This window comes from Zingiber officinale, chromosome 2A, assembly GCF_018446385.1.
Source record: "Zingiber officinale cultivar Zhangliang chromosome 2A, Zo_v1.1, whole genome shotgun sequence".
In the NCBI taxonomy this organism is placed as follows: Eukaryota; Viridiplantae; Streptophyta; class Magnoliopsida; order Zingiberales; family Zingiberaceae; genus Zingiber; species Zingiber officinale.
In genome coordinates, this window is record NC_055988.1 from 9,746,362 (window position 1) to 9,890,540 (window position 144,179).

The window sequence follows — 144,179 nt, forward strand, 5'->3', positions numbered from 1 at the left end:
TCTGGCCCGGAATTGATCTGGAGATCCGACCAGGACTCGATCTGGAGACCTGATCGGGAAACAATCTTAAGGCCTGACAAAAAAGCAATCTGAAGGTATGACCCGGAATTGATCTGGAGATCTGATCAGGACTCGATCTAGAGACTTGATCGGGAAACAATCTTAAGGCCTGACAAAAAAGCAATTTGAAGACCTGACCCGGAATTGATCTGGAGATCTGATCAGGACTCGATCTGGATACTTGATCGGGAAACAATCTTAAGGCCTAACAAAAAGCAATCTGAAGGTCGGACCCGGAATTGATCTGGAGATCTAATCAGGACTCGATATGGAGACTTGATCGGGAAACAATCTTAAGGCCTGACAAAAAAGCAATCTGAAGGCTTGACCTGGAATTGACCTGGAGGTCCGACCGGGAATTAGTCTGGAAGCCCGATCGGGAATTGGTCTGAAAGCCCGACCGAGAATTGGTCTGGAAGACCGACCGGGAATTGGTCTGAAAGACTGACCGGGAATTGGTCTGAAATACCGACCGAGAATTGGTCTGAAAGACCGCCCGGGAATTGGTCTGAAAGACCGCCCGGGAATTGGTCTGAAAGACCGCCCGGGAATTGGTCTGAAAGACCGCCCGGGAATTGGTCTGAATGACCGACCGGGAATTGGTTTGGAAGACCGACCAGGAATTGGTCTGACCGCCCGACCGAGAATTGGTCTAGAGGCCCGACCGAGAGCTCGTTAGCGATACTCCGATTCGAGACTGGTGGTGATATTCTGGTCTGAGACCAGTGGTGATATCTCGACCCCGAACGGGGGAGGATAAGCCTTGAAGCCCCTAGAAGCGAAGCCTATAGCAACATGAGGGAATAATGCCTTTGTCATACCTGATCGCGTATCATACCTGATCGCGGAGTAGTGTCAGCCAACTGAGGATCTATCTCGGTCCCTCAACTCCCGAATACCCGTGGAGCGAGGGGGGAGGATAAAAGGCGTGAAGCCGATATAAGGGAACAGAGTCCATAACCATAGAAGGAAGCATAGCACTGTGGATGTAGGTAGCAGCACCTGTAGATGTAAGAGACTGCAAAACAGGTGAAGGATGCAGAGCATATAATAATAATAGAGTGAAACACCTATAGTAGTAAGAGGATGCAGAGCCTCCTAGCGAAGGATGCAGAGCCTGTAGCAATAAGAGGATGCAGAGCCTCATGGTAAAGGGTGCAGAGCCTGTAGCAATAAGAGGATGCAGAGACTCATGGTAAAGGGTGCAGAGCCTGTAGCAATAAGAGAATGTAGAACCTCATGGTAAAGGGTGCAGAGCCTGTAGCACACCTGATCGGGGAGCTGGACCCCTGGCCCCTGATCTGAGAGTAAGGCCCCTAGCCTGTAATCAAAGAGCGAGAACCCTAGATCCTGATCGGGAAGTGATACTGCAAGTCAATGATCGGGGAGCTGTGTCCCTAGTGTATGAGCGGGGAGTTGGGCCCCTAGTGCCCGATAAAAAATTGAAGGCCCTAGTCTTTGATCAAGGAACTAGGATCTTACTCTCTTATCAGGGAGTTATAACAGCTCCTCTAACCGTAAAAAGAGAGCAGAGCTAGTAATCGTACCTGATCGGCTAGTCGTGCCAACCGGCTAAGGGTTTGTCTCAGTCCCCTAACTCCCGAATACCCGTGGAGTCAGGGAAAAAACATAACAGAAAAACTAACCTGTCAGCCAGCTGAAGCTCCTCTCGATCCCTCGACTCCCGAATACCGGTGGAGTGAGGATAGAAGATAATATGTTCGTCAAGATCCTCCGGGATTGTGACAATGACAGAGAACCTCCCGACGTCGTCCATCTTCACATTCCAGAATAGGTGGAGAAGATTCCCACAGACGGCGCCAAATTTGATCTCGTCCGGAAGCTGAGTCAGACGAACCGCCGAGTGAGGTGGATGAGATGTTGATCGAGTCGTGACTTCCAAGAGCGGGGTGTGCTGAGATGGCTTCCGTGTTGACCAAGTTTTCAGAAGTCCCTTGGTCAATGCTACCTGCAACCAGCGACCAAGTCCCCCCGGTCCCTGGTACCTCGAGGATCGAGGCGGATCCAACGAATATATAAGTAACCGACTAATAATAAAATAATGAAATGAATATGGGATAATGAATACGGGCACGTACCCTGGCCCAGGGGAGCGCCCTCGGATGGGACGCGGCGCGAGTTGTCGGGACCCGGAAGAGTAGACAACGCCCGATCAGGATGGAGAGCTGGATCTGACGACGAGAAACTGAACGAGGTACGGACTCGGAGGATGAGCTGCAGGTCGGAATATAATACCGGCACGCAGACCAGGATAAGGCACCGACACGTAAACCGAGATACGACATCGGCATGCAGGTCGGGATAAGACTTCGGCATGCAGGCCGGGATATGACTTCGTTGTTGGGACCGAAATATAGCTAGAGGGGGGGGTGAATAGCTCGTCGCGTGCTCGTGTGCTTGGCGTTGTTTGTTTCTTCAAAGATGCAGCGGAAATATACAAGAAAACAACACTCAACGCTAACACTAAGGATTTACTTGAATCCACCTCACAAGAGGTGACTAATCCAAGAATCCACACACTCACGCACCCTCCACTATAAAACACACTCCTCTACGGTAACTACCGAAGGCGGAGAAGCCTTTACAAACTCTCAATACAAGAAGAAAGGAAAGGATATGAAATACAAGCACAAGCTTACAATAAACCGTAACCCTAACTTCTCTTCTTGCTTTTGATCCGCCTCTTGACTTGGAAAAACCTCCAAGAATCTTCAAGAACTGGCGATCTGAACTTGAGAGAGAGCTATGGAGTCGCTGGTGAAGATCGGAGATGAATCGTAGAAGCGATGCCAAAGGAAATGAACGCATGCGGCTTAAATCGACGCTAACGGTCGAATCCCGATCGATTGGAATACTCCCAATCGATCGGGGAGGCTTTAGATCGATCGGTGGATCGATCCAGAGCGCCTCTGTGCTCTAGAAATTCGCCTGGATCGATCAACTGATCAATCCAGGGCTTATCGCGACAAAACACGCCACCCCGATCGATCCACTGATCGATCGGGGTTTCTGGATCGATCACCTGATCGATCTAGAGGCATTCTGTGCTCGCGACATTTCTTCCCAATCGATCAGCTGATCGATTAGGAGGAGCTCTGTCGCAGGGACTCACCCGATCGATCGGCTGATCGATTGGGAAGCATCCAATCGATCAGCTGATCGATCCAGATGCTGATTTTTTCCCAAAACCAAGTCCCAAAGCCCCCAAACCAACATCCGATCAATTCTTGACCTGTTGGAACATCATGCCTAGCATCCGGTCACCCTTGACCTGCTAGGACTCCCTTACCAAGTGTCCGGTCAATCCCTTTGACCCACTTGGACTTTTCTTCATCTTGCCAAGTATCCGGTCACTCCCTTGACCTACTTGGACTTTTCTTCATCTTGCCAAGTATCCGGTCACTCCCTTGACCTACTTGGACTTTCACCAGATGTCTGATCAACCTTGACCCATCTGGATTTCCCCCCTGCCTGGCTTCACTCACCAGGACTTCCATTCTGCCTAGCTTCACTCACTAGGACTTCTCTTCTGCCTAGCTTCACTCACTAGGACTTTCACCTGGCTTCACTCACTAGAATTTTCTCCTGCCTAGCTTCACTCACTAGGTCTTTCACCTGACTTCACTCACCAGGATTTCCCTTCTGCCTAACATCCTAGTTAGGACTTCCCAATCAAGTATCCGGTCAACCTTGACCTACTTGACTCTTCTTCAACCGACCTGATCAAACACTGATCAGAGGGGAATTGCACCAGACAATCTCCCCAAATGCACAACTGCATTATCAAACATCGAAACTCAAACCAAGACTCAAGCTTGGTCAACTAGGTCAACCTTGACCTGAGGGATATTGTACCAACATTCGACACGCAGGCTGGGACATAAAAAAATAGCATACAGGTCATGGCAGAATATAGTGACAACACGGGCTCGAAGGCCCGATCTACATCGGAATCATACGATAATAGCAGATCAGACATCAGACTGGGAATGAACGTGTACGATGGTGCATATCAAATGTTGGATCGACCTCGGATGCGCACCACAAGGTGGATTGGAAACCGACCGACACGATGAGGATCGACCCCAAGCGATAGTAAGCACAGGATGTCGGAGATAGCGCTAAATGGAGGAGACGCAATCTGCCCCAGCTGGAGAGAGTGCCCTGCATTGTAAGCGTTGTGAAGAGCTATAGGCAACATTGGATCTGGAGAGAGGTCGCTCTGGTATAGCTCCGGTGAGAGGAAAGGAAAAGGAGCGGCGGCGAGTCGGTTTGTCAATGGCATCGCAAGGAAAAGGAGGGCGGTAGTTGTCGGCGGCGGCCTAGCTCGAGGGGGGCGGCAGGAGCGGAGAAGAAGCTCTCCCTGTTCCGGCTGTCGGTTGCGGCGAGAAGAGGAGGAGGAGCCGGTGACGACGCAACGAGGAGGAGGAGAGGGAGCTGCAGCACGCTGGAGAAAATGACGGCAACCTTCGAGACGAGGGTCACGTGGGTGAGGAGAACAGATGATCGGAGGGAGAAGAAGAGGAGAGTAGCCGACGACCGGCGTCGTCATCGGCGCTGAGCATTAGAGGAAGGAAGAAAGCTCCTGTTGGCGACCGCGAGAAAATGCACGAACCTAGCCCCCCCTCACTACATGCTACAGTGCTCCTTTTTCTCCTCAATGCCCTAAACAGTCATTTGACCAAATTGCCCTCTCCTTTTCTCCTAATTCCTCCTATGCCCTCAATGTATATTCACATAAGTGAACAAAAGAATTCAAAAATTACTTCAAAATATCATAGGACGATCCAAAAGAGAAGAATCAAGTAATAGAGGATTAAATGGTGACAATGAACCACAAGATGTAACACTACCACACTCTCCATCGGAAACACAAAATGCTAAATTAGACTTGCAACACAATGTTTAGCATAATGAGGAAGGTTAGAATTTATGTTATTTTATTTTATTTTTTATTAGAATTAAGTTGTCATAGTAAAAAGAAAGGAAGAGCTCCTATTGATGATGAAGCTATACGACATGAGGTAATTTTTTAAAATGACTTCTCAATATTTTGTAATGTTATTGCCAATTTTTGTGTAAGCTTTGTTGAATGAGGTTGTGATGTAACGACCACACCTCCCTACTACTACTCTCTAGAGGTGGACGCTACTTAACTACTAACTCTACTTAACCGGTATGATCGAAACCACGAGGAGTCTCTACCGAAAAATTTCGACAACATCTCCCCTGTACCGGTGACCATAAACTGAGATACATATATAGTATACATCAGCCATAGGTGGCTGGAACATATATCAAACACCCATGCAATTAAATAAGTGTCAAACACCAAAATATACCTACTTACTAAACAAAACTCATCTTAACATGCAATCTAAAACAAGAATAAACTCGAATGACATGGAGTATAAAATACAATCTCAAATGTTTACAATCTCAATAAATCTTATCCACTAAAACATGAAAACTCAATAACATCCCAAGTCTCTCCTATAGTCCAGGAATCACACACCATCTGCACCTCCTTGTCGCCTTCCTTTATCTGCAGTAAGAGGAAATGAAAACTATAAGCAAAATTGCTTAGTAAGCGCTATCTAACTCACAAAACTCGAATATGCATGTGAATATACTAAAATCTAAAAATTGAATGCTCAAAAGGAAAACTACTCATGCTCATCTACTAGTAAAAGAAACATACTGAAATACTAAACATGTAAAGCAAATCTATACAATCATGCTAGCATAAAGAACTAAACTTGCTGACTTTAAAGCAAAGTGAAACTTGTTTCATTTGTTCTAAACTTATTCTTTTATTTCACTTGTTTACAACTTATTCTTTTATTTCACTTGTTTAAAACTTATTCTTTTATACTTTTATACTTATGTGAAACTTATTTTACTTGTTCAAAAGCTTATATTTTTAATACTTCAAAATAATAATCAACTTCTCTTGGGCCCAGGCGTAGTACCATCTTATGCGTGTTCCCTAATAGGTTGGGGTAGCGAGCCACCAATCCTAAAAGAGCAGACCTTGGTCTACCAGGGCCAAGACCTCGGAATTGGACACCTGGATTTGTTTAACGACAACCTCGAAAGTCGGGTACTAGCCTCTTCAAAGTAAAATATCTTATTATCTTAATTATTTCTTCTTTAAATGCCTTGGCATTTTAACAAGCATCTTGTGTGTCAAAATCCCTAAAGTCTTGACTTTAGGATCTACTTAAGGCCTTGACCTTTTTCTTTCTTTTCTTTATCTTTCTTATTCTTGTTAATACCTCTAATAAAAGGATGTCTCATACAAACTGAACTCGAATGCTTTAACAAACTAAAATTGAATACTTAAACAAACTAAAATTGAATGCTTTAACAACTGAAACTGCTGTGCTTGAGAAGTTCTAAAACTGCAGTCTAAACATAAATAAATCTGCATACTATCTTAAAAAAAACCTGCATGCTAGGCTAGTCAAAATTCTACATACTATGCTATAAAATTCTGCATACCATAAGCTTTAACAAAATCTGCCTTCAAGCTTAAATAGAAATCTGCATATATAACTAACAACAATATGCACTACATCATGTTAATCAAGATTCTGCAAGTATAATAAAATTTACTACACAAACTGAACTGCTAAACCACAGGCCAATCTAAAATTGCTTATATAAAAACTGATAATGAAAGATCTAATAACACAAGGGGTCTAACAGCATGTTGATCAACTGATATCCGAAGGATCTATCAAAGCCATTAAAATCCAACAGAACTCCCAATTAAAGGTTATTCACACCCAATGCATGGCACAAACCCAAATCCATACAGCAAGCTTTAAGGACTTGTTCACGCCCCTTTTTCCTAACACCAATCCGTATGTTATAGAATTGACAAAGAAGGGTCTAGCATAGCTACTAAAATCCAATTGAATGTTTCCATAATTAAAGCTGTTTCATTTGCCCTAAGCTATTACTTTTATAGAGTGACATAAATCTTTAAGCATGTTTTAGTCGAAATTGCAAAGGAGAAGGAAATCTTGAAACTATTCTTAAGCCTAATCAATTGGTATAACAGCAGTAACCCACGGAAATAGCATACATGCTCAAAATCCACTCTCCTCATGCTCATTGTTAGCAACAACCCAAAACCGAAACCTCAACATTATCCCCTATTCAGTGCCACGGCAGAAACCAAAGGAAGCAAAATACTCTACACACTTATCCTTTTCATGTACTTCCTTTGAAACTCACGGCAGCAAGCCCTAAACCATAACTTTCACAGCATAATTCGAGAACCAGAAGAAACTAGATCCCTAGCACATCCAAAATTCTTCACGGCGAAATCCGAAAACCAAAAGAAACTCTAATTCGAATTCGAAACTACCCTTACCGCAAGTGAGCAGCGCTTACCGGGATGTTCTTGGACTTACAACCGAAGGGGAAAGCTCCTAGGGCTTCGGAGAACTCGAGCTCTCGGTCTTTTCTTGTGCTCACGACTCCTCCTCGACGAGAGGATCATAATGGTGTGAAGACCTTATGGAGAAGCGTGCTCGCCGGCCGCCGGAAACGTCCTAGCTGCTTGCTGCGTTTTCGCCCGAGAGGAGCCGGCGCCGTCGCGAGAGAGGAGAGGAAAAGATTTGGGTTACGGTAAATACCTATGTTCTTTTCTTATAACTAGGGTTTTTATTAAATGCTATACCTTAAATATTTGTCGCTGCCTATCTGATCAGCATCGACCGCTTGCACACTTGGTCAGTCAGATCTGCTTAAGAGTTGGCTCGGCCGGAGGTCACGGGTTCGAATTTCGACTTGGACATTTTTTTGTCGAAACTTCTTTCGTTTAGTAAAAATACTAAACGACCTCCAAAAATTACATAAAAATACTCTAAAAATTTCTAAAAATCTCTAGAATATTTCTATAGAATTTTCAAATATTTTTAACCACTATTAGAACTCATAATGAAGAATTTTGGGTCGTTACATGTGAAATGTCATCTCCAGACATGTCGGAGAGAACAGATCCAAGACAAGTGCATGAGCAAGTATTTTGGTAATGAGCACGTTTAATTTTTGCTAAAGTTATGATACTAATTATTTTTTATGCAGCGCGGTGTTGGGGCCTAAGCATTCTGGGCGAGTTCGATGTTTAGGAGCTGGTGCACTGTCTAGCCAAGTTTTCCCTGACCAATATAAGCATAATCATTCCCCAGGATATGACACCATTTCGAATGCCACAAAAAAGTTCAAGGAAATGGAAGAAAAAATAAAGAAAATGGAAGTCAGGGAGGCAAAGCAAAAAGCATGATTCCAGGTAGAAATGGAAGCACGTAAAGCACAAAGGCAAATCGAGATGGAGCAATTAATGAGGCGGATGTAGGAACAACAATTCCAAAATTTTATCTGTATTATGCAAAATATGATGGTTAGAACTGCTAGGGGATATCAAAGGCCCGAAATGTTACCGGGACAAGTATTAACATATTTGATATTAACAAAAGAGTGATTAAAAATTATTTGTATAATGCATGATGTAAAATCTGTTTTCTTTTGTAGATGACAGATGTGATGGTAGAAATCATGTGAGTATTACATCAAATGCTCAAGAAAATATCAGAAAAATCAAATAGTAAAGGTTATATACTAATTTTTTTAACGATGGAATGCCATTATTTTTTCCATTTATTTATGTGTTGAGTTATGGAATGATTTCTTTTAGAAGGAAACACAAATGATTTTTTAAAAAAAAAATAAAAAACTATTTGAGATGTTGACTGGATTGGATGAAAAAATAAAAAGTATTAATTATAAAAATTTTGGAATAAAAAATAATCAACGTGTTGAATTGAAAGCTAATGTAGTGATCGGTTTGTTTGGACTCATGATTTGTAGGAATGGATGTTAAACCATTCCAAAATTAAAAAAAAAACTGCTTCAGAACATGACTTTCAAGAGGAATTATGAAATCGCCACATGAACACATATAGAAGCGGTGAAGAGAAGAGCTCTTGCAGCCCACATTTAGGTGGTTATTATGAGTGTAGGATCGAAAAGAATTTAGATATCTTCATAATAATATGATATTGTCCACTTTGGGACTAGACCCTCATGGCTTTGCTCTTGGGCTCTCCCCAAAAGGCCTCATCCCAATGGAGATATCTTTTTTCTTATAAACCCATGATCTTTCCCATGTGTTTCCAATATGGGACTATGTTTGCAACCTTGCAACCCCAACAATCCCCCCCTCAAACAAAGGACCATAGGTTTCCCACGTCTGATCCTCGACCCACCAGGTCTTCCTGCCCCTCGGTCCACCCGACCTACTAGGACTTCCTTGCCTAGCCGCAACTAGGACTTCCTGCCTGGTGTCTGGTCCTCTTAATCCGAACATAGGAGCCCCCACTTTCTTTGTTTGAGGTCAATATTGTACCCACATGGCTCAATCAGACCATAGCTCTTGTGCATAGTCGGCGGTTAAACCTTCTGGCAGTCCGGGCTCTGATACCAATTGTAGGATCGAAAAGAATTTAGATATCTCCACAATAGCATGATATTGTCTACTTTAGGCCTAGACTCTCATGGCTTTGCTCTTGGGCTCTCCCCAAAAGGCTTCATCCCAATGGAGATATCTTTTTTCTTATAAACCCATGATCTTTCCCATGTGTTTCCAATATGGGACTATGTTTACAACCTTGCAACCCCAACAATGAGCTCATGATATGTGCAAACAAAAGTGATTTCATAAATTGCTCCTAGGTTTCACCTTATGTAGTGGCTAAAAAATCATGGTAATATCCATGTTTCACAATCGGTTGGTCAACCGATTCAACATCCTCACTTGCAAAATCAATTAACAACCGTACCTAATATACATAATTCAAATCAGTTTCAGAAACCGCTCCAAGTGAGCATATGTTAGAGCGGTTTCTAATCGGTGCAAAAACCAGCATTTTAGAGCAATTAGGACAACATTTACCACCGCTTTTATCTTCCGCTCTAACTGGGCCTAGCACCGATGGCAACAAGTGTGCTTGCCAAACTGTTGCAATATTTGTAGGAGCGGTGGAAAACCGCTCCTACAGGTCAAATAAATCGCTCTTATAGCTTCTTTTTTTTATAGTGTGTATCCATAATTTGGATTGCATCAATGTCATTTTCTATATTTTTTTTTGTGTTTTATCTTACTCATCGTGTACGCTCACCGTATCATCATAGAAATAACAAACATGTTAAAAATATCATAAAAAATAATTATGCACAATCAAGAACAAATTTACTAAATCAGGTCATAGCATACGTATGCAGCTTCGGCCCTATCCCGAATCCACCCTTTTGATAACCTATAATGAGTTTTGTTAAAGACAGTAATCCAATCTTCTATCTATGGCTGGTCAGTCTAGAAAAAAAATAATGTGTGAATATTTTAAGCAACAAACAATATATGATAACTATAAAATTAGTACTTATACCATTATAACTATATTGAATGTATGATTTAGAACCTCCGCTCCGCAATGGTTATATGGGAGTTTTGCTCAATTTTCAGCATTTGTTGATGGTTTCTACAACATAAAATTTTGTATAAATAAAATATTAGTTATAGAATAAATAATTAAATTTTTATATAAAAAAATATTTGTTATAGAATGAGTTATATGAAATGTCTCTCATTCAAATAGAGCATGCATGTAGTCTTAGTCATCTTGCATCTCACAAAATTCGATCTGCATCTATTGTCGGCGCTCAATAGTAGGAAGGTGCAATAACTATGCATTTTATTTCCATTGTCTCTATATCTTGCACTCATTAACCGATCGGTCTCCTTTTTGACTGACGATGAACCCTCTTGAAAATTGATATCAAAAGTAACTTGAAAAAAATAAATTTATTTTATATGTGGTTCGTAATAAAGGAGTGATTATAAATATGTTGAATTACTTATACTTACTGATAATTGATTGTATATCAATCCTTTTATTATCCGTGGGGACATGCGTCCAACTTTTAGCTTGTAAGGGAGCAAACTTATTTATTGAGAGACCAAACTCAGTCATAAATGAAGTTGCGTTTGGGCCAATTAGATGCTCATCGCTTTGACAAAAAGTAATGGATAATTTACCTCATTCATCGATCTGACATCGTAGCCGATCGAAATATGTGTCACGTGTCTCCCTATATAGCAGTTGGCCTGTAAATGCAAAAGTATTAATAACTTACAAATAAAATACTTAAATAAATAGCAAACTAAATAAAACTTTTATAATTTAAATATTAAACAACTTAGGAGAACTATTATCATCATGTGTCCGCAGAACTGGTAGATGCTCAATTCTCTTGGGCAGCATGACTGTCATATATTCCTAAAATTATCATATAAGCATCAAAATATCTCTAAAATTATCATCTCAGGATCAAAATAATCCAAAAATTATCATTTAAGCATTAAAATAACCCTAAAATTATTATCTAAGTATCAAAATATCCCTAAACTTATCATCTAAATATCAAAATATCTCTAAAATTATGATTAAAAATATTAAAAATACAAGATGAAGAGCTTTTACCATAGTCGAGGAGAAAAAATTCGAAAGAACAGTCAGAATAGGAAGAAGAGATAACGTTAAAGTAAGAGAAGAAGAATCTCTTGAGAAAGAGCAATCACCAGAGCAGCAGAAGGAATCGTCAAAGGAGAGGAAGAATCGTCGGAGGAGAAGAAGAATCGCCGAAGACAAAAAAAAAAAAAAACAATTTACCTCACGGGGGATTAGGACTTTTTACATATTTTAACAATGAATTTAATTTCGTCCCTAACATACATAAATATTAGTGACGATTTACCCATATTCGTCACTAATATTTTTTAATTACTGAAACGCACCAAGTGTATTTACAGTGTGGATGGCCTAATAAATTATTAGAGACTATAACGTTCATCACTAATAATTTAATAACTATGTTTATTAAAAATAGTTAGCGACTTATTCTATTCGAAAGCTAAGAAAATAGCTAGCTAGGTGTTGAGATATGCTCGATGCGGTGTGTGCTAAAAACTGTTGGATCGAAAGCGCTAGAGGGGGGGGTGAATAGCGCTCGTGGCTTATTCGTTTCGGATTCGTAAAACTCGACGAGTAAAGCAGCGGAATTAAAAACAACACACGCGAACACAAGTGATTTACTTGGTTCGGAGCCTTGAGCGACTCCTACTCCAAGGCCCACGCTCGTTGAGCGTTTATGTTGGGCAACAACTATATTCACGATAAGTATTACAAATTAAGTACAATTATAAACTGAATTAAACTTTATACCGACAACAATAAAGTCGAAACTGAAGCTCCGGATCATCGGGATGTCGTTGCAGCACTTCGGGATCGTTTCGTTGGCAACACGTTAAAGAAGAGAAGCTTGGAATTCGTTTGATCAAAGGTGTTGCTCGAAACCCCCTTTTAAACAGTGCTCAAGGCGCCTTAAAGCCCATCCAAGGCGCCTTAAACTAGTCGAGTCAGCCGCGTGGATCACATCGAGCCAGGTCACACCTTATCTGCTTCAAGGCGCCTTCAGCCACCAGTCCAAGGGAGCTTCCTCCAAGGCGCCTCCAAGCTTGCTTCGCAGCCAGCTCCAGCTTTGCACCCGAGGCGCCTCCAAGCTTCATGGAGGCGCCTCGAACACTGTTCATCCGAGGCTAAGTTATGCTCCTTTGGTCCTGCAAAAAGTGTTAGTCCCAAACACATACCCTGTAAAACAAAGTTAGAACAAAACAACAATATAGATATGATAATAGAATATGATGACTGTCTCCGGACTGTCCGGGTCTGACTTCGGATTTCCAACCGAAAACCCTAGGTCGACCCGACGCCTACTGTTCCCTCTACGGGGAACGCGTCCTCACCTACTCCACTCAAGAGATTTACCTGTTGCCAGTGCGATCCTCCAGATCGACTGGACTTTTGCTCAGCGTTCGTAGCTTCCGGACTTTCTGCTGGACTTCCGCTTCCCAGTTGGTCCAGTCTTTCACCTGGTTCGCGACACCAGGACTTTCCACCTAGGGTTCCCCCACTCCCCCCCAAGGACTTTTGCCTGAAGCTCTCGACCCGCCAAGACTTTCCGCATAGGGTTACCACCCCCTATGACCTAGGGTTACCACCCCCTAGGGTTTTCCACCTGCCTAACCGCAGCTAGGACTTTTGCCTAAGAAACCTTAGGACTTTCCTGCAAACTTGTTCAACATATTAGAAAACAAAACACCTTAACTTTGAACCCTTTGACATAATCAAAACATAGGTTCGATCGTCGGATACTTCCCGCACCAACAAAAACATGTTTCATAAACATGCACAGCGGAAGACTTAATAATAAATAAACTAATTTATTACATCACATACACATCACACGCATGCAAGATACAATCGAGCAGACAAGATCATAAAATAAAATAAAATCGAATAATAATTATTTTAGGTATATCTTACGGATGACTTGTAACGAGAAGGGGGTCAACCTTTTGCGACATTGTCAAACCTCACTTCTATTTGTATCCATGCCAAACTCTTCAAGACAACTCCAAGAGAACAAACTTCACTTTCAAAAGGTACTAGCCACAAGCGAATGAGAAGGATCAAGAAGAGGAAGAAGAAGCAAAATGATGATCTTCTTCCTTTGGGTGGCTCACGGCAACAAGATGAGAACCTCTTGTTGTGGTCAGCTGCAAGAGAGAGGGAGAGGGAGAGGGAGAGAGAGGTATTGGGTTTAAATTTTCAAAACCTAATTAAGCTAATAATGAATTGTATATTAATTCTCTCTTAACCATATCAATATATAGTCCTCTTTAATGCGTTGAATTAAAATGTCCAAATCTAGCCCATTATACTTTAACTAAAAATTAGCCCATTACCCCTTGGTTTGGTTCACAACTAAATTAAGTTGGTTCATGGCTAAACCAAATTGGTTCATGACTAAATCAAATAGGATCCAACTCTTTCATAAGAGATGTGGTACATCTATGCTTCTGTTCCAATAAATATTTTCATATTTGTCTTATGTATGGTTTAACCAAACATTTATCTCTTGATATGAGAATTTTATTCTCTAACTTATTTTATGTCTTTTAAAGACTCGTAGTGCATATGATCCAATAGGTTCCCTATTTATCTTGACCATTCAAAATTACTCCTTACTTATAGAACGATCATAAGTGACACATAGTAGTAGTACATCATAATCCCCAATTAATCGAAAAATTACGGTTGATCTCAAAACTAATTTTGAACCCTTCAGTAGCTACAGTGAGTTGTGTTGGACCCCGTGGTTATTTTGATGTGATCAACCAAGTTAGGTTAGGTCTTGTTTGTTATTTAATCCCTGTGTCTAAGTGTGCAGGAGCTTAGGAGCGCAAAAGTTGAACGGAAGACGCAACTAGCGAGAAGGACGGCATGGGAAGGGAGTCGACGAGCTCGGTGCGTACGAAGGACGAAAGAGCTGCGGAAGAGTACACTGGTGGACGAGAGGAATGTGCGCTACGTTCGAGGGATGAGAAGCCGGGTCGCAAGCCTGCTCGAGTAGAATGCCGAAAATTAGGTACGGGTGAGCCCTATTTCGGTTAGCCGCAATCACCCAAGCAATCGGAGTCTCGGAAGAAGAAAAGGAGTCAAAAGGAGCTGGAAAAGCTAGCTGGAAGCGCCTTCAATGAAGTGCTAAAGGCGCTTGCGCTGCCTGCAGTCTTGAAGGCACCCTCATTTCCTTGAGGGTGCCCTCAACCTTGTCCAGGGCGCCCTCAAGACCATTGAAGGCGCCCTCGACCCAGTCTTGATGACTGTTGTGAGTTCAGATAAAGTTTTATCCGAAGCATTTGCTGGAGGCACCCTCAACACTCGAGATAGGATTTCCATGAGCTATATGAAGGCCCCTGGAGCTAGGAAATCATGAATCAACTCAGTATTCAACTCTGTATCAACTTCCTAGCAACTGTTTGAGCTTCTAGTGTGTAAAAGACTTCTCCGCCTTCAGAGAAGAAGACTTTCTTAGTGCGCTTTCCAACTGTCTTGGATTAACAACCACCTAGGTTGTAACCAAATAAAAAATCAGAGTCTTTTCTCTTACTGTTTATTTCTGTTATTTCTTTTATTATTGTTGCTATTCTTGAGTTGAAAGAATGAGGAGAGTTTTAATTTGTTGTATTTGCAAGCAATTCACCCCTCCCCTCTTGCCAGATTCGCTGCACCAACAAGTGGTATCAGAGTCAGACCACCTCAAAATGACTGACCGCCGACTGAAGCACAAAGATCAAAACGATGACCGGTGCAAATATTCATCCCCCGAAATTCGACGGAGACTTCGCTACATGGAAGCTAAAAATGGAGGTATTTTTTAAAATGGATTTCGATATTCTTATAACTATGACATATAGTTTTACAGCTCCAAAAGACAAAGAAGAGTATCAATGGACGAAAAAGGAGCAAGCCGATTTTGTGGCCAACGGAAAGGCGAAATTTCACCTGCTCAGCGTTTTGCCGCCCCAAGAGGTAAGTCGGATCGAAAGCTATGACTCCGCCAAAGACCCTTGGGAAAAATTCCTGGAGCTCTACAAAGGCACTTCAGAAGTGAAGTTAGCAAGGCGAGGCATCCTCCGGACTCAGCTGACAAATCTCCGGATGAGCAACTGCTAAAAGGTAGCGCAACTTCAAGTAAGAATTAAGGAGTTGATAACGCAACTGTCCAATCTCGGAAAATCGGTAACAAACCAAGACTCGATCTGGTATGCTCTCAACGCCTTCCCAAGAACTCCAGAATGGGCGTCCTTAGTAGATGCATACTACATCTCTAAGGACTTTGAGGTAAGTACTTTAGGAATTTATTTTCTACATTTGAACTTCACGAATCTCGAATTACAAAATCTAAATAAATAGAGAAGACAAACCTTAACGTTGCCCTACAAACCGAGATGGGCGATCCCGACTTCGAAGCATCGATCGATGAAACTGAAGTAGCGCGATTGGTAAAGAAGTTAAATAAATTTATTAAGACTAATAAATTTATATCGCAATCAAGGAAGCATCAACGTAACAAAAGGACAGTCCGATGCTACAACTGCAATGAGGAAGGGCTCATCAATGATGACTACCCGAAGATGAAGAAAAAGAACAACGAAAAGGAAAAGTACAAAAGACCGACATCCTCTAAACGCAAGAGTCTGAAGGCTACATGTGATGAATCATCATCCTCGAATCGGAAGTCGAAGCCTTCTCGGGATTAACACTGATGGCCAACCATCAAATTTTTGAAAAAACCAGCTCGGAGATGAGCATACATGAAGGGGGAGGATCAACAGAAGAAGAAAGCTGCGATAAAGGGGGAGCATCAGAAATAGAGGTAAGGTACGTAATCTAACTCCCAAGCAGTCTTTTCAATTCATTAAAGTACTCACTAAAGATTTAATTAAATTAGAAAAGAAAAATAATGAGTTAAAATTAAACTTAGCAAAGGCATGTCCTCTTGAGATGTACGATAATCTAAAATCAGAAAATGAAAATTTGAAAAATTAAAAAATAATAATGCATGCTTAAATAAATTTCTAAAATCAAAACTTAGAATTTATGGAAAGTTGAATTGTTATATTAAAAAACATCAAGGACAACTTAGAAAAGTTCCCAAAAGTTATGTACCCCCTAAGTTGAATTTTTAAATCTGGATTCATCCCAGATTTAAAAAAAAAAGAAAAATTAATCGGAGGCATAAATATGGACCTAGAGATGTCGGAATTTCATGAAACAAGTTTTTATGGGTTCATAATTTTCTCATGATCTTAAAAATATCTTCATCCATAATTTTAACATATTATATTGAGTGTGATGATTTTTTTTATCACGAATTAGGTCATATTCATGTTTAAAAAATCACCACACTCAATATATTAGGTTAAAATTCAAGATTAGGATAGTTTTATGATCAAGAGAAAATTAGGAACTCATAGAAACTTGTTTCATAAAATTCCGACATCTCTAGGTCCATATTTAGTACCTCCGATTAATTTTTCTTTTATTTATTCCTTTTTAAAAAAAAATCTGGGACGAATCCTGGATTCGTCCCAGAATTAAAAAAAATAAAAATAAAAATAAAAATAATTCGGAATGCCTAAATATGGACCTAGAGATGTTAGAATTTCATGAAACAAGTTTCTATGAGTTCCTAATTTTGTACCGATCATAAATATGTTCTCATTCATAATTTTAACCTAATATATTTAGTGTGGTGATTTTTTAACCCGAATTTCATTAAATTCAAGTTAAAAAATCATGACACTCAAAATATTAGGGTAAAATTATAGATGAGGACATTTTTACGATCAAGAGTAAATTAAAAACTCATAGACTTTTGTTTCATGAAATTCTGACATCTGTAGATCTATATTTTAAGTTTTAGACACATTCATACATGCGTTAAATGCTAACATACTTAATTAATACTAATCTATTTATGTTTCACTAAATATGAACCTAAAGATGTTGGAATTTCATGAAACAAGTTTCTATGGATTCGTAATTTTCTCATGATCTTAAAAATATCATTATCCATAATTTTAACATATTATATTGAGTGTGATGATTTTTTTATCACGAATTAGGTCATATTCATGTTAAAAAAAATCACCACACTCAATATATTAGGTTAAAATTCAGGATTAAGATACTTTTATGATCAGGAGAAAATTATGAACTCATAGAAACTTGTTTCATGAAATTCCGACATCTCAGATCCATATTTAGGTCTTCCGAATTATTTTTCTTTTAATTTTTTATTTTTTTTAAATCTGGGACGAATCCTGGATTCGTCCCATATTTAAAAAATAAAAATTTAAAAGAATAATTAATCGGAGGTACTAAATATGGACCTAGAGATGTCAGAATTTCATGAAACAAGTTTCTATGGGTTCATAATTTTCTCATGATCTTAAAATTATCTTCATCCATAATTTTAACATATTATATTGAGTGTGATGATTTTTTTTATCATGAATTAGGTCATATTCATGTTTAAAAAATCACCACACTCAATATATTAGGTTAAAATTCAGGATTAGAATATTTTTATGATTAAGAGAAAATTAGGAACTCATAAGAACTTATTTCATAAAATTCTGACATCTTTAGGTCCATATTTAGACCTTCTAAATTATTTTCCTTTTAATTTTGTAATTTTTAATTTTTTTTAACGCTAACATACTTAATTAATACTAATCTATTTATGTTTCACTAAATATGAACCTAAAGATGTTGAAATTTCATGAAAGAAAATTTCTATGGATTCCTAATTTTCTCATGATCTTAAAAATATTTTCATCCATAATTTTAACATGTTATATTGAGTGTGATGATTTTTTTTATCACGAATTATGTCATATTCATGTTAAAAAAATCACTACACTCAATATATTAGATTAAAATTCAGGATTAAGATATTTTATGATCAACAGAAAATATGAACGCATAAAAACTTGTTTCATTAAATTCCGACATCTCTAGGTCCATATTTAGGCCTTTCGAATTCTTTTTCTTTTATTTTTTATTTTTTTTAAATCCGCGACGAATCATGGATTCGTCCCAAAGTTTGGGACGAATCCAGAATTCGTCCCAGAATCTGGGACAAATTTTGCGATGAAAATTTTGTTCGTTGGGAATTTGCGACGAATATATTTGTTGCAGATTTCGTTTCTAATTTGGGTCAAATTTTGTATTTGTCGCCAAAATTGTTGGTATGTTGGGACGAAAAAATTTCGTTCCAAACTTTTATCCCTAAATTATTGTTTTTTTGTAGTGACACCTCACCATTCAAACATTTCTGCAATTAAGACATCATGGAAAACTAAACTCATCCGCAAGGTTCCGGTGCCATCAATCTCTTCAAAGGAATCAAATAAAGAGTAGGGAGTTTGACAAAGAAATGGTATGATTATGCTTTTCCGGGATGTTTTTATTGTCCTCACGTTATATGAAGTTATACGAAGGAAGAGTAGTTTTTTCTTTGAGAATGTGTCTGTCAAAAATTGATTCTTTATCCTATTATAATTAAATTATCATCCTCTAATCAACTGAGTATCTTATAACAACAAAAGAGTTAGACAAACAAAGCACTGATCAGAAGATGCGTCTCTCAGCCGATGATGTTCAAAATTTTGTCCCCTAATAAAGAGCAAGCTAAGTGCAACTTAACGTTCAATATTCATCAGCATTAGAGATGTATACAGCATAATAACATTTGTTGAGCCAACCAAAGAATTGAAGGGAAAAGTTAAACATGTTACAAGTTTTCTAGCATTTTTACAGAAATTCTTAATATATGCCGTCGGAATCGCGACTGAGGAAGCGAAGGTTGGATTTTAGCGCTCGTGCGGTTTTCTCGAGAGTGGAAAGCGTGCAGCATATTAGGGATGTTAATTTAGATGGATCGGATCAAATTCAGATTGAATTGGAATTTTTTTAGTAAGTGTCAATATGAATCTAACCCGAATCTAAATTTGAATTCAATTCAAAATCCTTAAATCCAAACCTGATCAACTTGATTAATCCGACCTGAATAATCCGGAAATCTAATTTAAAACGACTCATTTTTAACTATTTTCTCTATAATTTTTCACTTTTATCTTACTGTTTTATCATTATCATCCTAATATTGATATTACTATATATAAAATTATCTTAATTTTTAAAATATAATTTAATTTAATAAAAAAAAACACCCACTAAGTGACTAAACCTTAAATTTAGATTAAATCAGGTCAACCCGAATCCGACCCGACCAGAGCCAAAATTTTTTAACCCAAAATCCCTCCAATCTGAACCCGACCCGAACCTAAAAATTTCCAACATGAACCTTATTTTTTGGGATCGACCCGGGTGGGGTTCATTTTTGACACCCCTACAGTAGATCATGCCATCTTCACAACCGAAGTGTAGGCGTCTCATCTCAATGCAATGAATCTGGATGTGATATGGCCGTTGGTGATCAAGTTGACAAAAGACGACTGCGCTCGTCTCCAGCGCCACCGTTAAAAAAAGCACCCACTAAGTGACTAAACCTTAAATTTGGATTAAATCGGGTCAACCTGAATCCGACCTGACCAGAGTCAAAAATTTTTAACCCAAAATCTCTCCAATCTGAACCCGACTCGAACTTGAAAATTTCCAACATGAACCTTATTTTTTGGAATCGACTCAGGTGAGGTTCATTTTTGACACTCCTATAGTAAGTCACAACCAAAGGGTAGGCGTCTCATCTCAATGAATGAATCTGGATGTGATATGGCCGCTGGCCATCAAGTTGACAAAATACGACTGCGCTTGTCCCCAGCGCCACCGCCACCGTCAATCTATACTATATCAGTACGAAGAAAGTAAATCACATGTGACTACTAATGCTTGAAATAATAACTAACGTATGAAAAAAATATTTATCTTAATTATACCAAGATTCAAATTTTAAATTTTAAATATCTCATCTATTAATTACTAGACCGTCCTGAGAGAAGACGAGTACACGTGCTGGTGATGAGGAAGATGTGACCCATGGCTGCAATGTATCAAGTTTCTTACTCCATTAATGATTTCTATCATATCTAAATTTTAGTTTGCTATATTTTTTTTAATAATCGAGGTATTCAGATTAATCCCGTCCCCACCTTACCATCAGAATAAATTTAAAAATAAAAATGACAATCTAAGCGATTCAAATGCCGAAGGCGAATTCTATTCCACTCCTCGATTGCTTGCTCTTCGAATTAGAAGTCAAAATAAAGAGAGAGATCCATCCAGCTATACTTTCATTTGGCATGATGAAAGCTCTTTGGTGAGCCAAAAGCCTGGAGTTTTAGAGTTTTAGAGTTTTAATTATTACATCATCAAGTATCTTGTCGGTGGCAGTTCCACTAAGGCCAACATAATAAGCACAAAATTAGTAACAGAGGATTAATCAGTTAGAAACATACTTGTTTATAGAGAGATTATAGGCACAAAATTGAATAGCAAACTATTCATCCACTTTCTCCCTCCCAAAAACTTCTACAAAAAGCTTCTTGAGATTCCAGTCATTTGACTCACGAAGGGTGTATCGTCAACAGCAAACCATAGTGATCACTAGGTAGCACAAAGTACCAGTTGCCTGAGCTCTTTTTTCACTTTCTTCTCCTTGCGATAGAAAAGCCCTGGAATAGCCTCCATCCCGACGTTTCGATGCCATTCATCTTGAAGTCCGGCAGGTAGCATATGAATCTATCCAGTCTCTTTTGTAAAGTTCGGTTGGCAGACAACATCTGGTTGGCCTTGGTATCGTAAGTCCAACCATTTTCTCCAGGTTTTAGCTCCAACCAAGCATCAATCCAGCCATCAGGCAGGGGAAAAGCACCATCCAGCTTGCCGTCCCAATTCATGTCACCAGCAAATATTACATTTGGTGAATCTGAACCTACCAGAATGTCAATTGCCAACTTGGCTTGGGCTACGCGTTCTTTACTGTACATTTGGTCCCAGCTTGGAGGTGCAGGACAGGGACTCTCAAGGTGGCTAGTCGCAATGATCAAACTTTGTTTCTCTCCGACTTCAACCTCAGCTAAGCATAGCTCTCTTTCCATCACTGAATTGGTAAATGGTACACGGCTAAATTCCTTCACAGGCAATTTGCTCATCTGTAAAAATGAAGAAATAAAGGAGATTTAAGTAAAAAACTGAACATAAAATACAGCACCAAATTAAATTAGCAAATGAAAACTGAACACTCAGAATTTTAAAAAGTTGTGAAGATACAACATTGCATGCAGATGTATGTCGGATGGTGGAAATTAATTAAACACATGAACTATTGAACCTAGATAGCTGTCAATATTTATTTATTGCAGAAAATGAAAGAAATTAATTTTATGGCAGATGTTTCCTTTCATAAATGGGCACTTTTACTCTTCAATCCATAGAATAAAGTTTGAATTCAAGATTGTGTTATAAGTCTTCCAAACAGGTAATAGTTGAGATAATAAATGAATGCGTGAAAACAAGGTAGAGATGCTACCTAGAATGGGATAGAGGTACATAGGTTCGGATTTTAGGATTGAAATGTTTTAAATTTAATAGGAATATTGCAAAACTATCTAATTTTCACAGATTGAAATGTTAATTATTAAAATGTATCAATGAATTAAAAACATATTGTTGGGGCCAAGATATTATTTTAGGAACAATAGATCAGCTTCATGTTAATTATTTAGGTCAATTTGGATCATAAGGTCGCAAGACATTAAGATCATATTGCAATTATGACTATCAGGCATGAAACTATTCGTAGAACATAATTAGAATGCATGTGTTGTAAGCTGACACTCAATGTTCGAACATAGCAGCAAGCTTTGGCAATGCTACCTACTGAAAAGATCTAGTCATATAGGAAAACTTTATCGTTTGAAAGCTTAGTGCACATGAAGGGAGCCATCATAGTTAAATTTTTGCATCAAATTTATAATCTAGAGAGAGCTGAAAGTCATGCCATATGAAGAAACTGCACAGCTAGCATTCAGAAATGAGCATAAAGTGACATCTTTCCACAAATTCCTACCAATAGCACTAATATGAAAAAAAAAATTGAACATAATATTAGACTATGGCAATCTCACTGCAAATAAGTGGCTGAGTCGAATCATACACCATAGATCCTATGCAACATTCAAAGAATGGTATAAGAAGGTTGGCAGTGCGGTCCTAGAGTTCTCATATTTTCCCTTCTCTCCTCTACTTAAGCTTCTGTTTCGGGATGACTATATGGTAGTGCAGGGCATAAAATGTTTATCCCATATCCTGCCTGCTCCAGATATGCAAACCATCCTTGCCCCATTTACATTATGGGGCGAGACAACCTTAATTAGTTCCAGTCATTCGACATCAATTCCTAGCTTGTTTTTCTTTAGCACACTATAATCTTTCATTGCTCTCCCCAATCTCAAATGCCTACCTAATACCTAACGTTGATTCCTTATTGCCTTACCTTTCAAACATCAGCTTTCAACTGAATTTCTAAGCAAGCATAAACCAATTTAGATAGATGCACTTACCTAACATCATAACCACATTTCTCAGAGAATGTTAGGCAAACAAAGTCTACTGATTTTTTTTTTAATTATTATCATCAACAATCCGACTCCACATAGTGGGATAAGGCTTGGTTGTTGTTTTTGTTGTTGTTATCATCAACAATAATGTATAAATTGTGAAAGCCAATGGCTCAAACCTGCATGCAGAAATATCGCCTCTGAGCAGCCATTTGTTGTGGGAGTGAACAGTTGTAATGCTTCCACCAGTTTGATTTTCGGAAAATTGCAGAAATATTTGGTGTGACCTCCTATAATATTGATATTCAGAATCCAAATTTTCCCACAAAATCATGAACTGTTAAGGATAGAGGAGATGCTCAGACCTGGAAACATATGAAATCAGGTGCATATTGTTCGATGAGATTTCCAAGAGCGATTTCCAAGAGCTTCCATTCGCCCATGGAGCTCCAAATCCTCACGGAACCAGACATTGTAGCTTAAAATTTTAAACATGCTCCTATTTAGGTTCATACTAATATCTCCTGTAGCAGAAGCATTAAAAGTATCAGGCACAAATAATCATACAAATTGAAAACAAAGTGACAAGAATGAAGAACTTAGTAGCGAGAATGATGATCTGAAGACATTTGTCTCCTAGGTAAAAAAGGATAATATCCTGGTCCATCATTGAACACATGCTACCAAGGTAGTGTTGGTGCAATATCCCTCAGGTCAAGGTTGACTTGGGTAACCAAGCTGAGTCTTGGTTTGAGTTTAGATGTTTGACAATAAGATATTGATTGAAGAAGAGTCAAGTAGGTCAAGGTTGACTGGATACTTGACTGGGAAGTCCTAACTGGGATGTTAGGCAAAATGAAAGACCTAGTGAGTGAAGCTAGGCAGTATGAAAGTCCTGGTGAGTGAAGCCAGGCAGAAGAAAAGTCCTGGTGAGTGAAGCTAGGCAGATGGAAATCCTTGTGAGTAAAGCCAGGTGAAAGTCCTAGTAAGTGAAGCTAGGCAGATGGAAAATCCTGGTGAGTGAAGCCAGGTGAAAGTCCTAGTAAGTAAAGCTAGGCAGATGGAAAATCCTGGTGAGTGAAGCCAGGTGAAAGTCCTAGTGAGTGAGGCTAGGCAGATGGAAAACCCTAGTGAGTGAAGCTAGGTGAAAGTCCCGTGAGTGAAGCCGGGCAGGGAAATCCAGATGGATCGAGGATGATCGGACATCCGGTGTTGGGAAGTCCAAGTATGTCACCCTTAGTACGAGGAGAAAAGTCCAAGTGGGTCAAAGGATTGGCCGACACTTGGTAAGAGAGTCCTAGCAGTCAAGGGTGACTAGGCATGATGTACCAACAAGTCGAGGTTGACCGGATGTTGGTTCGGGAGGTTTGAGACTTGGTTTGGACAAAATCAAGTGCTGGATCGAGTGGATCGATTGGGCTCTGAATCGATCGATGGATCGATCCGGCCTGCCAATCAGAGCCTCGGATCGATCCGTGGATCGATCAGAGGTCCCAATCGATCGATGGATCGATTGGGACGCTGCTGCCAGCGTGATAAGCGCCGGATCGATCCGTGGATCGATCCAGCGCTTAGATAAGCGCCGGATCGATCCGTGGATCGATCCAAAGCCTCCCGATCGATGGAATATTCGAATCGATCGGGATCCGACCGTGGCATCGTTTATAGGCGTGCGATGGCTGCGGTATCTCTTCACCGTTTCATCTCAGATCTTCGCCAGCTCCTCCACAGCACTCTCAAAGCTCGTGATCGCCAGTTCTTGAAGGTTCTTGGAAGCTCTCCGAGTCAAGAGGCGGATCAAAGGCAAGAAGAGAAGCTAGGGTTAGGGTTTTCTGCATTCATTGTAAGTTTGTGCTTGTACTTTGTTTCCCTTTCCTTCTTCTTGTACCGAGAGTCTTGTAGGGCTTCTCCGCCCTCGGTAGTTACCGAAAAGGAGTGTTTCATAGTGGAGAGTGCGTGCGTGGTGTGGATCCTTGGATTAGTCACCTCCTTTGGAGGTGGATACCAAGTAAAATCCTAGTGTTAGCGTGGGTGTATTTGTTTCTGTATTTTCCGCTGCATATTCTTGAAGAAACAATCAACACCAAGCACCGAGCGAACGCGACGAGCTATTCCCCCCCCCCCCCCCCCCCTCTAGCTACTTTTGGTCCTAACAAGTGGTATCAGAGCGAGGCCGCTCTTCACCGGAATCATTGCCGGAAGGGTCAAGTATAACAAGAAAAGCTAGAGGGTGAAGAAGTTGGAGCAAATTCTTCAAGTTCAAGACTTTATCAAGCTCAACTTCAAGATGAAATTCCAAGATGGACTTGGATTTGACACAAGGGTGGCTCCACCATACACTTCTACGAGTTTCGATTCTTGGAAATCAAGAATCGAAAATTTTCTTATGATGGAGATAGAGCAATGGTTTGCTCTAATGGAAGGCTTCAAGGCTCCAAGAAATTCAAAGGGTAAAGTTCTCAAGAGGAGCAAGTAGAGCCAAGAGCAAGTCCAAAGGTGCGAGGCCAATGACAAAGTGACCAAGCTCTTGGTCAATTTATTGCCAAGCACCATCCTTTGAAATTGAAGAATTTGAAGATGCAAAGTGGAGCAAATTGGCTAAGCTTCATGAAGAGATCCCTTCCACTATACAAGATCATGAAAAATCCAGAGAGGGTGACTCTTTGGAGCAAGACCAAGAGGAGGATTCCGAGGTTGAGAGATGCTCAACCTCAGAAGAAGAAGCTTCATCCTCAAGGGAATGCAACGAAGGGAACAAGGAGGGAGCATACTCCTTGTTTCATATTCAAGATGATGAAGCCTCCACCTCTAGGATTGAGGGGGAGCAATCCTTGGTGACGCCGGATCAAGAAGAAGGAGAAGCTTCTACATCCGGGTCAAGAGACGAAGAGGAGGAAGAAGATTCTACCTCCACAAGTCAAGAAAAATCAAATGGAGGAGAATCAAGGTCCGATCAAGAGGAAGCTTCTACCTCCGGATCCAAAGGAAAAGATGCCACCCCTACAAGCAAAGGTATAAATATTTCAATTAATAATAAAAATCATATTATATGTTTTGAATGTAGGGAACATGGGCACTACAAGAGCAAGTGCCCTAAATTGGCCAAGAAGAAGGGCCAAATGGCACAAAAGGGCAAGGAGAAGCTCAAGGAGACCACCCCCGGGACAAAGAAGAGTAAGGAGCACATTGTGTGCTTCTTGTGTCAACAAAAAGGACATTACCGAAGTCAATGCCCCAAGGGGAAGAAGATGGTCAAGGCTCAAGGAGGCACTAGTCAAGGGGAGCCTCCAAGGTAAAAAGGAAGGTAACTTTCATTGAGCCTATTCCCTTGCAAAATGGTAAAAAGCATGCTAGGTCAAATTTTTATCATTTTAATGCGATTTACCATAAGAATAGGAAGCATGAGGGCTTTAAGGAAAAGCATGTGGCCCTACATGCCAAAACTACTATCCCTAAGGCTAGGAATGTAGGTAAAAACCTAGGCGATAACTCTAAGGATTTAAGATACAAGCCTAGAAACAAAAATGCTCATGGAACAAATACTAAGGACTTAGTGAGAGAAAATCAAGTCTTGAGGTCAAGACTTGATAAAATGGAGAAGACCCTAAAAATGATGGAAAATATCCTATTAGGGCAAAGTGAGCATAACTTAGGTTTAGGAAAATCAAAGCCATCCAATGGCCATAAAGGTTTGGGATACAAACCAAAAGCTAAGAAGGATGTGCCTAGTTATCATAGGGTTCCATATAGTTATGGAACGAACCCTAAGTCTAGAGGTCAAGTCAAGGATACAAGGGAAGATATCCCTAGAAGTATCTTTGCAACCAAAGTGACTAAGACTTCTAAGAAGTCTAAGAAAGTCACGAACAAGGTTACAAGGGAGGCTATCCCTAGAGTTGACCTAGAAAATGTGACCAAGGCTTCTAAGAAGCCCAACAAGGTCACTAGGAAGGTATCTAGGGAAGTTATCCCTAGTGAGTACCTAGAGCATCCAAGGAGCACCAATAGGTGTTGGGTTCCTAGGAGCATCTTCTCTACCCCATAGATGGGTTAGAGAGTGTCAACTCCTATTAGAAGGGTAGTTAACCCAACTTTGAGGAAATTGACACTCAAGGAGCATTTTCAAGGTTTTTGTTAACCTTTGAAAATGAAATGGAATTATTATTTACTCCTTGAAAGAGTAAAATGTGCCTAATGGTGAAAAGTTGATTTTATCTTAAATGGCACAAATTTGGAAAACCTTGAGAAATACCAAGTTGGGATATTGGTATTCTCTTGGAAATTTAAGGCAATCCGGGCCTTGATTTATGTAATCACTCTTGAGGAAAAATGGAATATGCCAACATTTGAGGACATGTTTATTTTCAATTGGCATACATTAAATCAAGGAAATTAGAAATGTCAATTTAGGTTTTGGCATTCTCTTGAAGCACTTTAGGGCAATCTAGGTTTAAGTTGTAAGTTTAGCTAAGACTTTAAGGATACTTAGATAGTTAATCTAGGTATATTTTATTTATGCTAAATTTTGTCATGATTGTTTGCCTATCACATGCCATGACATCATGTCTATTTTTGCATTCATGTTTTACTATGAAAAACTCAAAAATACCATGTCATGACATTCATACATCATGTAGTTATAGGAATCTTTCTTTTGAAAGTTATTTTATTTTGATGTATGCCATAACATTATCATGCATTAGTTTAAATTCCTTGTAATTAAGGACAAATGACATTTAACAACACTTATTAACAAGTGACATCCTAGGTGGATGTCTAATATCTCTAAAATGCCTAGATAGATATGCATGATCCCTAGATTAGGGCAAAACCAAAATCTACATCTCACAAAGACTATAAGGTGACTTGTATGTGTTTTAGTGCACATTAGATACAAGTGAGATGTTAGGATGATGAACAAAACTCAAGATGTTGATTTAGTGCATTCCTTTGAGTTTTAAATTCATCAAAACACATAGTTATGTGTTTTCCCATCATTGGGAAAGCTAATGTACAAGTCATGTGCATTATGCCCAAGGAACATGATGGGATATTGGTTTTGAAAATGTTTTCAAAATGATTTTGGAAAACCTTGGTGAAGGCTATCTTTTGATAGTAATCACCATTGAATAGTTAGACACAAACTTGAAGAAAACACTAAAGTTTTTGCAAGTTTTCAAGTTTGTGTCAATCGTTGAAAATATGAAGTATTTTCATAGAAAACTATTTTTCCGTGATAGTAAACGCCCTAAATAATGTCTACACGAAATTTCATAATTTTTGGATTTTTGTAGAATTTTCTAGGGGTTTCTGAAGTTGACTGAAATGGAATTTCAGCAACTATCAGAGCTCCGATCGATCCATGGATCGATTGGAGTTCCTGAATCGATCCATGGATCGATTCAAACAGAAGCTCGCTGGATCGATCAGCCGATCGATCCAGGGAGTCTGAATCGATCAGTGGATCGATTCAGAAAGGTTCAATCGATTGGAACCCAACTCCAATCGATCCAAGTTGCTGATTTTGGCTGGGAAGGTTTGATTTCAGCATCTTTGAACCTCTTTGAGTCTAGGTAACCATTCCAAACCCCTAAAAATACATTTGTATCCATAAAAAGGGTGTTTTCATGCGAAAACAAGGATGGATTGGTTAAGGAAGGCTAAGTTGAAGTTTAGGTTGAGGTGTGTTTCAAATTTTGAATATTTGAACCTCAAAACTTCTAAATTTGGGTTTCCTAATGTTTTAGGGATTCCAAGTCATTGTTGGTGCAATGACAGAAGTTACCACCATGTCTTTAGGGGGAGGGACTCTTTAAAGACATGAAAATCATTTTTCATGAACCTTGGAAGGTGGTTAACCTTCTGTTGTGAACTTGCTCAAGGTTGAGCATTTAAACTTGAAATGGGAAAAATGGGGAGTGGATATCCTCATTATTTCAAGTGGACACTCAAGTGGTTGAAAATGCTCAAGGTTGGGTATTTGTCAACATTGAGGGAGAAGTTAAGGTGATAATGACGGGTATGGGATCTCATTATCGGGTGATCACAATGAGTGAAGTTGTGATCACGATGAGCAACTCTTCAGGGGGAGAGTCTTCAACAAATGGATTTGTTGGAAGTGTGCCCAGAATTGGAGCATAGGTTGATGTGTGTCCAACGATGGGTTGATGTGTGCCAATAGGGGGAGAATGTATGGTTAAGTTTAGGCCTTCATTACCTATGGGAAGGTCATAGGGGGAGAATGAAAGGACTCATGAAAGGGAGTAAGTTAGGCTTTCATTACTTAGAGGGAGTTTGCCCTCTTAGGGGGAGAATGAAGAGCTTAATTTATGCTTTCATTACCTAGTGGCATGAAGAAGGAGGCTATGGGATTAGCCTAACTTACATATGGGATTGTAAGTGTTAGTGTGGTATTGTCAAACATCAAAAAGGGGGAGATTGTTGGTGCAATATCCCTCAGGTCAAGGTTGACCTGGGTAACCAAGCTGAGTCTTGGTTTGAGTTTAGATGTTTGATAATAAGATATTGATTGAAGAAGAGTCAAGTAGGTCAAGGTTGACTGGATACTTGACTGGGAAGTCCTAACTGGGATGTTAGGCAAAATGAAAGACCTAGTGAGTGAAGCTAGGCAGTATGAAAGTCCTGGTGAGTGAAGCCAGGCAGAAGAAAAGTCCTGGTGAGTGAAGCTAGGCAGATGGAAATCCTTGTGAGTAAAGCCAGGTGAAAGTCCTAGTAAGTGAAGCTAGGCAGATGGAAAATCCTGGTGAGTGAAGCCAGGTGAAAGTCCTAGTAAGTAAAGCTAGGCAGATGGAAAATCCTGGTGAGTGAAGCCAGGTGAAAGTCCTAGTGAGTGAGGCTAGGCAGATGGAAAACCCTAGTGAGTGAAGCTAGGTGAAAGTCCTGGTGAGTGAAGCCAGGCAAGGGAAAATCCAGATGGATCAAGGATGATCGGACATCTGGTGTTGGGAAGTCCAAGTAGGTCAAAGGATTGACCGGATACTTGGCACAGAGAAAAGTCCAAGTGGGTCAAAGGGATTGACCGGACACTTGGTAAGAGAGTCCTAGCAGGTCAAGGGAGTGACTAGATGCTAGGCATGACATACCAACAGGTCAAGGTTGACCGGATGTTGGTTTGGGAGGTTTGAGACTTGGTTTGGACAAAAATCAAGTGCTGGATCGATCAGTGGATCGATCCAGGCTCTGGATCGATCAGTGGATCGATCCAGACCTGTCCCAGCGAACAGAGAGCCTCTGGATCGATCCGTGGATCGATCCAGAGGTCCCAATCGATCAGTGGATCGATTGGGACGCGACTGCTTCGCGTGATAAGCGCTGGATCGATCCGTGGATCGATCCAGGCGCCTTTCCAGAGCACAGAGGCGCTCTGGATCGATCCGTGGATCGATCCAAAGCCTCCCCGATCGATTGGGAATATTCGAATCGATCGGGATCCGACCGTTGGCATCGTTTATAGCTGCAGGCGTGCGATGGCTGCGGTATCTCTTCACCGTTTCATCTCAGATCTTCGCCAGCTCCTCCACAGCACTCTCAAAGCTCGTGATCGCCAGTTCTTGAAGGTTCTTGGAAGCTCTCCGAGTCAAGAGGCGGATCAAAGGCAAGAAGAGAAGCTAGGGTTAGGGTTTTCTGCATTCATTGTAAGCTTTGTGCTTGTACTTTGTTTCCCTTTCCTTCTTCTTGTACCGAGAGTCTTGTAGGGCTTCTCCGCCCTCGGTAGTTACCGAAAAGGAGTGTTTCATAGTGGAGAGTGCGTGCGTGGTGTGGATCCTTGGATTAGTCACCTCCTTTGGAGGTGGATACCAAGTAAAATCCTAGTGTTAGCGTGGGTGTATTTGTTTCTGTATTTTCCGCTGCATATTCTTGAAGAAACAATCAACACCAAGCACCGAGCGAACGCGACGAGCTATTCACCCCCCCCTCTAGCTACTTTTGGTCCTAACAGGTAGCATCTAAAAATACACTTTCAAAACTCACTGCAGATTTTAGGAAACCTGAAACAACTTTAAAATTTTAATTTAATCTTTAATCTTCCCTCACAATCTTCCTATCTCCAAAGTTCTCCAGGCTTACCAGTGTCATCTTTACAATTTAGATGCACACTTTCAAGATCCTAGGCCTTATCTTTCTACTATCTAAATTTCTAATAAGAATAAAAAATTATAAATTATAAAAACAATCAAATTTTTATTCATCAATTCAACCATTTAAGAAAAAATTGAAAACTCACAAGCATCTACGAAAAAATCCACATAGAAAGATAACTATGCCTCAGGATAGTACAAGTACTTGTGATATAGTGGGGGAAAAAAGAACTCGAAGAATTTTAATGATCTAATTGCATTATTGAAACCAAACACAATCATAGTGAATATCAGATTTTTTTTCCCATTTTTTAATACTATTTTCTTTCTTCTAATACTTATTGACTATGATTCGGAAGCTATCTTCTGTCTGAAACCTTCTTTCTGCTCCAACTAGAAATGCCAAGAACATAAATAACAATTTATCCAACTTACGAGGTCGACATTGCACAAAAAAGACCTAGAGTACCCAAATAATTCAATCGACTACGCGCCTACTAGACCGAAGCCGAGAACCAAAAGAAAATTGGATAAATAACCGCAAAAATCAAAACATTCCAAGAAAAAAGAAAGGGAAACCTAACACAGGTGAGTATAGGGCCACGGTTTGCTGTTCCTCCGGATCTCCGCCCACCGTAGGTAGCTTCTGTGATGCAGCGTCGGAGGAGATTTGAGTGACTGTGATAAAGCCAAGCGAGGCGGGGCGCTTGGTGCCGCAGCGCCGGAGGTGGCGGAATATGCTGCCGATGGCGGGATTGGCAAGCTCGCAGGGTTCAGGCTCCAACTCCGCGAGGAGAGAGGCCCTGGAAGGGGGAAAGACGGTCGGGTTGGAGAAGGTACAGGCACGGCAGACATCGGTATGAGTAGAAGACGAAGATGAAAACGAAGGAGAAGAGGCGACGGGGACGGAAAAAGAGGCAGACTTGGCAGGAGGCGGTGTGAGATGGAGAGTTTATGAAGGTGCAGCGGTTTCAAGCCCAAGACGAAGTTATTATTATTATTATTATTATTATTATTATTATTATTATTATTATAATAAAATATGCACCATATTTATATACATTTAAATGTAAAACTAAACAAATAAAACTATATTCAAACATATACAAGTTAACAAAGCCTACACACTATTGTTTAATCCTAGTAATTTAATTTATTTTTAATTACAGAGCAAACATAAATAACCTGCGTATCAAACTTGTTTACAAATATATTTTTCTCTGCAACTGAGCAAGCATAAACAAACCTAGTGTCAAACTTATACAAGTTAACAAAGCCAACACACTATTGTTTAATTTTAGTTATTTAATTTAATTTTACTTACTGAGCAAACATCAAGAAACCGAGTATGAAACTTGCTTATAAATATATTTTTCTCTACAAGTTTTATGTGCGCACGAAAAGACAGAACCAACAGGCAACAGATTATCTGATTGAAGTAGGGAAATATGGCCTAAAAAATTCCATGCTGATCAATTCAATCAACCATCATTACAATCTACTCAGTGCATCCGAAGATATCTTATTACCATATACACTAATAATTTATAATCATCAATTATTTATTTTCTCCGTATTAACCTAGGAATGGATTTATGGGGGCACTTGGACTAGTGAATTACCTTTTTACCATATAAATCAGAGGTCATGTTGTCCCCTCGAGGCGGTGTGATGGTTAAGATATGGGATGTTACCACATGAGATCTTGGGGTCAAAACTCAGCACGGCCGAGTATGTCTTCATCCGTGCCTTGGTCACTTGTACTAATGGCTAGTAACTACCCTTGATTTATCTTCGTCGTATTGGCCTAAGGACGGATTAGCGGTGGTGCTGGAGCAAGCGAATCGCCTTTTTGCCACATGAATTAGAGCTCATGTTGTCCGCTCGGGGCGATGCGATAGTTAAGGCATAGGGTGTTGTCATATGAGGTCTTGGGTCAAAATTCGGCGTGTCCGAGTATGTGTTCCCCTATACCTTGGCTACCTGCATTAACGGCTAGTAGCAACATGTGATTCACCTCCTCCATATTGACCTAAGGACGGATTGACAAGGGCACTTTGAGCAAGTGAATCGCCTTTTGTCACATAAATCAAAGGTCACGTGCTGCCGGAGCTATGGTGCATCGACAGATTATTCAAATTGTCACTCATACACCTGCAATTCAATCCTCCCATTCTGGAGAATTTATAGAAAGTTTTCCTCTAAATGGGACGCGCAACCAAAGGATGTTGGGCTTCTGGATCTGCCTCGAGCACTTTCCGATTTATCCTAATGACTGGTGCAAAAATTCAATAAAACTAAGCCGGTCATCTCAAGGCTAACTGGGTTTATTATTATTATTTTTTATTTGGAGGTCATAGATAAAATAAGCCCCTAAGACTATGGTATAATGATAGGGCGTCCAAATTATTACCTATACACCTATAGTTCGACTCCCCAATTATGACGTATTTGTAAAAAAAATTTCTCTAAAAGGCACACAACCAAGAGATACTAGACTTCTAAATTGTCCATTGTGAATACTTCTCGATTTACCTTAGTGGTTGAAGAAAAAATTTCATAAGATCAAACCGATCGTCCCAGGACTAACTAAATTTATCATTTTTACCCCCAAAATTATAGTGCAATGATAGGATACACCCATGATTCGATTCTCAACTATAACATATTTACAAAAAAAAAAAAAAATCATCCAAATGAAACGCGCAATCAAAGATGCTGAATTTCTAGACCGCCCGTTACGAGCATTTCTCAATTTATTCTGATGACAAGTTAAAGATTTTCATAGAACTAGATCAGCCACTTCACTCAAGACAAGCTAGGTATATCAATTTTTTTTTTTAATCAGAGGTCATAGATAAGGATTAAAAGACAGTACAATCTACTGAATTACTGATGTCATAGACAAGGATTAATCGTTCACTGAATGGTCCGCAATAGGTAATTACCTCACTCTATTTCATCCTGAAACCATTGTACACTTCAATTATATGAAATAAACAGGCATCTCATTTGACAGAGCACAGCCCATTGAGGAACGGGAAGAGGAGCACCAGGTCCAACTATATGGAAAATATTTGTTGGAAAAAGCCAAACAATTCGTGTTCTGAGGGGAAAACTCAACTTCCCCTGCAGCTAAAAACTATAGTATCAGCACCTGTGACTTTTGATCAATCCCATTGAACATGAATGTCCCCTTCAAGGGGACAAACTGCTTTGTGACAAGCTGAAAAAGAAAGCCATTAAACTCGGTGAGTGCCTGCAAGGATAAGCTATCAAGAATATTGTACTTTCACAAACCTTAATTGCCTCTTGGGAAGCGACCCCCCCTATGAAAGCAGCAACCGCGTGAAGCTCTGAAGCTCCGAATCTGCACATCTCGGTGATAAGATCCTCCGATAATGTTGGCCCGTTTAACCCCAGCTCACTTAGTATACCAATCGCGATAGGTTTTAATCGTGATATCTCCTCGTTCAGTCCACTGTCATGACAAAATGTACAAAATACTAAACTACTTGAGCTGCCGGCATAGGAATCACAAGTAACCTTGTGTTTAGGGACACACCCATCAAAAATCCCAGGAAATCTATTATGGTTGGCAGCAAACCGATCAACAGCTCGAAGTAAGATGTAGAAGCCTACAGCGTAGCTGCCAAATGTAAACTATTTTTCAGATAAATAACTAACATCAATGAGAATTTGAATCTCCTAGTTCATAACTTATAGGAGAATTTTGTATTCAAGATTATTTTTAGTAGATTTAGTGTAATCAGGATGCTTAGCTAAACAACAATGAAAATTAGCATGTTCAACCTAACAAAATAATAACATTTTGGTGATAGTGATACCAATAAAGTCCCGAAGTTTAGAAAAGATACAGGTGTGTGAGTTCCGTAGATGGGCAAGTGTATAAGAAAGAAACCATGTGATAATTGAGGTATAAGAAAATGGAAGGTCAGAAGATCAAGCAAGACACGGGAGGTATGACTGTGCCATTAATCTTTTTAAAGGAAATCATTAAATCTCTGAGATGGCAAAACATATTTTCCATGTAAAGAAAATTACTTTTCACTACAGCTCCAGTTTAACTTTAATATGCAGCTATCAGCAGAAAATGAACATGCATCAGCTTATAAGTAGGCACGCATATCAGGCTAAAGCAACCACAATAGATGAAAAAGATTACTTCAGAATGCTCATAAAAGCATTCGAATTTTACTTCCCTTCCATCTTATAAATTCCATTCCCTAAACATATTTGTAGGTAGTCTCTCTTGTTTTACTAGCTTCTTGCCAATGTCCTTTGAAGTTCCACAAACTTCCAATAATTGGTTCCCAGCACAGAGTAACACTAACTAGTATATGGATAATAAGAAATTTCTCATAAATTTAATGACTGAAGTAGTTATGAAATAGCATAGCACCTCACCTATAATCCTCATCATTCAAACATTTCTGCAATTCAGGTATACATGGAGAACTAAACTCATCCTCAATGTTCCGGTACCTGCATATCTGTTCAAAGGAATAAAATAAAGAGCACGGAGTTAGACAAACAAAGCACTGACCACAAGATGCTTCTCTCAGCAAATAATGTTCAAAATTTTGTCCCCTAATACTGAGCAAGTGCAACTTAACGTTCAGTATTCATCAGCATTAGAGGTGTATACAGCATAATAACATTTGTTGAACCAACGATAGAATCAGGATAATCAAAGCATTGAAGGGAAAAGTTAAACATACTGCAAGTTTTCTAGCATTTTTACAGAAATTCTTGATATATGCCCTTGAAATAGCATCAGGATCTCTACCAATCCTCTTCAGAATGCTCTTTACTCGCCTTTCCATTACAAGACAATCAGACTCAGCTTTTGCTTGATAAATTTTTTGAAGAATGACGTAGGACCTACAGACGAAAACAAAAACAAAATATCACCAAAGATGAAAAGAATAATCAAGTAGAAACTTATTATGTTTGTCACAAACTCAGTTGAGGATGTCATGTCAGGAATTGATCCCTCAAGGGGTGGCTCTCCATTGCCGTCATTTTCAATAAATTCCTATAATGAAAAGAGCAAAGAAGAATTAAGGCTTCCATCGGAAGAAAAACAGGCGTACAATTTTCAAACAGGAAAACATATTGCCTTCAAATTAGTGTTCTTCAGTTAATAATCTATTTAAGCAATGGAAGATCTTGTAGTTCACATAATAATCAAAATAGCATCATTTGGATTTAAGAAAATCAAAAATATATTCTAACACGATGCAATTCTAGAAAAAAGAAAAAAAAGTATCTCCCCTTAGTTGGAGGCATTCCACATAAACTTTCAACACCAAAACAAGTCATTTTTGGTTCTTAGTAAGGCAAAACTATTTTCTAGGTTGCAACTTCAAATATCACAAAAAAAAACAAATAAATAAAAATGTCCTTGTTCTCGGACTAAAGTAAATGTCATGCCCTTTAAATTAGAGATGAAAGTAAGGCTTTTAAATTTCAGAAGTAGATGGAATAGCCTCAAACACATGTGATGGTACATATGATTTATCCAAAAAGAAAACACCATTCAGCAACCTAAGACCAATAAGCACTTTCTATCCAAAAATATAAGAAACATACAAAAGCTTAAAGAAGAAACTTTTTATAATTGAAAATTTAACAGATGTCTATTAACCTTCAAAGCTGCTACCAAAACCCAAAAATCAGAGGATCTTGAATCAACTTCAATGGCACTATCATTTATAATCTGAGATAACTCCGAACCTAGCAGCGATACAACACAACTCAATATAAGATATTAATAAATCAATTGCCACTTTCAAATGTTAGAGTAAACTTACACAATCCATGCTAATGGTATTCAACAACCATTATGTTTAAAAAATAATAGTGAATTGCAGCAACAAACGTACACATGTAAAAAAGCGTGAAGAAAACAGATCAAATATAAACAATAAACTCTTGTAGTATTACTCAAAAAATGCATTATGCAAGGTGAAGATATTACATTAGTCATGTGCTAGGCAGTATATCATTATGTTGACAGCAAAGTGATGAGTGAAAGAAAAGGGGCAAATATGATCTACTAGACATGATATCTGCCATTTTGTAGAACCTGAAAAACTAGCACAAATCATTTAAAAATAGATGTGCATCACTAATAACTTACTAATTCCACGAGGAACAGAGACCTTGAATGAGGCCTCAAGAGCTTCTTTATAATTTTCTTCATCTATATTAAGCATGTGAGCTTTAATTAAATCCTATACAAGAAAAGAAAACAGAGAGAATAATCAAAATATCTGCACATATAAGCATATGTGTGTGCATACATACAAGAGAAGAAACATCAAAAGACTGGAGAAATCAAATTCAGAACCTTAAAATCCTTCTTCTCTTGTCTGCTAGATGGCAGGCATCCACCATGTCCTTTGGCCCATTTCTCTGCCAGATTAATGAGAACAACTATGTACGGTGTATGCTTGTGCATTACTGGATCCACCATGCTCAAGTCAATAGTTTTTGCAAACCTGCCGATTTTCCATAGATATAAGAACTTAGCAGACTAAACCAACACAAGGGCTATCCATAAAACCAAATGGAAATAGTAATAGACAACATTAGCTGAGTCAAGTAATCCATACTCCATATTTGCAATCTCACATATTTTAACAATAAAGAAAAGTTACTTACTCTACTAGCTCAGGCCAAGGATTATGAAGACGGAGATCATCTAGAAAGTGATCAGGTTTTGACTCAATTACAGTATGCTCCTGTCAAATTTTTAATTTATTTGATTATTCAAAGGAGTTATTGATCAGAAAAAAAATACATCAGAATTTCAGCAGACTAGATGAAATCTAATTACTAGTAGACTTTTTGGGTTACCTTCATGCTTATTCTAACCATTCCAGTAAGACCATAGGAGCGTGCAACAACCAACATGATATTTGCTTCCCTACAGATTTTATCCAGCTTCACTATTGAAGTTTCAGTTAACTGTCTCATAAGAAATTGAGCTTGCAATCAGCAAACACTGTTGAAATGAGGTACACGTGACTGAACTAGGAAAATGATATGTAAAAGGCAACATTGGTAAAATGACTTTCTTAGTGTAATTTCGAGTGAAGAGCATTGAAGACAAAATAACTTAATGCATAATTAAATGTATTTGATTTTGAGAATGCAATGAAAGGACTTGATATACACTATAACTAAACAGTAGCTGAGCTGAAGGAAAGAAAAGCCGAACATGTGAAAGACTTCTCTGTTGTAGAATCACATAAGCATTACTTAGATATTTCTTAATGGAAGAAGACAATAGATATTTATTCATGGTAGACAATAAACGTAAGTTAAATTCACATTTGCAACATCAGGAAACAAAACTAGTCTGACAAAGATTATAACTGAAACTTAATATAACATAATATTATTGCTCACTTGTCCTATGAATCTCATAATCAACCATCTCTATCCAGAAATGATTGACCTGCTACAAAACCCGCTCAAAAGCTTGAGTAGTTGATCAAACGCCAAAATCAAATTGTCAAACCACCTAGAAACTTGGGGATAAATATCTACCTCACCTAGAAGACAAATTATTACCATGAGATCACCAAGAGAATTAAAAAGATAATTTATTAATTCAAAAGGATGCTAACCCCTTCTTATTAACTGACAATAAAACTCATTCTTCATATAATAAATACAGTTTATCCCAGTAGAAAATATTTTTCTAAAAACTAAAAATAAACTTTTACAAGATGCTACTGCTATTTTCTAAAAAAAAATATAGCAAACTACAAAAATTTGACGACTTAGACATCTTTGAACTTTTCAAAATTTGATTTAAAATCCTGACTATGTTAGTAGTAACTAGTAAGCATCTCTATGTTAGACAGGCATCCTCATGAAAAACATATCATATCAAGGTGATTTTGACATATTCATGCAAACTTGTGTAATCTGCCAACTCAATATTTATATATCCATCCATTTGTGTATTTAATAAAGCAATTATTTGTAACTGGAGCAACATTAGGTAACTGGATTTAACGACTTAACTTGCGTTCAACAGAATTTAAGATGAACTCAATGAGTGAATCAGAGTATTGTTGATTTAGTTTTGTGCTTGAATGAGATTCAATAAAACTTTTATTTTGGGGTAAAGCATTTTTCGACTAAACTGGGTTCGCTTGTGAATGGAATAGTTTTGATCAAGATAAAATTGCAAAGAGGAGGGTAGTGTTGATTACCTCTTCTTGCTATCTCTTGGTGTCTGTTAGATAAAACGGATGCAAGAGAGTGATCAAATGAATCCACTAACTGACAGGATGTTGTAATAGTATTGTCTAGTCGGTGATCATACAGTGGCAGCACTGTGAGGACAGATCATAGGAGTATAAGGGAGCCAAGTCAACCTGAGCTTGGCTGTGTTCAAGCTTTGCTCATTTTCTTATCAAGCTTGTTTATTAGAATAACTTATTGAACCGAATTCGAACTTTTTATGTATTTGAATAAACAAAAAAGAGAAATCAATTTATCATTAAGATTAATACATAAATTCATTCATTAATTGTTCACAAATTTTGTTCATGACCGTTATATATATATATATATATATATATATATATATATATATTACCATTGAACCAATATAAATGAACTCTTATTCAACCGAATACCAAACTTGTCCATGAACGTCCAGTTCATTTACAGCCCTAATAGATTGAGCAGAGAATGACAAGAAGAAAAAGGCAGAATGCATGGTAGCTCACTCACTTTTCCTGGAAATTAATATCTTTGTATTGCCTGATACAAAAAACAACTAATGCATGTATCACATAAAGCATCAATACCAATTAGGTATTGAGTGACACAATAAAACATTTTCATCCACACCAATTTGGTGGGCTTCAGTGGGCAAAACTTTACATTCGCAAGCCCCAACTAGCATGGAATTAGATTTGAGACTACACACTCAAAATGCAAGATACATAAAACAATTCTATCACCTATGTGTGATGGGATTATGATTAGTTACAAATATAGATGTCCAAGCTAGGTTTATCTATATCATCACATGTTTGTAAATGTATGATCCTACATTTAATTATTTACTTTATTAAATCCACATTTCTAAAAGTACTATGGAACCTATTTCTAAAATAGTTGGCTTAAATATGTGGCAAAAGGCGAAACCCTTAGTTGGCTTAAATATGTGCTTGTTATCTGTGATGTTATCAACAAGTTGAGATACAATGCCAAATTACAAGATGTTGCTGGTAATATTTTTTTCACATTGATGAGATCCTATTTTGCATTGAGTTTGAAGTTGTGAAATTAGATTTCCGATACAAAGTTAGCTATGAAACGTGCACTTAGGAATTGCCTTATGCATGAGCATATATAAAGAAAACTAGAAGCATACCTGTGTTGCTATCACTAAGGTAAATTCAGAAAAGAAAGAAGGACTCTTCTCTATCAAATTATCTGGAACCTCCTCAACAAACTTAGCTTTAACAGCATCATTTAGCTCTTGGAGAAATGAGCATACGCATTTAGCCTTTGATTGTCCAAGGCTATCTTCATCCACTGTCATAAAAAATGTATCAGGAGAATTTGATGAAGTTGAAAATGAAAGAACAAGCAAGAGAATGCATACATAGAAAATTGTTCCCTAGATCGTGTATTTCAACTTTTGATCCATCAACCACTGTAATACTTCCAATTCCACCAAGAACAAGATTCTTCAAAGCTTCAGAACCAGTAGGGCCACAATTAAGCAAGCATATGTTAGCATTCTCTAATGCTGATTGGCCTTGTTCTCCCCATATCCTATCATTTGAATGGAAAATTAGAAATAAGAAATCAATTGAGACTTAACAAATCAATGAAATTCAAATAACTGAACAAAAATGATAGATGTTTATCTAGCTTTATATTTCATTGAACCGAAAGGTTGATTCAGTAAACAGAGAGATGAAAGAGAGGTCATTAGGATGCTGATAGTGGAATTGTTTACACCAACCTTATATTAACTTAAAGGTTGGGGGTTTCAATAATTTCAGTACGCAAGTACTTCTGAGGAGTTATGCAGCTTTAAGCCCAACATGTAATATTTACATAACTACATATAGTTAAATATGTTGTTGTTGTTGTACATAGAGTTAACTATGATCATCATAATTAGCCTATATGAGCAGAGGTTAAATTCGCAGAACTAGTATTCACTTATCCAAGAAAATGCAATCTGTGAGTCATTTTGAGAAGTTCTGCAGTATAGATACAAGCAGGTTTAAGTAGAGAGCAAATATTTATCAGACCCAATATGCAGACAAGAAGTCCTACAGTGGACTCCAAAAGCTGCCAGCCCAACTGGTAGTATATGCACAACTAACAAAAATAAAGCATGCTGGTCAAAAAAAAAAAAAAAAGTGGCAATTGACTCAAGGCAAAAATCTACATATTAGTTCTTGCAAACTAGTCATCCAAGAAAAAAGGTGCTGCATTAAATAAAATAAAAAATGCAGTAGATTGACTCAACTACTAATCAATCTACCATGTAATAAGTAAACAAATGATATTATCAGCGATCAAATGTCTGTCTGTAATGTAGAATGAGTCTGCTGGTACAATTTAAGTTTGATCAAAGGAAGGAGATTAAGGGGATTGGAGATGATATCATTTCTTTATTTTGAAAAATAATGTGATCAAAAATAATTTTCCATGAAAACCAATCCGATAAGTATAAATTATGGAACCTACGAACTAATTAGAAATTTACTGGGAAAAAAAACTTGAAATTTTAAGGTACACACAAAACTTTGAATGCATTTCTATTTTGTATTTAATGTGTCTACGGAAACCTAATATTTACTAGCTTATTTTTTTCTCCGCGCTTCTTCTGTTTCTATCCTTTACACATAACACAGATCTTCGACGTCTATTATTTGATCTCCAACAGAAACCATTTCCACATCCTTTCTACTCAACAAGTATAACAAAGAAGCTCCGATCAAAATCCAGATTTCAGCTTATCTGAAAAGATTTAGCCGCTTTTCCATTTTTTTACCTATCGCCCCTCAGTATAAAGCAAGTACACGCAGAGTTAATGCCCTGGGTAAGTTCAATGCTTCTCTAAGAGCTAAACAACCTCTTCATGATCATAATAAAACCCTAAATCACAGAAAGGACAACTAACCAACAACTGAGCACTCGAGACGCAGAAAGATAGATCGAGCAGGGGATTGGCATTACCTGAGCTGTCGATCGTACTTGGTCTTCTTCGTCTCGGCGGTCGCCATCGCGTGTAACTCCTGTCCCCGCGATCTCCTTCGGCTCGGTTCTCGGACAGGACAGTGGAAGCGAGGTAAAGCCCACCTTCCTAAAGCCAGGGCTGGAGATAGACTATGCCACGTGCCTTGCGCGTGCCATTCTTACGATTATGATTATAATTATAATTACGAAAGTAATTCGAGTATTCAAAATTATTTTTAAAAATAAATAATAATAATAATAATAATAATAATAATCCGGATATTTTATAATTAAATAACATCAAATTTGTTTGAATTGTATAATAATTAAAAACTGACATAAATTATTATAATTATCATATCCAAAATAATTAATTTGATTATAATAATTAATTTAGGTATTTACCGTAAAATAATTTGAGCCAGCGAGCTTGGCTATTTCATCCGCTGACTGGTTCTCGGCTCGAGGGATCTTCTGTATGACAACCTCGGTGAAGTTAATTCTGAGCTTTTCAAAGGCTTCCACGTAGAGCCGGAGCCTTGCGTTGTTTATCTCGAAGGACCCCGAGAGTTGCTAAGCGGCCAACTGGGAGTCAGAGTACAGTATCACCCGGTGGGCTCCCACATGCCACACGGCCTATAGGTCGGCTATGAGGGCTTCATATTCCGTCTTGTTATTTGTTGCCCAATAATTCAGACGTACGGATAGGTGCATCCGCTCTTCTTGAGGGGGAAGTAGTAAAATACCTATTCCGCTCCCGAGCCGAGTGGACGATCCATCCACAAATACTTTCCACAAAGCTTCGGGCTCGGGATTCTGTCAGTTACAAAATTTGTCAAGGACTGCGCCTTGATCGCCGAGCGGGGCTGATATTGGATGTCAAATTCACTTAGCTCCGTCGTCCACTTAATGAGCCGCCCCCGACACCTCCGAATTTAGGAGCACCCTCCCTAACGAGTTGTTCGTCATGACGATGATTGTGTGCGCCAAGAAATAAGGGCGGAGCCTCCGTGCGGCCAGGACTAGCGCGAAAGCAAGCTTCTCGAGACCGGTATAGGGGGACTAACATCTTTTAAAATGTGGCTCAGGAAATACACTGGCTGCTCCTCTCCGCCTCCCTTTACCAGTGCCGAGCTGACAGCATGCTCGGTTGATGACAGGTATATACGAAGCGGCTCACCCACGTTTGGTTTAGCCAACACAGGTAGTGAGTTGAGATAGGCTTTTAGCTCTTCGAACGCACGGTCGCACTCCTGATCCCATTGGAACTTGGTTGCTTGGCGCAAGATCTTGAAAAATGGCAAGCTCCGGTCGGTTGTCTTAGAGATGAATCTCGACAATGTCGTTATCCGGCCGGTGAGGCATTTCACTTCTCTCAGATTCCTGGGAGGCGGCATGTCTTGCAGTGCTTTCACCTTGCTAGGGTTCGCCTCTATGCCCCGCTCGGTCACGATATATCCTAAGAAGCGCCCGTCTTTTGCTCCGAACAGACATTTTTGGGGGTTCAGCTTGACTCCATATCTTCTCAGTGTTCGGAAGGTTTCCTCTATGTCTGTACAAAGATCGGTCGTTCGGAGTGACTTGATTAGTATATCATCCACATAGACTTCCAGGTTGCGCCCGATCTGCTCTCGGAATATTTTGTTCATCAGTCGTTGGTAGTTAGCCTCAGCGTTCTTGAGTCTGAACGACATCACGTTGTAGCAGTAGGTGTCGTCCGCAGTAACGAAGCTCACTTTGTCTTAATCCTCCCGAGTGGGTGGTATCCCTGGTATGCATCCAGCATGCATATCAGCTCGCACCCCGAGGTAGAGTCTACCAACTGATCGATCCGGGGCAGAGGGTAAAAATCCTTTGGGCATGCCTTGTTTAGATCCCGGAAGTCGATGCAGACTCTCCATTTGTTGTCTGGCTTGGAGACCAACACCACATTGGCGAGCTAGCTCGGGAATTGCACCTCCCGTATGTGGTTGGCCTCCAGCAGTTTCTCAACTTCAAATCGGATGATGACGTTCTGTTCAGCGCTGAAGTCCCTCTTCCTCTGCTTCACCGGTCGAGCGTCCAGTCGGACGTGGAGTTCATGCTGCGCTACGCTCGGCGAGACCCCCGGCAGTTCATGAGTTGACCAAGCGAAGACGTCGCAGTTTCGCTGGAGACATCCGATCAGCTCCTCCTTCTGGCCTGCCTCTAGGTCGGATGCTATGAAAGTCGTGGCCTCCGATCGGGTAGGGTGGATCTGTACCTCCTCCTTTTCTTCATAAACTATAGAAGGTGACTTTTCGGTTATAGCGTTTACCTCGACTTGTGGCACTTTCCGAGCGGATTTAGCCTCGGCTCGGACCATCTCTACATAGCATCGTGGGGGCTGCCAGTTGATTCTCTCGGACTTCTCCAACTTGGTCTTCTACTGGGAACTTGATTTTCTGGCAGAAGGTGGAGACGACCGCTCGGAACTCGTTGAGAGCCGGTCGCCCCAAAATCACATTGTACGTGGAGGGAGAGTCGACTACAATGAAGTTGGCAGTCCGCGTTCTTCTGAGAGGCTTCTCTCCCAGCGAGATAGCCAGCCGGACCTGTTCGACCGACAAAACTTCATTACCGGTGAACCCGTAGAGGGGGTTGTCATCGGGAGCAACTCGGCTCAGTCGATTTGCAATTGGTCGAATGCCTTCCGGAAGATTATGTTGACCGAGCTGCCTGTATCAATAAAGATGCGGTGAATAGTGTAGTTAGCTATTACCGCTCGGATGATGAGGGCGTCATCATGCGGGACTTCGACTCCTTTGAGGTCCCTAGGCCCAAAGCTGATCTCGGACCCGTTCGCCCGCTCCTGACTGCAGCCAACTGCATGGATCGTGAGCTGCCTTGCATGAGCCTTCCTTGCCCTGTTGGAGTCGCCTCCGGTCGGCCCTCTGACGATGATGTTGATTTCACCCCTCGACGCATTGCCTCTATTCTCCTCCTCTCGAGCGGATGGTCGGGGTCATTCATGCGATGCCCGAGGAATGACCCTGTGCTGTTGGTTATGTTGCCGCTCGGGAGATCTCCTTTCTATACGCCGGGCAGGACTTTGGCGTTGATGTCGTCGATTCGGCGAAGGTGATCGACGACAATAACTCCTTGGTGTAGGATGAGTGATTGGGGGGAGGCTCCGATAGTCGCGGGTGTTGTGAGTTGCTGACTGATGGAGCGAACAAAACATGAGAGTCCATAACTTCCCTTTCGGTTTAGGCCGATCGACCGCTACTTGTTGGACGACGTGCGACCTTGCTTGCTGATGAGGACGGGCTACCTCTGCGCGAAGCCCTCTGGGTGGTTGATAATTGGAAGGCGGCTTCTGCTCGGCATGAGCTGGTGGCTCAGATGGTGCTTCCTTTTTCCTCGCTATCTGAGTTTCCTCCACGTTGATGTACTCGTTGGTCTTGTTCAACATGTGGTCGTAGCTGCGAGGCGGCTTTCTGATGAGAGAACGGAAGAAATCACCGTCCACGAGCCCCTGTGTGAACGCGTTCATCATAGTTTCTGAAGTGACCGTCGGGATATCCATGGTCACCTAGTTAAAACGTTGGATGTAGGCTCGGAGCGACTCCTTTGAGCCTTGTTTGATAGCGAACAGACTGATGCTGGTTTTCTGGTAGCATCTGCTGCTCGCGAAGTGATGAAGGAAGGTCATGCGAAACTCCTTGAAGCTCGTGATCGATTCGTCCGGCAACCTCCGGAACCATCGTTGCGCTGATCCCGAGAGGGTGGTGAGGAACACCCGGCACTTGACACCATCTGTATATTGATGCAATGTGGTTGTGTTGTCGAACTTACCCAGATGGTCATCCGGGTTGGTGGTCCCGTTGTATTCCGCGATCGCCGAGGGTGCGTAATGCCTTGGTAGTGGGTCGCGCAGGATGACCTCGGAGAATTGTCTATTGATCCGCTCGGGGGACGAGTTTGTCCGTGGCGCCTTGCCCTTTCTTGCGTCGCAAAGGGGCGCCTCATCGGACGAAGAGCCCCGGTCGAGGTTGGCTTGCGCGACTTCTGAGGGCGTTTGGAATAAAGCCCGATGGAACGGTATCGGGGCGGGTGGGGCTTCCACCTGAGTGCCGGTCAGCCCTTTGTTCTGGCCCCATATTGAGAGATGCTCCGGGTGGTCGTCTGGTGCCGCCCGACCGCCTGATGCCGACGTTGCCTGTGTGCTATCCGATCGGCTTGAGCCTTTTGCTGTTGCTCGACTATCTTGGCTGCCCGCGCTTGGATGAGCGCGTCTAGTTCTTCGGGAGAGAGTGTCACCATGAGTTGGCGTCCATCTTCTTCCATCGTCTATGCTCGGATTCAGGAACGTTTCCACATACGGCGCCAATTTGATCATGTCCGAGCGCTGAGTCGATGGACACTGGGGACGTGGCACTCTCCGCTGTCTTCGACTGGTGATGTAGATCTCCGGCGAACTTGCAAAGAAGCCAAGCCGGGAGGGGTTTCCCGATGACGACCCTCCGACGCTCAAGTCAAGCAGTGAAGAAGAAGAAGAGCAAGGCAACGCTACTGTGGCTACAATGATGAGAATCACATACCTCCGTCGAAATCTGGGGGGTCCTTATATAGGATCCCGGGGAGGTGCAGGCACGCTTCCCCAAACATACCTCAGTAGGGTGGTGTCAGAAAAGCATGTCTGACGTCATTCCGTAATCGTCCAAGTATATCCCTGATGTGACGGTGGAAACTTCCACCGTACGATACTCTGTCCGCTCCGGCCGTCAACCATGTTGTTTGTCAGCGACAGGTGTCTCGAGGATGTGTCGACGGTAGGGTGGACATATGATTTGATTCCCGTGAGTGAGGATTTCTAAATCCGTCGGATGGCTGGTCGGAAATAAATAATTAGGAAGATTAAAATTTAAATCTCAATATAAATCAACATTCTCACTATTTCAAATTTATCTAATAAACAAATTAAAAAGAAAAAATATTTATCTTGATAATTAATCGGACGAAAACTTGAACAGTTCGATTGTCAAAATAAAATAAAAATGATAACTTCTAAGAAAAAAATAAAGGCGTGAGGTTGATTGTTCAAACATTTTTTTAGTGACTAAGATAATGATACCAATAATATAAATTTGTTGTTCATTTAAAAATTTCTTTAATTATTCAATAAGTATTTTAAAATTTTATTAATGAATATAATTCACAAATATTATTTACTACCATAACAAATGTAAACTGAAGCCATGTGTTTCCATTTCGTCTTATCCATTTAATTAATTTTATAAATAAATTCATATTAAATTAAATATTAAATTTATTGACGAAGATAGAATTTATTTATCGTCCTACGTTTAAATAAAATATATTGTTAAAAATATAATATTTTGTTATGGTCAAAATATTTTCCCACACGTCTCTTTACGCCGCTAATAAAGACAATCAAAGCGTTTAACAGAGTATTTCAAGTAAAATTCTTTGAAGATCGCCGCCAATAGATTTGACGTGTTCTTAGAAATCTAAACATTTTAAAAGTGTTTACGGCTGATTCACAAAGGAAAAGCGCGACAAGACAGATAAGTGATGATGATTTGGAAAGGTTTTATCTGCAACCCAGTTCTGGCTTTTAAAAAAGAAAAAAGGGGCATTCCGAGAATCGAACTCGGGACCTCTCGCACCCAAAGCGAGAATCATACCACTAGACCAAATGCCCTGATTGATACAAAAGTCAAAAATAACTAAAATCAAGCTTAATTAAATGAGTAATTGACCCGATGGTTGCGGCTGACCAGAGTGGGAGGACGATGACGTCGCGAAGTCTCGCGCCAAATAGAGGCTGCGAGAGGGAGCCCGAATCGGACGCCACGAGTGACGACAACGTCTGATGCCCCAATAACAACCTCCCTTCTTCTCCTTCTTACCTCCTTAACCTCAATGGCCCATTCCATCACCGCCTCCTCCTCCCAATCTCCTCCGCCGCCGCCGCCGTCGCCGCCGACCCGCCATGCCCCGCCTCCGCCTCCGCCTCAGCTTCGGCCGCGCCTGGCCTCGCTTCCTTGGCCTCTCCTTCCTCCGCCGCTTTCTCCGCGCCGTCTGGGCCCTCCTCCTCTCCTGCTCCTCCTGCGCCGGCCGCGCACGGTACCGTCGCCTCAAGGGCCGGCTCGATGCTCCGGATGGCCATCGCTCGACTGCCTCTCCGGACCTCGAGGCCGCCGATCCCGACATGATCACGCTCAAGATTAGCCTCCTCGGCGATCGCTGCACGGGCAAAACCAGCTTCATGGTACCGTAAAATCGCATCTTCCTTTGGTCCTATTTTCCGATTGACGAGGCCTGTGTTCTGGTGGCAGATCAAGTATGTGGGAGATGGGGAAGAGCATAGGGGCCTCCAGGAGAAAGGGTTGAATTCGATGGATAAGATATTATTTGTGCGCGGAGCTAGGATTGCGTTTAGTATTTGGGATGGTGGAGGTAAAATAATTGTTTTATTCTATTCCATATCAAATTTTAGTCAGAATTGGGGCGTAAGATCTTCCATGTTGGTAATTGCAGGGGATGATCAATCCCTCAATCACATTCCTGAAGTTTGTAAAGGGGCGGGAGCTATTTTGATCATGTTTGATCTTACCAATCGATCTACTCTAAACAAGTTCGTTCCTTCGATCTTCTTCTTCTTCTTCTTCGTCAATTTCTCCTCTTTTTGTTTGCTAGAATACACTCTCGAAACTAATCTCTATTTGGTATGTTTCCCCATCTCTTTCAGCACCATTGGATGGTTCCAAAGAGCAAGAAATTGGAACAAGGTGCAAAATGTTCCTATTTCTGCTGTATCGTCTCTACTAATTATGGCTCTTACTGTTGTTTTTCTTCTCCCAACCATACTAACATTCTCTTTCCTTTGCATCATTCAGACTGCAGTTCCAGTCCTGGTGGGAACCAAATTTGATGAGTTTGTTCAGCTTCCACTTGAAATGCAGTGGACAATTGTGAATCAGGTAATCTATCCCAAGCTTTAATTCAGATATTTGATGTTCCTATGTTGTTTCTCAAGAACAATTTCCCTTTTGAATTATCAACTATTTATTCCAGTGCAATTGATCTGATAACATGATCTCAGTGATCAAAAACACATTGTCATTTCAACTTGCAATTGGGTCAATGTGTCACATAGCTGTATTGATCAGAAAACTTATTTAAATGCTTCAGCACTTTAATTATGCATTGTTAGCTGGCAATTGATATCCAAAAGTTTAGGTATGTGTTTTACACGTATAGAAAATGGATAAACTCTATTAAATATGTCTCTATGACAATGATCTCAATTGGTTGTCAGAGGACTTAGTCTGGACATTATCATGTACCACCCATAACAAGAATCAGAACATTAAACAGGTGGTCCTCATATCCTTGGATTCTGTCATGGGTGTCCCAGCCTTTAAGATCTGAGGAAGGACAGATGAGCTTAGGATTTTCTTTTTCTGGGTCCATCCTAGTAAAAGCTGTTTGAACTTTCTACATTTCCAGGTCATGAAGTGGAACTTTTTGTTTAGAAAGAAAAAGAAAAAACCTTTTGTGGTGTCTTCAAATAGTTAGATAGTCACTTAACAATGGCTGATATATCTTCCCTTTGGTAAATATACAATTTCTTTGTGAATATTAGCCTTTCTCAGGAGAAGAGAGTTCAATATTTAGGTATTATTTTACTATAATGTTTTTTTTTTGTATTTTCTTTTTAATGTCAACTTTGATCAACAAAAGATCTTTTATTTTCCCTAATATCTGTAGGCCAGAGCATATGCAAGGGCTATGAAAGCGACACTCTTCTTCTCAAGTGCCAATCACAACATTAATGTTAATAAGATTTTTAAGTTTATAGCTGCCAGGCTCTTTAATCTGCCATGGTCATTGGAGAGAAATCTGACTGTTGGAGAGCCTATCATTGATTTTTAGGAGTTTTATTTTTTATCTTTAAATTCTCTCATATACTTTGGCCATCGCTTGAGATTCATTGTAAGTGCGAGGTTGTGATTATAAATGCCACAAATGAGTTCCTTGTTCTACAAAGCTCGACGAAAGATGCGGTTAAGACTTGAAGATCTGTGAAAAAACTTTATGAGGCGATTCAGCGGAGACGAAATGCTACTGTGAATGACCTCAAAACAACATTAGGCACTCTCGTCCAAGCTGAGCGACCACTGATCGAGCTTCAATGGCTATACCAAGTCTCACTGGAAGGGGGCCGGGGTGTATGAACCTACAGTTGAAGTCCTTCAGCCATTGCTGCTGCTGCAAAATACTTTAACTGTCCAAGCTTTGCCCCAAGGCTCACTCTGCCCAGCATTAGAGGTTGATGTTGCTGGTGATGCTCCCATCGTGTGCATTATCATTTTCTTTTTCGATTTTCACTATCTATTGTTTGTCATATCGAACAATTGAAAAGATGGATGAAAGCCCATCCAATTTAACTTTCTTTGTCCACCTGCCCTTTCATTTGAGAAAACATTAATTTCTAGCTGTCTCTCTTCTAAGAGGAGAATCAACTAGTTGCGCAAAAAAATGATCCAAAAAGCAGTAAAGATAACGGCACACATAGAACAAAAGAGCAGGCAAACATACACAGTAAAGTACATTATGTCTCATTTTCCTTTGAAATCTAAAGGGAGAGATATGTTTGAGTAAAGAAACAAACAATCAATTACAGTATTCATCAAATCTACATTTTTTTTACACAAGGCAGATGTTCTGTATATGTACAACTTAGGGATGCTTATTAGTATCTGATGTGTATACTTTTGGTTTTAATTTACAAATGAGTAATGGGATTCCAATTTGCTAACATTAGAACCTTCCATTTAGAGATCAAACATTTATCTGCTTCACATTTCGGCAAGATGTATTCAGAAATATATGTGCACTAAGGTTAATACCTTCAGAGAAAATAAAAGAATAGTTTCTACATGGACTGAGACTTCAGGAGACCGATCTGTGAAGGAAGGAAAAACCAACATTAGATTGTGAGCAAATAGATGCACCAATAATAATCAAAATGATGTCGGTAAAGCTAATTAAGTATATTTTGATTTCAATTAAAACAAAAACATGGATGAAAATGCTACAAGATGGTATATACAAGTCATTTGACAGGAAATTACTGACTAAAGAGGTCATAAAATTATCGTCTTTACATGTTAGTCCATAATTATGGAATTTGCCTTTATGGATTTCTTTCTATTTCCTATTTTAGAAAAATTATCCCGTGTTTATTCCATTCACGATGATGGAATAAGATCCCTGGTTGTTTTTCCAAATTGTTCTTGCTCATGGTATTAGAGCTTGGAACAACCATGGCCAACTATTTTGCCTCAATCACACCATCAACACCCCTCCCACCTAATTCTACAGCTTCTCTAAATTTTGATAATCATTTTTTTATTATCCAACATAAAATAAATGGAAGAAACTTCAAAGAAGGATTTTGTATTGTTCTTGTAAGTGCAGCAATATCTATGGGGCATGGCCATCTCCATCTGTTAACGCACCAGAGAAGAGAACTGTCAAATACAACTATTGATAGATATAAGACTGGTAAAGCTAAATTCCTTAAAGTGAACTTGAGGAAGAAATATACATGAGGACTCCACCAAGGTTTTAGACAGGAGAAAAGGATGACAAAGTGTATAAACTGAAATCCCCACTGTATGGCTTGAAGCAGAGTCACCTAGAGACTATTCAAGAGGTTCACATTACTCAAACTCAAGCAGAAATTGAGGTCAAATTTAAGGTTAAAGACCTCAGAAAATGAGCTGCTTTTGAGAATGCGAATAAGTCAAAGCAAAGTTTTTTTATTTAAAGAAATAAACACGGATGCTAGGATGTAGTTCGATGGGCATCTCACTTGAAAGAAACAAAAAATGGAGGGAAGATAAAAATGATCCCTTGTTTGACAAGGGGATATATCTGTGACTAGTTGGTCAATAATTATTTGTTTTCTCGCTTAGCTGATATTACCAATGAATAAGTGTTGTGAGTCAATTTATACTCAACCAATCAAAACACTTAAGCATTGTGCATCATATTCTTAAATATATAAACAGAACGCCTAACTCCTAGAAAAGGATTGATATTGTCAAAAGAATGAAACAAGAGAGGTTGAAGGTTTTGCAAATTCTTAAGCAAGATTAGAATGTTGTGGATAGTCAACCAACTTCAGAATTTTACACCAAGCTATGAGCGTATTTGGCCATTTGGAGAAGTTAAAAAAACAATCAGTTGTAACACATAGTAGTATATAAGCAAAGTTCAAAGTCATCGCCTAGGGAATTTGAGTTGATTTGTTTGCAGAGATTGATGGAAGACTTGCCATTCTCACTTGCTCATCCCATAATACTCTATAGTGATGACAAGTCTGCTATAAACAATGATAATAATCCTATGCAACATAAAAGAATGCAACATGTAAAGATAAATTAAAGATTTATAAAGGAGGAGATTAGAAGAAATAAACCTTATTTATATTCCAACAACTAGTTAAGAGTATTGCCATGACAAAGATTTTTTAATTCAACAGCAAGCTAAGAATGATAAATATCTCACCATCTTGAGGAGTGTTGGAGGATCAACAGAAGATCCCTAGGAGGATCAACAAGAATCCTAGTTGTTAAAACTTATCTATTACCTATTGTATCATTCTCCTAAAATTACTTATGTACCTTTACTTTAGGGATCCTTTGTATTTCATATTTCCTATTTTAGAACAATACTTATTGTTCCTTCAAAATGATGGAATAAAATAACCTACTATTTCTTAATACCTTTTCTTATTTCAGGTTCTAGTTAGAATGCTAACTAAGATGGGGGAAAAATAGGCTACTGTGAATTAAATACCTTGGAGAGAGATCATAATTCTACATGTTACTTATATCACCTATTCTACGCTACCTGTTCTACACTGTTATTAACATTTAATAGCATATTTCATGTGTCTTCTGTTACATGATTGAAATATATGCTCTTTATGTGGATTGTGGAAAGAATAATTGGATAGATTAATTAATACTTTACTGCATATATGATAATCTTTTTTATCAATATAAATAAATATTTAATATTTCTAATACTGAGTAAATACACAGCATATCACATGTGCACTATAAAGCAGGTCAAAAGTATAGAAGCATAAGGCTTGCATATGCTTTTTGAAAGCATGGTTTTAATAAGAATGCTAAAGACGGGGGAAAATTACTACTTTACTTCTCAACTTACTATCTAAAATGAGTCAAACTTTACCATCTCCTATTTTCCTGTGGCACTATCATTCAGTTTTAGAATAAACATGCAATTTCAAGCTCAATTGATTAAATGGTTACAAGTACAAACTTGGACCGACATATACAATCAGTCAACAATTCGAACAACAACAAAACAGACTGTTAAACCAAAATTAATTAGCTAACTACTATCCCCAAAGCTCAAACTCTTAGGAAAGAGATTAATTTATATTATATTGTTAAACTTTCCCTTTTTATGAGTGGGCGAAATACTTGACATACTCTGAACACATGAATTTATTAGATATATTTTTTTAAAACACAGGTGGGATTCAAATCCATGATCTCCTGCTCTAATACCATGTTAGAGTTGGGGCTAACCACTATTCCCAAAATCTTGAACTGATAAGAAAGAAATAAATTTATATTAACAGACACCAAGCACAAATGGTATAAAAGATATTGGTAGAGTAAATTCATAATTCAATAATACCTTGACTGATCCCATTTTAGTTTTCATCTGAGGAGATCCTTGATTTCACATTCTTTCAGTTGTCTATATGCTCAAGTTGTGCCTCCAACATCGGGCTTTCACTATCATGCAAATGTTCAGTTAAATTATCTTGGTCATTAAAGTTATTTACAAAACCATCAGTTTCTGTTATGGACTGACTCCAGCCATTATGGCTGATCCCATTTGGAGATTCAGCTACTGATGGACTACCATAGCCATGGTCCAAGGAACTACAGCTCATTGTGCGTGAATGGTTTCCATTGTCTGATTGTCCTGATTTCTGCTGAACCAAAGGTTCTGTTTTGTTGCCAAGAGAAGCATTTATTCTGAAATGAGAAAATGAACATTTATATGATATGAAGATCAGCTCAGACTGTCAACAAAGTCAATGACAATTTGACCAATTTTCTAATGTTTGAACAATCCATTATTTGACATGGATGATTTTAGCATAGTAATAAAAAATGATAGCAGACCTTGGTTTCTGGAGCATGGATGTATGGTAGTCAAAAACTGGTACTAGGCCTTTTGATCTAGCCTCAATTGTACGGCTTGTGATATTTTCTATCTCAATTTCCCCATGGTAAGTACTGCTATCATATGCTTTAATATTCTCATTCATCATCACTTGGAAGCATATCTGCAAAGTAAATTTTACGAATCAAACAAGAATGAGTCATATTTTTGTAGAAAATAGTTTGACAAGACTAAAACCAGAGAAAGACAAGCAATCACCTGTGACTTTGCCCATAGGGGAGTCCTAGCATCATATACATGCAACTCAACTTCTGATAAGTATGTGTGCTGCCTTTCTTCCACACCAAGATTGGTTCTCATGTCCACACCGGTACCAGCAGGCTGAACAGTTCCCCTTTCGTTCACTTTCTGGAAATGTTTAGTAGTACTCTGGTTGTTCAAATGGTCCCCATATATGTCCACATTATCACACTTGTCTCTTCTATTTCGTTTATGACAGACATCCCATTTCTGAAGTGCCTGAATATTGAACCGTGAATTGGCTTCCTTTGTTGACTGATAAGAACTATTATTACCTATGCCAGACGCATTGATGCCATAATGATCACCATTGCATTCCCTCAACACGTACTGTATAATGGAGCCAGCAGGAGAGAATATCAGTAAATAATATGTTGACATCACTGAGCTGAAGTCAGTGTGAAGACGAGAATCCTTGAAGTTATGGAAAACTGAAGCAATGACACCACTAAATGGGCCGACTTTACCAGTAGCTGCTGCAGCAGCACCACTGACAGCACCTTTTAGACCTTGACTCCCATTTCTTATTCTAGTTACAGATGATAATGTGACTGGAATCCCAGATGAAAGAAGGCCCGTATGCATATGGTTTGGAGAAGATGAATCATAAGATGAAGTTTCTGCTGCATTGACTGTTTCTGACCCATAGAAGTTGTTTGCAAACTGAACCCCACCTGAATGAGGTTTTGTAGCAGCCTCAAACGAAGAGAGTGAAAACAAGTGACTGGTTCCTCTTGATGAGCTTATCATTATCCATTTACTGTCATAACTAAAACAGATATCCTGAATAATCTGATACAAGAGGCAGACCAAATCAATTAATTTAATGTCAAATAGGTCAAGAAAAATAAATATGAAATGAAACAATAAAAACAATTACTGCATTTGTGATGCCACGCTGCAACCTATAAAGATGAATATAAGATCCTTTTGCATCAGACTCGGTAGAGCCTGGATTTGGAGAGGGCATAATACCAAAAATGTTGATGTTGTGACCATGAACAGAAGCTGTCACCAATAACATTCCACTTGGGTCAAAGCATAATGCAGAAATGGGACTTGAGTGTGCCCTGAACTGAGCTATTACTGATTTGGAAAGAATATCTCGAACTATGACCTAAACAAATTTCAGAGAGAAATGATTAATTTCAGGGTAGATAGTTACTTAATTCTTGATGATTACTAAAATCTATAACAAATTTCAATCCTAATTTATTCCAAATCTTGAAATAAGTTTAATATATAGCAAAGTCAATAATAGAGACTGCACTATCACAGAAAAGTCAAAACAAAAATGACGTGAATATTGTCAATTTTTCATGTTATATAGGTGCTCAAAAAGTTTATTTCACACAAGAGTACAATTTCATACCATGCCCACATATTCTGTATCAGATAGTTGCTCATTCATGGTATCATTGAGTTTTAAGCTGGAATTTCCATGTCTTGCGGAGTCACTGTCATCGGTGAGAAAATCCGAATAATATTTTGAGAGCTTCCTATATCCAATGTCTCCAAGTGTCACTAAACCAACAGCTAACTGCTTGCTTGATTCTTTCGCGAAGTTTGCTACCAAACCACTGTTAGAATGTGACACTGATACACTTTTAACTGAACTCAGATGTTTAGGACTGACACGGCCAGTATTTGAAACTGCAAGGAGTTTACCACTATAGGCCAACCACCTTGTACCAATTGACAATGGTCCATAGCCTAGCCCACTAGAATCGGGAGATGCTGCACCTATTGGGTAAGTAAGAATCGTATAGCATCTTGCCAAAGTGGTAGCCTCAAAACAATTTATCTATATAATGAACCTCTGGGTTAGTGATATATTTGCGAGATAATCCATGTGAAACATGAAAAAGTAACACTGACCTGGGTAGCTTGAGAAACCACAATTAACTGAGAATTGCATCTGACAGAGATGATAGATGCCCTAAATTTTAAGACATGTGCATACTCATGGGTCCTTAGAGAATAAAATCGGATATAAGAAGGCAACAGACTGTCACTTCGTTTATCCTGATCAGTTGCGGATCCATCAAAAGAAGAACCAAACCCTTCATGGTTGTTGCCATCCAAAGTCACAGAACCCACCCCAACAACAATAAGAAAAGGACGAACTCCTGCAAAGTTATCTTGAGACTTCTTTGATGGATATAATTTCTTTTGCATTTGAAGGAAGGAAACAGGGCCATCATGTCTTGATGCTATCTGTCTCACATCTTCTGCCTGATCAACATCCCAGACTTGGAAGCCAGATCTGAAACCCAACAAGAGAACTAACCTAAAGCATCCTTCATATTCCAACTTGTCAAATCCAGCCCATTGCACCTTTTCAATAACAATATATGAGATGGATTTGCATTGTATAATATGAATGGACTTTATGCTAAGCACAAAAATGGCTAATTCTTCCATACCGTGAGAATTATGACAAAGCAACAAATATAAGAATATGAGATGGATTTACATAAATTCTGGAACATTATCAGCTGAAATTTTATTTCTTTAATACCGTGAGGGATAAAGCTTGGTTGTTGTTGTTGTTGTAGTACCGTGAGAAGATGTTTGTGAAATACAAAAAAAAAATTGCCTTTAATTACGCGTAGGAAGGAACATTTCTATAAGAGAAAAAAAGAAAGTTTAAATTAGCATATTAGCTCCATTCCATTGAAAGACGAAGCATCTGATCAGTCAATTTAAAGGAAGAAAAGAAAAGGCATGCGATTAAACCTAATTCATTAATCAATGCCGATATGTCGAGAGGTTTTTAGTTGAATCAATGCAAAAATAAAAAGTCGTTTGTTTTTTTTTCGCATCAGAAGTACAAGCCTGTATACTCTACCTGGTCGCGGCCTACATCCTCATGGCAATCAGACATCGAAGACACTATCGACGCCCCTGCTGAACGCACAGTAGATGCGACGTTGGATGCTCCTGACGACACAATCCTGACGTAGTTCGCCAGCGACCGCGCCGAGAAGAACCCGTTGCCGGCCCGATGCCTGTGCGCATCTTTCCTCATCCTCCAAACGCAATCCACCAAGAAAAAAAACGAACAAGACGAAGACAAGGGGATAATCAAAGAGGCAACTTTGGCTCGTCAAAGACGCAATGCTTTGCTTATCATGAACCGACTCTTTGGACTTCTCTTTCCCAATAAGAAACAACGAAATCCCTCCCCTAGCTGTCCAATACCACCACCGCCGCCTCGAAGAGCTCGGGTGAGCAGATCAAAATCAAAAAGAAATCCGATTCTGGTTCAAAACAATGGATTGGTAACCAAAAAGGGGAGGTCTGCGGATCTTCCAAATCTTTCCGTGAGCTTATCTTCTGCCCCTACAGAGGAGGATAACAAAATCGATAAGCAAACTGAAGGATTTCTCTCAAAATCACCGACCAGAAGAGACTCGCTCACGTCTCCCCACCTCCCCTTCTCTTTAATCCTTCTAAAATGTATTATTTCTCGAAATCAATTTCTTTCTGCAAATTCTATTAATTTATTAAAGCGGAAACTTACACTTTACCCCGTTAATTATAGAATTCCATCTTTTACAACGGTAAACATCACATGGCACTCCGTTCTAGATCAGTTTTCTCCGTTTGGAGGCCATATCGGTCTGAAATAGCATATTTATCCTTATAAATTTTATTATTATATATACACACCAAACATAAATACGATTTAGCAATCATCTCTCTTAGATCACAATCACAACACTCTTGGTACAAGAATCATAACACTCTTATAAATTATAGGGGGAAAAAAAAAAGATGTTATTTTTTAAATAGTCAAGATGACATTTCAATTACTAGTTATGATTTCATAGATGTTACAATCATAAATAAATTCAGTTATGTCCCTTCGGGGTGGTGCGATGGTTAAGATATGGGGTGTTACCACATGAGGTCTTGGGGTCGAAACTCGACGTGACCGAGCATAACCTTCTCCATGTCTTGGCCATTTGCGCTAATGGCTAGTAGCCACCTGTGATTTACCTCCTCTGTGTTAACCTAGGGACGGGTTGACGGAGGCGCTGGGGGCGAGCGAATCGCCTTTTTGCCACATAAATAAACTCAATTATAACAATAATAAAATCGTAATTACTACAACGTTTAAAAAGTGATAACTTTTGACTCAGGTTGAATAACGAGAGACACAATATATAAATTTGTTAAAAGATCTATATTTATTATCGATTGTAATCCATAACAACTCAATTTTAAACCTAAAAAATATAGTTTAAAATCTTTACGGAGGTATCGAAGAATTTTAGTTCTCTTTGTTTAGGTTTTTTTCCATGTTGTAGCAGCTATGAAATCTTAACTATTACAATTATTATAATTGTAATAGTTATGAAACTTAACTGCTATGTAGTTGTAACAATTACGAAATCGTAATTATTACAATAAAAATTATAACTATTGTAGTTGTAGTAGTTACGAAATCATAGTTACTACAACTATTGTAGTAGTTACAAAATCATAGTTGCTACAACATGCATAATAACTATGATTTTGTATCTACTACATGTATAGTAACTACGATTTTATAACTACTACAATACGTCTGACCAATTCAAGATTTAGGCAAGATAATAATAAAAATAGTATAAGAAAAGTTGTATATTTTACGTGGTGTGGAGCACTCCGTTTGATAAAAAAATTTTAAAAAAATGAAGCACCCTTTAAGAATTTTTTTAAAAAATAGACAAATTTTTTTGTATGCCCAATAATAAAATTTAAGATTTCATTTTTATTATCACTTTGAAGTCCTCTACCACCTAGACTTTTCATTCTCAAGTCAACTAATTATACCAATTCAAACCCTCTATCCTCGAGTTGTTCTTCCCAAAATCTTACAATTTTTTTTATATATAATTCAAGTACTCGAGCCCGATTAATTCAGAAGATCGATGATTTTTACCTATCAAGTAAATCTGAAATACAATTTTTATACCATTTGAAATTCAAACTTTATTATTCCTCTAAATAAAATAGAAGTCAATTAAGATAAGCAATGCCAATAAATGATCTTTATTGTAAAATCTAAAACAATATTATTTTAAATAAAATGGAGTAAAATTCATCCAACTTACAAAAATGGTAATTCACAGATTAGCACAACAAATTATTATCATTATTATTAAAATATACAGTAGTGAATTGTGATATTACAAGTCAATACTAAAAATAACAATTCAGAGATTACCAAGTCAATACTAACTTCTGTGTTGTCAAAGAAGAACACTGTAAAGAGAGTGGAAAGAAGGAAGAAGACAGCAGAGATGCTGCAGACATCCCAAACAATTGGATGAACAGAAATGATCACCAGTAGTCTCGACAAGAACAAGAGCCATCTTTGAAAGAATGAAACCTACTTCGATCCCTCACCACAACTTCCCTTTCATATACCTTTGAAATGAATTTCATCACCCTGTGGCAATCCCTGCATATTCTCAAGTTCTTCACAATCCTTATAACACTGCCTTTGCCCATCCTCGCCATCCCAAAAGCCACTGCGAGCTTTTCGCTGTGCTGCGCAATGGCATCTTCCTTCTCTTCTTCTTCTATGTCATGCAAAACATTGGCAACCTCTGCAACATAACCTTCTTGCCTAATCCTCGTCAAGATGTCTATCAACTTATCATAGGCCTCCTCTTTAACATTGCTTTGTTCAACGTTTGCAGTGAAGGTGTACACGACCTTGTCGACTTCTATGGAACTCCAGCCTGGGCTTTTCCTGATGCTCTCGTTGCTCATTGATCTGCGCACATTGGCGGCATCCTTCCACTTACCGGCGACAGCATAAATATTGGACAGTAGAACGTAGTCGCCGGAATCACCAGGTTCAACTTCTAAGAGTTTCTTCTTGACACTTTCAGCTAAATTGACATTTCCATGAATGCTACATGCACCAAGCAATGTTCTCCATATTATGGCATTGGGTTCGTGTGGCATTTGCATTATGAAGTCGTAGGCCTTGTCGAGTAGCCCGGCTCGACCGTATAGATCGACCATGCAACCGTAGTGCTCGATCGAATGCTTGATACCGTACACCTCGCTCATTCTACTGAAAAAATGGTAGCCTTGCTCCACCATTCCTGAATGGCTACAAGCATAGAGGAGTGAGATGAAGGTAACCCCATCAGGCTTCGTCCCATGTCCCTCCATTTGTTTGAACAATTCAATTGCCTCATTTCCTAGCCCCTGCATTGCCAGTGCTGCGATCATGGAGGTCCAACTGATCACACTCTTCTTTCTCATCTCTCGATCGAATACCCGGCGTGCCATTTCCATGCTCCCGCACCTAGCATACAGATCCAAGAGAGCATTAGAAACGGCGATGAAGGTGATGAGCCCAGACTTCTGCAAGTGGCCATGTAGAACCTTGCCGGTCTCGAAGGCCCCAGCTTGGGAGCAAGCCGAGAGGATGCCCGTCAAGCTTACTTCATTCGGCCGGAGGCCCTCCATCAGCAATTGCTGAAAGAAACTGAAAGCGTGGCGGAAAAGACCATGACTTGCGAACCCAACGATCATGGTGCTCCAGGATACAGGGTCCTTTTGAAGCATGGAGTCGAACAATCTTCTGGCCGCTTCCAGCTCTCCCGCCTTGGTGTAACCAGCGAGCATGATGTTCCAAGAAGTCAGATTCCTCCATGGCATTTCGTCGAACAGCTTCCCTGCATTTACGACGTCGCCGTCCCGGAAATGAGCGGTGATGATCGCGTTCCAGGCGACCACATTTGGTTGGGGAATATCGTCGAACGCCTTCCGGGCGGAGGCGACGCGGCCGCATTCGGCGTACATGCTGACCAGCGTGGTCGCCACGAAGAGGTGGGCGTCGAGGCCGTGGTGAATGGCGTGGGAGTGGATCTGGCAGCCGAGGGCGAGGGACTGGAAGTCGGCGGCCGCTTTGAGGAGGAAGGCGAAGGAGAAGCTGTCGGGGGCGATGGAGCGGAGGCGCATGGTGGAGTAGAGGAGGAGGGCACGGTGCGGGGAGACGTCGGAGTGGGATAGAGCGCGGATGAGGGTGTTGTGCATGAAGGCGTCGGGGGAGGGCATGAGGGAGAAGAGGCGGAGGGCGTGGTCGAGGCCATCGGGGAGGTCGGCAGCGAAGAAGAGGAGATTGCCGGCGACGAGGGAGTGAGCGTCGAGTCCGGCCTTAGAGGCGACAGCGTGGAGCTGGTGGAGGTGGCGGAGGGAGTTGCAGCGGCGCAGTGCGAGGAGAAGCGATTGCAATTTGCCAACGTCACACATCAGTCACCAGTTCGGTTCCCACACGGGCGATTCTATATTTATACTTGTTGGACACAAATAATAGACTGAGTGAGCAATTAGTTGAATTTAAAATTATATAGAATTTAAATTTAATTTATAATTGAGTTAATCTGAGTAGATGATGGACTAGTTTTTATCAAGTTTTAATTTCAGAATGACTGAGTGAGTAGAATAGTATGTTGGTCGGACAAAAAGACTAACTAGGTTAGTTTTTATTAAGTTTCAATCTTAGAATGACTGAGTGAGTAGAGTAGTATGTCGATCTGAATTTAAAATAGACTGAGTGAGGACTTAGCTGAATTTAAAATTATACAGAATTTAAATTCATATATTGGTCAGACAAAAAGACTGACTAGGCGAGTTGAAATTTTTACCCGATCGATCCGATATTCATGTGCACAGGTCACGCTTGCATACGTATCAACTTTGTTCAGTGCAAATTCAAGTCTTGAATTTACACTCCTACGCACCCATATGTGAAAGAGTCTCTCCCCATATATTTATTTACAATCCCAATATATATGAATCAATATAAACCAATAAAATTATCTTGAAACTTTCAATATAAAATTTAAATTTCATTGGGAAATATCTTTTTCCTTTTATTTTTTCTCCATTCACTTATTCAATAATACTTTTATCATTTATTTTTTCATCCGGTTAGTTTTCTCCTCCCGCCGTGAGAAGGACGTGTCATAAAAAATAGTGGGGAGTAATCCAATATTCTTTTAAAAAAATAAAAATCTAGATGCGGCAGTAGCAGCGGACCAAAAAAATCTTTAGCAGCTCATGCTTTTATAGTTTTAAAAGAAAATTCTAAAATTTAACAGTTGGTTAATGAAATGGTATACTCATGTCCGTTGTCCATCGTCAAATACTGAATATATATAACGACAGATAAATTATAGGATTAATTTATAATTAAATATTAAATAACTAAATAATGAAAAAAAGATTTTCTTGAAAGAATATATTTATTTAGGGATATAATCGAGCCGAGCCGAACTCTTAGATATTTAAGTTTGACTCATTTATAATCGAGCCGAGCTCGAGCTTTATTTAACAAATATATTCATGGCTTACGAGCTTATTCGAGCTTTTATCGAACCTAAACGAATTTAATAAATATAAATTATAAATTTAAATATCCATTAAAAATTAAATTATATATTTTTTAAAAAATTATAATATTCTTATTAAAATTTATAATTTAATTCTAATAAATAAATTTAATATATTTATCTATGTTTTTCATAAGTAGAATATAAAATCTATAAATTCAATATCAAAATTATTATTTTTTTATTTAAAAGTTGATTCATGAGTTTAATGAATATGTTCACGAACTAATGAACCGAATATTGTGAAGCTTGAGCTTGATTTATTTATCTTAACGAGCCTCATTAAACGAGTTTAACGAGCTTTTATTGAATCGAGTTTCGAATAACTTACGAGCGACTTGACTCATTTACACCCTTAAATTCATCATAAATCTTCTGTTTCATTGTAAGAAATTAATCACTCTAATTAATTGGGCATTACATGAAAACGGTATGTATAGATGATCAGTTAGCCTTATACTAATCTTGTAACAGAAAAAATCTTGCTGTATATAACTTAACATCACTATGATACAGTATAACATGTCTCGGTCGGTTTAATTCTTCTTACCACACGAAGTGCAAGTTTACCAGTGTAATGTCATATCACAACATGCTCACTAGTTATGATTTTTATAATTTTAGAGAAATCTTACTGCACGTTTGGTTTGTAAAATTTTTTTATTTTCTTCTTTTTCATTTTCTATTTCTATTTTTATGTTTTCTAATGTAGTTTTTAAAAAATAGAAAATGCATTTGATATGATAGACTGTATTTCTATTTTACAGAAAAGAAAATTGAAAAATACTTTTGGTAGATTAATATGGAAAATGATAAGTAAAATTATTCTTATTTAGAAAAAAAAAATAAAGATAAAAAATTAATATAGCAAAATTAATCTTATTTCTAATCTAATATAGGATTAAGCTTCCATATTATAATAGTACCAGAGCTAAGCAAATCACAACATAATTGATTGAGAAAATAAGGGGGCGTTTGGTTTGCGTTTTTCATGTTGTTTTCTATTTTTATTTTCTGAGAAAATGAAAAACACATTTGGTTTGCGTTTTCCACGTTCATTTTTAAGAAAATGAGAGAGTATTTTCTAAGAAAACGAAAAATGTGAAAAAATCATTTTCTAAAAAACAAAAAATGCATGTTTTTCAGGAAATGAAAATGAAAATGAGGCAAACCAAACACACCCTAAGATTTTTAGGTGCAAGAGTATAACATTAGACTAGAACATCAAGAAGAATTCAAACAAGGCACTGCATCCATGGAGCTTCTATTCATTCTTTTAAGGTTTCATGGTGATAAAGAAGTATCATACCCTACTAGGAAGTTGACGACGCCCCTGGAGGTGGTGCCCAGAGAGTGCAGTGTGCACAGCAATAAGCAGAATACATACAAATACCTCTAAAATCTACTGTTGCTTTTTGGGTTTGTTAATGCTTGGATTGGCTTTACTTCGTATCATAATTTTTGTCGTTATGTTTCAACTGACTTAGTTAGGTGCTTTACTTCGTATCTTGCTCTCAGTCAAAGTTTTCACATTTTTTCATACTATTGTAGCAGGCGTTTTCGTCCTTAAACAAATTGGACACTTCTGTGCAGCAATAATGGAATTCTGCAATGTTCATTGACGCCACTCCGAGAAGAGATTTCTTGTTCTTGGCGACAGGGATTGAGCCCTAGACCAGAAGGAAATCTATTTAGGCTAGCACAAGATACTAAGTTCAAACATGAATAGATCCAAGGTATATTATGTGATATCTTTTCAAGCAAAGCAGATTTAGTATGCCGACAGGCAAAGCGGCTATATTGCTCTTTCAAGCAGGGTCTGATGAAAACCAGCTTATTCACTTGGAACAAATTAAATAACTGAGGACACAAGATTTAAAGAAACCCAATTGAGAACTAAGACGTCAAATTCAGAAATTGTAGTGAATCTCATCATTATCAAGTTAGGACTTATTTGTCGACAACAAAGATGTTTATAAATAATATCTATGTGCGTATCTGAAACAATCCGAATATCAAATCTAAAAACTCTACATGTATAGAATCATCATCTTGCCTTGGCTACATATTCGTTTCTATTTCTGTAACTATTTACCTGTAACTTTTTCTGCACTATGTGAAATTAATAAGAAAGATATGTTAGAGACAAGTAAGCAAATTAAAAAGTTGTCTATATTTAATCACAAGCTACCTATAGCAAGAGACTGATGTTTCAAGGGAAAACTAAGACGGGGTAGAAGTTGTCATAGCAAACTTGGGGGGTGCACCATATAATTATTCCACATATTACTTGTAATTTCATCACGTACGTTTTCCATCTGAGCTGTTTAGCTTGAATCAATTGGAATCGGCTCTTGATCATTAAAATCATCTTCGACTCCAGACATGAGTATATCATCATAAGAGTATTCCATAAATAAATTATCCATTGCATGATGTCGGCTTATGAAATTATGCACCGCACAACATGCAACTGAAATTAATCTTTACCTAGTAATTGGATAGTTTGACATATCTTTTAAAATTCGGAACCTTACTTTGAGCACCCCAATGCACCGCTCTATAATATTACGACACGTACTGTGCCTATAATTAAATAACTCTTCCTTCCCCCTTAGTCTGTCTTGCCCCTGATAATCTCGCAAGTGATAGCGTCGACCTCGATACGGAGCGAGAAACCTCGGCATATTTGGGTAACCAGAATCAACAAGATAAAATTGATCTGCATATATTGTTTCCAAATTAATGATGTAAAACATCAACATAAATGAATATATATAGAGAGAGTTGTTTATGTTATTTACTACCGCAAGTTTTAGGAAAATTATTTTCATGCCTTGTCAATGCATCTATGAACACCCTGGAATCATTTATTGTCCCCTCCCAACCAGTATACACAAATGTGAAAAGCATATTGAAGTCACATGCAAGTATCACATTTTGTGTAATAATAACCTTTCTACCACGAAAATATGTTTGAATTGATGATGGTGCCCATGCCGACAGGTGAGTCCCATCGATAGCTCCAAGACAATTTTAAAAATGCACAATGTGTTAGTAAGGATAAATTGTTAATGTAAGTAGACACATTAGTGTAGCATATGTACCTTAATATACGAAAACCACTTTGGATTGTTCAATATGTGAGGATGAACGTCATTGTGTTCATATGGTCGAATAATATATGTGCCCAAGGTACAAACAACTCGTAGAACTCGTTTGAACCACTTGCTACTGGTGTAGAATGTATGTTGAAATCGATCTGCATATATTCGATGTCGTGTGTTGTGGCCGACAATTAGTAAGAACATAGCAACACCTTCTTCAGCTGTAACTTTCTTTCCATCTTGCAACAGATTCATCTCTTTTAGTGTACTACAAAAATTCACAAACACATGTTTTGGCATGCGAAAATTGTCAAAGCAAACTTGGGGGTGTCCATCAAGTATTTCTTGTATATACATCCTCCCAGTAAGAGATGAAGTTCGACAGGGCATTCGATCAATGTATCCAAGATATTCAGTCATCATGTCATGAAAAAAATTATTTGCAATACCCAAAACTATCAGAAAATTAATATTTGGGCCTAATTCATCATATTCATCATCAGAGCTTGACATGATCTGCAACAAACCAATATTAAAATCAACACACATGTATCAAATTACCGATAGAATCATCACATAAACACTCAATAAACAATTCATATTGAAAAGCTCAACATAGACTTCAACATTAAATTCCAAAATATTAAATAAGTCTTCAATATTTAAGCCACAAAATCAAACAAACTTCATTAACATTAAGTAGTCTTCAGCTTGGTAATAAAATCACTTCCCATCAACTTGGCAACATATAATCCTACACGTGCTCAAGATTGAGGCAATCCAACCATTCAGCTCTCCTATTTGATGGAATTTTCATGAAAATTTCACGCAGACCAGGTTTAAGGAAAGCTTCGGTAGCTTTTGTGTATGATTGGGTAGATAATGATTCCATCCTATTTAAAATCTGCATGCACATCTCTATAGAGTATGGATCATTGAACACGCTAGTTCCAGAAGAGCAGGATATATCTTGTTCACGTTCTAACTTAGCAGCCCTCAACTTCAGGTATTTTTGCCTAGAAATAGATTTTTCATTCAGCTATTCCATGGTATTACTCCACTTGTCCATACAAGCCTCATATTTTTCAATTCTTGAAAGTTTAGGATCTTTACGTTGATGACTATTGGATGACTCTGCAACACGACAACGTCAATTATTAGGTTCCCCTCTGACATCCTCATTCTCGTCATCAACGACTTCAACATATGAGTTAACACCTCTATTAATGAATGCTTCTTCAAGCTCTCTCTCTTCATCAGATGTGGGAGGTAATTGAGTAGAAGCCCTATGCATATCACCTGTTGTTGTTGTCCCACCGAAAACTTCACTAAGAATGTGAAAATGATCACAACCTTCCTTTCATATTGACTTGTACTCCCTTTTATTTTTCTGTACCATTGATTAGGAAAACATTTTATTATACACTAGAATACAATAAAAATATATAATTGAATGGATAAAAATATTTACCATATAAAATTCTTCCCACACTTCCTCTGGAGCGTTTACTTTACCGATGTCTGGATCCATTGTCACACCAGTATGAGCAAGTAATGCAGCAAAAAGTCGTTGTCCGGTGTGTAGACGATTCCATTTACCTTTGAGCCTATCGACACCATAATTCGTCTTCATAGCTTGATATAATTCTTTGTTGATCTCCTCCCAAACCACATTACTAAAGGTAGATGTTTGTAACTTATTTTGCTTCACTTTATCATAAATGATCTCGACAAACATGACAACATTAGCTTTTGACCACTCATATTTCTCCACATCGATACCGGGATTATGCCCTCCCATAATGTCTTCTATAAAACAATTATCTTCATATTTAAGGGCACAAATAGAATGAAGAACAGTAACATCAGTAGAATTAATGAAAAATGGAAAAGAATGTCAGGTCTCTTTCTAAACAATGCATGCAAATAGTATGATTCAAATTTCACTACAAGATTAACTCCACAAGTCATGGCGATATTTTACAGAATTCCTTTAACTAAGAAAGCAAAAAAAAAAATTATCATTCAACTTTGATCCACGCATCTTCATGTGGAAACTCAAAACATGATAGTCTGCATCAGGGAAGTAAATTGTTTTGAGCTAAAGGAACAAGATGCATGATGTTAAAAATTAATAGCATATGATGTTAAGTCAAAGGTTGAAAATCTGCCATAGAACAAATTGAAAATATGACTTTGGATGCTTACCCAATCTGGAATAAGTAGAGGTGGGCATAGATAAATGCCCGTGGCTAGAATTTAGACGTAGCAAGATTGCGATGGAAGGGAAGAGGCAAGCCCAATAGATGGAAGTGACTGCACGCCCAATTTGTGGAGGAGGCGACAGACGCGCACACAATGTGTCGAGGAGGCGACGAACGGAAGGGATCGCAGGAAAATATGGAGGAGGCGAGCTCGACAGCCGGGATGTGGAACTAGCAAAGGGGTGGTGGTGTGTGAGCAACAGGGGGTGAAGGAGGAGTGGTGGTGCGACAGAAGCATGACATTAGCACACGAGGAGAGGAGCAGCGGAAGTGCGACATTAGGGCACGGGTAGAGGAGCGGCGGAAGTGGCGTTTTAGGGCATGGGAGTGTCGGGTAGCACGAGAGTCGGGAGGAAGGGAAAGGAGGAAAAAAATGGTGATAAAGTCAAAGAAAACGGAAAAAATTGTAGAACACCGCGTTTTCATTTTTTTTCCGATCACGTTTTCTAATTTTTTGACCACATTTTCATTTTTTTGAAAACGACATTTCTTAAAACGCTTGGGACGCTTCAATAAATTTCTTAAAACTAATAAATTTCGATCACAGTCGAGAAAGCATCAGCGCAACAGAAGAACTGTCCAATGCTACAATTGCAACGAGGAAGGGCATATCAAGGATGACTGCCCAAAAGCAAAGCTAAAGACAAAAGACAAGGAGAAGGTAAACTACAAGTCAAATTCCTCCAAGCACAAAATCCTGAAGGCCACTTGGGACGATTCGACGTCCTCCGAATCCGAAGTCGAAGAATTCTCGGGACTAGCGCTGACGGCCAACCACCTCTTTGAAGATGATTCAGACTCAGAGATGAGCATAGATCAAGGGGGAGAATCAGAAGAAAGTTGCGACAAAGGGGGAGTATCACCAAGTGAGGTAAGTAAGGTACGTGATCTCACCCCTACTCAATCTTTTCAGTTTATCAAAATGCTTACGAAAGATCTAGTAAAATTAGAAAAAGAAAATGCTGAATTAAAATTGAAACTAGAAAATTCATGCTCATTAGAATTATTTAACAATTTAAAATTAGAAAATGATAAATTGAAACTCCAAATTGAAAAGTTAAAATCTGATGCATGTTTTAAAACTAATGTCTTTCAAAAAATCAAAAATTAAAGTTTATGAAAAATTAAACTGGTATATAAGAAAGCATCAGGGACAACTTAGAAGAATTCCAAGAAATTATATACCCCCTAAGTTCTTAAATAATCCTATAGGAAGGAACCTATACTGGTTTCAAAATCTTTACTAGTTTAAATTATTTTTAAGTTAGGGCTTATAGTGAGAAAATTAAACATTACAATTTCTTTATGAGGTTTTGTCTAAGAAAGTGGTTGTTGCTCCAATAACCAAGAAGGCTTAGTGTCTCGCCACGACATGAAAACCAAACTATTAAAATAAAATGTTTAATTAACTTTCTGGTAAAGCATTAAAATTAGAATTATATAATGCTTTGAAAAGTTTTTTTAAAAAAATATTTTTTTTGGAAATTCTTCAAAAATATTTTTATACCAAGAAAAATATTTCTTGTATAAAATTTTGACTAAAAAAAAATATTTTTTGCAAAAGTTAAGAATTGTTCTCTGAAATTAGAACTTTTCCTTGAAAATTCTTAAAAATACTTTTGACTTAGAAATTTTTTACATGGATTTTAAATTCGAAATTTCAAATTTTTACTTGGAAATTTTTTTACTACCTTGTTCCCCACTATTTTTGCTGTGATCAAAGGGGGAGATAGTACAAGTTTAAGTTTAGGGGGAGTTAGGAAAATTATAATTTTTTTAAACTTATGTTGCAAATTCTATTATTGCAATTTTTGTACTTAAAATGTTAGTTTAGTAATTTTCTTAAATTACTATTTGGTTGTTTTTACCCTAACTTGAACTTGGGTTAATGTATATCAAAAAGGAGGAGATTGTTGGACCCCGTGGTTGTTTTGATGTGATCAACCAAGTTAGTTAGGTTTTATTTGTTTTTGATCCATGTGTCTAAGTGTGCAGGAGCTTAGGAGCGCAGGAAGTCGAGCGGAAGACGCAGCTAGCAAGAAGGACGGCACGGGAAGGGAGTTGACGGGCTCGGTGTGTCCGAAGGACAAGAGAGCTGCGAAAGAGTACACCGATGGACGAGAAGAACATGTGCGACGTTCGAGGAACGTAAAGCCGAGCCGGAAGACTGCTCGAGGAAAAGGCTGGAAATTGGATTCGGGGTGAGCCCTATTCCGGTTGGCCACAATCACCCAAGCTATCAGAGCATCGGAAGCCAAAAGGAAGTGTAAAGGAGCTGGAACACTAGCTGCAGGCACCCTCAATGAAGCATTGGAGGTGCCTGCGTTGTCCTCAACCTTGGAGGCACCTCCTACAAGTGTTGAAGGCGCCTTCAACACTGCTTGAGGCGCCTCCAAGCTGGTTAACTCGACCGTTTGAGCGCGGATAGAGTTTTATCTGCTTGACTTGGTTGAAGGCGCCTTAGACCTTTGTTGGAGGCGCCTTGGACCTTCGAGATAAGATTTCTGGGAGCTATTTAAAGGTCCATGGAGCTAGGAAATCAATATTCATCGAAGCAATCAACTCTGTAATCATTCCTAGCAACCTCTGAGCATTCTAAGTGTGTAAAAAAGGCTTCTCCGCCTACAGTGAAGGAGATACTCTAGTGGAACTGTTCAACCATCTTGGATTAACAACTGTTTTGGTTGTAACCAAGTTAATTTCTGATCTCCTTGTTAATTCTACTTATTTCATTTGTTTAGTATTGCATTTTTAAGTTGAAAGTATTAAGGAGGGTATACTTTGATTTTTCAGGTAACTCATCCCCCTCTTGCCGACCCTGCTGCACCTACAAACACAATCATGAATAACAAACATAACATCATAACTATCAACAATAGGGATGACAATTTCACCCGAATCCGATGGATAATCCGACATCCAACCTGAATGGAGGAGGATATGGAGAGAATTTTTATACCCGATTATAGTAAATGAGTATTCGGGTATGGGTATTTTGGGTGTGGGTATGGAGGCGGATGTGGTAAAATCCTACCCATACCCTACTCGATACCCGATATATTTATTTATTTATAAGCCTCATTTTTTATTGGGAAAGAAAAAACTTTAGTCCGTTTTCCGTCTTAGAAAAAAAAACTTAGTTTGTCTCTTTATCCTGTTATCAACATGCATCTCATCTTCTTTTCCACATAAAATGTTCACCCGATCGAAGGAGTGTGAGACGAGGAAGAGATGACAAGTACATTGAAATATATATTTTTTTTAAATGAGAATGGTAGGGAATAATAGGATGATGGGTAGGATATGGATACCCGAAACTCCGATGGGTATGAGGATGAGTATGAAAGTTAAATACTCGATGGGTATGAGGATGAGTATGGGTATAGATATAATAAATGGGGATGAGTACGAAAGATATGAAATCCTACCCCATTGCCATCTCTAATCAATAATAGGTCAACATATAAGGACAAACAATAAAGTATTGAACTCAGGAGCAATATAGGATAGATTTAAGGTAAACGAGTAACTACGACTTTATCAAAACATGACAGTAAATAATCATGCAATGTGATCAAAACTACCCACCTCAAATGCAAACCATATCATAATGGTCTTCAAGTCAAAGGATTTGCTTCAAGCTCTAATCCTACATATAATGACACGAGGAATATTTGAATATCTATAACCAATTAATCAACCCATTAATTTAATTAATACACCAATAATTAATTAATCCATTAATTCAATTAACTATCAAGTTAATTAATCAACTTAGAAGTAGTTAATCACTCAATTAACTCTTTAATTGATATCTAATTAATTCTATTATCCTAATTTTAATTAATCAACTTAGTTAACTTGGTCAAACAATTATATCAATTCTACATTAATTACTTTAATCATCTGATTAATAATTGATTAAACTATTTAATTAACCTAATCAATTTAATTAATATACGCATCAGTAACTCAATTACCTCTCGTTCCTTACTATTCATCGTCGTCGTCGCAAACGGCGGTCGAAGGTCAATGGAGATGGCTTGGGTGGCCGCCGGTGAAACAGGTTCGACTAAAGAGTGAGACGAGGCATCGGCGGCAGAGCGCTGCGGCGGCATTGCACGACTGCTTGGCGTCAGATCGCATGGAGCAACAACGCCTTGAGCACGGGGAAAGAAGAGACGTGGATGAGTGGCCGGGAAGTGGGGGCGGCGATGTGAAAACACTACGCTGGCGGTGGGGTTCACGGCCAGCCGGCGTGACGAGACCCACTGAGGAACCTGCACGTGCGCAAAGAGGAAACAACGGAGGAGCAACTTCCGGCAGTTGGGGAAGGATAGGGACACGACGCCAACATCGCTGGTGAGTGGGCAGGGGAGCAACTCCGGCGGTCGGCGTGTAGGTGGCGTCGTGGGCAGACGCGGCAGGGAGGTGCGTTGGGACGAAGCGACGAGGATTTAATAAAAACCTAAGGTTTGATTAATGAAACCTAAATTTATGTTTAATCAACTCCATCTTTAAATAGGTATATCTAAATAGGTTTTATTTCTTATTTATTTATCTCCAATCAAATATAAAAAGATTTCTTTAAAATCCAGAAATTTTTTAATAAATTTTATAAATTCATATAAACTGGCTTACTGATAAATTATCCACTAAAAATATTTATTTCTCTTAAATAATTTAATTATATCAATCTTTAATTATTTTAAATCCTTCGCTTTATTTTTTTGATATATTACATAGAGATTGTACCTGATTTATTTTGTCGATTTTTGTTTCTCCCTCTGTAGAGCTACTTTCTTATGATGCTTCTCCCCCTTTATTGATGCTCTAGATGCTCATTGCGAAAGAGCTTGCTTCGTTGTCTTCTAGGTGAGTTGCCATCAATGCGAGTCCGGCTTGAACTTCGATCTCTGACTATAACGACGTTTCGTCCCACGCCACTTTAAGATTTTTATATTTTGACTGGATCGGTTTCTTATTCTTCTTTTTCTTGTTCTTCAATTTAGGGTAGTTGTCTTTGACGTGCTATTATTCATCGTAGTGGTAACATCTTATCTTTCTTCTTCTTTTATCCTACACTTGACTAAACTTATTAGCTTTAAACAACTTTTTGAATTTTCTTACTATCAATATCGTTTCGTCATCGTTGAGGGATGTTTCGAATTCTGGTTTATCCATTTTTGCCTTTAAGACAATGTTGTGCTTGGACTCCTTTTTCAGATCTGCACATCTAGTTTCATGAACTTAAAATGTAAAAAATAATTCTTCTAAAATACTTACCTCTAGATTCTTAGAGATGTAATATGCATCTACTAAGGATACCCATTCAAAAGTCCTAGGAAAGGAGTTAAGTGCGTACCTTACTGAATCTCGATTGGTTACCTTTTCTCTGAGATTCGTGAGTCCGGTGATGAGTTCCTTGATCCTTGAGTGGAGGTGTGCAACGTTTTTGTCTTCTTCTAATAGGAGGTTGCTGATCTAGTTCCGAAGCAAATCCCGTCTCACTAATTTTGCCTTTGAGGTCCCTTCATGTAGTTCTAAGCATTTATAGGCTTCGATCCGATTGACTTCTTGAGGTGGTAAAACTCTAAACAGATGAAACTCTGCTTTACCATTTATCACGAAGTCAGCTTACTCCTATTTTGTTCATTGGTATTCTTCTTTACCCTATGTGCTACAAAACCAAATTGCATAATTAGTAATAAATCAAACTCTGTCTTAAAGAATACCTCCATCTTTTTCTTCCAGCTCATAAATGTTGGAGTGTATACTAAAAGCTTAGCTTTTGTAAACATTTATTTTTTAAATAAAAGAATCACATTGGTTAATATCTGCATTTATTTGTGAAATGTAATTGTTCAATTAATTTATATAGTAGATAACATGGAGTGTGGTGTCACACTCAGAAGATCATGTTGTCGGTTCTTTATAAATTATAAATAGTTGCTCATGACTAAGATGGAAAGGAACAAACCATCGGAATAGTCGTAGTGTAATTAAATATTAGTTTATCTTGATTAATAAATTACACTAGTACACTCTAAGTGTATTGAGTAGGACCATTTAGGAAAGTTCTTTTTGTATTGACTTAGTAGAAGAACTAGACCTTAGTTATTATGGAAGTGTGTGCTCTTAATCCTAATATAATAACAAGCACATATATTTAATATTTATTTCTTTGACTTATTAAAGGGTGAGGTTTAGCTCGATAAATCAATATGCTATATAAGTTGGGAAATGATATTACTTATAGTGTGTGTTGTTGATTATAGAAGGAATCTGTGTCCTTGTTATCTAGGTTGAGAATGCCCTCGAGAGGAGCTCATAAGGATTGTCATGTTAAACCCTGCAGGTGGACTTAGTCCGACATGACAATGAAGTTGAGTGGAATACTCTTGGAGTTAGATATTAATTAAGTGACTTGTCAGTAACTTACTTAATTAGTGGACATTCATTATCTTAAACGCAGGGAGACTAACACACTCATAATAAGAAGGAGCCCATAATGTAATTTGGGATTGGTGCGGTAGTGCGATAATAACTCTCTAGTGGAATGAGTTATTATCGATGAACTTGAGTTGTGTGTTCGGGGCGAACACGGGATACTCAAGCTCATCGGAAGGCCAAAACTAATTTCTCCTCTAGGTCCCTGTCGTAGCCTCATTAAAGCCTCAAGTCCATCCAAATATAAGCTCATCTTGGTGTCCAAGAAGGGGGTCGGTCCAATGCTTGGTGACCAAGCAAGGGCCGACCACATCCTCATCTATAGGGGCCGACCCTATTGCTTGGTGTCCAAGCATGTAGGGGTCGACCACAATATTCAAACAAGAAGGGTTATTTTTGAATTTTTAAAATCTTATTTTTGTATAAAACTATAAGAGAGATTTTAATTTTAAAAACTTTCCTTATTTGAATTAGGCCACATGTTTTAATAGAGAGTTTTAAAAGTTTTGAAACTTTCCTTTTTGAACCATGCTCATGGTTTAAGGAAAAAGGAAGATAAGTTTTAAATTTTAAAATTTTCTATCACCATGTTAAAAAGAAAATTTTATAAGAGAAGTTTTAAATTTTAAAACATGGTTTTAATTTTTAGAACTTTCATTTTTTAACTCCTACTTTAGGAAAGAGAGCTTGTAAAATTTTATAAGAGTTTTTCTTCTTGTAAAATTTTATAAAAAAAATTAATATTCCTTTCCTCTTATGAGGGCCGGCCACCCTTGCTTAGTGCCCAAGCAAGGTGGCCGACCATATTTAAAAAAATAAATAAAATCATCAAATTTATTTTTGGTGATTGATTCAATCAAGAGGAAAGAAAAGGAAAATTAAAAGGGAAAAGGAAAAGCTAGAGGAAGATTTTAATTTTTGTAAAAATTCTTCCCTTATTTGCCTTGGGCAAGTATTATAAAAGAAGGGGTGAGGAGGCTTCATAAAAAACAACAATTCTTATTCTCTTGCTTGGAGATCTTGGTGTGGTCGGCCCCTTCTCCTTCTCCTTTCCCTTTGCTCTCTTCTCCTTGGTGGTGGTGGTGGCCGGATTTTAGAGGAAGAGGAAGGAAGCTTTTGGGTGGTGTTCATCTTGGAAGATCATCGTCCACACGACGACCAAGGCGAGACGAGGAATACGGCAGAAGATCTCGAGGTCATTAGCATACAAAGAGATGGTATAATTAGCAATTATTTTCCGCATCAAGCTAGTTATTTTTCTTTGTAAGAATTCCAAACACAAGAGGCATTAGATCTAGTTTTTCGAATTAGTTTTTCGAGTTTGTGTTTTCTTTGTTTTCGAATTTGTGATTCGATTGTTCTTTTTGGTTAACCTAGAGTTATTTAAGAAAATTAAATATTAGCTTTCCTTAAAAGGCTTTGTCTAGGCGGTGGTGGTTGCTCCATATCCAAGAAGGTCATGTGCCTCGCCATGCAGTCCTGGAAGCTAATTTTGGAAATTAATATTTAATGGAATTAATAACATAGGTGAATTTGAATCAATAGTGTTAAGTTCCGCTTGCGATTCAAATCTAAACCATTAAGAATAAATAAGTTAAATTTGGAATCAATGATGTTAAGTTCCGTCTGCGATTCCTAATTTAATTTCTAAAGAACACAATAGGTTATTTAAGAAAAGGTTCGACACTTGTACAAAAAATTTTGTGCAGTGGAACTGTTACGTTTTCCTAGGACTAACCAACAATAAATTCCCCCTCAAACTTCGGTGAATAGATGCTCAGTCCGACCATCTCTTGTGCTTTGATCGGTGATTAGTCTTCTTGAAATATCCTGGCTCTAATACCAATTACAGGTCTCTTGCGGTCGACTATAGGGGGTGAATAGCCTAATTAAAAGGAAGAGACACAGAAGGAGTTACTTGGTTTGCAATTAATGGATTGCTAATCTAAGAAAATTAAAGCTCACTAAAAATCTCCTTTGGGCTAAGTAGCCTCTTAAAGTAATCAAAGCTCATAATTACAAAGCTAAACTCAAATAGAATCGTTTTCAAGTGTTGTATTTAGCTTCTGGGATCAGGGTTGTATTTATAGCCCTGATCGGGGCGCCTGGAAGGGTTCCAAATGCCTAGACCAAAACTAGGAGCTTGGTGTCCGGGCACCTGGAATTGCTCCAGGCGCCCGGACCATAATCAACATCCAGTTGACTTTTCATCCGGGTCTTCCACTCCAGCTCCACTTGCCTAAGTGATTTCGACTACCAGAATAGGGCTTAACCGAATCCATTTTTTTGTCTTCTTGAGTGTCCTTCTACTCTGGCTTCTCGTCCCTCAGAACTGCCGAGCATTTCCTTCTCATCCGCCAACGTACTCTTCTACAGCACCTCATCCCTCAGATGCACCGAGCTCATCGACTCTCTCCCATACTGTCCTTCTAACTAGTTGTGTCTTTCGCTCGACCTCCTGTGCTCCTAAGTTCTTGCACACTTAGACACAAGGACATTAAAACATAACAGGACCTATCTTGACTTGGTTGATCACATCAAAACTATCATAAGGTACTTATATATCTTAAAGTAATTAAGAAGAACTAAGAATATGTTCCTGGTTTATGGAGATGATGATATGATCATACGTGGATATATGGATGCCATTTTTAGATGGATAAAGATGATTCTAAGAACCAGTCTGGATTCATATTCATATTAAAGGGAGATCGTTATTAGGAAAGAAATACAACTCGAGAAAATCCCACTAAAAGGAACTTTGTGGATTCTTTGACAAAGACTCTACCACAAAGCAAGTTTGAGAGTCATGTTCATGCTTACGATTTAGGACACCGTAGCGATTGGTATTAGGCCAAGTGGGAGTATTAGATTTTGAGGAATGTCCTAAGGTAATCACCTTACAGTTTTTACTAAATATAGATTCACTATTTGAGTGCATATTATATGTTTGATTATCTTAAACTCATTTACTGAATGCCCCCAATACAATTTATAGCATGAGATAAATTGTAATTGGATCACAACTAGTGATTATCTCTACATGTGCAATTATGAACTTATTAGAATTTCGCTAGTTGTCGAATCAACATTCGAACATTATTAATTTTGTAAGACTAACATGAGTTATACTTTTAGGTTCACCAAGCAGTTATTTTCTCACTAGCTAAAGACATTAGAATGTCAAGAGTTAAACGTAGATGCTAGTTATGGTAACTAGTTCATTGGAGTGACTCGTTGTAAGACTTCATATAGTTATCTATATATATGGATATATCTGTGAAGTTCCAACTGTAGCTTGAGTGCAAGTTTCCTTCGACTTGAGGTATACAAGTCATCTTGATCATGGAAACATATACTTTGACATCTTAAGCAAGTATATCATTGAGGTATGGACTCGAGATGATTGAGTATAAGTCGAAATATCAGAAGATGTTTGGATAGCCCACAGAGGATTCAATGCTCCTTGCCAGGAGACGTATATCCTATGACCACTCGTTAGGATTATTACTCAAAGTCTTTGACTAAAGCATCACATGTTAAGAGTACGAGACTCTTGTACATATGTACGAGTAATTTGAATCCGTAGAACAAGGAAATATTACTTGGGCTAGGTGTGACGTAATCAATCTAGTGGAGACAGATATATAGATCATGTTCTGAACCAAGTGGGTATAAGACAAGTGAAAGAAACAAGACACGACTCACTATAGCTGTTGAAGGGTTTAGATTTAGTTCTAAGATCAACTATGATTTTTTGACTAATTGGGGATCATGATGTACTACTAGGCGTCACTCATGATCGTTCTATAATTAAGTAGTTAATTATGGATGACCAAGATAAATCGGGAACCTATTGGGTCACACGCACTAACGAGTCTCTAAAAGACCTAAAACTAGTTAAAGAATAAGATTCTTAGATCAAGAGATAAATATTTGGTTAGACCATGCATAAGACAAATGTGGAAATATTTGTCATGATGGAAGAGCGGATGAGCTACATCTCTTATGGTAGAGTTGAATCATATTTGGTTTAATCATAAATTAGTCATGAACCAATTTAGTTTAGTTGTGAACCAAATCAAGGGGTTAATGGACTAATTTTTAGTTAAGGGATAATGGGTTGGATTTGGGCTTTCTAATTCAACTCATTAAAGAGGATTATATATAAATGTAATTAAGAGAGAATTATATACAAGTTTCATTATTTGGTTGATTGACTTTTGGAAACTCAATCCTTCTCGCCCTCCCCTCTCTCTCCCACCGCCAACAAGAGGGTTCTCCCTCTTGTTTCCGTGACCACCACAAGGGAGAAAAACTCTCCCTTGTGTACTTCTCTTATTCTTCCTCTTGATCCTTCTTTTTTGTTAGATCGAAAGCGCTAGAGGAGGGGGTGAATAGCGCTCGTGGCTTTCACTATTTTCGACTTCGTAAATCGCACGAGTTTAAGTAGCAGAATAAAGAAAAGGGAACAACATAAACACACAAGGACACAAAGAGTTACTTGGTTCGGAGCCTGTGGCGACTCCTACTACAAGACCCGTAATCGTTGATCGCTTCCGGTGGGCAACAACTATAAGCTCGAAACAATAGTACAGATTAAGATTTACAATGAGTGCAGAATGTAAATTATACCGAACGACAGATTCTAAAGAAAATGGAGCTCCGGGTCGTCGGAAGGTTGCTGCAGCACTTCGGGATGAACTCGTTAGCAGTAGAACGCAGAAGGATTGCTTGTGAATGCTTGTTCTAAGCTACTGCTCGAAGTCCCCTTTTAAACAATGCTGGAGGCGCCTCCAGTGCCATCCAGGGCGCCTCCAACGAGCCGATTCAGCCGTGTAGATCAGCGCAGACTTCTTCTGCGCTTATCCTGCTCAAGGCGCCTTCATGGCAGTCCAAGGCACCTTCAATCCCAGCTCCAAGGCGCCTCCAGATCCAACCAAGGCGCCTTCAGCTACTCTTCACGGACTTTATCTGGCTTGCACCCGAGACACCTCCAAGTTCCATGGAGGCGCCTCGGACACTGTTCATCCGAGGCTAAGTGTGCTTCTTTGTTCCTACAAAATGTGTTAGTCCCAAACACAAACCCTGTAAAACAAAGTTAGTACAGAAATAATATGATAGATATAATTGACAATCATCGGACTGTCCGGGTCTGACTTTGGATTTTCCACCGGAAACCCTAGGTCGACCCGACGCCTACTGTTCCCTCTGCGGGGAACGCGTCCTCACCTACTCCCCTCAGGAGAGATTACCTGATGCCAGTCCGGTCCTCCAGACCGACTGGACTTTCCGCCTAGGGTTACCACCCCCTAGGACCTAGGGTTATCACCCCCTAGGGTTTTTCTCCACTTAGGGTTACCACCCATAGGACCTAAGGTTACCCCCCTTAGGATTTTCCTCCACCTAGGGTTACCACCCCCTAGGACATAAGGTTGCCGCCCCTTAGGGTTTTCTTTCACCTACGGTTACCACCCCCTAGGACCTAGGGTTACCACCTCCTAGGGTTTTCCTCCACCTAGGGTTACCACCCCCTAGGACCTAAGGTTACCCCCCCTTAGGATTTTCACCTTGCCTAACCGCAGCTAGGACTTTTGCCTAAGTATCACTTAGGACTTTCCTGCAAGCTCCATAAACCTTGTTAGATAACACCACAGCTTAACTTTGAACCCTTTGTCATAATCAAAACTCAGGTTTGATCATCTGGTGCTTACTGTACTAACAATCTCCCCCTTTTTGATTATGACAACCTTGGTTCAAAGTTAAGTAAAATATAACATTAAATAAAAGAATAAATAACGGAAGTTAACCATGAGCATCAATGCATAAAAAAAATTTAAAGCTTATGCTCCCCCTTTCATTATGTTTAATTTCTTGATTTTTTAACTTTGACTTTTCTCTCCCCCTTTGACATAAATCAAAAATAATTAAGAAGAGAGAAAAATATTCTATTTTAATTTTAAGCTCCCCCTGAAGGGTAGCATAGTTAAGCACTTAGATTTTGATAAAAATTTGATTAAGTACTTAGCGTAAAAAGGATTTTGTCATAAAAACATAGTCAAATCCTTTGCTTAAAAAAACTTAGTCAAATTTAAAAAGCTAAAGTTGAAATTCTTTGAAAAATATTTAACTAAATTTGAAATGCTTTTGAAAAATACTTAGCTAAATTTGGAAAAGTTTTTGAGAAAAATACTTAGCTAAATTTGGAAAAGTTTTTGAGAAAAATACTTAGCTAAATTTTGAAAAACTTTTGAAAAAAGAATACTTTAGGAAAATACAAGAAGCTTTGTTGAAAGTATTTCATTAAATTCGAAAGGCTTTTTGAACAATATTTAGTTAAACTCGAAGAGTCTTTTCGAAAAATACTTAGTTAATTTTTAAAAATGTTTTTTGAAAAAAGACTTAATTTTGTAAATGATTGTTTTGAAAGGTACTTAGATAAAGTAAGAAAAAAAACTTAGTAATTTTTCTAAAAAATATTGCCAAAAAAAAATTTATTTAGCTATCTGAAAACCACTTTATTTTAAAAGAGATTGATTTTTTTTTAAATGATTTTCAGAATGATTTTTAAAGTGATTTTAAAATAATTTTTCAAATGATTTTCAAAATAAATTTTCAAAATAATTTTTAAAGGATTTTTAAATGAATTTTCAAAATGATTTTAAAAATAATTTTTAAAGGATTTTTAAATGAATTTTTTAAAATGATTTTCAAAATAATTTTTAAATGAATTTTTAAAAATGATTTTCAAAAATAATTTTTAAAGGATTTTTAAATGAATTTTCAAAATGGGTTTCAAAATAAATTTTAAAAATAATTTTTAAAGGATTTTTAAATGATTTTTTTTAAAATGATTTTCGAAAATAAATTTTTTAAAAATGATTTTCAATATAATTTTTAAAGGATTTTTAAATGAATTTTTAAATGAATTTTCAAAATAATTTTTCACTCATGGCTAGTAACTTCCGAAGGAGAGACTTGTGCTCAAGGAGTTGTCTCGAGGAGCTCAATGTGGATACGAATAGAGGCGAGGTTCGACAACGTCGCTACGGTTTATGTCATTCTCGTTACAGGTCATCCGTGAGATATATCTAGCGTAAATTTACTTTTCATAAAATTTTAATTATGTGATCATGTTGGACATGTTGTATTCTTATATACATGTAGTGTGTGTGATGTAATAATTAGGAATTATTATTGTTTTATTTTTCGCTGCGCATATTTACGAAACATGTTCTAGCACGCACCCACATTGGGCATATCCCAACATCCTCCACCTGAGTTGAGCAATCTCTGACGAGTCTTCGACAAAAGGTATCTAGTCTTAGAGAGGAAGAGAGGACTTGCAATCTCGAGCTAATAGATATGTTCCATTCTTGGAGCTCAAGCCATCCTTTATCATCTTCTCAGTAGATCATCACACTTGCACTTAGCTAATGCTGTATACTTGACTTGCTATTAGCCTTTTTTTTACTATTATTAACTCTATTTGTCTACTTGTTATTTGCTATGCTTTTATTATGCTTGTATTCTTTTTACCTTGCTTAGTTTGTATGTTTTGATGAATGCCAAACGGGGGGAGGGGGTTTAAGATAGAAAAAGAAAAACCATAACCATAACTCATAAGAAATAAAAAAACAAACATAATGTTTATTTTCTCATTTATGCTGTTATTTTTTGCATATCTTTTTTCTAACTTCAGAGTGTTATTACATAAAAAAGTGGGAGATTGTTGGTACAGTTAGCATTGATGATCAAACTTTAATTTTAATGTATAACAAAAGGTTAAAAATTATATGTTGTGTTCTAATCTATTTACCAAGTGTGCACGACTGAAAGACTTGATAGGAACCAGACTACCAGGCTAAATTCCAATCGAGTTAGGGAGGACTAGATGATTAGCAAGAAGTCCAGCCAAGTCAGAGAGGATTAGACAATTGGCAAAAAGTCCAATCATGTGAGGGAGGGTCAGACGATTGGTTGAAGTCCAGATATGACATATGGCAGGAATACCTAGTGGGACAACAGATCAAGGTCAACTAAGTCCACAAATGGTAAGTAAAGATAAGAAACTGGAGGAAAGATCTAGTGAGGGTGTGTTCCTAGTTGAAGGAACAGTAGGCCCCGGTCCAACCTAGAATTTTAGAGAAATCTAAAGTCAAGATCAGACAGTCCTGAGATTATCAAAATATTTAATACTTATTTTCATATTATTGTCTATTTTGCTAATTCTGTGGTGTAGAAAATTAAAGTTGAAAGTTGGCTAGAAAAATGGTCTCCAGACACTTGGGAAGGGTCTAGGCACTCAGAGGTCCGAGTGCCTATATTGAGTCCAGGCACCTGGATTAACCCGAACATAGTTTCTTGCACAGATGAGTTGGTGCATGCTGATTGACCATCACACATCAACATTAAGGCGTCTGGGGATGGTCCGGGTGCCCGAGACTAGTCTGGGTGTTCAAAGCTGGTCTAAGCGCCCAGGAGTGGATTGAGGCTACTAGATAGAAATTCGTCTAGGTGTGGCCATGCAAGTGATCTGGCCGCCCAAACTGGGTTTAGGAGCCCGGAGTTGGATAATTCAGCGACGAAACAAGATTGAATAGGCCTTGATCCATGCGCCTAGGGGTGGTACAGGTGCTCAAAAATGCCTATAAAAGAGACTTCGACCAGCAACCTTATATCATCAAGCGCTACGGTTTTCATATTCACGTGCTACACCAAAACGCTCTCCACAACGCTTAGAAGCTGCCCCGACAACTAACGTTCAAGATTCTACGTTCGATTGTTGGTATAATGTATTTTGCACTTTAACTTTTCATCTCATTGTAATTATTCGATTGATATTAATGGATTATCCATCGGAAATGTTCAAAAAATCTGGGTTTTGGAATAGGAGTCGTCGAAGGCTCCGAACCAAGTAAAATACTTATGTTCGCTTTCTCGTATTGTTTTCTTTCTTAGTTTAATTCTTCCGCTACAAACTCAATTTCAAAAGAAAAGAAATGTTTTTAAAATCGCATGATTCACCCCCTGCCGACCCTACAACATCTTCCTTGCTCAAGTCTAATTGATGTCTTATCTTCATCAATATTTGAAGAAAGAGGTAGCTCATGACATAATATAAAAGGAGCCCACTACCATAGGCCAAAATATGCTTTATGCTACACATAAATAGTACATCTACTACTTATCTTCTCATTCCCATCTCCCTATAGATTGACTTGAACGTCGAAGTGGATGAGCTGGAGTATTCTATGACCTCCATTATTCTAATCTCTCACTCACTCTTTTATCCCTTGTAGGCCCTCGAGATGACTTGGGCCTGTTTGCAGTGCCCGGGGATCCTCCTCCAACTTCATAGATATCTCCGGTAGTCCCACCTAGAAGATCGCTCACCGATGGCTCATTCGTCAAAGATCTCGGAGCAAGATTAATTGACAACTTGATAAAATTTTCGAAAGTCAACAAGTAGCATCTTTTTAGAAATCTCTATTGGAGGTAAAAAATTGAATAATATGAAAATATTAATATTCGGATTTGAGCTAGGAGAATATATATGTTATTCGAATTTAATTTGGAGTTTGGAAAGATAAATAATTTTAGCCCAAACTTTATTGGAAATGAAATTCGAGCTCGAATTTGATTCGAATAGCTCTCGAATTTGATTCGAGCATCATCAAACTTTAGCTCAAAAGAGCTTAAATTAGAGCTTGATTCTAATTATTCGAACATTTAATTATTCAAATTAGTAGTGTTGTATTTATAAAATCGGTACTGCTGCAGTGTTTATCTTCAAAAACCTACATCATTACGGACAAAAGCTTCTGAACACTCGAAAAACAAATATATATTATAAATTTAAATTTAACTCGAAAAATTAATCGAACATATTCGAGTTCAACTATATTTGATAATTTTAAATACGAATTAAATATTATTTGCACGAATTCAGAAAAATACGTGAGGAAGCTCGATTTGTTTGCATCCTAGTCTCTACCAATAACTTATAGCTAATCGATCTTGCAAACAGCAAGATGAGTGCAATGAATTGTATCTTGCTATATTCTTATAATTCATTCAATTCCTAAGCAATTAGTGATGAAAAAAAATAGTTAGGAGAGTTTGTGAGGCATAAAGCATACTTTGAAAATTTATTTATAAATAATATTTTAGAAAGAAAATAACTACTTTGATCTCGTTATTTTCTTCACACATCTATTTGAAGTAAATAATAAAAATTATTTGAACCCCAATTATATAATTCATTCAATTCCTTATTAGTAGATTCAATTAATAATGATAATTAAGCAACATTTAAAGTCTTAATCGTGATAAACTATAAAATTCAATCTTCTACTCACAAATTTATAACTTTTATATTACAATATATAATCAATAGTCGACGAAAAAAAATAATTAAGAAATTTTATGAGGTATAAAGAACATACATATATTATTTTAATAATTAAAATTTATAATTTTTATTCAAAAATCAACTATATTTAAAAATCATAAGATGATAAATACCAACGAGGTCATAATAATAATAATAATAAAATGATTAAGTTGGAATTAGAAGCTACTAATTTTTGCTTCTTTTTTTATTAAATTTTTTGGATAAAAAATCAATGTCAATTGAATATTTTTGTGCTAGAAATATCAAGTATTCGTGAGTTATTTAAACGCATTAATAGCTCCCTTTTTTGTTTTTTTTTTAATTATCATAGTTGCAACAAATAAATAAATATATCAATTTATTTCTTCCCCAAAAATATTGTTTATAGTAACATTTAGAAAAATCTAAAATCGATTTTTAAATTAATAATTAACATCATTTTTCCAAACTATGACCGTACAAAATGATCAATATATTTTATATATAAATAATTCTCAACAAGTATTAATGTAAATATCTCTCAAAATCACAAATTAAAACTTAACATTTTAGCTCAACTAGTCCACCCCCACCTCCCTTCATGTCTTACAACTATAAATACCGATATGTTATTACAAAGAGATAAGTTACTACGTTTTTAGTAGATCAAGCAATCCTTAAACTCCAAAAATGTCAAGCGGAAAGAAGACCACCAAGTGCAAACGAAGATCGATGATACAAAAGATAGAGGATAAAGATGCTCTGTACATTAGCTTTTCGAAGAGAAGGAATGGAGTATATGCTAAGGCGAGTGATCTCTCTACTCTTTGTGGTATCGACATACTAGTATTGATTTACTCCCCTACCGGTCGGCCCTACTCCTTCGGCAGCCCTACGGTGGAGTCAATCGCCAATCAATTCCTTTGCAACATGGGCTTTTTAATCTCTCATGATTCATCCAGTCATGAGCAAGAACATCGCAAAAGGGTGGTCCAAAATTTGAACCATAACCTCCTAGAGGTGAGTCACTATGTGGAGGGCCAGAAGCAAAAGAAGACTGAGCTCGATGAGCAACTTAGGGTGGGCACTCAAGGGCTCGAGTGGATCCAAGACTTGAAGGATGTAGCGGATCTTGAGGCACTTGATTTACTCGAGCAATCATTATGGATGCTCAAGGCTCAAGTTGATAGACGCGTCAAGTATTTAATGTCTCTTTCGGTGGGTTCAAGCTCTACCATGGCAATGTCTCTAGACCCAATTCGTCAAGTCTACGGCATGAGCATAAGTCACACGACTTGACTGTATCGACGCATCCAAGTACTTGCAATCGAAGAATAGTTTTTTTTTTATCGAGAGCAATATTTATGACTACTGTTTCATTAGAATTGTTAGATTCACAATATGGCACATTATATATGGTTTTTAAAATAAAAGTGTGAAAAATTTTATAATATTTTTATGTGAAAGCTCTTCCTCTGAATGTTTAAATAATCTATAATGAAAGTCATAAACAAACAACTCTAATCCTTTGACTGATTTCGAAATTCAAATCTTCTCACATTCACACGATAAAAATTTTATCATTACGGTAAATTTTCCTTCGATTAACCAATTATTCCTATCAATAAAAAATAATAAAAAATTATTTTTTTTCCTTCAGGTTATTCCTCTGGATATTCCATTTCTAATAAAGTATTTCCTAAAACAAAGAAAATAATTAGTGAAAGAAAATGGTAAAAAAAATCTATTAAAAAAATAATATTCTGAAATATTTTTGTTCGGTTTTTTCAAAGGAAAAAAAAAGAAACAACGAGGGTAAACTTGAAATTAAATCCATCCCTAAGACCCTAACTCGTGTTTTCTCTTAATTAATTATATTTGCTCAGATTAATCGTTCTAAATTCCCTTTTCAAATAGGAGGGCAAACTTGAAATTAAATCCAACCCAACTCCCTCCTCCAGATCGCGACATCGCGCTCGATCCCGTGCCCTACCCCCGTTCCCAGACCCGCGAAAGCTTGGTGCGGCGCCGACGACGGCGGCGCGTGGACAGGAGCGTGGTGCTTTCCACTTTCGTCGTCGGTTCCGGAATCCTCAAGACTTGTTGGGCGCCGGCCGGTAGGGCTTCCACCGCGGAGCCACCGTGGGAGGTTCTTCGCTCTCCGGCCCCAATTCTCCGATTTTGCAGCCGCCGAAGTAGTCGACGCTTTGGTGGGTAAAAGCCAAGCAGCAGCAGAAGGAGGATCTCATGCTCAACTCTTAAAACACGAGATCTCTTGTGTATCACTCCGTTTCTAGAAAACTTTGCTAGGGTTTCTCTGATCACATCTGTAGATTTTTTCTTTAATTTTCTAGTGGAGCATATCCGTTGCGTTTCGTGAGCAGCTCGGTAATTTTGTTTATTGTTTAATATTTTTTACGGTAGCATATGCACATCTTATGTTTCCCTCTATCTAAATGCTTTTGCTTATCCTGTTTATCTAGTGTTTCTCTTTGATTTTATGCAGATATCATATACAGGCAGTTTTCTGCAGGTTAGTTTTGGTGAGGTGGACTTGAAGGCGTGCTTGGAGCAAAAGGTTCTTGAGTTGTGGTTGATCGTTCTCACATCCTTATTACTGTTGATTCTGAATTATTATTATTTATTTTGTTTTGTGATCATTCATTCCTATGGTCAAGATGGTTTTAAATCCTTAAGTTTCAGTCATATTTGCTCTGAACTGTGTCATGGCATAAAGAAGTTGTAGGATTCATCTGAAGTCATGCACACCGTTCACCTCTAATAAATTCAAAGGTGTCAAAAAAGTTAATGTTAAATATTTATTTTTCGTTTTCAATTTTCGAATTGTATTTTTGTGTAAATGAAAATTAAAAAATAAAAAATTCAATAACCGAACACAACCAAATGTTTGGAATTTTTAATATATATATGCCAAGTGTTTTCTTTTCTATAGTCACATCCATTTTCCTTTTTAGCATTAATTCATTGCTTTTATACCCCCATTTAATGTTTATAGACCAAAAATTGTGGCCCAGTCCAAATTTATGAACCTTGTTCAACCACTAGTACAAGGGTTGATCGATAGAAAATATAAAAAATAGGTTGATTTAACTGACTCTTGGTTATTAATCCAATTTCAGTTCAGTCTCAATTTCTTCTGCACTTTTATCAGTGAACTGAAAATGATGAAAAAGACTTCAGTTGTAAATAGCAATAAAACTGATCTCACAGAGATTGTTGTTTTCTCCCATTGTTCTTTCTAAGTTTGTTTTCACCTTTTACTTTATATTTTGTATCTCTTATTTGCATGAATTGAGGAGTGCTGACAGCAAAGAACAAATACATCCTTGTTTTACTTTTCCATTTTTTCCTCCTATTTAGTTTCATTTATTCTAGTCAATTTGTCTCCTTCTGTCTACCTTGTGTCCTTTTGCTTTTGATTTAGTTAATATAGAGTTTCCTTATTGATTTTTTTCTTTTGCCTTGAAAGGCTCTCTCTGAGGTGAGTATAATTTTCTGTTTCTTTTCCATCTTTAGTTGTTGAATCCAAGTATTTGCTGATCCAATGTCAGATTCTGGTGGGATGACAAGTAAGGGTGCTGAGCCCATCACCATAGTTGATTCGAGATCCACCGAGGTATATATACATTTGTGATATCTAGTTATATGCAGGAGAATAGAAACACTAGTTATTTATTTTAGATGATAATCAATTTTGCAATGCAGCTGTACAAATTATTAATAGCAATCTTATGTGTCTGTTAAATCAAACTTTAATACCTAGGCAATCTATTCTAAGCTATCAAATGCTTTATTGAACTATTGAAGCATTCAATTATTAATTTGAATTATATGTGATGTAGGATTGGTTAAAAAACTCTTTACCTAATCTTACGTTTGCTTCTCTTGTTTCCTCATTTCAGCAGCCTAAAAGATTTATCCTGCTTTTCTTTATTGTTATAATTTGCAAGTCTTAAGTAGTTGCTTTTCATGGCGTACCTTACTCTTTTTTTGTTGAACATGTTTATTCAATTCACGATTGTATGTGATGGTAATTCTAATGACTTATCAATCTGCATAAATTTGCAATTTGTTTTTTTCGTTTTGGCTAAAGTCTGAATTCTACTATTTTCAGCAGGTGTGTTTACAAGTTATTTTATACTATTCCTTTAGAAGTATCTGCATACTGTTGCTAAAGATTTGAACTTGACTACATTAAATTGTCAATCGAATAATCAAAATTTCCTTCAATGAAGTTTCCTTTTATTGTTTGATATACTTAATTGATATTTCTTGCATATTTAATGCTTATTTCTATAATAAATTTATCTTAGTCCCATTGGAGAAGTGGTATCAATGATCGTGCCTGTGTTGGGCATGACGCGGGCTTGATTGCCTATTTTTTCATTTCGGGGGAATGTGCTGGCTCAGGCTTGAAAATCCAATAATTATAAAAAATAAAAAGGATAATTTAAAAATTATTATTGTTTAAATCAGATTTTTTATATAAAATTTGATTAATAAAAAATCTTGGTATTAAAGTTGATATTTTTATTAAATAATATTTAATATTGTTATTAATGTATAACTAAAAAATGAAGCTGAATTCAAACCATGGATTGTGTCGGGTATGACTTGCCCTGTGCGTTTCAATCTTGGTGCTTAGTTTGGACCACTGGGTGTTCTGAGTCAGACACCGACATGACTCTAGTCAACATGAGACATACCGAGCATGGCCCAAGCTGTTCTGTGACATATAGGGACATGGATAGCTTGGCTCATTTTACACCTTTACATGGGAGAGGCCTGGGAGGGTACTCATAATCTGAATATTAATAACTCATTTTGTATATAAATTTCTTGCCTTTTCTCGTGTTATAAGGTTATGCACATTATAGTGTTTTGAAGTTTTGCACAACATGATTGTATTTTTTGAACAATTCCACCTTTTATCAGATAGTTGATTCTTTGTCAACATTTATTTCAAGATACAGGCTGTGGATGTGGCACAAACACATGGGTCTTTGTATTCATCATCACAGCCTGCTGTTCAATCTTGGCCCTCATCCACTGGAGAGCAGAGCGTGCCGAATTCTAGCTATTATTATGATCCACAAAGTCAGGTCTCTATGTCAGGAGATGCCCAAGGAATGTCATTCACATCTCATGCATCGACCTCGTCAAATCAAGTTGGAGTGAATTCTACACAACCATACTCGGGTTATGCACCTTACTGTTCTACCGTACCATATAACTATAATTCAGTGGGATTCCAGAACTATTATTATAGCAATCATCCACTAGGAAATGATTCTACGACTCAGCAAGTTGAAGGAGATCAAAATCCAGGTGCTGCATATCAGCCTCTTAGCGCATTTCCGAATTCAGGGTCTTATGTTGCTCCTACTAGTTATTTAGGCACTTATTACAATGCTGGTGATAATCAGACCGGGACAGGGTATGAAAACAACAGCTACAATTATCAGACAGGATTATGGAATGATGCAAACTATCATAACTACCCGCAGCATCTTTATTCAAGCTACACAACTTCAGCAACAACCGTGGCACAGAGTTCTACAACTGCATCAACGAATTCTCTTTATTATCAGCAACAATATAACAAGTGGCCTTATTGTTACAACCAAGCTATGCCTGCTGTTAATGGGATAGCAGGGACTGATAACTCACATGCTGGCCCCAGTCTTCAGTCTGCTGGATACTCAGCTGTTGGTGTTGGGGCTGGTTATCCATATTCCAGTAACCAGCCACCTCCACCTGGCACAACATCATGGAGAGAAGATTCCAAGCCGCCTGGTGTATCTTCTTTTCAGGTATGTGTTCTTTTGAGCCATTCTTTGTGAAGGAATGTCTCCCCCTAATTTCTAAATATTTGAGGTGTTATGAACAAGGATTTGTGTGAGCAATTTCTAAAAGAACCATAGTATGATGAATTATAACAGGTTCACATTTGTTCAGGGCATGACAGGATACTTGAGCATTGTCTTTTAATACGAAGACTGTTTTAGTTTGACATTGTAATTGACATAGTTTAAGATACTTGTCCCTACCTTCAATCTCAGGATGCCTCTCAACATGCGGCTAGTAGGTGTGTTATGCTTTTTATTTACACTGGATGATACTATCAATATACTATTATTTTAGTATCACTAGTATCACTTGTCCCTACCTTCTATCTCAGGATGCCTTTCAACATGCACCAAGTTCTTGAAGTTTGTTCCATGCCATCCTTCGCTTCACCTTCAAGTTCACCTCGTTATGAGCTTCCAATCCTTCAAATTCGCAGTTGCTTTATGCTCATCATCCTAGAGTTCACCTCCAAGCTCCTCAAGCTTGTTTCATTCCATCCTTTGCCTTGCTTCACTTTGTTATGGATCCTTGAGCCATCAAGCACAAATGATTTCACATCACATAAAACCGACTTGACTCCATCAAGTCAACACGCTCCACGAGCTTCATGTGTCAAGTTCCTTCACACTCGATATACACATTAAAAATGAACTTTGACTTAAATTCTTTGCCAAACACATCAAAACAACAGAATTAAAGTTGACTACTTGGGAGCATCGTAACACTAACATATACCATCTCACCTTAACTCCCATGTCATCTTAACTCTCAAGTCACTTCGAAGAGCTGAATGGGAATTCTTGATGGAAAAAACATTCTTGTATATACTTTAAACCAAAAACCATATAGTCATTTCTCCCTGATTGGGATAGAGGGATATCAAAAATTTGATAACCAAACACCTTAAGGTGTGTGACCGAATTGGAATCTCTGATTCCACCTGTTGCATTTTATTTTCTCTTTTTTGTTTTCTTTAGTGAAATTTATACCTCTCTTTTTTTTGCCTTCCTTTTCTATCCTCCTAGGAAAAATAGCCTAGGAACTAAGCCTTGTAAATATGTTATTGCACCATAACTTTTGGGGTCACGATCAAGATCTTAGGACCTTATATGCCTAATTCTAGATATGTTACAGATAACACAATGATAAATTGTATTTTTCAAATATTATTTTTGGTTTTTAAATTCTAAGTTCTGACAATCCTGCAGTCCCAATCTTAAACTCCAATCTTGTTATGCTTTCACTATTCCTAGAGGATATTGTTACAGATTACCTTGCTAATATATAGTCTTACTACCTATAAGTGGGCTACTTGTCATATTGATATTATAATTTCTACTTAGTTCTTGAAACTATTTAAATAAAGATGACCAATTTGCATGCACTGATGGAAAAAATGGTCATGAACTTTAATATTAAGATGAACTTAGGGTTTCTTTTGCTTCCGGAAACATTGAAGTTAAATCATCAATAAGGAGTATGGACAAGGATAAAGTTTGCTTTGGATGTGAAAACTGAGTATTCTTTTAGTTTGTAACAAGATGAATTACTATTTTAAATCATATTGTTGTGAGTTATGTGATCATCAAAAAGTTTATCTTCTATGTTTTATATTTTGTTTCCATTTGGTTTATGGAATATGTTAGCGAATCATTTGTATGCATCAAATATTGAGTATTTTCTATCTTGTTCTTTCTTTCTAGTTGCTTATAGAAGTTGCTATTGCGTCAGTAGTTTGAAGATATTTCTTATTTTTATTCATGGTGTTAGGAAGCTGCTACACCATATAACGTGAACAAAACTTGGGAAGTTGTTCCTCCTGCGATGCAGACTCCCCCAGTTAATCAACAATCATACTTTAACAATCTATTGAAACCAACTCCTCTTCCAAATGAGAACCAAGATAATCAACCAAAGGTTATTTATTCACAAGCTCCCCACATTCAACATTCTAGTTCTAATCATGTTCCAGAGATATTTCAGACACCACAACAAACAACCCCAACTACAGAGGTCCGCCAGTTTTCTAAAGTGCAGATACCTACAAATCCTAGGATTGCTCCAAATGTGGGAGCTAGTTTGCTGAAGACACAAAAGGAGAGTTCTGGTACCAATGCACCAACTAGACCAGCTTATGTTAGTGTCTCAATGCCAAAGCCCAGTGATAAATCTTCAGCAGAAGACCATGGGAAGACCAAGGTGATTGTTTACATTTTTTTCTCGTGCTGCCCGTGGCTTTGTTTGGAACAAGGAGGCATGTGAATGTTCTTTTTTCCATGTTTCTAATTTCCAAAAAAAGACTGTTATATATTGTTGATTGCTGTTTATTTACTGTAACTTATATTATGTTGGCTTCATATTTGGCACAAAGTCTTTATTACATTATTTATCTAAACCAAACATATTTTTTCACCATTTTTTGTCTGCTTTTGATATATTTATTAGGGAACCTTCCCGCCATCATTATGTGCTTACGTGGATAGGTCTTTTGCTCGTTGCAAGGATGATTCTCAAAGGTCTGCTAATGAAAACATATTGAAGCAGGTGAACCTTTCACTAAGACCAAAATTATTGTCTTTTTCTTTGATATGAATTTCCTTCATTCTATTTAAATCTTTCATGTTTCTTTTTCGAAATTCAGGTAGTTAATCTTCAGTTTATTGATTTTCTGCTCTGACACAGTTTATGTTGAGCAAAGTATAGTTTGATTTCGAAGACAATTACACAACAAGGTTTTCCATAGAAATAATCATAGTCCACTGTGTAAAAAAATGGGAGATAATTTTTTTTTAGCTTTTGAAATTAAATATCTACTCAGTTGAAATTCTCTGGTACTTTTGAATGAGCTTTTGGTGGAGTCACTGTCAATTTTTTAAACAAATGTTGAATACCTCCAAATATTTCCTTTTTCCTTGCCTTTTTCCTACAAAATTGAAGATGGAAGTAAAATGATACATAATGGAAACTCTTTCTATGAGATATTACATGCAATACGATCAATTTGGTTTGTATGCTTTTCTATTTTACTTAACAATAGAGTGTTGAGAAGCAAGTCCACACTGAATAGTTAAGAGTTTTGAAATATGGCGCATTGGATGATACATCTCTATTGAAATTAGGCAAAATTTGAAATTTCACAAATCAAATTATAAGTGAGAACATATTTAACAATCAGTAGTCAACTAAAAAATTCCCTTCACTCAGGTGTTCTCAAAATCATAATCTGTAATCAAACAAGATGGAATAACAATTGAGAAAATAATTAAACATAAATAAATCCACTGAAAATTTCCAATTATTTTGGTTTTCAAGATTTTGATTTTATATCTATGTGATATTAATGATTTTCATTTTCTTGGGTAGACAACTCCCTGATGCTCATTATGCAGGTGATTATGTTTAAACTATTTTCTCATCATTTTGTTTTTTTCATTGATTTCTGCATAGGTGATTGCCAAAGCAACTGCCGATGGAACACTGTTTACTAAAGAATGGGATATTGAACCACTTTTCACGTTGCCAGTTGAGCAAAGGTATCCCACAATTTATGAATATTAGATATTGTCATGATTCTTCAAACAACTCATGAACCTTGACAATAAGTTAAATGGGATGATGAGCTTTAGTGCCATATTTCCTAGTTGCAATATCCAGTGCTCTACATAACTCTAATGGCTTCTTGATGGTTTTACCTTATGTAGTGATCAGCAGAGTGGCTCTCCATGGCCTATCACTAAACGGAGCCCTAGCAGGAGAAGAAGTCGATGGGAACCAGTTGCAGATGAGAACTTGAATGATAAACTCACATCTGTTGATGATAATGCAACAAAAAATATCAGCTTGGGACAAGTTGAAGCAGCTGAAAAGGTAGTCTTCTACAGCAATGATCACAAAATGACCATTGGTGGTACAACGTACAAACCTCTTGTAACTGTGGTCATCACCCACTGATGCAACGGGGAAGAACCTTCAGTTATCTCAATTTGTTTAATCAGCAAAGCAGAGAGAACTCTAATTAAGCAAGACTCAAAACTATTGGGACCTACTGAAGCTTCATCAGTGTGAATAAAAATTCAATGATTAACACCATATCACAATAAAAATGCAATACCTTCACTCTAGAACTAATCCTACCAAAAATAGTAGTGGCCACTGTTGGCCGGAACAAATCTGCTGTAGCTCATTACCTCTCCACCATCCTTAGCATAATTTGATACAATAATAGATAATAATCAGCACAAATCATTATTAATCCACATGGAGAGGAAATGGTCTCACCTTAGATGCCTTACTAGTGTTGTTGCTTGTGGTAGTTAAAAAGATTCCCGGTGGGCATATGCCCTCAGGAAAAAAAAACACCCTCTAGAGTTGGTGGTCGGCTATAAGCTGATCTCGTGATTTACCTCCTGTCACATAACCTGGGGATAGGTTGTGAGAGACGCTTAGGGTGAGCATAATCACCTTTTACTACAATTATGTTAGTTAAAAAGACACCAATCAAGCTTGTAGTTGTTGCTGCCCACATGAATTACTGAAGATTGCTATTGGATACTGGATCACTTACATCATCCTTTTTTAAATCAATTAAAATTGATGCTAAATCCACTTTAGATTAAAATTAAATTTCATGTTGATAGTTTTTTTTAATGAATTCTTTATGAAAACCTAACATCAACTCTATTTTAACAAACTGTTGATATATATATATATATATATATATGTTTGTTATATGTTTCCATTTTATTTTCTTCTTGGTTTAATTTTGGTATTTGATTGACCATTTGCAGGTTGCTGTCAAAAACTCTGGAAGCAAGTCAGTTAATGGTTCTGTTGGCTACAAGTTTCTTCCCTCTCAACAGCAATCTATTTTACCTAAATTTTCTCAGCGGGCTATGAAGAAGCCACGCTTTTCTCACACTTTGAGTGCAACTGAAAATGTTGATCATTCAAGTGATAGTGACAAAGAGCAAAACCTGACAAAGTATTATGCTAGTGCAATTGCTCTAGCTGATTCACCGGAGGAAAAGAAAAGGCGTGAAAACCGGGTTAAACGCTTTGAAAAAGGACATGGAAACCAATCTGACTTGAAAATTTCCAGGTCTAAAATTGCTGCTGGAACTGGGACATACACAAGTAGAACCAGTGGTTTGTTAAAACCTACAAGTTATGAAAATGGTCAAAGCAAGGCCGTGGAGGACATTGACTGGGATTCTCTCACAGTCAAGGGGACTTGCCAGGAAATTGAGAAACGCTATCTTCGTCTTACATCTGCACCTGAACCTTCCACTGTAATAATAGTTTGTTTCATTCGGTATAATTTATTTGCCCGACATAAAGATAGTTTTTCTTAGTGCCACTATTATTGTGTATTTGTCTCCAATAATATTTATGGACTTCCGCACATCTATTTTTCTTTATAATGAGTTAGACATTACTTTTCAGGTAAGGCCAGAAGAAATATTGGAAAAAGCTCTACATATGGTTCAGACATCTCAAAAGAGTTATCTTTACAGATGTGATCAGCTAAAATCCATTCGCCAAGATCTCACTGTACAAAGAATTCAAAATACACTTACTGTCAAGGTTTGTAAAGCTTTGATCGGGTGAATTAAGTATATCTTTGGAAATTATTGTTTTCAAATCATTATTATTTTGGAACAAATAAAATAGTTAACAAGTTTTTTTTGTCCATTCAGTAACCTAAACTTTTACCTTTTCTTCATTCTATCAGCCCAAAGGTCACATGCTTAGTCTTTGAATTCTTTATTATAGGTGTATGAAACTCATGCTAGGTTGGCTCTGGAAGCTGGTGATTTGCCTGAGTACAATCAGGTTGTTTCCTTGCTTTCTTGGATGCTTATCAATGTTTTTTTTTGTTTTCCTCAACTGAATTTTGGCTCCTTATCTTTCTATTCTTATTTGAGGGTAATATCTGTTGTGCCTTTTCACATCTGGAGTATTGGATGATATTTTTTTACCTTAGTTCGTATGGATCTTGTTTCTAATGGATCATCCTGAGTAATTTGCAGGTCTCTCTTTCATCTGACAGAACCTACAAATTTTTTTTCCTTATATAAAGCGACGAGCATGTTTCTTATAGAAAAAAAGGGCATATAACTGTATCATCTACTCTTCTAAGCTGTTAATAAAAGATAGATCTTTTTGATGTTGCTTTGCAAAATATAGGCAAACAAGCTTGGGGTGTTATTTTTATTTTTATTTTTTGATATTTTGATATTACGAATAATCTAAATGTTATTTAGTATCTGTAACTATATTAGCACATTATTCATTTTAGTGTGCATGAGTTTCACACACACTCATCCTCCATGATATGTTTTCCAGTACTGATGTTGATATTTCTATGTTTGTTGCTTGTATGCATAAAAAATGTGATGCATTCTGTTACATTTTGTTATCAGGGTACATTAATATCCATATTTCTTCAATCAATTGTGTTTAATGTATATAAGCATGTGCAACTTGCAGTGCCAATCACAGTTGAAGAGGCTCTATGCTGAAGGTATCAAGGGATGTTATATGGAATTTTCTGCTTACAATTTGCTGTCAATTATCTTGCACTCCAATAACAAAAGAGAGTTATTATCATCAATGGCAAGGTATTTACAATGGTTTTTTTTTTTAATTTTCATATAACTATTTCAGTTGTTTTTGATTTTTTTTTTTTTGCAACTACTATGTTTCCAAATTTCATGTATAGTCAGCTAGATAATAGTTTACTATAAGTTTGAAGTCTAATAAAACATTTATCTTTCTAACCTAGTGAACTTGCATGCTTTTGTATCTAAGGGCAATCACATTGATTTGAATGTTAATATATGTCACCTCTTCAAAAAAAACATAAATTCATATGCCACATACTCATTATATTAACACCTCATTTTTCTTAACACATCTCGCATTCATTTTAATATTAACACTCATTATTTGTGAATCTCACTATCTACTCATTCATCTTTATTCTTATTTTACATTAAATAAATAAATATATTTTCAATTTTATTCTTATAATTTCATCCTCATTAACTGCGTTCAAAGAATTGAATGTTGACGTATATGTGAGTGTCACCCACATTGGTTGTAATAGCATTTATGTGTTAAACTTCCTAATTGCAAGGTATTAAAATGTGAATCCAAGTGATAGCAGTCAAAGCTGTTGGTATCAAAATAATAATAAAATAGAGAAGAGAAACAAATTCAACATATATATATATAGACACACACAACATACACAATAATTGTATCCTTAATGTAAATGCAAATAAACAATTTATAATTTATAAATAAGTATTAATACATAACAACAATTAAATATTTTATTTTTCACATTGAAACCAAGATAAACATAATAAAATACAAAATTCAATACTAAATAAAGGACAGTCCGGTGCACGAAGCTCTCACCATGCGGGGTTTTGGGGAAGGATCCATTGTACGCAGCCTTACCCTGCTTTTTGCAAGAGACTGTTTCTAGGATTTGAACCCGTGACCTTTTGATCACATAGCAACGACTTTACCATTGCGCCACTCCCCTTCACAAAATTCAATACTCCATAGTATAAATCTAAATTGCAAGAAAGCATATAGCTAACTTTTAATTTGTGTCATACTATAATATCAAAATATAGATAAGATAACTAATATAAAAAAAACTCAAAACTTGTCAAAAATTCTATTTTTTTCTTAGACCTTGCATAGATTTTAAGGGGGAAATATTTGTGTAGACAACCCCACATTGTTAGAATTAACATCATTTTTAATATTGTAGAAAATGATCCTACAATTCATGATGATGTTCAAATTGCAATTAATGCCTACGACATCATTATTTGTTTGTTAAACAAGCGGATATTTGACTAGATTCAGGACAATAGTGCAATGGCTACTACACATTTACTTATTCCACACTTTTTTATTCAATCTTTTTTCTCTCTCATTTTCTTATTGATTTGTCTTCAGGCTATCAGCTGATGCAAAAAGTGATAAAGCTGTGAAACATGCTCTCTCAGTTCACTCTGCTGTTTCATCTGGGAATTATATCCTCTTTTTCAGACTCTACAAAGAAGCACCCAACTTAAACACTTTCTTCATGAGTATCTCCTCTCTCAGTTTAACTTCAGTGTTATTTGTTAACAATTATTTAAGGTAATCATTTGATATAGATATCTACATGGAGAAGATGAGATTTGAGGCGATGAAATGCATGTGCAAGTCATATCGCCCAGTTGTCCCTGTTTCATATATTACTCGAGCCTTGGGCTTCTCAAAATCGACTCAAGGAGAAGAAATTGAGGATGCAAGCATCGATGGATATGAAGAGTGTGAGGAATGGTTAAGGGCACATGGAGCAGTTATCACTTCTAGTAATGCAGAGTTGCAGCTGGACACAAAGGTATTGCACAATTTCTAGTTTTCTTTCTTTAAACTGTGAAGATAGTTGAGATTCTCTGGAAGGAATATGAGGTTGGATGTGATTATTCACATGCATTAAGTAAAAAATTCTAATTCATTCATGGGAATATCCAGAGTCCCTGTCCACTGAACTGGAGATGTAGTTCCCACTCATTATTGGATAGCCATTGACCTAATTACTGGGGTACCTTATACCACCTATCTGAATTCTTGGCAAATTCTTCCATCCTGACCTGTCATTAGTAGTTCCTAGTGTTTCCTGTCCTTTTTGGGCAGCCAAATGAGTATCCAAATTTGTTTAAGCTGCATTTTTCTTTGAACTTCTAGTGGACATAAGGATTTTGGAACATTTAGAAAACTAGATTAAATACTTTCCATGCTTTTAAGCATATACTAATAACTCAAAGTTGCTTTAGAATTAATTCAGAATAGTATAAATACATTTCTAATCTGAGGGGAAAAATTGGAATCGAATAATAGTAGTCATATTGTCTTAGAGTGGAATTTGTTCTATCATTGTGCTACATTTAGCTGAATGATTCTTTAGGGAAAATGGCCACTTCGTCAAATTTTGGCTCACCACAATTTTTGTTTTAGGCTTCTGCATCCACACTTTATATGCCAGAAGTAGAGGATGCTGCTGCTCATGGAGATGCAAATCTTGCGGTTGATAATTTTCTTACTAGGACATTGTGATCGTACCTGTAGACGTGTAACAATGATTTTGGATAATTTGATTGATCATGCTCATGTAAGGGAGCTACGTACAGTAATAAATGAAGGTGAGGATGAAGATATAGCAATGCTTGCCTGTTTTATGTGGCAACATTCGTGAAAACAAATTGGGTGAACTTTTGGCATAATCTCTCGATGAGAGGAACCGTTCGTGGGGGCAAATTCTAATCCAATAGCTGGCCATTTTGTGTAATGGCTTGTTATGAAGTGAGATCAGCACAAAATAATGAAGTTCTGTATGTATAAAGATGTTCTGGGATTAACAGGTTGATTGAAGATGAAAGATCATATCAGTGTCATTCAAACTTGTAAGCATGTAAGGTAACTTCTATGTAAATTTAAATATATCAAATGAAAACTATTAAATTCAAGCTCCTACATTTGCTATGCTTTTAAATAGCTATTTATATTCTATTTTAATACATTACAGTTACATTTATTTGTGTAATTTATGTTCTGATTCTGAAATTAGTTTGTATGCTAAAATGCAACGAATATCTTGCAAATTTATGTGCACTAGGTGAAAGGTGTAATGCTTTGGTAAAAATGAATATGTACATGTTTTGGTAGAAATAATTTTAAGTGTTTTTAGGTGAAATGACACCACCGTTTTTTCAGCGACACAAGTGTCTTATTAATTTCTCAGATATACAAGGACCCGTGTTTTTCAGAAAAAACTTCTGGTACCGATCATCCTTCAACTTTGTATGATATATATATATATTTTAGAATACTTTAAAACAAGTATTAATACATATAATCTAACATTTCTACGTGATATTTGATTTTATAACATGAACATGTACTTGCCTCGTGGTGCAACAGAAATAATTTAGTTGCTGTGTGATAAACACAGAAGATTGCTGGTGATGTGGTAATTTGTTATTGGAAAAAAAAAGGATTAAAAAAAATCAAGTTTACAGTGCAACAAGTAAACTTTCCAAATTTAAATGTTAATTAGTATAAATGTCACTTGGAACACACTCCAATTAACAACCGAATCTAAATTGTGATTATCAAATCAAAAATTCAACATGCAGGAATAAAGAATCAAAATCTATTAAATGAATTCTCATTATGATGGATTTTTCACCAAAATTGGACTTGAAAAAGCCGACTGTTTTGGATATTTTATAAACATATCCAATTCTTGATATCTAATAAGGAATAAAACGAAACAGCAACTTAAATATGCCTAGGCCATGGAAGTTGCCCAATTCTTCTTTGCTCAAGGCTTGAGGGCTAGAGCCAGACCAAACCTGGAAGGTGCACTTGCTGCCTTCGGATCAAACTCAGCGGAAACCGTTATGAAAGATTTTGGCCTCCACTGGTGCTGACACAGCACTGCAGATTTTCCGCTGTTGTTAAAGCAAGTCTTTATCGTAGTCAATGGATCGAGATTGTGCGAGCTTCCGATGGCAAAGCTGTTCTCATATGTGTTGAACTTACGAACCATTTCAGCAGCCACTGCAACACCATTGACTGGATTGAGCACATGAATATAGGAGGCTTTCAAGGTCTCTCCCTTGTCAGTTCTGCATAGAACATTTAAAAGAGATTAGCCGGGAATACAAATGATAGATTCGAAGAAAGTGCCATTCACTATCTTGATACACCAATTTCTACATAACAATCACATTAATATGCAATATTAGTAATGATAATAATAATTAGGGGGAGTACTTACAATATAAGAGCAGCAGAAAAATCATGCTTGTTAAAGCCTATCCCGGCATTGTATTTGGTTAAAGAAGCAGACGCACTATCAAACCCAATCTCAGCTCCAACACTAAGTTCCCTGCTGCCAATTGCTGCAGCAAACTCCAGCAATGGGGTTGGTGTCAAGCCAATGCTAGAATTAAAAGCAACTAGGCGATGAAAGTACTGGACATCCAGCTGCAACAAGAGACATTGCAACTAATCAGATTCTAACTGCTTGTTAATAACTAGTGTGAGTCGCGATGCTGAGTGGGTGCAAAATGAGGGTGAGATCGCGGATGATCTTCTAGAGGCAACCCACATGTATGCAAATTCATTGGCTGTTACTTTTGGCAAACTGCATTAGATTGAGAGGAAAAGATGGCATGGTCTTGCAAAATTTAAGCAAAGTATAACTTTTCAAAAATTGAAAAAAGGGACAGCATGGTGCACGAAACTCCAGCCAATACGAGATCCGGGGAAGAGTATATTGTACGCAGCCTTACCCTCCTTTACAAAAGGATGTTTTTGAGACTCAAAGTCGTGACCTTTATGTCATATGGCAACAAGGTTACTCTTGCGCAAAGGCTTCCCTTCTTTTTCAAAACTTGAAAAGTGAATTGAACAATTAGAAGCAGAGTAAAATTTCCTCTAAGAAAGATAAATCCATGGCCTAAAACTATTACTTGGCCATAATCATTACTAGTGAGTTTTTCATTATACAACGTAACAATATCAAAGTCAAAAGCAACACTATAAGTTTGAACATGTTAAGGCAATAGTTTTACAATTTTAGAATTCTCTGACTTTAAAAAAATTATATGGACAAAATGTGATATAGAGTAAAATAATATAATTTTATTTTAAAAAACATTACAGAAATCAGCAAATATGAAGAGGTGAAACAACAAATTAGATAGTTAATAGGCTGACACCAAAGTCACAGAAACCAAGATGTATCAATGTCATTGTACTTATATGGTTTTAGTTGTGGACTTGTGCCAATGCAAAATCCAACGCTGAATGATTCACCGACACATATTTATGGACACATGGAGAAATTAATTCCAATACCAAATCTCCTAGGGGCATCATTTAATAGGTGTCTTAAAAATTATAAATTAATTTTAGTAGGATTCTACTAAATCCAATACTTCCATCCAATCCATACATCACTCATTTTGGTATTAGGAATATATATAATTATTAGTAGAGAACCTTATTAATTTTTTGCAACTTATTGTTCTAAGAACTTATCTATTGACTTTATATTTTTAATAGACTTATATTTGGAAGTAGAGAAGATAAGTGGAAGCGATTATATTGAGTTGAACATGAAATGCTTTGAAACATGCAAAAGAATGCCTAGTGTCAATGTAGCTTGATACCAAAATTTTACATGTTTTGGCCGAAGTTCAGAACATGATATTGTAAACTTTGATACAAATCATGAATGATTTCTTAAAATAAACTAGTTCTATCATGTGACATTTCTATAACAAAATATTGATATTATATGAGAATGCACATACATTCAAACTACGTCTTCTAAGGTATATAGTCCTTGAGATTGTTGACCCATACTAATTTAGTATGTTTCAGACAAGTAACTGATAGAAGCATAGATTGACGCCAAATATTTCCTAATTAACACTCAAAGAAAGAAATATACTCCCGAGGAACATTTACTTTCCAAGGCATGAAAATTATCCCAACCCATGTACCTATCTCATGGGCAATAAGAAATAACCAAGAAGAACCTGAGTTACTGAAGAAATTGCATCACCATAGGTGAGTAAGCTGTAAGCAGAGTAATAGTTAGGTTTGTGCATTGTAGGAAACTAACCTTGCCAGACTTCTGATCAGGTAGCTTGAAGCTTAACTTAGTCTTGGCACCAGCTAACAATTCATCTACAGAAATTGTTGTTGAGATCTGACAACAGATATAGCATGCCTCAGTTGAAATTATGAGAATCAGCCTCTAGGTAATGCATAGCATGCACATAAGGGATTACAAAATACAATTGGAATTCATAAAAAAATATAGTTGTCAATTTGAGGAACAAGGCAATTCGCAATTGGAAGCCAATTGACTGTAGTCGTACACTAAAGAACATGAGTATGTTAGCACATTGGTAAGGACAAATAACCACTTACATTGGAATTGGTATCAACTTTGACATCAACAAGCGTTTTACCACTTCTGTACTGAGTACTTATATCACCAAGAAATTGTTCATTCACTTTAATGCCAGTAGCTGTAAGGCCCTGAATCACCAAGTGAAGCTCATTGAGATGCAAATGCCAGAAAAGGTCCAAAATGAAACTACCGATGAAGTACACATTTACACAACAGAATACTCATTTTCATTAGAGTAAGTCTCCAATACTGAACTGGAAAATTATTAACGTCCAAAAAAATTAGTATAGTATCATTTTCTAAGTCCTTAGGAAGAAAAAAATCAAAATGTAGTAGTATTTCATAGACATATAGTCAGTAACAAAATTGTTCAACTACTCTTGGAACTCAAAAGTCCATACGTCGTCAGTTTTAGAGGAATTGCAAGACATGATCAATCAAGTCATAAGAAATCAACAAGAATAGGTAAATCATCAAGATAGCCAATATACTGTAGGCAACAAAACATGGAGCACATTGGTTTGGTTAACATGCATTTCTAGTTGTTAATTTCACAGTTTAGCTAGCATATTAGAGATAGTTTGATTATGCTATTTGGATTTGATCTATAAATGTATGATCCCAATATGAGTTAATAATAAGCCTGGGGCATTTCATTTTTATATGGAGACCATGGAAACAAGCATCAGAAATAATTAATTCAAAATACAAATATAAAAGCAGGAAACATTGCAAAATATGAAACACAGAGTACTTGCCCACCACTAGTTCTGCAAGAAGTAATGCAGCATTTGGTATCCCACATTGTGTAAGAGAGGAAAACTAATGCAGGCTAGCAGCATTTGTTACTCAAACACTGAGAGGACAAAGATATGGGGGATGGCAAGTAACCAGGAGTAAAAACTCATCATCGCAATATGGCATCAGTCATTGTTTCAAATCTCTTTCCATATTGATCGGTTTAGTAAAATTTACTTATTGTTCCTTCCATGAATCAAAATGGGCACGACACTTGTTGGCATGTGTTACACTTACATTTTCTGGTCATGCAACAGAATTTCAAACTTGTATCACCAATATCAAGTGATACAAACCTTTAACAAATAACTCTTCCTCTTTCCTCTCTTCTTCTCCACATCATCTTTTGGTTCTGTGATAGTCCTCTACCAGTTGTTCCTATATAATATCATAGTTATATTTGGTAAATAATCTCATTGTTTTCATGACCATGTTTGAATATGAAGCACAACTTTTGCCTTATAGATCCGCACATTATCTGTCTAATATAAAGGAATAACAGTGAGCAAACGTTTGCATCTTGAACAATGGGTCCATCATCATCATCAAACCAAGTTAGACAATCAAATCAAGCACTAAATGTAATTAATCATAAACACCCCTCTTATCCCACTATCTGAGGGTCATTTCATTATAGAAATCAAATGAGCTATGAGCTTAGCAATGTACTGACTGAAAGTTACATTTATTTTCAAATTTTAAAGAGCAACAAGAGAAAGATTAACTTATTTGTTACTTGAAGAGTGGCAATGAAACGTTCACAATTAACAAATAAGTCAATTGTGGTTCTTACCAGACCAGAATCATTTGATGAGGAAAAAACAAATTTATGATCAAAGTTGTAATCCTTGGTCAAAAGATCTGTAATTGATAAAAAAACAAATATGTAAATATGCTAACACATGTAAACAAAGAAAACGTATAATTACTATACCACTAATTACATGTACAAAATTAACATAAAACAAAGAGACTAAACAGTTTCTAGTCACAAAATCAGGATGGACACTAAACCAAGAGCAAATTCTCAATTCTGCTTGCATGCACGAAGCACATAAGAATCTACCCCAAACATTAGACTGGAGAAAGTCTTAGACAAGGTAGTATAACAGTTCAAGTATTTGTCAGATCAATACACTATAATCAACCAACCAGAACGGTTTGACTCTATTTTTTTAATGGATGGATGTTTGTAAGGGTTAATTAATAAGAACGGAAACAATGTGCAAAATAAGAGAAATATAGATACTTTGGTGATAGATGTGGGAGTGAGTCAGTCTTAGTTGGTTTAGTTCAGATTACAGAATGGTGGTCACATTCTGAATTGCACTCAAACAGAAGGTCAGAGGTTGACAGACTAAATTATACCATTTGATGAAAAAGGTCAGGAACCCAGGTAAAAGTTGATTTTTTAGGCAACTATTGAATAATAACTTAGGACCCAAAAGTAGATTTGTGAAAATTTTAATGTTGAATAAGTGTGACATAAATATAACTGTATGTGCTCAGAACTTATGCTTGAAATTGAATATGAAGTCTAAACCACAACAACCAGTTGAATGGGTTCAACAAACATATGGTAAATCAACATTCTACCTTTTTTTACCAGAATCCAGAACATGTTTCTTAATGCTTATATTCAATATAAACATAATTATATAAATTGCCAAAAATGCCCACAGAATACTTGTATTACTTTATAGTGCACAAATATTTGATTACCAGTGGTACTAACATAAATTTATGAAAGGAACACGATCATTGTCATATCATTCAGTTATTCTAGACAAAAGTTCAACGGTCACTCTAGTATACACGACAAAAATAATTGATCAACAGACATGAAACTCTCCATATATAGCATCTTATAGCGGAAGCTATATGCAATGATGACCTATAATGTCACATTATAATGTGACATGCTAGAATCTCAAGGTGTAGCAACAAGGGATCAAATGGCCACAAAATTGTCATGAAAAAACAAGCCATTACCTAAAAAATGAAAGAAAAAGCCGCAAAAAAAGAAAGCAACAGCAAATTTATTGAATTTTTCTCAAATCCAATGAATTTGTAGCCACAAACAGCAAGTTATAGTATAATGATTGACAATATACTAAAAATGGAAACATACAGTAGGCGCAACTTTATCTGCTTAAGTACTAACTGCAAAACGAGCAACATGACAAATTTTAATGGATACACACAGATTGCAAAACATTACTCCTGATACATCCTACAAGTTAATGCCAATGGAATATCCAATACTTGCCTTTTGCTCTCTTCCCGATCTCAGAGAACGGTGCTGGACCAACTGCCATCTTTAGTAAACAAAAAAACCTGTAAGCTAATATCTCAATTGGTGAAGGTACTTGAGCATATATATAAAGGACACAGCAGAACAAATCAATGAAAATATGCGAAAGCTCAGATTTACCAGTCAATACTCTACACAAAAGTATCACCCAGAGCAATTTGCGCTGTGCAATCGTGCAAGATAGTCTCAAACCCACCCAAACACCCCATTTATTATTTCATTTCTCTTTGAAATGAATTTCCCAGGCTTCAACAGTTTTTCTTATTTGCTTAAGTGATTGGGGAAACTGCAACTCAGATTTAGACACCAAATAGTGTGCCAATGAAAATAAGATATAGGTGCTAATTAAGACAATCCTTCAAAGTTTGACCTTGACACATTTCTTGCAAGACGATAGGCACAGAGAAATCTTTTGAGCGGAAATGGGACTGTTATCATAACTACAAGAGCGTCCTATCAAATAATTTAGTCAAAGTTCGACTAAACTAAATTACTACATAAATGTTTTTCATATCATGGTCAGACCTCTCAAAAATATGTTTTTTTTTCATCAAAAGGAGAAGGAACAAGTAAGAGATAAAACTGTTATCCCACTGTTGCTTCTCGACGAGGAAGACAACGATGAGACTTACCTGTTGCTGAGTCTCAACGAGGAAGACGATAAAGTGCAGTGCTCGTCACTGGGAGAGGGCCTCAGGAGTCTTGCCGCTAGGAGATGAGTGACCGTGGAGGAGGTACGTACTCCCGTTGCGTGTCCGCCTCCGGAGGCGGACGAAGAAGATGGGGGGCCGGTTAGGTTAGGGATCGAAAGGGGGTTTTTACCGAAAAAGAAAGGAAAACTATCAGGTGGAGGTGGGCCCAGTGAGGGATCAGCCACTGGGCCCGCGACAGCTGGATTTATACATAAACTTAAGACTATAACCCTAATTGAATATTTTACATAATTTAAATTTTACTATAAAAATAAATACGCGATAATAAAATGACACTAATTTTCTATTGTTATTATTATTAGCACTTAAATATTCATCTTTTCCGATTAAGTTTAGTCTGTCTAGAAAATTACAAGTTTAACCTGTCCAAAGAAATACCACAAAGCCTACAAGATTTATCCCTCAAATCTCTCCACTCAATAATGCTTTCAGCCAAACTTCTTTCTCATCATCTGGTACGGTGAAGAAAATATCTATAGTCTTATGATCACAACTAATTTTTCTTATCGCTTTGTGTTATTCCAACATGCTAAGCCTAGGTAACTTTGTTAAAACCTCATTGATTTTCAGTTTTTTTTCAATGTCTTCATCATATTCTAATGCTTTACTTAATCGGTTACTTGCATTGCTAAGTTCTTCCCCAAGAATAGTTGTCGTCTCTCTAACAACTTGAGATAAATCTTTAGTGCTCTCGCTCTTTTTCCTTTTTAGCTTAGAACTCTTTTCATTTGATCCAAAAATGGAATCTTGGACATATGAAGCAGAATCTCCATCAATACCTATACTTTCATCATGATTGTCATTTGCAACTTCATATAATTCTTCCATAATATCAGTAGGAACTTGAGTATCTTTCTCAGATGCACAGTCTCGACCAAAGATGACAGAAAGTTCATTATAGTAAGCTAATGACTTATATCTAAACTGTTTTGCATTTCCATGAGTATATAAAAAAAAATTATACTACTAACTAAATAAAAGAAAATAAAAATAAAATATTTTAATAATAAAATAAATTACCTTAATATATTCATTCAACACGACTTTCTCAGTTGTAACACATTTTTTATGAGTTCCAATCAAAATCTCTGCTACCAACTCCATACAATATGTGATGCATAACGCTCTGGAGCTTCTGGAAGGTTCTTAACCTTTATTCAATGTGTGATTTTGCCTTAATTCCTTATCCAGGCAAGTTAACCTCAATCATTTGTTGTAACTTTTGTCCATTGTCCTGGCCTAAAACCTTTCTCATTCTTATTTCTAGGCTTTCTGACATTGTTTAATTGTATCAATGCTTCAATAAGTGCAGCATCTTCTTTAGTAGACCATTGATGTTTGTTTTTTATTGGTCTTTTGAGTTGTAAGATTCTTGAAGGTTTAGAAGTCATGTTCACCTATAGCACAAAAAAATAATAGCTCAAATAAAGAGAAATAGCCAAAAGTCCTAATTACAGCTAGCTAAAAAGCTAGCATAAGTCACAAAAATAGCTAAAAGTAAAAAATCTCATACTTACAGAGGTCACATGTAAAATTAAAAATTGTAATTCACAGTAAAAAAAAATCCTATGCTTATAGAGGTCACATGCTTACATAATCAAAAATCCCATGCTTCAATCCAAAAAAAAAAAAACATTGTAATTCAACATAATCTAACTAAGCTAAAACACAAAATTAAAAATCGCAAGACATGTCACATGTAGATTACAAAGAAATAGAATAAAGACACTGTCTTTGCCCATTTACAAAAATCTAATAATTCATAAGAATTATACAAATAATCTCATCTAGATCTTTTCCATTCATTAAACATATCATTAACCAAATTATCTCGCCAATTGCTAAATTCACTCGAAATCTCAATGGTTAATACCGTGTTGCCACAAATTTCATCATCACCCTCTTGTTGACTATCCAATCTTCTCTCCAACCTTCTTTCTGTAAGATCCCCAGAAAAAATGGTGAAGAAGGCAATATGTCATAATAATTCAATTTTGAGTTCGGATCGGATAATAAGCTGGACTTCTAAGTATCACCCAACAAATTTTAAGTAGCCCAAAACATCTCTCTACCATATTTCTAGCAGTCGAATGCTTCATATTGAAAAGCTCTTGAGGAATTCGAGGTAGTCGGCATGCTTTCCATTCATTTAAATGATATCTTTGACCCTTATATGGTGCTAAAAAGCCTTCACAGATTGTGTAACCGGGATCGATAAGGTAATAATATCCTATAAATTGAATAAATGTATTAAAATAGATCACAAACTTAAAACACAATAAGGTATTTAGGATATTTTGAAAAATTCATTAGCACACCATGTGGGACTTTATTCCATTTTTCCTAGTGATTACATCTTGTAGTACTCTACTATCTGCTATTGAACCTTCCCACCTAGATAATACATATGTAATTTCATATCTTGGGAACAAACATCAAGCACATTAGTAGCAATTTCATCCTTTCTTGTTAGATATCTAAGTCTATCTTTTGCCAGTACTCTAACTTTATGTGTGTCTCATCCAAAGCTCTCAAACAATTCTAAAAGGAACAACTAGAAGACAATAGGAAAAATATCATAAATTCTAATTTTAAAAACAAATGTAATAATTACCTTAAACCATTTTTATCTACAATCTATTGAGTTTGCTATAATTGGCTCTAGATTTTCGAAAAACACATTTTGTAGATGAACAACATTTAAAAATTAGGAAAAATGCCTACTAATTGTTTCACTAGACCTTTTGAATCGAAATTGTATAGTTCTACTCTTGACATGATGAGCTAGCAAATGTAATGATATTGCTATTTGCTCATCTACCTCCATATATCTTCTTCCTTTTAGGTCCCCTTCACTTTCAAGCATATAACACAACTTTGCAAAACTACTCCTATTCATTCTTAGTTGTGCTATGTAAGTAGTGCCATTCTCATATGCTAAATTATATATCATCCCTCTCCTAGTAAAAACATCATTCTCATATTGTCTTTTCAAGCAATACGAACTATTACACCATTCCACTAAAATACAACACATTTGAAAAATCCAATTCACTATATTCAAGATCTCTAACCAGTGCATTAACACAATAACTAGTTTCCTTGTCTCATTATATTCTAGGTCTTTAAACTAAGATGAGTCATGTCTGTAAAATAAATAAGACCAATAAATGAAAAGATTGAGCTCAACAAGATGTTGATTTTGATAAAAACATATAACAGGTTTTGAAACTTGAAAGTAACATATACTTATAACTACACTAAAAAAAACATATATTTAAGAAATTAAATTGAGAAAACAAAGAAAACCCCTCTAAAATGAAAACTGAATTGAGAAAACAAAGAAAACATTATCATCTCACAAACCAATCATGATGTTGATCAACATAAGTAGAGCTGTGAGACGGGTCAACTCATGGCGGACGGGTCGACCTGTGGCGAGCCAACCATTTGACAGGGGCGGGGCGGGGCGGGCTGACCCGTCAACTTGGCGGGTTGAAAATTTTCCAACCCAACCCAATCTAAGGCGGGGTTGTGAGTTTGGTGAACCAATCCATGGGCCCATCAATTTTTTTTTTAAAAAATTAAAAAATATTTCATATTTTTAACATTTTATTTCAAAAAAATTTTATCAATTAAATATATCCATAACATGTATTTTAAATATAAATGGACATAAATGAGTACTTATTGTTAGGACCGTTGGCCGGCTAGAAGGAGAGTTGAATAGCCTTGCACAAATAAAACAAAACGAACCCTTTTCGGACTTTAAAGAGCACTTGCATAAAACAATTAAATAAACAAAAAGACAGAGACCCAGAGGATTTACTTGGTTACAACTGGGGAGGTTGTTAATCCAAGGAATAGAGTAGCACTAATTTCTCTTTCAGGCGGAAAAGCCTCTTTACAGCAGTGTAAGCACAGAAAATGAGAAGCTAAATGAAAACTAAGGTGTGTACAAGTGTTGATGCAAGAATGCTTGTTCTTCTTTAGCTTCTGGACCAAGACTGTATTTATAGCCTTGGTCGGGGCTCCTGGAAGCATTCCAGGTGCTTGGAATAGGATAGAATTCTATTCCTGACACGTCGGTCAAAGTCCACGTTGATGATGATAAATTTTGGATTCTAGGCGACCGGACTCACAAAGTCAACATGGTTGACTTTTTCAGTCCAAGCCCTTTGCTCCGGTTATGCTCGCCTTGGTCCGAGACTTCTGTTCCAGCTCCGCTCACTTGGGTGATTTCGGCCATTAGGAATAGGGTTCACCCAAGCCCAACTTTTGACCTTCTCGAGCAACCTTCCGCTCCGGCTTCTCGTCCCTTAGAAATGTCGCGCGCCTTCTTCTCTTCTGCTCATGTACTCTTCTACAGCACATCGTCCCTCAGACACACCGAGCCCGTCGGCTCTCTCCCGTGCCGTCCTTCTCGCTAGCTACGTTTTTTTGCTCGACTTCCTATGCTCTTAAGCTCCTGCACACTTAGCCACAAGATTAAACACAACATGACCTAACTTAACTTGTTTGATCACTTCAAAACAACATTGAGGTACCAACAATCTTCCCTTTTTGATGTGAGCAACCTAGGTTAAGTTAGGGTAAACAAATATAAAATAAAATAAATAAATTTGCAATTCAATTGCAAAAATTTAAAAATTTAATCTACCTCCCCTAGACTTAATCTTCCCTTCTCCCTTTGATCACATAAAAAATGTGGTACAAAAAAAAATCTAAGGGTAACTTTTATAACACTCCAATTTTCAAATAATTTTGAAAAATTTATCAAGATTTTGAAAATATTGAAAATAATTTTGATAGCACTAAAAATACAATAATTTTAGAAAAAAATTCTAAGTAAAAAAATTTGAGAAGTAATCAATAATTTCCTCAGTTAAATAATTTTTCAAAAAAAAATAATTTTTTAGAATTTTAGTAAAGTACTAGATCATCTTGGTATTTGGAGTAATGATCACTTTCTAGACAAAGCCTCATAAGGAAATTAAACGTTTAATGTGCTCTCTGAAACCCTTAAGTCCAATTTTAATTAAGACAAGTCTTTGGAACTCAATATACGTTCCTTCTAACTGGGTTAATTAGGAATTTCTTTATAATGTATTTCTGAGAAATTTTCCTAATTTATCCTTTGTGATATTTAAAATACTAGTTCAAATTATATCTTCTAATACTTGTACTATATGTGTATGTATGATTTTTCAATTTTTTTTATTTTTTATTATAAATTATCATTTTCTATCTTTAATTTATCAAAATCTTCTAATGGACAAGATTTTGCTAGAATTACTTTTAATTCTTTAATTTTTTTCGAATTTGCAATAATCTTTAGTTAACAATTTAACAAATTTAAATAACTTATCAGGAGAAATAGATCATACCTGACTTGCCTTGTCGATCTCGTTGTCCGTAGCTCCCCCTGAACTGTTGCTTTCTTCCGATGTAGCTCCCCCTTTATCGATGCTCATTTTGGATAAGCTTGCTTCGTATTCATCTTCTTAATGACTTGCTATTAATGCAAGTCCAAAGAAAGCCTCAACTTCCGATTCGGATGACTTTTTGTCCCACTGATGTGCGTAAATATTATGATGGTTTATGTATGTTTTTACGCACATTCACTTGCTTTATACGTACATATTCTTTGTATGGTCGCCTCTTTTATCATGTACTTATCATATATACTCTTTTGTACGGATATCTGCTCGTTGTTTGGTTTTGTGTTGACAGGGATAACTTTTGGAGCGAAAACAACGTTTGTCGATGCACCGAAGCGAGCCAGAGAACACGACCGTGCAAACCTTGCATGACCGTGTGGCCAAACAGAAGAGGAGAAGTGCACGGTCGTGCAACCCTTGCACGACCGTGTGACCAACCCAGAGGTGAATCAGAACACAGTCGTGCGACCTTGCACGACTGTGCTCCCCATGATCGAGACCAAACAGCACACAGTCATGCAACCTTGCACGATCGTGTCCCCAGAAGTCGATGTTAGTGCAATTTCCAGTAGGTCAAGGTTGACCTAGTTGACCAAGCGTAAACCTTGGTCATGGTTTCGATGTTTGACAATACAGAAAGACATATAGACATGGACAATGCAGGTGCAGTTGTCTATGCGGAGAGATACTGATCAGGGTCTGATCAGGTTGGATGAAGAAGAGTCAAGTAGGTCAAGGTTGACCGGATACTTGACTGAAAGTCCTGGTGAGTGAAGCCAGGCAGTTCGGAAAGTCCTGGTGAGTGAAGCCAGGCAGTCGGGAAAGACCTGGTGAGTGAAGCCAGGTGAAAATCCTAGTGAGTGAAGCTAGGTGAAAGTGAAAGTCCTGGTGAGTGAAGCCAGACAGTTGGAGAAAGTCCTGGTAAGTGAAGCTAGGCAGTTGGGAAAGACCTGGTGAGTGAAGCCAGGCAGGGGATCGGAAAGACCTAGTGAGTGAAGCTAGGCAGTTTGGAAGTCCTGGTGAGTGAAGCCAGGCAGGGGATCGGAAAGACCTAGTGAGTGAAGCTAGGGAGTTTGGAAGTCCTGGTGAGTGAAGCCAGGCAAGGGAAATCCAGATGGGTCAAGGTTGACCAGACATCTGGTGAAAAGTCCAAGCAGGGAGCTTGGCACGGGAAAAGTCCAAGTATGGAGACTTGGCACGGAGAAGACCAAGATGGAGACTTGGCACGGAAAGTTGGAGAGGGCTCGGTAGCTCGCCTCCTGACCGTGGTCGAGAGGGCTCTGTAGCTCGCCCCGGACCGGACAAGTCGGAGAGGGCTCGGTAGCTCGTTCCGGACTTGGTCGAGAGGGCCTGGAGAGCTCTCTGGACCGGACGAAATCGGAGAGGGCTCGGTAGCTCGTTCTCGGGACCAAGTAGGGTTTAGGGCTGGGAGCTCTAAACCTGGATCGGTCCGTGACCAGATCGATCTGAAGTTTCTCGATCGGTCCGGTGACCGATCGGGCGTACTGAATTTGTTGATTTTGCAGGTTCTGTCCGATCGGTCGACCGAATCAGATGATCGATCAGGGAAGGGCCTGATCGGTCATGGGACCGATCAGGAAGGACCTGATCGATCCATGACCGATCGAGGAGGGCCTGATCGGTCTTGTGACCGATCAGACCACTCAGTAGCACCCGACGGATATTGCACCAACAGTTGCTACGCAACGGCTAGTTTCTTCCGTGTCTTCTTCGCAGTTATAAAAGGGATTGAGGAGCTACTGTTATGTGCTTCTTCTTCCTTCTTTCTCTTGAGCTGCTGGTGTGCTCTTGAGCTTTCTTGAGCAAGCTTCGTGTGAGCTTCTTCGATTGGGTTCCTTGCTTGTAGGCGTCTCGTGAAGTTGCTGCTTCAACCAGTCGACAAGAAGGCAAGCTAGGGTTATTACATTTGTGTATTGTACTTAGTTTCTTGCTGTATTCCTGTACTCCTGTTCATCTTGCTGTTGCAAGACATTGTGGCGAGGTTTCTCCACCCAGAAGGAGTGATTATTAGCCGGGTTTCCGGGGACTCATCCACCGACGGATTGATAGGCTTCGTCCACCTTACGGACACGCCGAGGAGTAGGAGTCTCATCTCCGAACCTCGTTACATCGACGCGTTGAGGTTTGATCTTCTTGTTTTCGTTTCTTGTTTTTATTTTCCGCTGCGCTAACCCTAATTTGTAGAAAGAAACGCGAAGATTTGGGGTCGGTTATTCACACCACCCTCTCTAGCCGCGACCATCGGTCCTAATAGTCGAGTCCCAGCATCACACGGCCGTGCCAATTGGCACGCCCGTGCAGAGCATCCAGAGCCAAGAAATGGCACGACCGTGCCATCCTTGCACGGTCGTGCCGCCGCGCCGCACCCTAGCCTATAAAAGGGGTTTTAACCCTTTTTCCGAGGGGGGAGAGCCGGGAGACGAGTCGTCAAGAGGAGAATCACTTTGGTGATGTTCCATGCCGTCCAAGACATTGCTTCAGCGGCCTTTCATCACCACATCAACTCTAGAAGCAAAGGATTTGATCCGAATATCACTCATCGTCGTTGGATAAGCATACTTCTTCTTTCTCTCTTTGTTTTTGAGGATTGTATGTTTAGATTCACTATGTCTTCCAGTTTTTCTCCGGCGTCTATGGAGTAGAGCCCTTGTTCTAGGATGAGGGAGTAATTGTGGATTGGATTTGATGTAAGACTCATGTTACGCTTATATTCATTGGATGATTTCGCTTGCTTTGTTTCGACTACTCGATCTCTTTATCGTGTTAATTGATTATGTAGGAAATTGCCAATTGTAACGCCCGAAAATTCTCAAATTATTTTTAGAAATATTCTATTATTTTTCTGGAATTTTAGAATATTTTTACGGAATTTTCCGAGTAGCGGAAGTAGCAAAAATAATTAGAAGAATAAAAAGGCCTAAGCAGGAATCGAACCCGGGACCTCTCGGGTCTGCTAAACCTTTAGTTAGCCTTAGTAACCGGTGAACCCAGCAGGGCCGTGCTGAAAGAGAAGGGAAACCTTTATATTTATATTTGAGTTGGGCCTAGTTACCCACTTAATATAAATTAAAAAACTTAAGTAGGTTTTGGTTTATTTTGGGTTCGGCAACTTCTCAACCCTCACCACCGAGACCTCACCGCCGCCTCTTCTCTCTTCTTCCTCTCTCGGCACACCAAGCCCCAAGGGCTCTAGGAGCAATTTCCGGCGAGATCTTCGATACGAGGACGTTCCCCTCCGCGAGAAGAACGAGTGGACGCGAGCGAATCGTCGAGAAGTCGTCTCCACCGGAATTTCTAGCGATTAGATTTGTAAGAAATCTAGCACGCAAGGTAAGAAACCCCTCACCTGCAGTATAAGTAGCTCTCGTTTGACTGCATGCTTATAATTTAGTTATACGTAGATTTTTACCGATATCTAGAGTGTATTTAATTCTCTTCGCAGACTTAGGGGTTAGTTGAGTATCTCTGGATGGGCCGGACACATTTTTCCTCTTCAGATAGAGGTTCTAGACGTCGTCGGGTGCCTAGAGGTGGTTCCCCTATTAGAGAGGAGAGAGTTGGAGCACACTAGGTGTCCGATAAAATGTTTAGCGCAACATTAGACAGTTTTAACAGCATAGTTAAATGCATAGAAGCATTTAAACCAGCATATTAGTTTTATTTCAGCTTTATGGGACTAGATGTCCAATGGGTGGGCTCCCACAGTCGCCTCTAGGTTCAGACAACCTAGTTCTAGGTTCAGATAATCTAGATTCAGCTAATTAGCATTTCAGTATTTTACTTTCAGCAGCGGCACTGTACTGGATTAGATATACACTGGGTTGGACTCCCATAGTCGTCCCTAGGTTTAGCTAACCTAGTAAACCCTACTAGATTCGGAACTTGCAATCCCGGATCTAGTTAGGGATGCGCGCACAGCAAGTACAGTTGCCAGGGCCCTACAGCAGCATGTTTAGTATTTTCATCTATTATATATAATAGTTTTCCAAATCAGTTTTAAAACATAATGGAATTCAGTATTAGCTCAGTTTCAGCTTAGCTCACTTTCGTATCAACTCAACTTATTTCAGTTGTTAAATATGATAGCTTCATATACAGTTCTAGACATGTTATGATCAGTTATATTTTATGTTCAGCTTATGTTATGTCATGCTTTGTATGATACCATGCCATGCCATGCTTGCATATTCAGTATGTCTTTCAAATAACATGATTTTCAAATCATGAGTTGCATCGTATGCATTGTTTTTGTGAGTAGATGGTTTCTTACTAAGCTTTAAGCTTACAGATTCTACTTTCCTTATACTGCAGATAAAGGTAAAGGGAAAATGGACTAGCAGAGGAAGCTGGAGTTCAATGCAAAGATGATGTGTGTAGCAGGAACTGGAATAAAAGATCCTCAGGGGTTTAACAAGCTTAAATAGTTGAATTCTTAGTATTTCTTCTTTCATGCATTCCTTTTTGGCCTTAGAATGTTTAAACCATGGGAGATTCATTTAGTTTGTTAGTAATTATGTTAGAATGTTGGTTAATAGTTGGTAGAATACATTCCAATTGATTGTATAATTGTTGTGTGAGATTTTGGCACGAACTAGTGCAGAAATCAGAGTTTCAGTGTGAAATCAGAAACTCCGATCGATCCAAGGATCGATCTGGGGTCCCCGATCGATCCATGGATCGATTGAGGGCTGATTCCGCGAACAGAAGGCTTCTGGATCGATCATCCGATCGATCCAGTCACATTCTGTCGCGAACAGAAGGCCTCTGGATCGATCGGTCGATCGATCCAAGCTATCCCCCGCGAACAGAAAGGTTTTTGATCGATCATTGGATCGATTGATCTATGTTGGATCGATCAGCCGATCGATCCAAATAAAGTCCCGTGCACAGAAGCACGCTGGATCAATCACTGGATCGATCAGTGAGCCTGGATCGATCAGCCGATCGATCCAGATTATCACCCGAGCACAGTAGCAGTCTGGATCGATCCATGGATCGATCCAACAGAGAGCAATCGACCCAGTTCAGTCTGGATCGATTGGGAAGTTCAATTTCGACTAAGAAACTTAGCAGATCAGCTTCTAGTTCATAGGGGATGTAGGATACACCTTGTATTCCTTAGATTACATCCTTCAGCACATGTAGAACCAAGAATAGTTCTCAGTTAGCAACAAAAAATTTGAATTAGACCAGTTTTCCGCACAGTTAGCACAGCATAACTGTAGCGATCGTCCTCGTAGCCTAGCTAGTAGGAGGCTGGGTCGCTACAGAGTGGTATCAGAGCAGTGTTCCATACTTCCTACACACACATCAGCATTGAACCTGCAGCTTCCAAGTAAGAATACCTCTACTTAATTTATGCTCCTTGTTTTGTTATTACAGTTCATATTTATATGTCTACTGCTTGTTAGTATGTGATAGTTTTTAAACATGATATCAGTAGTTGTATAACTGTGATTACATTAGTTATGTTATGTTCTCTATGTCTTTAGAAATGGCACGAGGACGCCCAGCTAGAAGGGCACTAGCTACTGAGCCACAACAAGAGGCAGGCAGTTCAGTGCCTCCTCCAGATCTTACAGCATTAGTGGCTCAGTTACAGCAACAACTAGCTGAACAACAACAGGAAATAGCCACCTTAAAGGCTAATCAGCAGAGTACCCCCACAGTCACCCCGGAACCGAATCTGACGACTCCAGAAGTCTTAGAGGTTCAACCAGCCTAGCCTACAGCGCCAACGCCAGCACCAGTACCAGCACCAGCAGTCCCAGCAGCTGAGCCAAGAAAGGAAGCCTATCTGATCCAGTGGCAGCGAGTCAAGCCAGAGAACTTCTCAGGCACTAGTGAACCATGGGATGCACAAGCCTGGTTCAAAACACTGGAGAGCACGATGGAGCTTCTGGACTGGCCAGAACACGAGAAGGTGAAGTGTGCCTCCTTCTGCCTGATAGGAGACGCACGCATGTGGTGGGAAAGAATCAGAACGAAGCGCCCAGTGAACCAGATGTCATGGGCTGACTTCGAGAAGGAGTTCTTCGAGGAGTTCTTTCACATACGGGTTACAAATCGCCACTACGACGAGTTCACTGAGTTTCGTCAGGGCAACCTTTCAGTTGAGGAAGCCGTGAAGAAATTCAACAGGTTGGCTCGTCTATGCCCGGAGCTAGTCAGCACAGAGAAGGAACGAATCCGGTTGATGCTCAAGATGCTGAGGCCAGAGATAACAGTGAACGTGGCTGGTGGCATACATAGGCCACAAACTACAGAGGAGTTAGTGAGCAGTGCCTTGACCACAGAGCATTACCAGAATAGCATAAAGCAGCAGAAGCAAGTCTCCTCAGAGTCCAAAGGCCAAGGAAACTCTCACACTCAAAAACAGCAAGGCCACAGCTCTAACTGGAAAGGGAACTCCAACAGCAAGCGCAAATCAGGGAGTGACCCAAAAGGAGGATCATCTAGCAAGCGACCCAACTATCCAAAGTGTGCTACTTGTGGGAAATTCCACCCAGGGGTTTGTCGCAAGGGCACACGAGGATGCTTTGAATGTGGACAAGAAGGGCACATGGCCAAGCAGTGCCCGAACAAGACCGGTCTTCCTCAACCACAGCAGATTCAGTATGCATGCCAGCCAGCTCAGTTATATCAGATGCAGGCCGCTCTAGAAGGTCCACTCATCAGCCAGGGCAGATTAGAAGCCCCTCCAGCGATGGCGAATGCGAGGATCTACTCACTCACCAGAGAGGACGTAGCCAATGCCTCGGCGGTTGTCACAGTCGATTAGCATTTTACAAAGATAGTGCTACTGTTTCTATTTGATCGGGCAACCCATTCATATATAGCGAGGATGTTCTCCAAAAATTAGAAATACCCTCGAGGTACTTAGGACGGCATTACCTTCAGGAGAGATCATGGCATCCACGCACCGGCTCAGAGCAGTGCCGTCATTATAGCAGGCAGAGAGCTCTTTTGTGATCCGATAGTGCTAGAGATGACCGACTATGACGTTATCTTTGGAATGGACTTTCGATCGATACGGTGCTACTATAGAGTGCCGAAATGTAAAGTCATCTTCCAACCGCGGTGCAATTTGAATACGATGGGAACCAAAGAGAAAAGCCAAGAAGTTTCTCTCAGCTATGAAAGCACTGGATTCGGGATGTACGAGATTCCTAGCACACGTAGTCAACGCCGGCCAGGACGAGAACCAACAGCTATCAGAGTGTAACTACCCAATCTTCCCAGAGTTACCGGGCTTAGCACCAGACATGGAGATTGACTTTGAGATAGAGCTCATTCCCGGTACGAATCCTATCTCCAAAGCGCCTTATCGCATGGCTCCAGCAGAACTGAAGGAACTTTAGGAGCAACTACAGGAGTTGCTTGACAAGGGTTTCATACGCCCGAGTCACTCACCATGGGGAGCGCCTGTATTGTTCGTGAAGAAGAAGGATGGAAGCATGCGACTGTGCATAGACTACAGATCACTGAACCAAGTCACGATCAAGAACAGGTATCCCCTTCCCAGAATCGATGACCTGTTCGATCAGTTAAAGGGAGCAGCAGTGTTCTTTAAGATAGACCTCAGATCAGGTTATCATCATGTGAAGGTCAAAGAAGGGGATATACCCAAGACAGCATTCAGAACCAGATACGGACACTATGAGTTCGTAGTCATGCCCTTTGGCGTGACCAATGCTCCAGCTACATTCATGGATCTCATGAACAGAGTATTCAGGGAGTATTTAGATAAGTTTGTTATTGTGTTTATCGATGACATTCTTATCTATTCAAGAACTCAGGAAGAACATTCAGAGCACCTGAAACTAGTATTGCAGACCCTTCAGCAGCACCAGCTATACGCCAAGTTCACGAAATGCGAATTTTGGCTAGATCAGGTGTCCTTCCTGGGTCGCATCATCTCAAAGGATGGTATTATGGTAGATCCCAGCAAGATAGAAGCAGTGAGTAACTGGAAGATGTTGGAACCCCAAGGTTGTTTTGGTGTGATCAACAAGTTAAGTTAGGTCCTGTGTATTTAACCTTGTGTCTAAGTGTACAGGAGCTTAGGAACACAGGTACTCGAGTGGAAGACGCAGCTAGCGAGAAGGACGGCACGCTGTGCGTCCGAGGGACGAGGCGCTGCGGAAGAGTACACCGGCGGACGAGAAGGAAGCGCGCGGTGGTTCCGAGGGACGAAAGCCGGAGCGGAAGATTGCTCGGGGAGCAAGAGACGCAGCTAGCGAGAAGGTCGACGACCGAGGGACGAAGACTGCGGATGAGTACACTGGCGGACGAGAAGGAAACACGCGGCAATTCCGAGGGACGAGAAGCCGGAGGGAAGCACGCTCGAGAAGACCGGAAGTTGGGTTCGGGTGAGCCCTTTTCCGAAGGCAGAGATCACCCAAGCGAGCGGATCCGGAGGGGAAGAACCGGACCGGCGGGACTAAACCGGAGAAGCGGTCCGGATGAAAAGTCAACATGTTGACTTTTTGGTCCGGGCGCCCAGACTAGTCCGGAGCGCCGGAACCCTTCCCGGCGCCTGGACCTTGATTTTAACCAGATCGAGTCAATCTCGATCTGAGCGTAGGGATAAAATTTATCCCCAGGCGCCGGAACCTTTCAGGCGCCCCGACCAAGGCTATAAATATAGCTTGGTATCGAAGCTCAGAAATTGTAACAACACTTGTGTGCTTCCATTGCTTTGATTAGCTTCTTTCTTTTTGTGCCTACACTGCTGTAAACGAGGCTTCTCCGCTTGAAGGAGTTTTTAGTGCAACAATCTTCCTTGGATTAACAACCTCCCCGGTTGTAACCAAGTCAAAACCGGTGCCTTGTTTTTATGCTTTACTTTCTGATTAATCCATTTTTTTTCAAGTGTTAGCTTAATTGTCCGAGAAAGGGTTGTGTTTTACTCAGGGCTATTCAACCCTCCCTTCTAGCCGGCCGCATCGGTCCTACAAGTGGTATCAGAGCCGAGGCGCTTCAGGAGGACTAACCGCCGAACGAAGCAACAAGATGGCCGGATCCAACATCCACGCACCAAAATTCGAAGGGGACTTCGCTAGCTGGAAAAAGCGAATGGAGGTATTTCTTGAAACAGATTATGATTTATTACTAACAATGGAATTTGGCTATGAAGCACCAGAGGGCAAAGCAAGAAATCAATGGTCAAAGAAGGAGCAGGTTGACCACGTGGCAAACAAGAAAGCAGAATTTCATCTGCTAAGTGTACTTCCAACACAAGAAGTCAATCGAGTCGGTACCTACAACTCGGCAAAGGAGCTTTGGGATAAATTCCTTGAGTTACACGAAGGAACATCCAAAGCCAAACTTGCAAGACGGGATTTACTTCGTAACCAGCTTACAAACCTCCGATTTGAAGAAGGTGAAACAATTGCACATCTACACTCGAGGATTCAGGAACTCATCACCAGACTTACGAATCTCGGAGAAGAGGTAAGTAACCGAGATTCGCTAAGGTATGCCCTAAATTCCTTTCCTAGAAACTCAAAATGGGCATCACTAGTAGATGCCTTTTACATTTCAAAAAATCTAGAAAAAATTTCATTAGACGAATTCTTTTCAACTTTTGAAGTGCATGAGTCAAGATGTGCAGGTCCGAAGGAGCCCAAGAATAATGTCGCCCTTAAAGCTTCGAGAGACGAACCTGAGTCAGAATCTTCTCTCGACGACGAGGAAATGGTAATGATGGTAAGACGATTTAAAAATATTTGTAAATCTAGGAAATCTAACCATCTGCAGGGAAGAAAGAAAAGAACCATCCGCTGCTACCATTGCGATGAAGAAGGGCACGTCAAGGACAATTGCCCTAAACTGAAGAACAACGGGAAGGACAAGGGTAAGAAGCCTATCCAAAATCGCAAGGCCCTAAAAGCGACGTGGGACGATACGTCGTCGGAATCAGAAGTCAAGGAGTTCTCCGGGCTCGCGTTAATAGCGAGTCATCAAGACGACGACTGCGAATCAAGCTCTTCCGAAATGAGCATCGAAAGCATCAATGAAGGGGGAGCCACGTCCGAAGAGAGCAGCAGTTCAGGGGGAGAAACCGACAACGAGATCGACAAGGTAAGTGAGGTACGATCTCTTCCTCCCAATAAAATGTTTAAATTCATTAAAATTTTAACAAAAGATTGCTGCAAATTAGAAAATGAAAATAAAGATTTAAAAGCAATATTAGCTACATCTTGTCCATTAGAAATGCTAGATAAATCAAATTTAGAAAATGAAAAATTAAAATTGGAAATTCAAAATTTAATTTTTCAAGTAGAAAATTTGAAAAACTCTGCTTGCTCATCTAAAACCAATTTTAGAAGGTTCAATAATTTGAATTGGTATTATAGATATCACCAGGGACAAATTAAAAATATCTCTAGAAAATATGTCCCTAAAAACTTTTTAGTTAATCCAGTAGGTTGGAACCTATATTGGGTTCCTAAATCATGCTTAAATTAATTTTAAAAGTAAAATTAGCGCTTTAAGTGAGAAAATTAAATAAAGAATTTCTTTATGAGGCTTTGTCTAAGGAAGTGGTTGTTGCTCCAATAACCAAGAAGGCCTAGTGCCTCGCCACGACCTGGAAGCCAAAATATTGAAATAAATGTTTAATTAACTTACTAATGAAGCATTAATACAAGAATTAATTAGTGCTTGAAAAAAGTTATTCAAAACATTTTATTTCAATTTACCTACTTAGAATTTTTTTTATACTTAGAAATATTCTCAAAAATTATTTTTTCCTAAGTTAAGAACTTTTTTCCTGAAACTAGAAATCTCAGCTTTACTTACTTAGAAATTTTTTTTAAATTTCTTAAAAACTTAGATTTTTTTTAGAAATATTTTTTCTAAGTCTTTAACCCTTAGATTATTTTTCTTGGAACCCCATTTTTTTTGTGATCAAAGGGGGAGAAGGGAAAGTATAAGTCTAGGGGGAGGGGAGGTAGATAGAATTTAATTTTTTTCTTCTATCTTTTTGCACTTAAATTGCAATTTAAGTTAATTTACTTAATTCAATTTTATGTCTATTTTAACCCTAGCTTAACTTGGGTTGATCACACCAAAAAGGGGGAGATTGTTGGAACCCCAAGGTTGTTTTGGTGTGATCAACAAGTTAAGTTAGGTCCTGTGTATTTAACCTTGTGTCTAAGTGTACAGGAGCTTAGGAACACAGGTACTCGAGTGGAAGACGCAGCTAGCGAGAAGGACAGCACGCTGTGCGTCCGAGGGACGAGGCGCTGCGGAAGAGTACACCGGCGGACGAGAAGGAAGCGCGCGGTGGTTCCGAGGGACGAAAGCCGGAGCGGAAGATTGCTCGGGGAGCAAGAGACGCAGCTAGCGAGAAGGTCGACGACCGAGGGATGAAGACTGCGGATGAGTACACCGCGGACGAGAAGGAAACACGCGCAATTCGGGGAGAAGCCGGGAAGCACGCTCGAGAAGACGGAAGTTGGGTTCGGTGAGCCCTTTTCCGGAGGCCGAGATCACCCAAACGAGCGGATCCGGAGCGGAAGAACCGGACCAAGGGGACTAAACCAGAGAAGCGGTCCCGGATGAAAAGTCAACTGTTGACTTTCGGTCCGGGCGCCGGAAGACCGGGCGCCGGACCCATCCGGCGCCTGAACCCTTCCGGCGCCCGAATAAGATTTTGACCAGATCGAGAATTATCTCGATCCGAACGTTGGGAAAATTTATCCTCCTCAGGCGCCCGGAACCTTTCGGGCGCCCACCAAGGCTATAAATATAGCCTTGGTCCGAAGCTTCAATTTAGAAATTGTAACAACACTTGTGTGCTTCCATTGCTTTGATTAGCTTCTTTCTTTTTGAAAGAGGCTTCTCCGCCTGAAGGAGTTTTTAGTGCAACAATCTTCCTTGGATTAACAACCTCCCCGGTTGTAACCAAGTCAAAACCGGTGCCTCGTTTTTATGCTTTACTTTCTGATTAATCCATTTTTTTTTCAAGTGTTAGCTTAATTGTCCGAGAAAGGGTTGTGTTTTACTCAGGGCTATTCAACCCCCCCTTCTAGTCGGCCGCATCGGTCCTACAGAAGAGACCTAAGAACGCCAGCGAAATCAGGAGCTTTCTGGGATTAGCAGGTTATTACAAAAAGTTTGTAGAGGACTTCTCCAAGATAGCCTCCCCACTGACAGCTCTTACCAGAAAGAACAGGAAATTTCAGTGGACAGAGGACTGTGAGGACAGCTTCAGCGAGCTAAAAAGGAGATTGACCAGTGCTCCCATTTTGGCTCTACCAGACAACACCAGCAGCTTTAACATTTATAGTGATGCCTCTAAGTTGGGACTAGGAGCAGTACTGATGCAAAACGGCAAGGTGATCGCCTATGCCTCCAGACAACTCAAGGATTATGAGAAGAATTATCCTACTCATGACCTTGAGCTTGCAGCAGTAGTGTTCGCTCTCAAAATTTGGAGACATTACTTATATGGGGCTCAGTGCAGAGTGTATACAGATCATCAAAGTCTGAAGTATTTCTTCACTCAGAAGGATCTGAATATGCGACAGCGCAAATGGTTAGAACTGGTCAAGGATTACGATATAGACATCCTCTACCATCCAGGGAAAGCCAATAAGGTAGCAGATACACTTAGCAGGAAATCCAGTGCTACCTTATTATCTCTTACAGCCATATCACCGCCCCTACAGAAGGAGATCGTAGATTTCGGTCTCGAACTCATCGTTGGACAGCTCTCTACTATGACCTTAGAGTCTACCTTGCTTGGTGATATTCAGTCAGCTCAGGATCAGGACCCTGAAATTCAGAAAATCGAGCAAGGGCTAACAGAATCAAAAAGTAGAGAATTCAGAGTGTCCGATAGCGGGGTGTTGTATTTTGGTGACAGACTCTGTGTTCCAGATCAGGAGGAGCTACGGAGACGGATTTTAGATGAGGCTCACAAGACTCCCTATGCGATGCATCCAGGTTCCACCAAAATGTATCAAGACCTGAAGAAGCATTTTTGGTGGCCCGGGATGAAGCGAGACATCGCCAGATATGTTAGCATCTGCCTCACCTGTCAGAGGGTCAAGGCAGACCAGGAGGAGTTCTGCAGCCTATACCGATTCCAGAATGGAAGTGGGAGGATATCTCTATGGACTTCATAGTGGGACTACCCAGAACCACGAATGGTTTTGATGCCATCTGGGTAATAGTCGACAGGTTGACTAAATCAGCTCACTTTTTAGCTATCAAGATATCCTACTCCATGGAGAAGCTAGCTCAGTTGTTCCGGAGATCGTCGGACTTCATGGAGTCCCACGACCATTATTTCAGACAGAGACAGAGATTTACATCACACTTCGAGTCAGCATTGGGCACGAAGTTAAAGTTCAGCACAGCATTCCATCCGCAGACAGATGGTCAGACAGAGCGAGTAAATCAGGTACTCGAAGATATGCTCCGAGCATGTGCCCTAAATTTCAAGGGAAGTTGGTGCAAATGTCTAAGTCTAGCAGAATTTACATACAACAACAGCTATCAGGCCACTATCGGCATGACACCTTACGAGGCTCTCTATGGGCGGAGGTGTAGATCTCCAATCTGCTGGTATGAGAGTGGTGAACAGAAAGCACTAGAACTTCAGACAGATCTAGTAGCAGATACCACAGCAGCTATACAGCAGATCCGCCAGAGGATGGAGACAGCTCAGAGCCGCTAGAAAAGCTATGCTGATACACGGCGCAGACCCTTAGAGTTTTTAGTCGGGGATACAGTGTTCCTCAGAGTAGCTCCCATGAAGGGGGTGATGCGTTTTGGGAAGAAGGGCAAACTTAGTCCCAGATATGTGGGACCATACCTTATCAGCAGAAGAGTGGGCAAGGTAGCATATGAGCTAGAGCTACCCCAGGAAATGTCAGCTGTCCACAACGTATTTCATGTCTCCATGCTGAAGAAGCATATCCCAGATGCCACCCAGGTGATTGAGCCCCAGCCGGTACAGATCCGCGAAGACCTCAGCTATGATAGTCGGCCTATTCAGATAATAGACCGAGCAGTTAAGAAATTATGGAACAGGGAAGTACCATTAGTCAAAGTTATTTGGCACAGTCACACAGCAGAAGAGGCAACTTGGGAGACAGAAGCCAACATGAGACAGAAGTACCCAGAATTATTCTAAGTTCGAGGACGAACTTTTTATAAGGTATAGGGAGTTGTAACTCCCGAAAATTCTCAAATTATTTTTAGAAATATTCTATTATTTTTCTGGAATTTTAGAATATTTTTACGGAATTTTCCGAGTAGCGGAAGTAGCAAAAATAATTAGAAGAATAAAAAGGCCTAAGCGGGAATCGAACCCGGGACCTCTCGGGTCCGCTAAACCTTTAGTTAGCCTTAGTAACCGGTGAACCCAGCAGGGCCGTGCTGAAAGAGAAGGGAAACCTTTATATTTATATTTGAGTTGGGCCTAGTTACCCACTTAATATAAATTAAAAAACTTAAGTAGGTTTTGGTTTATTTTGGGTTCGACAACTTCTCAACCCTCACCACCGAGACCTCACCGCCGCCTCTTCTCTCTTCTTCCTCTCTCGGCACACCAAGCCCCAAGGGCTCTAGGAGCACTTTCCGGCGAGATCTTCGATACGAGGACGTTCCCCTCCGCGAGAAGAACGAGTGGACGCGAGCGAATCGTCGAGAAGTCGTCTCCACCGGAATTTCTAGCGATTAGATTTGTAAGAAATCTGGCACACAAGGTAAGAAACCCTTCACCTGCAGTATAAGTAGCTCTCGTTTGACTGCATACTTATAATTTAGTTATACGTAGATTTTTACCGATATCTAGAGTGTATTTAATTCTCTTTGCAGACTTAGGGGTTAGTTGAGTATCTCTGGATGGGCCGGACGCGTTTTTCCTCTTCAGATAGAGGTTCTAGACGTCGTCGGGTGCCTAGAGGTGATTCCCCTATTAGAGAGGAGAGAGTTGGAGCACACTAGGTGTCCGATAAAATGTTTAGCGCAACATTAGACAGTTTTAACAGCATAGTTAAATGCATAGAAGCATTTAAACCAGCATATTAGTTTTATTTCAGCTTTATGGGACTAGATGTCCAATGGGTGGGCTCCCACAGTCACCTCTAGGTTCAGACAACCTAGTTCTATGTTCAGATAACCTAGATTCAGCTAATTAGCATTTCAGTATTTTACTTTCAGCAGCGGCACTGTATTGGATTAGATATCCACTGGGTTGGACTCCCATAGTCGTCCCTAGGTTTAGCTAACCTAGTAAACCCTACTAGATTCGGAACTTGCAATCCCGGGTCTAGTTAGGGATGCGCACACAGCAAGTATACAGCAGCATGTTTAGTATTTTCATCTATTATATATAATAGTTTTCCAAATCAGTTTTAAAACATAATGGAATTCAGTATTAGCTCAGTTTCAGCTTAGCTCACTTTCGTATCAACTCAGCTTATTTCAGTTGTTAAATATGATAGCTTCATATACAGTTCTAGACATGTTATGATCAGTTATATTTTATGTTCAGCTTATGTTATGCCATGCTTTGTATGATACCATGTCATGTCATGCTTGCATATTCAGTATGTCTTTCAAATAACATGATTTTCAAATCATGAGTTGCATCGTATGCATTGTTTTTGTGAGTAGATGGTTTCTTACTAAGCTTTAAGCTTACAGATTCTACTTTCCTTATACTGCAGATAAAGGTAAAGGGAAAATGGACTAGCAGAGGAAGCTGGAGTTCAATACAAAGATGATGTGTGTGGCAGGAACTGGAATAAAAGATCCTCAGGGGTTTAACAAGCTTAAATAGTTGAATTCTTAGTATTTCTTCTTTCATGCATTCCTTTTTGGCCTTAGAATGTTTAAACCATGGGAGATTCATTTAGTTTGTTAGTAATTATGTTAGAATGTTGGTTAATAGTTGGTAGAATACATTCCAATTGATTGTATAATTGTTGTGTGAGATTTTGGCACGAACTAGTGCAGAAATCAGAGTTTCAGTGTGAAATCAGAAACTCCGATCGATCCAAGGATCGATCTGGGGTCCCCGATCGATCCATGGATCGATCATCCGATCGATCCAGTCACATTCTGTCGCGAACAGAAGGCCTCTGGATCGATCGGTCGATCGATCCAAGCTATCCCCCGCGAACAGAAAGGTTTTTGATCGATCATTGGATCGATTGATCTATGTTGGATCGATCAGCCGATCGATCCAAATAAAGTCCCGTGCACAGAAGCACGCTGGATCGATCACTGGATCGATCAGTGAGCCTGGATCGATCAGCCGATCGATCCAGATTATCACCCGAGCACAGTAGCAGTCTGGATCGATCCATGGATCTATCCAACAGAGAGCAATCGACCCAGTTCAGTCTGGATCGATTGGGAAGTTCAATTTCGACCAAGAAACTTAGCAGATCAGCTTCTAGTTCATAGAGGATGTAGGATACACCTTGTATTCCTTAGATTACATCCTTCAGCACATGTAGAACCAAGAATAGTTCTCAGTTAGCAATAAAAAATTTGAATTAGACCAGTTTTCCGCACAGTTAGCACAGCATAACTGTAGCGATCGTCCTCGTAGCCTAGCTAGTAGGAGGCTGGGTTGCTACACCAACCTTGTAGAGGGAATGTCTTAGATCGTACACCCGAGGGGCCCTAGTGACAGGGGTAACCCGTTCACGGACAGCTAGGGTTCTTCCTTGAAAGGAGAGGCGACTCCTCCACAAGGAAGTAAGAGATCAAACTAAGCTTCTTAATTCTATCCTTAATAACATCAATAAGAGTCGTGTCCTTTGATCTACCGAGGCACCCTAGTGACAGGGTTAACCGTAACAGGATTTCATAGGGATCGTCTTTGTTTGGTGCTCAATGATAGTTGCTTTAGCTTACGACAAATGCATGTTGATGGACAATGAGTATATGATAGTATGAGACACATCAATACCACCACAATGAAACCGAACTCCTAGAACTCTTCATTAATCAGGTTGATTTCTTCTCGTTGCTAGTTCTCATTCCCGCTTTCTAATATCTTTTCTTAGATTACTTACAACCATCGATAGTGTAGCTAATCCTAAGTGTGTCATCACTAGTGTTTATAACTAGTCCTTGTGGGTTCGACAATCTTTTATATTACTAACGACGAATCCGTGCACTTGCGAAATCGTAATACCCACGTCGCCTTTAAAGTCTTGTACTTGTTCGTTTGAACATGCTTCTTTCCTTTATCGTTATCCTTGTTCCTTAACTTAGGGAAGTTGTCCTTAACGTGTCCTTCTTCATTACAGTGGTAGCATCTGATTGTTCTTTTCTTTCTACCCTACGGATGATTAGTTTTTCTTGATTTAAATAACTTTTTAAAACGTCTTACCATCATTACCATTTCCTCGTCGTCGAGAGAGGATTTTGACTCATGTTCGTCTCTCAATGTCTTGAAGGTGATGTTGTGCTTCGGCTCCTTCATACCTGCACATCTCGATTCATGCACTTCAAAAGTTGAAAATAATATAATTCTTCTAAGGTAATAGATTCTAAGTCTTTACAGATATAGAAGACATCTACTAGTGATGTCCATTTTATATTTCTAGGGAATGCATTAAGAGTGTACCTTAGCGAATCTCGATTGCTTACATTTTCTCCGAGATTCGAAAATCTGGTGATGAGCTCCTTAGTCCTCAAGTGAAGGTGTGCAATCATTTCGTCTTCTTCAAATCGTAGGTTGGTGAGCTGGTTGCGAAGTAAGTCCCGTCTGGCGAGCTTGGCTTCGGACGTCCCTTTGTGTAGCTCAAAGAACTTTTCCCAAAGCTCCTTTGCTGAGTTGTAGGTGCCAATCTGGTTGACTTCTTGTGGCGGAAGGACGCTTAGTAGATGAAACTCTGCTTTACCATTTGCCACGTAGTCGGTCTGCTCCTTCGTCCACTGGTATTCTTCCTTACCCTCGGGTGCTACAAAACCGAACTTCATTATTAAAAGTAATTCAAAGTCGATTTTAAAGAATACATGCATTCTCTTTTTCTAACTAGCGAACTCCCCCTCGAACTTCGGTGGGTATATGCTTGGTCTGACCATTGATTTGGTGCTTCGATTGGTGATTAGTCCTCCTAAAGCATCCTAGCTCTGATACCACTTATTAGGACTATTGGCTAGCTAAAAGGGGAGTTGAATAACCCTGCACAAATAAAACAAAACGACCCCTTCGCGGACTTTAAAGAATACTTGTATAAAATAATTAAATAAACAATAGGACAGAGGCTCAGAGGATTTACTTAGTTACAACCGGGGAGGTTGTTAATCCAAGGAATAAAGTAGCACTGATTTCTCCTTCAGGCAGAGAAGCCTCTTTATAGCAATGTAAGCACAGAAAATGAGAAGCTAAATGAAAATTAAGGTGTGTACAAGCAGGGGCGTAGCTACATGGGGCCGAGGGGGTGCGACCGCCCCCCCTGAAATTTTGGAGAAAAAAAGTTAATGCAGTGATTTAAAAAAAAAGATTTAGTTATAAATTCTAACAATTTCAGAATTTTTTCACAAAATGTTCAATTAAAACAAACAAGAACTCAAACTTTTTTTTCTCTCTTTCCGCAAACCCTTTTTTTTCTCTCTCGATATTTTTTTCTCTCTCCCATTGCCCGTACTTTTTTCCCCTCTCCCCTCCTATGTTTTCTTCCTCCTCTTAATCTCCTCTCTTTTTTTCTCTCCCGTGGTCTTCTTCCTCTTATAATCCCTTTATTATTCTTTCTCTAATCTTAATTTTACCCTCAAAATTCTTCACCACACATTGATGTCGTTGTCATCCACGTTGCTATCGCCGTTATCACCAGCACCGCTGTCATTTGCTGCTAGTGCTGCCGTCGTCGCTTTGTCGACGCTCCACAGCAAACACGTTTTAATTGAGGTAAAGTTTTCTTACTTTATCTCTTTCGATTACGAATTTAAGTGTTGGAAAAACATATAGTGTTAATTTTTCATATATTTACAATTTTATTTGCTAGTTAAGTATGCCAAATATTTATAGATATTGAGATCTTATGCATTTAATGTTTGATTTGTTATACGAAGGTGATCAATTTCATTGACGATCGTTCAAAATTTGATCAATTAAATCATATCATTTATCGCTTTTCATCATATAATTCACTACAAGAAAACTTGCAATTAACGAAGAAATTTAATTTTCGTCACTAATTAACGGCCGAAATAAATTATGGTCAAATTTAGCGACAAAAATTAAATTTCGTTATCAATTTCATCTTTATACTTATTTAACTTATTTAATTAGCTACGAAAACTTAATCCCTCGCTATTTTAGCAACAAAATAAGTTTTTGTCGCTATTTTAGCGACTCAATTAAGTTTTCGTCACTAATTAACTTTCTAATTAAGGTTTTTATTCTCGATTTTTCTTCCCAGCGCCCTAAAATCTTCCTCTCTGATCGACCTTCTCTCCGATCTCTGGCACGTTCCTCTCCTCTCCTCTTCGATCTCTGGCACGACCATGCATCTCGCCAGTATGCACGATCTTCTACCGTTCCCTCTCCTCTCTTAGTGACTGTTTGGCAGTGGCCTCACAGCGAGGTCTTGCTTTGGTTGTAGCCTCGCAGTGAGGTCTTTCCTTGATTGTGGAATTGCAGTGAGGTGGCAAGGTTGGGCGTGATATATCTCAGTAGTGTGTCGTGGTCAGCTTGAATTTGCCCCCTCTGAATACAAATTCTAGCTACGCCACTGTGTACAAGTGTTGATGCAAGAATGCTTGTTCTTCTTTAGCTTCTGGATCAAGGTTGTATTTATAGTCTTGGTCGGGGTGCCTGGAAGCATTCCAGGTGCTTGGAATGGGATAAAATTATATCCCCGATGCGTCAGTCAAAGTTCACATAGATGATGATAAATTTTGGGTTCCGAGCGCCCAGACTCACATGCCAATGGAGATATCTTTCTCTTATAAACTCATAATCTTTCCCATGTGTTTTCAATATGGGACTATGTTTGTAACCTTGCAACCCCAACAGTAATAAAAATACCAATTTAGACTATTAAATTTTCTACTACGTGTATTATATGAGCATGCATGATTTTTCAAGTTTTTTATTTTATTTTACAAAATATCATTTTCTAATTTTATTTTGTCAAATTCTTCTAATGGACAAGATTTGGCTAAATTTATTTTAAATTCTTTATTTTCTTTTTCAAGCTTGCAATAGCCTTTAGTTAATAATTTCACACATTTAAATAACTTATCAGGTGGAAGAGATTGTACATGACTTACCTTGTCAACCTCGATGTCTGTAGCTCCCCCTGAACTACTACTTTCTTCTGTTGATGCTTCTCCTTTATCGATGCTCTCGATGCTCATTTCGAAAGAGCTTTCTGCATGTTCATCTTCTTGATGACTGGCCATTAACGCAATTCTGGAAAAGACTTCGACCTTCGATTCAGACGATGTTTCATCCCACGTCGCCTTTAGGGTCTTGTATTTGTTCTTTTGGACGGGCTTCTTGTTCTTGCCTTTGTCCTTCTTGTTGATCTTTAACTTAGGACAGTTGTCTTTAATGTGTCCTTTATTGCAGTGGTAGCATCTGATTGTTCTTCTCTTTCTACCCTACTGATGGTTAGATTTTCTAGATTTAAGTAACTTTTTAAAACGTCTTATCATCATTACTGTTTCGTCGTCGTTGAGAGAGGACTCTGAATCTTGTTCATCTTGTGTTTCAGTTCCTTCAGATCTGCACATCTTGTTTCATGAACTTCAAAGGTAGAAAATAATTCTTCTAACGTAGTTGAATCTAAATCCTTAGATATGTAATATGCATCTACTAATGATGCTCATTCAATACTTCTAGGGAATGCGTTAAGTGAGTATCTTAGTGAATCTCGGTTATTTACCTTTTCTCTGAGATTCGTGAGTCCAGTGATGAACTCCTTGATCCTTGAATGAAGGTGTGCAATATTTTGTCTTGTTCTAGTTTAATGTTGTTGATCTGGTTTCTGAGCAGATCCCATCTTACGAGTTTCACCTCCGAGGTTCCTTCGTGTAGTTCCAGGAACTTCTCCCAGAGCTCTTTCACAGACTCGTAGGCTCTGATCCGATTGACTTCTTGTGGCAGTAGAATGCTTAGCAGATGAAACTCTGCTTTACCGTTTGTCATGAAATCAGCTTGCTCCTTTTTGGTACAGTGATATTTATCTTTACCTTCGGGTGCTACAAAACTAAACTCCATTATTAAAAATAAATCAAAATTAGTTTTAAAAAATACCTTCATCTTCTTTTTCCAGTTGGCGAAGTCCCCCTCGAACTTTGGTGGGTGGATGCTTGAACTGACAATCTTGTGTGGTTCGTTCAACGGTTAGTCCTCCTGAAACAACTTGGCTTTGATATCACTTATTGATCCGGGTAGGCCGACTAGAGAGGGTTGAGTTGCCTGAAACACTAAAATACCTTTCTCTATTTTCAACGCAGGTTAGCAGCAATAGCATAAAGTTAAAATTAAATAATAAGAAACTAAAGAAAGAGTCACCAGAATTTACTTGGTTACAACTTAGGTGGTTGTTAATCCAAGTCAAATAAAAGCTCTTAAAAAGTCTACTTCACTGAAGGCGAAGAAGCCTCTTACACTCGTTAACAGCTCAGACTATTTATAGGAAATCAATACACAAGTTGTTGTTACTTTCCTAGGTCTAGGAGTCTTTTTATAGCCCCTGTAAAACCTTATCCTTAGGCTGAAGGCACCTTCCATAGGGCTGGAAGGCGCCTCCAACGAGGCAAAGGATAAAACTTTGTCCTTTCCGCCAACGACTAGATTGCTTGGTCGAAGGCGCCTTCCAGTCGCCTTCCATGGATGGTTGAAGGCGCCTTCAGCCATTAAAGGTGCCTTCTGCCTAAAGGTCGCAGAGGTGCCTTCAACTCCTATTGAAGGTGCCTCTGTTGGTTGCTACTCGGAACACCGTTCTATTTTCCCTGTATAAAAATTTGTACAAACACAGAACTTAATCTAGCTACTCATGTGCTCTACTGAATTTAAACTTGGATTACAAACGATGCTTAACATTATTAATCCAAGTTGCTCTTCAGAAGTTAAACTTGGATTTGAAACGATACTTAATATTTTTACTCCAAGTTTAACCGATGTAATGTTCCTAAGTTAAATCATATTACAGAAGTTGATTAAATATCTATTTCAAAGATTGACTTCTAGATTAAACATGGAGAGGCACTAGGTCTTCTTGGTTATGGGATCATCCACCACTTCCTAGACAAAGTCTTTCAAAGAAATTGGATATTTAACTTCTTACAGTAACCCTAGGTTTAACTACAGAGACCACAATAGAAACACAAGATCGAAACGCAAAATCGGAATACAAAATCGATAGAACGAAATCGAAACATAAAATCAAAATACAAAATCGATAGAACGAAATCGAAACATAAAATCGATAGCCTCTTGTGTTGGTATTTCAAAATCCATGCAAAGAAAACTAGCTAATTAATTCGAAGCAGAAATCATTAATTAGTTATACCTTTCTTTGTAGCTAAAGACCTCTTGATCTTCTGTTGTATTCCTCTCCTCTTCTTGGACGTTGTGTGGGCAATGATCTACCTAGATAGAATCCACCCGAACCACTTCTTCTCCTCCAAGACTCTCGAGCCACCAAGGGATGCCAAAATAGGAAACTTTCTTCCTCGTCTTCTCCTCCAAGCAACCGGCCACCAAGTGCTTCTCCTCCTCTTCTTCTTCCTCTCCAAGCAACCGGCCACAAGGACTTTTCAATCCTTGATACCATCGGCCCTAAGGAAGCAAAAGAGGAGATAAGTGGGGCACCGGCCTAAGAGAAAGGGAGAAGGGAAGGGGCCGACCATACCAAGGAAAAGCGAGAAGGCTTAAGGTTGTATGTCTCATGAGGCACCCTCTCCTTCTCTTTTATAATCCTTGGTCATGGCAAAAAAGGAAAGTTTTAAACATAATTAAAACTTCCTTATTTATGGCCTCCCCTTAAAAAATTTTTTTTTAACAACAATTAAAATCTCTCTTTTCTAAATTTCCTATTGTACATGGCAATAAAGGAAAGTTTTAAAATTAATCTCTCTCTTTTAAAACATGTAGACAACTATAAAAAAGGAAAGATTAATTAAAACTTCTCTTTTTAAATCATGGTTACAAAAAGGAAAGTTTTATCAAAAATTAAAATCTCTCTTTTAAACATTATAGATAACTACAAGTAAGGAAAATTTTTAACAAAATTAAAATCTCTCTTTAATCTTTTGTAGATAGCTATAAAAGGAAAGATTTTAAAATTTTAAAACTCTCTTTTAAAACCATGAGGATTGCTATAAAAGGAAATTTTAAAATTAAAATTTCTCTTTTAAATCCCTTCATGAATGACTACAAAAGGAAATATTTTAACAAAAAATAAAATCTCCCTTTGGTTATAATGGTGTGGTCGGCCCCATGCATGGACACCAAGCATGGCTTGGCCGGCCACCTCTTGGGCTCTAAGCAAATGCATGGTCGGCCCCCTTGCTCCAAGCAAGGATGTGTCAGGTCCATTACTTCGGTAAGAAGTGGACTTGGTGGATACAAGGCTTTATAGAGGCTATAATAGGGACCGAGAGGAGAAATTGGTTTTGGTCTCCCGATGAGCTTGAGCTTCCTATGTTTGCCCCGAACACTCAACTCAAGTTCATCAATAATAACTCATACCACTAAAGAGTTATTATTGAACTACCGCACCAATCTCAAATTACATTATGGGCTCCTTCTTATCATGAGTGCATTAATCTCCCAGTGTTAAAGATATCGAATGTCCATTAATTAGATGAGTTACTGACAACTCACTTAATTAATATCTAACTCCAAGAGTAGTACTACTCAACTTCATTGTCATGCCGGGCTAGGTCCACCTACAGGGTTTACATGACAATCCTTATGAGCTCCTCAAGAGGGCATCATCAACCTAGATTACTAAGACACAGTTTCCTTCTATAATGAACAACACACCATATAAATATATTTCCCAACTTATCGGGCCTATTGATTTAACGAACTAAATCTCACCCATTGATAAATTAAAGAAATACATACTAAGTATATGTGCTTGTTATTATATCAGGATTAAGAGTATGCACATCCATAATAACGGAGGTTTTGTTCTTTTATGCAGTCAGTATAAAAAGAAACAACCTCAAATGGTCATGCTCAATACACATATAGTGTACTAGTATAATTTTATAGTCAAGATAAACTAATACCAAATTACACTGCAACCATTCCAATGGTTTGTCCCATTCCATCTTAGTTGTGAGCTACTATTTATAATTTATAAGGAACTGATAACATGATCTTCTGTGTGGCACCACACACCATGTTATCTACAATATAAATTAAATGGACAACTACATTTAACATAAATGTAGACATTTGACCAATGTGATTCTTATCTCAAAATAAATGTTCATACAAAAAGCTAGACTTTTAGTATACATCCTATCAACCTCTAGCAGCTCCATAGTTCCACTCTAGCTCTTCTGTTGCTCTGTTCGCCTAGGTGATTTTAGCCAATAGAATAGGGCTCACCCGAACCCAATTTCTGGCATTCTCCTCAAGCAGCCTTCCTCCCTGGCTTCTCGTCCCTCGGACCACTGCGCGCGTCCTTCTTGTCCGCCGATGTACTCTTCCACAGCACCTCGTCTCTTAGACGCACTGAGCCCGTTATCTCTCTCCCGTGTCGTCCTTCTCGCTAGCTGCGTCTTCCGCTTGACTTCCTGTGCTCCTAAGCTCTTGCACACTTAGACACAGGAATCAAAACATAACATGACCTAATTTAACTTGGTTGATCACACCAAAAACAAACTTGGGTTTCCAATAATATCAACCAGTTGGAGCTAATAGCTATATATAGTAATAATCTGACAGTTGTAATCTTAATAATTGAACTAAATGTATTATTAAAGTTAATACCTAACTATTGATTGAATCCATTTTCCAAAAGACAAGCTTTATACCGTTCAAGAAAGCCATCAATACAATACTTGAGCCGAAAGACCCATTTAAAACCCACAACGTTCATGGAGACAATGTGAGGAACTAAGCACCTAGTCTTATTGTGATGTAGAGTATCAAATTTTGTAGTCATCGCAGCATGCTAATTTGGATCCTTAACAGCTTGTGTAAAGCACATTGATTCAATAGATTTTGAAGAGACCACTAAAGTCCGTAGAAGAAGGTAACGGATGGCCACTTGTGAGCATCGTGCATAGATATCATTTAAGGCAAGTGTCCACTGAGGATCATCTACATCATAATCACTTGTTGAAGAAGGCAAGGAGCTAGGCTAAGAATGTGAAGATGCCTCATGTGGCATATCTGAGGAAGAAAATAGATTATTCTTTTGATTGGATGATGTGTTGGAACTATCAGCAGGTGAGACCTCAGAGATTGGCGAAGATGAGCTGGACCCAAAATATCATCTTCTCTTGTATTAGGATCATACTGAGAAAGGAAAGAGAGACTCATAAAAATAACATGCCGAGAAATTTAAATTTGTTCGATCAATATATATAAGTAATGATACCTAAGATGCAAATGACTGTAACCAAGGAAACCCACTATAATGAATGAGAGTTTAATTTATATTTAGAGTAGAAACATAATCACGGATAACATGTGCAACAAAAAAGTCGAAGAGAAGTATAGTCAGGTGACCGATTATAAAGTTTCTCTAGTGGACACTTTTGATTAAGCAATAGTGTTGGAAGGCGATTTATGAGGTAAACTGCAGTGTTAATAGCTTCATCCTAGAATTTACGAGGAGTTGATACATGATTAATTAAGAAGAGCTAAAGTTGTTTCCACTATATGTAGATGTTTTCTTTTAATAGAGCCATTTTTTTCATAGGTGTGAGAACAAGAAACTCAATGAACAATTTCACCAGCAACAAAATAACGATGAACAACTTGATACTCACCACCCCAATTAGAATGAAAAACAAGTATTTATGATCAAAGAAACCTTCAACTTGGAGTTGAAAATGATAAAATATGTTAAGTAAATCATATTTGCATTTCATAGGATATATCCAAGTGAATTTGTTGAAATGATCAATGAAAGTGACATAATATAGAAAAACTTGGTTAGATAGGATAGGTACAGGACTTCAAATATTAGAATGAATTATTTCAAGAGGAAAATTAGACACATGAATGGATGAGGAAAAAGGTAATTTATGACTCTTAGCTTCTAAGCATGCTTTACATAAATGAGGTGATGATGTATATTAAGTATAATGATTTGTAAAATTGTGGATCCGAAGAATAGGATCGTACGATCCTATGATCCAGAAGTAGGAAATCAATCTGGTCCAGGGATTTATTTTGCAGTAGAATAAAAATGGAATCATACAATTTTGAGTTGAATCAGGGTGATCTTACGGTACAAACGATCCGAATGCGACATCGGAACCAAGCATCTTCATTGGCGTCTCGGCTAGTAATGACAACAGAGGAGACATGAGGAGGCAGAACCGACGACTTATGGAGGGGGATGAAGAGGAGAAGACGTCGATTGACAGGTGGCAGCGGCGGCGACATGGATGCGCAAGCGTTGTGGGTGAGGGTCGTGAGGGGAGTGGCAACGGTGAGAGCTCATATGAAGAGGGGAAGGCATCACTGACGGCAGGTAGCAACAACGACATAGATGTGCGACCGTGACAGTGAAGCCGAGGGGAGCAACAACGAGAGAGTGAGGGGAGAACATCTATGCACGAGTGAGATGAGAAGAGAGGAGATGACACAATGATTAGGTTTTTAATTGAACTTTATTTAATTAATTCAATAAATTCTTAACTTAAATGAGATAATTTAAACATACTTTCTTAAACCTTACTTAAATTATCCTATTAATATATATATATAAATTTATTTTAAATTTTAAAAATTATAAATAAATTTTATTTATTTATTATATATATTTTAAACTTATTATTACCATTAATAATAATAATAATTTAATTTTATTTATTTAAAAGAAATTTTAATCAAATATCAAATTGATTTAATCATTTTGATCATCCTATCAAATACTAAATTAAATTTAAAGGGTTTATGGTAGGATCATACGATTCAACAATATAATCTTGACCGATCCGACTATGATCCAAAATCGATCCTGCATAGAATTGCAATCCTACAAACTATGTAAAGTAGGCAAACAAAAGTGACTCATGATTCTTTGAACAATATGAATAAAGGATTACAAAATCGAGCATGTCAAACTGTTTATTTATACATATTGTTGAGATAAAATATGTAATAACAAATATGATATGTGATCTCAATTGTTATAGAAACAACAACAAATATGATGGTGATTGCAATCCGATTATAGTAAGTCTTCAGTAATTAAAATTAATTTTTGATTTATATCTAGAACATGATAAGCTTTTTGATTATTATCTTGGACTGCTATATTTATCGTCATTAGAGGCCAATGGGGGAATCCAACGATGGCATTAACGCACTTCTAAGTGTGCTTCACATTAACATAATTAAATCTCTATTTAATGACACTTAATTGTTAGTAAAATTCAAGAAATAGCTTGAATGGGCTCAAGAATGCACTAGGAAACATAACACAAGCTGCTTTAGCATAGCCACAGCCAGAAAGCAGAATTAATGCTCACTTTAATTTGTTAATTGCATGAGAATCAGCCTTTTTAATCAAAAAAATAGATTCAAAGTTCTGCTTTTTAATCGACAACGCAGACCAACTATGTCTGAGTGGCAATGCCTGTGTGAACAATAGACTTTATAAGGTCGCCCAAGGTTTTGGTCTGCCTTGCATGGTAACTGATTACTTACAGGGTTGCGTAGTTGGATTTTGCTAGGATCTCTTGATGGTGCAATGGTGAGGCGGAGCAATAGGCATGCGAGGAAGAAGATATTGGAGGTATGACCTCCATCCACCATTTGTTTCGTACAAAACAACATGAAAGTCTTACAATCAAGAAACTAGCTACTTGTCCAATGAAGAAGACTAAAAGCTAGGGGTCGTGTATAATACTTCTCATGTTTTGCATGAATAACTTACTTTTTTTACAATATATTAATTCTGCATTTTCAAATATCACATGAGCCTATTAATGATCTTCATAACTCTTCAATGGACGGTGTTTTGTACTATTATGGGTCTCTAATTCAAGGTAGTTTACTTTTAATGAGTATTCTTTTAGTTTGGTGAATGGTAATTAGCTTTGTAATGTAATCAAGATTACATTACAATATTAATTATTTTATTTGGTACCATTTTAAAGTTGTAATGTAATTTAATCTGAATTATAAAAGATAATAGAGTTTTATAATCTATATTACAAGGCCAATAATATGTAATCTAATTACATTCCAAGCTCAATATTTAATTAAAATTTAAATGTCAAATATACCCTTACCCCATTTCTTGTATCAATCGGTCATCGACATTGCTGCCGCCAACGCCGACCACTGCCCACCTAGCAGTCGCTGTTATCAGGATTGCTACTGGCAGAGATCACAGGATATTTTTGTTATTTTATAATAATATGAATTATATTCCTTATAAAAAAATAATGAATACCAAACAACAGAATATATATAGTTATCCTTGTAATCAAAGATTATATGCATAGTATATAACTCTTTCACCAAATCTAGTAATGTAATATTAATTACATTATAAGCTCGATTACATTACCCCTAACCAAACATAGCCTATGGGATGGCCTGATTCCTTAAGACATAGAAGCAGAGCACCTCCGGTAGGTTAGATGTGAGTTGGATTGACTTGAGCGTCGGAGGGCCTAGCCAGGGATCCCCACCCCGGTCTTAGGTCGCTAACACTTTGTTGGCTCGTCTCACTGTGCTTAGGAATGTTGATCAGGAGTTTCTTCAGATCTTCGGAGTTCATCTTCATCAGAGGACATCGTCATTCATCAGAACCAGTGTTCATCTTCGCAGATTTCAGATAGGATCAGTATAGTTAGCTATTACTATCTGGATGATCAAGGCGTCATCATGAGGGATCTCTACTCCCTCAAGGTCCTAAGGGCCAAAGTCGATCTCTGGTCCCTCGGTCTTCTCCTTGTTGGATCCCACAGTATGTATCTCTAGTAGTTAGGCATGCAACTTCCTTACTTAGTTGGAATCATCGTCAGTTGGCCCACCAGCCATCATTCTGATTTCTCCCCGGGCGACATTGCTTCAGTTTTCTTCCTCCTAAGCCGAGGGTCTAGTTCGCTCAGCGGAAGCTCGGGCAAGACTTGCGTTACTTCTTTGTTGAGGCTGACGCTGACGCCGCTCGACCGCCGCTCTTTCTTCTTCTCACCGCCTGTCTGATCGACGGTGATGATGTTGATCAGGATATGGTGATCGATGGTGATATCCTGGAGGAGGCGATTTGTTAGATTTTGGGGATGTCCTAAGGCAATCGCCTTATAGGTTTTACTAAATATAGATTTACTATTTGAGTGCATATTATATGTTTGATTGTCTTAAACTCATTTACTAAATGTCTGTAATACAATTCATAGCATGAGAGAAATTGTGATTGGACCACAACTAGTAATTATATCTACATGTGCAATTATGAACGTATTAGAATTTCTCTAGTCGCCGAATTGATGTATTCGGACATCATCAATTCTGTAATGATGGATCGAAAGCGCTAGAGGGGGGGTGAATAGCGCTCGTGGCTATTTTATTTTTCGAAATCGTAAATCGTACGTGAAACTAATAGAGTAATAAGCAGCGGAATAAAGACAGTCAAACACAGAGACACAGGGAATTACTTCGTTCGGAGCCTAAGGCGACTCCTACTCGAAGGCCCGCGATCCTTGATCGCTTTCGGTGGGCAACAACTATAAGTTCGTTAAGAGTATTACAAACTAATTACAATTCAAAGCTGTAAAAAGATTATATCGACACAAAAAGATTAAATCCGAAGCTCCGGGTTGTCGGGGTGTCGTTGCAGCACTTCTGGATTGAGTCGTTAGCAGCTTGTCGCAAGGAGATTGCTTAGATGATTGTTCTTCTTGAAGCTGCACCTCAACCCTCCTTTTATATGAGGCTCCGGGCGCTTGGGACCTTTCCGGGCGCCTGGAGTGTGACGTGGCCAGCCAACCAGGTTGCTCCATGTGGCGAAGTCGCGCAGGGGATAAACTTTGGTCCGGGGCGCCTGGACCTCCGGGCGCCCGGATCCATCCCGGGCGCCCGGACCACCTTTTTCCAACAGGTTCCTCACCTGCAATACAAGGTTAGTCCGAGCAAATACCCTGCAAAACAGTGTTAGAATCTGATAAAATATAGTAACGAATAATTAATAGTCTTCGGACTGTCTGAGTCTGACTTCGGATTTCC

The 144,179-nt window shown here is 38.3% G+C and overlaps 7 protein-coding genes, 1 non-coding gene and 1 pseudogene across 19 annotated transcripts; 3 read left to right on the forward strand and 6 right to left on the reverse strand.

Moving 5' to 3' along the window:
- Positions 1 to 20,984: 20,984 nt before the first annotated feature.
- Positions 20,985 to 32,894, reverse strand: LOC122043533 (annotated as a pseudogene).
- A 1,209-nt stretch (positions 32,895 to 34,103) lies between these two features.
- LOC122040665 (NEDD8-activating enzyme E1 regulatory subunit AXR1-like) lies at positions 34,104 to 42,649 on the reverse strand. The gene is made up of 14 exons (XM_042600074.1): positions 42,505 to 42,649; positions 40,910 to 41,082; positions 40,676 to 40,839; positions 38,131 to 38,241; positions 37,936 to 38,015; positions 37,622 to 37,772; positions 37,412 to 37,505; positions 36,917 to 37,005; positions 36,231 to 36,304; positions 35,988 to 36,150; positions 35,674 to 35,759; positions 34,811 to 34,894; positions 34,546 to 34,726; positions 34,104 to 34,471 (listed from the first exon to the last, which is right to left on the reverse strand). Exons 1-14 carry the CDS (start codon positions 42,549 to 42,551, stop codon positions 34,388 to 34,390), a joined length of 1,581 nt encoding a protein of 526 aa, XP_042456008.1. The 5' UTR covers positions 42,552 to 42,649; the 3' UTR covers positions 34,104 to 34,387.
- A 5,469-nt stretch (positions 42,650 to 48,118) lies between these two features.
- Positions 48,119 to 48,190, reverse strand: TRNAP-UGG. Its single transcript has one exon. It is a non-coding gene; the product is annotated as a tRNA-Pro (tRNA).
- Positions 48,191 to 48,341: 151 nt separating this feature from the next.
- On the forward strand, positions 48,342 to 50,942 carry LOC122040666 (septum-promoting GTP-binding protein 1-like). The gene is made up of 6 exons (XM_042600075.1): positions 48,342 to 48,760; positions 48,828 to 48,948; positions 49,030 to 49,126; positions 49,241 to 49,280; positions 49,389 to 49,472; positions 50,263 to 50,942. Exons 1-6 carry the CDS (start codon positions 48,482 to 48,484, stop codon positions 50,425 to 50,427), a joined length of 786 nt encoding a protein of 261 aa, XP_042456009.1. The 5' UTR covers positions 48,342 to 48,481; the 3' UTR covers positions 50,428 to 50,942.
- Positions 50,943 to 51,090: 148 nt separating this feature from the next.
- LOC122040667 (autophagy-related protein 18f-like) lies at positions 51,091 to 58,509 on the reverse strand. The gene is made up of 8 exons (XM_042600076.1): positions 57,887 to 58,509; positions 56,914 to 57,372; positions 56,408 to 56,839; positions 55,916 to 56,152; positions 54,994 to 55,827; positions 54,735 to 54,898; positions 54,238 to 54,584; positions 51,091 to 51,460 (listed from the first exon to the last, which is right to left on the reverse strand). Exons 1-7 carry the CDS (start codon positions 58,064 to 58,066, stop codon positions 54,293 to 54,295), a joined length of 2,598 nt encoding a protein of 865 aa, XP_042456010.1. The 5' UTR covers positions 58,067 to 58,509; the 3' UTR covers positions 51,091 to 51,460; positions 54,238 to 54,292.
- A 1,650-nt stretch (positions 58,510 to 60,159) lies between these two features.
- Positions 60,160 to 62,317, reverse strand: LOC122040668 (pentatricopeptide repeat-containing protein At1g74630-like). The gene has a single exon (XM_042600077.1). The coding sequence runs from the start codon at positions 62,299 to 62,301 to the stop codon at positions 60,370 to 60,372; it is 1,932 nt and encodes a 643-aa protein (XP_042456011.1). The 5' UTR covers positions 62,302 to 62,317; the 3' UTR covers positions 60,160 to 60,369.
- Positions 62,318 to 86,371: 24,054 nt separating this feature from the next.
- On the forward strand, positions 86,372 to 88,902 carry LOC122043534 (agamous-like MADS-box protein AGL28). Its single transcript, XM_042604164.1, has 4 exons — positions 86,372 to 86,838; positions 87,557 to 87,788; positions 88,146 to 88,217; positions 88,780 to 88,902. The coding sequence occupies exons 1-4, from the start codon at positions 86,372 to 86,374 to the stop codon at positions 88,900 to 88,902; spliced, it is 894 nt and encodes a 297-aa protein (XP_042460098.1).
- Positions 87,570 to 101,056, forward strand: LOC122040669 (SAC3 family protein A-like). Of its 11 annotated transcripts, none has more exons than XM_042600081.1 (15): positions 87,570 to 88,027; positions 88,146 to 88,231; positions 89,177 to 89,276; positions 90,628 to 91,473; positions 93,281 to 93,709; positions 93,956 to 94,054; positions 94,958 to 95,043; positions 95,212 to 95,377; positions 96,298 to 96,798; positions 96,953 to 97,093; positions 97,283 to 97,342; positions 98,000 to 98,130; positions 99,491 to 99,624; positions 99,694 to 99,923; positions 100,541 to 101,056. In XM_042600081.1, exons 3-15 carry the CDS (start codon positions 89,205 to 89,207, stop codon positions 100,637 to 100,639), a joined length of 2,994 nt encoding a protein of 997 aa, XP_042456015.1. In that variant the 5' UTR covers positions 87,570 to 88,027; positions 88,146 to 88,231; positions 89,177 to 89,204; the 3' UTR covers positions 100,640 to 101,056. The 11 variants fall into 11 exon arrangements, with proteins under 11 accessions (XP_042456015.1, XP_042456013.1, XP_042456020.1 ...); XM_042600079.1 differs by having other exon boundaries at positions 88,146 to 88,217; XM_042600086.1 differs by having other exon boundaries at positions 88,146 to 88,217; positions 89,212 to 89,276.
- A 657-nt stretch (positions 101,057 to 101,713) lies between these two features.
- LOC122040671 (mitochondrial outer membrane protein porin 6-like) lies at positions 101,714 to 108,432 on the reverse strand. 2 transcript variants are annotated; one of them, XM_042600090.1, is made up of 7 exons: positions 108,261 to 108,432; positions 107,584 to 107,632; positions 106,108 to 106,175; positions 104,534 to 104,644; positions 104,223 to 104,309; positions 102,366 to 102,574; positions 101,714 to 102,213 (listed from the first exon to the last, which is right to left on the reverse strand). In XM_042600090.1, the coding sequence occupies exons 2-7, from the start codon at positions 107,630 to 107,632 to the stop codon at positions 101,907 to 101,909; spliced, it is 831 nt and encodes a 276-aa protein (XP_042456024.1). In that variant the 5' UTR covers positions 108,261 to 108,432; the 3' UTR covers positions 101,714 to 101,906. The 2 variants fall into 2 exon arrangements, with proteins under 2 accessions (XP_042456024.1, XP_042456025.1); XM_042600091.1 differs by having other exon boundaries at positions 107,584 to 107,651.
- Positions 108,433 to 144,179: the final 35,747 nt, after the last annotated feature.

Coding starts and splice junctions, on each gene's coding strand:
- LOC122040671 (XM_042600090.1), bottom strand. CDS start 107,632: ATGGCAGTTGGTCCAGCACCGTTCTCTGAGATCGGGAAGAGAGCAAAA. Junction 106,176..107,583: donor GATCGGGAAGAGAGCAAAAG/GCAAGTATTGGA, acceptor TATCAATTACAG/ATCTTTTGACCAAGGATTAC. Junction 102,575..104,222: donor CTGATCAGAAGTCTGGCAAG/GTTAGTTTCCTA, acceptor CTCTTGTTGCAG/CTGGATGTCCAGTACTTTCA.
- LOC122040668 (XM_042600077.1), bottom strand. CDS start 62,301: ATGTGTGACGTTGGCAAATTGCAATCGCTTCTCCTCGCACTGCGCCGC.
- LOC122040669 (XM_042600080.1), top strand. CDS start 89,205: ATGTCAGATTCTGGTGGGATGACAAGTAAGGGTGCTGAGCCCATCACC. Junction 94,055..94,957: donor ATGAAAACATATTGAAGCAG/GTGAACCTTTCA, acceptor ATTTCTGCATAG/GTGATTGCCAAAGCAACTGC. Junction 96,799..96,952: donor CTGCACCTGAACCTTCCACT/GTAATAATAGTT, acceptor ATTACTTTTCAG/GTAAGGCCAGAAGAAATATT.
- LOC122040665 (XM_042600074.1), bottom strand. CDS start 42,551: ATGGCGACCGCCGAGACGAAGAAGACCAAGTACGATCGACAGCTCAG. Junction 37,773..37,935: donor CCTTGGCCTGAGCTAGTAGA/GTAAGTAACTTT, acceptor GAAAATCGGCAG/GTTTGCAAAAACTATTGACT. Junction 37,506..37,621: donor AAGAGAAGAAGGATTTTAAG/GTTCTGAATTTG, acceptor TTTCTTGTATAG/GATTTAATTAAAGCTCACAT.
- LOC122043534 (XM_042604164.1), top strand. CDS start 86,372: ATGATACAAAAGATAGAGGATAAAGATGCTCTGTACATTAGCTTTTCG. Junction 86,839..87,556: donor CAAGTTGATAGACGCGTCAA/GTATTTAATGTC, acceptor CTTTTCAAATAG/GAGGGCAAACTTGAAATTAA. Junction 87,789..88,145: donor CCGCGGAGCCACCGTGGGAG/GTTCTTCGCTCT, acceptor GATTTTATGCAG/ATATCATATACAGGCAGTTT.
- LOC122040666 (XM_042600075.1), top strand. CDS start 48,482: ATGCCCCGCCTCCGCCTCCGCCTCAGCTTCGGCCGCGCCTGGCCTCGC. Junction 49,127..49,240: donor AATCGATCTACTCTAAACAA/GTTCGTTCCTTC, acceptor CATCTCTTTCAG/CACCATTGGATGGTTCCAAA. Junction 49,473..50,262: donor AGTGGACAATTGTGAATCAG/GTAATCTATCCC, acceptor TAATATCTGTAG/GCCAGAGCATATGCAAGGGC.
- LOC122040667 (XM_042600076.1), bottom strand. CDS start 58,066: ATGAGGAAAGATGCGCACAGGCATCGGGCCGGCAACGGGTTCTTCTCG. Junction 57,373..57,886: donor AGGATGTAGGCCGCGACCAG/GTAGAGTATACA, acceptor GTTATTGAAAAG/GTGCAATGGGCTGGATTTGA. Junction 54,899..54,993: donor CCCTATGGGCAAAGTCACAG/GTGATTGCTTGT, acceptor TTTACTTTGCAG/ATATGCTTCCAAGTGATGAT.